Raw genomic sequence first — 144179 nt, 5'->3', positions numbered from 1 at the left:
AAAAAAAAAAAAAAAAAAAAAAAAAAAAAAAAAAAAAAAAAAAAAAAAAAAAAATTATAAGAACAAAACAAACACAATTTCGTGGATTATTATGCATGAAAGGAATAAACTTGGTTAGGTAAAAGAAGTTTAATTCCCAGATGGAAAAGCCACAACACAAATGAAGTAGGAGAACTAAACACACCACTAGTTCAGGCAAGGTTTGACAACAGCAATGATGGCACCGTGCAGCCACCAGACTTTGACATACACATATTTTTTGTTATCAATGATTATAAAAAGAAGAGTGTTGATCACTCTTCTCTTGCCCATGTGATGCCATCGCTACGCTCCTGGAAATGTCACATGCCACAAGTCAAGTCTCGCATACTCAGTGGAGTAATAAGGTGATGCAATAGTGCTCTCAGTCATTCTCTCTTAACTGCATTGTTTTCACCACCTCTTTTCATGCTTGGGTGATGTAATCACACAGGACTGGAGTGGAAATTTTTAGGGACTAATAATACCATTTATTGTGAAAGGATAGGTGGCAGCCTAACATCAAACTTTCTGTGCTAAGTGTAATAAGAGGTATACCAAGGAACATTTAGGATTTCAGGAGGAGTATGTGGGAGTTGATTTGAGTTAGGGCAAAGACAATATAATGAAATGATGGAGTTAGAGTGATCAAATTCTGATGGTGATCCTAGTCACAGAAATATGTGTGAAGAGATTGTTGTTATAATAAATAGTGAATATTTTGAGATTGTTGATAAAATAGATAGGGCACTGTAGAAGGAACACAATTCAAAAAGAAGTATAAATGTAGTATATAAAGATTTATGAATGAGAAGCTGGGCACACCGTCACATGTCAAGAAGTTGGGATGACACCATGAGCTATGAATAAATTTTGTAATGTATGTTGAAAGGGAATAGTAAATATATTAAAGATGAAAACAGTTCAACAGATAATTAATTGCAGGAACAGAAACTGTGATTGAAATAAGTTCTGTGACTCAGAAGTAGGAAGAGGGTAGCCATGTTGTTGTTGTTGTGGTCTTCAGTCCTAAGACTGGTTTGATGCAGCTCTCCATGCTACTCTATCCTGCGCAAGCTTCTTCATCTCCCAGTACCTACTGCAACCTACATCCTTCTGAATCTGCTTGGAGTATTCATCTCTTGGTCTCCCCCTATGATTTTTACCCTCCACGCTGCCCTCCAATAGTAAATTGGTGATCCCTTGATGCCTCAGAACATGTCCTACCAACCGGTCCCTTCTTCTTGTCAAGTTGTGCCACAAACTTCTCTTCTCCCCAATCCTATTCAACACCTCCTCATTAGTTATGTGATCTACCCTTCTAATCTTCAGGATTCTTCTGTAACACCACATTTCGAAAGCTTCTATTCTCTTCTTGTCTAAACTATTTATCGTCCATGTTTCGCTTCCATACATGGCTACACTCCATACAAATACTTTCAAAAACGACTTCCTGACACTTAAATCTATACTCGATGTTAACAAATTTCTCTTCTTCAGAAACGCTTTCCTTGCCATTGCCAGTCTACATTTTATATCCTCTCACTTCGACCATCATCAGTTATTTTGTACCCAAAATAGCAAAACTCCTTTACAACTTTAAGTGTCTCATTTCCTAATCTAGCCATATAGCACTCATTTGTGTGACTGCCCATTACAACAGTAGGTGTTCAAATTGTACATCAATGGACGGTTGTTATATACTGTATCTGGTAAACATGTATGGTGGAGAAAAGGAAAAAAATTGGAAGTAAGAATGAACAGAAAATAGACAGTAAGCCTAGACAACAGAAAATAACAATGTAGAAAACAAGTGCAGGAATCGAAAGAAGCAAAATTGGAAGAAATATTAAGAAAATGGAATTTTCAGAACAAAAACAATAAGCAGAAATGGAGGGAAAGGAAAACCATGTCCTGTTAATGATAAGGGATGAAGCAGAAACACACACACACACACACACACACACACACACACACACACGTGCGCGCGTGCGCATATATACAAATGCACACTGTCAGCACAACAATGACCATCTATGAGTGAATATATCTCCTAAAGTTTCTATAAGAAAATCATCAACAAGAAATTGCTCAAAGGTAAAGTAAGTGATGTACTTAAACTGATTGTGAATGGACTTGAAATAGTTGTCTGGACTCATATAGTGAATATAGTGCCACAAAACAAGCAGCTACAAAGCCTGCCACAAAACAAGCAGCTACAAAGCCAACAGAAGATCGATTCATCACCAACTGGTTGTTAACCATCAACTGTTGTGCATTGTGTGGTCAACTACCGGACATTGTTAATGTAAATCCAAAACAGCATTCGATTCAGCACAATCTCACAGGCAGTTATATGTTTACATATTCTGGACCTGAACAGTGTACGACTTGAAGTTGGGCACATGTTATCTACTATATATGATGTATGTGATCTATACAATTTATTTACTACCCCCTTATTTCTGCTGAATCAAGGTTATACAGAAGTATTTCATTATAAAATATGCAAACTGTTCTACTAAAGTCCAGGAAGATACCTTTTAGAAGTTCCCCTTTATCCAAAGCTTCAAACACTATTGTTATGAATTTTATTGGATTTAGCCTTGTGTTACTGATCTATTGTTTACAGGCAGTCCTTATTGTTTACCGTTTTGTGTTTTGAAGCATTTTGAAAATTTTACCAGCATGCATCATTACACCTTTTTGTATTTGAGATAAAATTGTATGAAGGCTGGGTCACTCCGTTTATCTTTCATAAAGCTGAGGTATTTGAGTTTTTCAGACAAATCTCTAACACCTTTTAGTCACCATTTTCTTTTCATTTGATATCCATTGGAATTTTATACTTTAGAAATTCTTCAAATTTTAATTTCAATAAAAATATAAAGCTCCTGAATTTATGTGTTTCTGAGTAATCTTCGTTCCATATCTGGTCAGATAACTGCATGGTAGACTTGTACCTTTTTTATGTTCTTTTAGTTTTATTAATGAATTTTCAGTTTTTAAAAATTCTGCGTGGGACAGTGGTAAACAAAGAAAGTTATAGCTGTGTAGCTTTATATTAGCTTTTCTACGTACTTCTACTTTAGTATGCTGAAAGGTCAGATATCCATCTCCTCCACTCTTTGTTTACACCTATACTCCTTAGTTTCCTTCACACATTTCTTCCAATAGAATCTTTCTCTCTTACTTTTATTCAGCTACTACATAGGGCAACAGTATCCCTGTAGATAACTAGGAAGAAATACTATTTTATAGTTGCTACAAAGATCTGGGATCAAATTTCTGCATACCAATGGGTAACATGCTTTTCAAGATTTTTTTATGCAATTTTCTCTTACTTTTGATTTACTGATTTCTATCTCAGAAGAAGATGTCTTACATGCATATACAAAGAAAAACATGAACATCACCTCTGCATCCTGCTAATAACTGCAAGAAAGTTAAAGCTGAGAGGGTTTCTATGGATGAATATCAAATGGGGGAAAATACACAGTATTTTGGTGGAGTTGGTTGGTTGATTTGGGGGAGGGGACCAAATAGCAAGGTCATCGGTCATTTTGGTAAATGGATTTTCATACAAATTTTGTTAGGACAGCTTGCCCATTTACAGTCATCTCAAAACTTAACCATGCCTTAGAAAGGAGATAAAGATTTGTTAGGACAATGGTATTTTGAGGATGAAATATGTTTCTCAAACAGCACTTTATGTTCTCATTTAACTCATTCAATTATCTGAAAAGTATATGTATTCAGTCATCGACATGTGCATAAACAAGGCTCCCCTCTCTCACTCTACCCAACATAACCGCATCCCATTTAGCATGTAGAACTGCTGTCGTGGCATTGTATATTCAGCTTGCACAATCTTTCTGTGACTGGTTTGATTTCTCGTTGGTCCTGTTAAATTACATCAGGAACCTTATATCTTTACTGAAATTAAAATTTGAGGAAGCATTTTCTAAAGTATAAAATTTTACTATAATGTAGGGCAATTCAATGAATACAGTATTACATGGGCAAAAAGAGAAGAAAAACAAACAATACTGTAAACAATATAAATGCGAGGTACACAATATTACATCCAAGGTTTCAAGAAAAATAACAATATTGCATACAACATAATCGCAAGATATATAGTATTACATACATTAGCATACAAATTACATCATTTACAACATAATACATATTTTACAATAGCTGAAACTCTACAAATTATTTTCAAATATATGCAGTGTGGTTTGTGAGGAATTGTTTTGGTTTACTCTTGAATGCATGAGAGTTGCCAATGTGCTTTTTTACATTCAGTGTGAGCATATTTTAAATTCTTATGCCAGCCTGGATAATTCCTTTTTGTGCTATATTGATAATTACTGAGACTTTGAAAAGCCTTTGCTTCTGCCTTGTGTCATGACTGTGAATATCACAGTTAATATGTAAATATTTTTTGTTGTTGTTTACAAATAATACCAATAAGTAGTTGTACATACTTGTGTCTGTCAATATCCCAAAGAGTTGCCTACAGGATGCCTGATCTGTAGCATCGCAGATCAAACTGACAGCTCATTTTTATATTTTTAAAAATGTTTCCACTTTTGCAGCATTTACCCAGATTATTATACCATACAAGATCAGAGAGTGTAAATATGACAACATTATTATTTCCCAGTCAATATATGGCAAAACAGTTCTTATTGAAAAGCATGCTGGGCTTAGTTTCTCGAGCAGATAATCAATATGGTCATTCCATCTTAATTTGTTATTCATCCATGTTCCTAGAAATCTTATACACTGATGGGAAAAAAATCACAACAACAAAAAATAATTGATGTAGAAAATGAAATTTTGGGAATACACTTGTCCAGGTAACATATTTAAGTGATTAACTTTGCGAGATTATAGGTTACAGTAGGCGTGAGGAAAGCCATTACAAATGTGAAAGGTTGATACATTAATGACCGTTGTAACCACCAGAATAGTGAATACAAGCATGCAAACATGCATATTTTGTGTCGTATAGGTGCCCGATGTCAGTTTTTGGGATGGAATTCCATGCCTGTTGCACATGGTCAGTCAATACAGCAATGGTTAATGCTGGTTATGGATGAAGCTAGAGTTGTCATCCAATGATGTCCCATATGTGCTCAATGGGAGACAGATCTGGTGATTGAGCAGGCCAAAGAAATGTGTCAACACTCTGTAGAGCATGGTGGGCTTTGACAGTGGTATGTGGAGTTAGAAAACACCACCTGGAATGCTGTACATCAGTAGAGCACAGTAGGTCATATCACCAGATAGATGTACAAATTTGCAGGGAGGGTGCATTGAATAAGCACGAGAGCACTCCTGTTGCTGTATGAAATCGCACCCCAGACTGTAATTTCAGATGTAGGTCCACAGTGTCTAGCATGCAGACAGGTTGGTTGCAAACCCTCAGCTGGATTCCTTCTAACCAATACATGGTCATCGTTGGCACTGAGGCAGAACCCGCTTTCATCAGAAAACAGAACAGAGCTCCACCCTGCCCTCCAATGAGTTCTTGCTTGACTACACTGAAGTTGGAAATGGCCATGGTTTAGGGTCAGTGGAATGCACACTACAGAGCATTTGGCTTGGAACTGTCCTTGAAGTAATGGACTTGTAACAATTTATTGTGTCACGGTGGTGCCAACTGCTGCTCGAAAGATACTTGTATCGTCAGCAAACATTACTATATTTACATTGTGAAAGCCAAACTGGAAGGTGTTAGGTGTTCATACAGCCTGTTGAATACTAGGCTCTCAAATATTTTTGAAAGAACTGGTAGCAGAGAGGTAGGATGATGGTTAGATATTACATGTCTCTCATGAACTTTGTGAACTGACATCACTGCAGCATGTTTTTACCTATAGAGAGATACCCCAGTTTTCATAGATTGCTTACATAAACAGTGTGGTATGTTGCTGATTAAGTCACCCTGTTGATATTCTACTACACCCAGAAAAGCTGGTGCTTTTTACGAATCTGATTATTTTTATAATTTAATTGGGCATTATGGGTTCAAAGTGCAGTGTTATTGCTGGTGTATGTTTGGGAAGAGTAAGTACATTGTTTTAAGGCTTCTGAGGGAGGCTGAATTTTCTGTGTTCCTATGTTTTCCATTACAGGGAGGAAAAATTTGTTCATGTCAGAGGCTGTCCTTTTCAGATTATTGAGGTTTGTCCCATTTTCTATGAACTGTGTTAGCCATGATATTCTGTTATTTTGTCCCTCTTTGTTTCAGAGTTTATGATTTTCATTGGAGTTTTCTTTTATTGTTTAATCTGTTAATTTACTGTGCACAATGCACGTTTTAGGCTGTCCTGATTACACAGTTTAAGATTTTATAGTATCTCTTATAGTGTATTTTCACTGCTTTTGTATGTACTGTTCCTCTTTCCTGGGTAAAATCCCCTTTTTCTGGAATGTGATGCCCTAATCCCAGATGTCATACAGTTCTATACAGTTCTTCTGCCTGCTTACATTTGATTTGTATTTGGGGCAAGGTGTGTGTGTGTGTGTGTGTGTGTGTGTGTGTGTGTGTGTGTGCCATCTTCATTTAATTCTTCTTATCAATAAAATCCTCATTGAGAATAATGTGTACTTCTATTGTTTTTTCCAGAAATCTACTGAAGTTCATCACTGATGCACCCCTTCTACAACATCTTATTATCATATCTTGGTCAGGACAGGCATATTTTCAGATTTTATCTTTGACAAGCAGTTATGGGATGGGATTTGTGAGATTCTTGTTACAAATTCCACGGAGTGATTTCTAGGATGCACTGCACAATTTTTTAACCACCAGCATTAAACTAACAAAATATCACTTTTAAACATATAAGCAGTCTTTTCTTCGGTGTTATCTGTGTACAGAACAAAAAAGTTATGGTGATTTGTACAGAGCAGATGCACATATAGTTGTTGATCAGATAAACCAAAGATCAGAACTGGGGCAGAATGCAGCAATCGAGATAGGACAACAATGGGTACCATATTAGAATACTAAGTTTGAGCATGGCATCAGAGAAAGCAAAATAAAGAATTGTAGTTTGGATGAAGATGGTTTTTGTTGTTTTGTGTGTTGCTGAAGAGCACTATAATTTACACTTTGATGTTCTGCACCACTCTTTCAAACTGGTACTGATAAAAAACTGGCATGTGAAGAATACTTTTTATTCATTTTATTCTTTGGTTTTTCGCCACTGACCATGTATTCAGAACTAAATTTGTACTTTGTATGTACACTTAACAAGCAATATAGATAACTGTTTTGTAGCTCATAATTAGTTACTAATTGCTACAAGTTGATTCTACATGTTTAAATTTTAGTATGGGCTTAAAGATTTGTTTTCTTTCCATTTCCCAATAAATGGACTTGCAATGCATGTTTGCCATATTCTTCAGTTTAAGTAGTGTCTTCTATTTTATTAATGCATCTAATGTCATGACTGTATTGCAGATATATTCTTAGGAGTTAATCACTTCTTGCACTGTTTTTCCTCAGTTGCTGAATGTCATTTTTAATACCATCGCAGTGACAATATCCACTATGTTAGGTGATGTTCAATGAACAAAAATATACAAGAGTTGGAACTTAAATAGTGGCAACAATTTATTCGCAACTGAAACAAAAGAGTTACATGTTTGCACCTGTTACTGTCCTTCAAAGTAGTCACCAGTGTTGTGTAGAATCTGTTGCCATCAATGTGGAAGGCATAGTATATCATTAGCAAGTCTGTTCAGTTGATGGTGCGAATGGAGAGCGGGCTACTGTACAATCTCTGGAATAGTTCTGAAGTGAATGCCACAAAGTGGCTCCTTCATCTTCAGAATCAAATCAAGGTCACAAGGACTTAAGTTGCATTACTGTTCATTTTTGGAGCATCACCTGCAACAAGCTTTGCGAATGAAGCGGAGACACTTTGTGTGAAACCCACCCACAATTTTGCACAACAACATGTGGGCACATACAGCACAAGCTGTGGCTGCTCTGTGTGGTCGATGGGACTGGGAAGTACTGTACCATCCACCACTTCGAGGCCTTGTGACTTTGGTTTGATTCCAAAGATGAAGGAACCACTTCATGGCATTCGCTTCAGAGCTGTTCTAGAGATTCAACAGGCAGCAGACCGCTCGATTGGCACCACCAACAGAACAGGCTCTGCGAATAGTATACTACGCCTTCCATATCACTGGCAACGGGTTCTACACAAAGCTTGCTATCAAACCTTGCAGATCCTCCTTACCACAGTGAAAACAACTTCAATCAGTTGAATATCTGATTATGAACTGGTCTGTAAATCATATTGGCTGAGACAATAATGGTATTTCTTTATAGTTTAGATGACTAACATAAAACTATTTATTTCTTAACAAAGTATGGATGAAACATGAAGTTCAAACCACACAAATGTTGTTTTTCTTTCATTGTTTATTGGAAGCACTTAAAAGTACATTTATTATGCCATAAAAATATTTTTTTTTAAACTGAAGCTAATAAACAGATCTAAATTAATAGACTATTTCATATAAACAAGATGGACACAAATCTTATGCATGCATATGCACTGCTGCCAATGTGTGGCATACTATCGTAAAATGTACTGTACTTTTATTCATCATGATGACAGATTAGTCCATTGAAATAATGGGAAGGCACTTTGTCAGCTTTTTGAATTGTTTTAACTTGAAGTTTTCTGTGATACGTTTGCTAAAGGGAATCTAAGCTGAAAAACTATATTTTTCTATCTGTCTACATCAGGTTGTGGAATTTGATAATTTCATACTTCGCTTGAGAACAACAGGTTTGAAAGTTTTTGGAGAATTCTTGGTAGATACTTTATTAGTTGCAAAGTGTCTGGAAACAAATGGTGCAGAAATGTTTACTTGTAGTGGGTTAACTTCCAACGGTAGCTGATTTTCAGAATTTGCTTGGGGATTTATGTTCTTGTTATCCGAAAAGGAATGAACTACAGACTTCTGTTTTGTAGGGTGCAAACGGTGATTCATTGTACCTTTCTTCTTCTCTTGCATTTCTCTCCTATTTAGCGATTCTGTATTGGACTTTTTTTGTTTATCAGCTTGAGTGTTTTGGAATTTTATTGCAATTTGTGAGTTGTACAGTGTTGCTGGGTGTGTCATTTTGAGCCCGCTAACGTTTCGATTTGTTTCTTGTATCTTTAATTTTGTACCGCTGTATGATAATCCTGGTGATCTCTTCGCTGAAGATCTTTGTAATACAGTTTGCATTTTTGGCGTACTGACTGAGGGAGTTGACTGGGGCATTGTTAATACTACACTCTGTTCACATGTTTCTGTCTCTATGTTTTCAAATTCTTCATTCATTTCATATACTGCGTCCTTGAAACGCTGCAGCTCGGTGAGCTCATACGTAATTTTATCCACTTCACAGAGCATTTGAGTGAAGTTACTGTAAAGAAGTTTATTGTCTATGCCTAAGATATCCATATTTTCCTCTTTTCTTACCTCGGAAATCACATTCATCATGTTGACTGCTTCCTTTGATGTATGGCTTACAGCCCCTTTGCATGCATCTGCAGCTGGTGCTATATTTGTTGGTATTTCAACAACCTTTTGCTGTAATTTTCCGTTGTCACCGAACTGTTTTACGTGGTGAGATGGAGGTATTTTGTGCCCCCTATTCGTTTCGGTCACCTCATTTTTGAACGAAGACTGCCGCTGTTGGAAAAGCTCCGTAGGCGTTAATGTTGTACTCTGCGTTCCAGCTATATTTTGACGGTACTTGGAAACACATAGCTCTATATTGGAGGGTATTTTCCTTGGAAGTTGTTCTGTTGTCATCGTACGCGTCGTCTTGTCAACATGCGCGATTTGATTGCGATTTCTGTTTTTGTCGTTAGATTTACGCATGTCAGTAAACCACTGACTATTGTATAGTGACCGAAGAGACTCTAGTTCACTGTTTATATCCTTCAGTGCCTCCGCAAATGCTTTTTCATCATATATATTCGATTGCCTCAGTTCTCCAGGTTCTTGTGAAAAAAATTCGTGGGCACTAAGAATGTTTGCTTTTGCTGCTTCCACATTTTCACATTCTACTACTGAACAGTTATTTTCTGATAGAGTTCGGTACAGTTGTAACTTTCTAGACGCAATCCTATCGTTGCTAGCGGCGGTGATCTTTGACCATGCTCTTGACCGCGGAGTTTGTAACGACATTGCGGTTTGAGGGCTCATTCGGGTAATTTCGTACATAAAAACGGCTCACACGCAACACACCACACACTTCTCATTGACTGTTACTGCATCTGACACCGAAGAAAAATCGAATGGTTTATCTGTAGACACAACTAAAAATTCGTAACATTCACAAAGTGGTACATTATCTCTCAGTAGTTGATTTTATGGTCTATTGTACATATTACCCATTCCGAGAACTCCACATCACCTGCTTCCAGAGAACATCTATCGTTGAGGCAGTGATATGTATACGGTATTACCCACAGAGCTAATGTAACTGCGATATGATTCGTCTGTGGAAAGTTTAGAATGTTATCAGCCGGCAGTATATTTTGAAACAATTGGCGTTGTCAGTAAGGAGCTGAATCAATCACAGAATTTGCAGTGAAAGTTTTACGATGCAGTTATGATCATGAATAATGAAACAGAATTCCAAATTCTATTAATACAGAACAAAACAAATATGGAAAGAATAATATGAATATTTAGTTTCAGTGAACCGGTGAAAAAAGAGAAATCTGAATTGGACTATTTACCGATTTCCGTGTTTCATATTTCTTTTCCAATAAAATGTTTTTGAGGAACTGTTTGTTTGCATTTGTTCACACTAAATGTTGCGTGACGGAAGTTGGGACAGATTCCCGTCGGGGCTTATTGCCCTTAACTGGTGACCAAATTTTCTCTCTAACAAATTAAATTTTTGAGTCGGTAAATAACAAAGTGTCACCTATTGGAATTTTCTGTGACTTTTCAAACGCCTTTGACCTTGTAGACCACAACACAGTCTTAGGGAAGGCTAGTTTTTACGGTGTGAATGGTAGCACTGGTAGATTCTAGCACTCCTCTACTCATTTTATCTAATGGTTTTTGTCTGTAATAACCATTCTCTCTTTACATCTAATAGTGCATGCCATGACCACAACACAAGGTTTAAAATGATTTACATAGGGATCTAAAACATCTAAGTCTTGCACAAAAAGGTTTCCACTGTTCTGCCATAAAAGTTTTCAGTTCTCTTTTGTCAGACATTAAAGCTCACATTAATGACCCACCTGGATTTAAATCTTAAGAAAATGTCTTATGAATAATTCATTTTACTCTGTTGATGAATATATGAAGATTAACCAGTGGTTAATTTTTGTAAACTAGTATTGTCATTTGTATTTACATGTTGAGACTTTGTTTCTGATTGCTGGCCATTATTTGTCTTCCGGGTATGTGACAGTCAGTGTGTATATATTTATTTCTGTACCTTAAGATGTTCTCAATAATGAACATTACTTTATTATGCACTGTTTATTGTATCTATATAATAACGTAAACTCCATTCCACATCCTTGTGATTCATGAATTAAAAATAAAAAATAAATAAAAGTTAATCCCCTGTGTGAAGTTGGTTCTGACTACGGGTTACAGGAGAATATCCCAACATATTCCCTGAACATTAGTTCTGGAAATGCCTTAAGTACATTTTCAGAGATTAGGTCAACACATCTTTCTTCGAGTGCGTGGCAATTTAATTTTTCAGAATTTCTGTATCCTCATGTTTGAGTCGCTTAAACCAAAGTGTTTTACTTATACATGCACTTTGTAAACTGTGAAATCTATCTCTGCAAATTGATAATCCCAGGTATTAGACAACATGACTCTCTACAATTGTGATTAACTATGATTCATCATATAAGCAAAGTTTAATTCTCTTTTTATGTTTCACAGAGTGTACACAAACAGCTATAGCTATAGGTGCAGGATGATTTAGAGGGATCGTCAGTATTTATCAGATCCTTTTGATTTATTACATACTTCAGGAGTAGGCCTACATCAGACATAAAACTTAGGGTGTCTGTGACGATCTAAAAATGAGATGTGAAATGTAGATAATTTGAGTTAAAATACATTAAAAAAGAAGAACATCATAAGGAATTGATTTTCCAAATAGGATGGAAATCTGTAGCTGTGATGTACATGTAAAGGCACATTTTCAGCCTAGAATCTCATTGACAGGAGTAGAATTGTCAAATTGTCTCTGGTGATAATTCCTGCTTACAATCAAGTCCTGGTTACAACCAAAAACGTTTCTGGAGACCCCCTGGGCAGTGGTGGGATATCAGCCTGACTGTCTCCCACCATATGGCCCTATAAGCAGGGTGATACTCTGGGATGCCATATCTTTCCATAGCATGACTCCTTTGGTTGTCATCCACAGGACCCTTACAACACAGTGGTGTGTTGATGATCCTCTGTGCCCCATTTTGTTACCATTAATGGCAAGACATCCAAGGCATACATTCAACAAGATAATACTCATACTCATATGGCGAGAGTTTCTAGTGGTTGTCTTCGTACTTGCAAAAACCTACCTTGGCCAGCAAGGTCGCTGGATCTCTCCCCAATTGAGAACCGAGGAGCAATTTTGGCAGGGACCTCCAACCTGCTCAGGATTTTGATGATCTAATGTGCCAGTTGGACGAATATAGTACGATGTGTCTCAAGAGGATATACAACAACTTTATCAACCAATGCCAAGCTGAACAACTGCTTCCATAATAGTCAGAGACGGACTAGTGAATTACTGACTTGCTCAGTTTGTGAACCTCTCTGTTTTGAATAAATCATCCAATTTTTCTGAAATCGTTATCATCTGTTTGTCTATATGTTTGCCTGTACATATATATATCACATCTACTAAATTACCCTCATCAGCCAGAACATTGTGACCCCTGACCTAGTATCAATATAAACCTGTCCAAGTGGTAGTAGCGGAGTGACTGCTAGTCGACACACATATGGTGCATGTAGTGTCAGAGTGCTTGCCGTTCATGTGTAGAATGGGGAAGGTGCGCGATCTATCTGAGTTTGTCCTGGGGCATACTGTGATGGCCCGGAAGCTTGCCTTGAGCATTTCAGAAACTGTACGACTTGTCAGGTGTTCAAGGAGTGCTATGGTGGGTGACTTCAACACATGGCAAAACTACGACCAGGCATGGGGTTGGGTGGTCACATCTCGTTACAAATGTCGGTCATTGTAGGCTAGGCAGACTGGTAAAACAGGTCAGGTGGCAGATGTGGTAGAACTAACATCAGACTTTAAGGCTGGGCAGAGTACAAGTGTGTCTGAAAAAACAGTGCACTGAGCAGCCCTAATGACATGCCTCTGCAGCTGACGACCATGCATGTGCCAACATTAAGACCATGACATTGGCAACTATGACTGAGATGGGTACATGACCATCAGTACTGGATGTTGGTACAGTGGCGAAGTGTTCCTTGGTCTCTGGATCCTGATACCTTCTCCATCATGCCAACAGGAGGACACGAATCTGTCATCCTCCAGGGGAACAGCTCCTTGACACCTATACTGCAGGACAGAGACAAGCTCCATTATGATCTGGGCAACATTCATGTGAGCATCCATGGGTCCAGTGGAGTGTGTGCAAGGCACCATGATGGCCAAGGAGTATCATACATTTGTTGTTGTAATACCACATTCACCCCTTCATGACGATCATGTTTGGTAGTGCACCATGTCACAAGGTCAGGAGGGTGATGGAGTGGTTTGAGGAACACAGTGGTGAGTTCCAATTGACGGCCCCTCTCCCCTCCCGCTAGCTCTCCAGATCTGAACCCAATCGAACACATCTGGGGTGTGACTGAATGTGGTATTGGAGCTCATTGCCCCCTTCCCTGGTATTTACGAGAATTAGGTGACTTGTGTGTGCAGATGTAGTGCTAACTTCCTTCAACGATCTACCAGGGCCTAATTGCTTCCATGCCACAATGTGTCTCTGCTGTTATCTGTGCCGAAGGTGGAAACAGTGGCTGTTAGTTAGGTGGTTATAATGTTCTGGCTGATCACTGTACGTCCCATCCAGATAATTCCTTTGAGGTGAGTCATTTTTTTGTCTTGGGTGTGTATTGAACAGACTGTAATGAAGTTATTACAGGTTATGATTATATTATAGTTTTATTTATTGAATAAAAAGAAGTTATTTAAAACACAAGAACACAGAACATTTGCAACTAACAGCAGTAACAAAATTGAAAAAGGGTATCATATGCAATGGAATAAAGGACTTAGTATTAGTCAGAAATGCCAAAGAGAAAAATGCGTCAAACACTTGGCAAAAGCACTACACCCATAGAATTTCTACTCTGACTAAAACTATAGAGATATTTGTACTTATATCTAGAACATACATTCATACAGTCTTGAAAGCAATGAAACTTTATGTCTATGTGTTTAGTCCTATTGTGGTGTTCACTGTTTTTCATTCCTAACTGCAATGCATTCAGGTTGTCCATAAAAAGTTGTCTTGGTAGCTACAGGTTTTGCCCACAAAATGTTGACTTGGTTACTTCATGTTGACACCAAGCTCCCATTAAGAACATGATTTCAGCAACTGTATTGGATGCTACAATGTGTCTGCTTCTGTTGTAAATGTGGTAATACATTTTTGCCAGGTCCACTGGGCAATACAGGGAGAGTTTAATTAAAGTTCCATTTTTAAAATGCTGTAAAAAAAGTGCTACCCAGAATGAGGACAAATTTAAACAGAATATTATCGAAAAGAGGTGAAATGTTATGGGAGAAAAAAAAAAGTAACAAAAATTTTCCCAATACATCAATACATGGCACTATAAGCTTCATAATGTAAATGGGTTCCGCTACAAATGGCAGATGAATTTCAATACAACGACTGTGGTGTGAGTTACACAGTAACCAACCATACTGTACAATGTGGGTGACCATATAAGCTCGGCAATCAGCAGTTGTTGCACTGTTTGTTAGGTAAACCAATCCACCACAGAAGGTCATACTACATCAAATGTGAAAAATCTGTTTTTAATTGTCCTGAGACCAAAGCTCACATAAAGAGAATGACGTCGGTTTTTAATTGTCCTGAGTCCAAAAACACTATAAAGCAAAATGAAATCAGTTTTTAACTGTCATGAGACTGGCGCAAGAAATGTTCCACACAATGTCCACCCTTCTCTGCAACAAACAGCATGTTCCACAAGACATCTAAGAGTTTTAGGTGTCATGTTCAGAATGTGTTGTGCAATACCTGCTTTTAATTTGGCTATGTTTGTAATTAGAGCATTGAACACAGCATATTCCAGATAACTCCAAAAACAGAATCCACATGAATTGAGATAAGATGATCTGGATGGCCAGGCTGTAGGGAAATGACGGCTGATGAATCTAGCATTTCGAAAGTGCCTCTGCAGCAGCTGCTTCACTGGCTGGTCAATGTGCAGAGGAGCACCAAAAGATGATCCTAGCAAAACATCCACACTGTTGAAGGGTTTGAATGACACTGGTGTGCAAAAGGCTCTCATAGCATTAACCAGCGACTGTACAGAAAAAAGGACTTGCTTTGAAAAAATATGGTCCTAGATAAATGATGCCGTCAGCCTGCAACGTGCAGCATTGCAGAATGAAGCATGACTGTTTTATGTATGAGCGGAGTTTCTGTTGCCTATATTCTTCAATTCTGTGTATTGACATGTACTTGGAGATGGAAATGGGCTTCATCTGATCACAAAATGTTCTATGGTCATTCATTGCCCACTTCCAAGCAAGCAAGAAATTCTAGAGCAAATGTTTGTCTTACTGGCAGGTCAGCATCAAGCAACATCTGAACTTGGGTAATTTCGTATGGATAGCAAAGCAGGATGTTCTGTAGAATTTATGCACTGTGCTCAGATGCATGTCAAAAGTTCAGGCAATTCCTTGTGCACTGCATGTTTGTACACCACTGCTCTATCCCTCTTGCAACGCTGTTGCCATGGATCAATTGTTTTCTTTCCTCTGCCACATTCCACTTCGAAAGAACTTGTCTTTTCAAATTTTGTAATCATTTTCCCTGGACCCTTGGCAGACATGGGACCAATGCCTTTTCTCATACTGTTGCGTATGAACTTCTGCAGAGCTGCTGGCGCACTGTCACCAGCAGCCCAGCAGATAGTCATGCCGAGCATCTCAGATGCAAACTGAGGAACATGCATGTAATCTGGGTCTTTTATTTTGTTTTTTATTTTATTTATTTATTTATTTATTTTGCATAATCTGCCATTTACAGTGCCATCTAGGGGTAAAATTTTCTTTAATTCTTTTTGATTTCTATAACATTTTCCCCTTCTTTGAAAATATTCCATTCAAATTTGATGTCATTTGTAACAGTGGCTCTATTTTTACAGTGTTTTGAAACTGGAACTATAATTATAATCACTGTGTATACTGTATGGCCCATTGTTGAATGACAAGTATCATTATCTTCAGCAAAATGAGCATCCTATGCTGCTTGAAGTTTATGATTACTACCACTGTACTTAATACTTGTGTTTCTTATACCTTGAAGATGTTTTAGTATGTGTTTAATAACTGTCTAGGGTTGGACTTACTTGACTAGCAGAAAACCATGTATGAAGTATTCCAACTGTGGCATCAAACATCAACCATCTACAGCTTCACATTTTCCATGGATTTCGTATCGTCATTAGCTGGGCACTGTCCCAAATGCAGTTTAAATTCCAATCAGCAGGTGTTACATAGGACTTACAGTTGTTCATGCTGAATTTGCGTAAGATATGTCATACAGCCCTCTTGGGTAATGAACTGTTCTTTACTTTTACAGTTTTTATTTGATTTCCAGTCATACAAAGTAACTGGGATCATCAATCACAATATCAATATTCCTCAAGTACTTTATTTATGTAGATTGATTCTTTCAAAGAAGAAAATAGCAACCAGCCGTTATTGATAATGCTATTTATTTATATATATCACACTGTAAATGATTTGTATTCAGATGTCTGTTCACAAGATGCAGATTTGTTCATGTGCATTTTGTAAACAGCCATCTGAAGATGAACCTATCAGTTCAAAACCAGTTACGATACTTTTACGTAAATAAATAGCATTATCAATAGTGGATGGTTGCCATCTTCTTCTCTGAAAGAATCAACCAACATTTTGTCACTTTTTGACAAACTAGTATTTTATTTATGAGGCACATTGTACTAAGTCTAGTTCAGAAGGAAGTAGAGTGGATACTACAACATGCACACAAATTATGGGTAATAATAAAAACTTAGACATGGTAAATACTCAATTTGGAAACAAATAGTGTTCACACAGATGACATGAAACTAATGTTATTCCTGACACTTATAACATTTAGCACTTCTAAGCTTTTCAGCTATCAATTAAAAAGTTGGCACTTCATTACAGAATGATAGATTCATTTCGGAATCTAATTGTCTTCAACATGACTTAGTGTAACTGTTTTAGTCACATGCAGATCTACTATGAAGATACTGTACTGTTGTCATAAGCAATGATGACAATTGATTGCTGGTTACATAGGAAAGAGCTGAGCAGCACTGTGCTTGGACATAAATAACTTCCTGGCTGTGGTGGTGTAAGGTGTGTGTCTATGCCTACATCTTCGATTTGTTGCTGCATTTGGCAGCAAGTGTCTTTACTTTTGGAGTCCATCTTGAGCTACCAACTTTTGCTTGGGACCTTGTTCTGGAGATAATAACACAATTTATATCTGCAGTTGACTTAGAATTAGGCCATCATCAAGAAAAATAGCTGAAAGCAGTTCTTAGCCAATCAACTTGAGCACGAAACACACAGTTATCTGAAGAAAGCTGTTTGAAATCAAAAGACTTAGTAAAGTGAACAAATTTTTGATTCCAACATTGTGGAGACTGCTTCAGCCCGTAAAGGCATTCTTTATTTTTCACACTAAATTTGCCTCGTCACTGGTGAAATTTTCAGGCTGCATCATGTAAGTATATTCTTGCCAGTCAACACTGAAAAAGACAGTTTTTATATCAAATTGCTTCACGTCCATATTACATACTCCAGCCAAATTCAAAAGAATACTAACTGATAAATCACCAACAGCAGGTGAAAAACTTTCACCATAACCAGATTTGAGTTTCTGGGAACATCCTTTTGCAGATAGTTTACATTTAATTTTGTAAATCCACTTACAGTTGAGGGGATCAGAAGCAAAAGGGTACAAGTCACTTTTCCACAAAAATGAGATAAGTGCAGCAAAAGCATGGTAAGGTATGTAAAATTGTTGTGGCAAAGCTATACAAGTGAAATCTCACTCTGTGCTGCTCCATTGAATATGAGAAGGAAATTAGATGTCAAGAAACACTTACATTCATGTAGGGTTATATTAATGTTTTGTGTTGTGTATTATCTGAATAATCTTTTTATGATATATGAGAAGAGGGAAGTGAATTAGGTGACACGAAATATTTTCAATAATGGGATAATACATTAAACAGTATCCTTCCTTATTTTGTTTCTCCATTTTTAACCACAATGTAACATTACAGAAATGTTTTGTTATATCTATAAACAGCAGTTTTATGATAAGTGAATTAATTATAGCCAATAATAAAGCATTACAAAAGAAAATAAAAGACATTCTTCCCAATTCGCCATATGCTGAAAGCAAAGGGATTCAAACTTTTACGAATTACGGTATAAAACTGATCATTTATTTTAACCTGTCATTCCAACATGCAAACAGAAAACTCTACAAAGTATCTTTATGTCTAATATATACACAAAAATTGGAAATTCCATTTTGATATTTCAGGAGGATTTTGGGACCTTATGAACCTTAACTCCAGTTTTCTCGAAACACTACGAAGTGTACTTATACCTCTTTGCTTCTGACCCCTTCAATTGACAGGTTGCCAAACTGGAGGTAATCCCAGATATTGTTTAGAGCCATTGAGGGCATTTCATCTTTTATTGCTTTGTACCACTACTCAGTGACTTGTAGACCTCATCACCTCTTTGAAGGGCAAAGTTCATCATACTTTCTAAAATTCATTCCTAGTTGAGCAACCTCCTCAGTAACAAAGGATCCTTGGTTCTTAGCTCCATTTTCAACAGGTTATTGAACTTCATGTCCTTCTGCATCTGCAGGAAAGCTGTATTCACATGAAGTGTTGTTGGTACTGATTTCTGTAGGATAATCTGCCGTATTTTCATTGAAGATCACTTAGTGTGAAACAGTTATTTTTTTGTTATAGGATCGTACATCCTATAGTTGTTGTGGTAACCACTGTGACCAACCATGACCATTTTCTTTGATTTCATTTGAAACCTGGATGGAAACTGTATGAGAGTATGCATGAAGCATCTGGCTCCAGCTCTGCTCATATGCTTCAGTGATTTTTCCTTCCCAAACCATTTCTCATAAGGCACCTTATTGCATTTACATTAAATGAATTCACAGTTGCGAATGAGGACAACCATCAGCTGTAGAATGGAATGACAACAATGAAAATTTGTGCCGGACTGTCACTCAAACCTGGATTTCCTGCTTATCGCTAGTGGTTGCTTTACCATTTGGCTATCCATGCACTACTCATGGCCAGACCCAAACTACCATATGTTGTCAACCATGTGTCTGTGGCCTGTACTCGTACATCCACTATGTATATTCCCGTACAGGTCAGATGTTGTACTTGAAAGTCACTTTCCCAGTTTTGGCAGATAAATACGATATTGCAATACCCATGTTATTGTGAATCGATGCAGGCACTGCAGCGACTACAGCTAGTATGTAATACATTAAATGAATTTGCAATTGCAAATGAGGACAACCATCAGCTGCCAATACTGGAGAAGCGACTTTTAAGTACAACATCTGACCTGTACGGGAATATATGTAATGGATGTATGAGTATGGGTTGCAGACGCATAGTTAACAACATATGGAAGTTTGGGTCTGGCTGGAGTCATGCATGGATAACCAAATGGTAAGGTGACCATTAGCAATAAGTGGGAAATCTGGGTTCGAGTCCTGGTCCAGTACAGATTTTAATTGTTGTCATTTCATTCTACAGCTGATGGTTGTCCTCATTCACAATTACAAATTCGTTTAATGTATTACATAATGGCTGTAGTCACCACGGTGCCTGCATCTATTCACAATAATGCAGGCACTGCAATATCATATTATTATATATACACTAAGATGGTATCTGTTCTTTCGGTCATGTCCGATGGAGAGAGCACCTGCCATGTAAGCAGGAGATCCCGGGTTCAAGTCCCGGTCAGGGCACACATTTTCATCTGTCCCCGTTGACATATGTCAACGCCTGTAAGCAGCGAAGGGTGTTCTTTAATTGTAATTTCATTGTATTATTACTTTTAGGCTTTCATGGACAGTGATATAATGTTTAGACTGCCATATTGACAGCTTCTGCTCAAAGTGTCTCTGGAAGGCAAGAATCAAAAAGCACTGTGCAGTCTGTTTCCAATATGGATCTGATTTCACATTCAGCTTTACCATTCTGCTCTGGCATATATGGTGAGCCGGTTTCATAAATGATACCAGTCTCCTTGAAATTATTGTGAAGTTGAGCATTAAGAAATTCTGTCCCATGGTCAGTACTAATGACTTTAAGCTTGTTTCATGAATGGTTTTCCATCAACTGTTGAAACTCTATTAACACAGAAGCAGCATTACTTTTATCCTCGAGAAAATGTACAAATCCTTGTAAAGTACAATTACCTCTATAAACACTGAAGTCCATCTAATGATGTGTGTGGCATCTTTTCACATACATCAGCATGAATAAATTCTCCTGGACCACAGGCAAGTCTGCAAATTCAATCTCACTGCCTTCTTGTTCTGTTTACCATACAAAAAGATTTACAAAAGAATTTGCTTAAGATTATTTTTAAATTTGGAATTTGATGTCTGCTGTTTTCAGTCTTATTGCAATATATGAGCCAATTGTTTCCATCATCATCATGATGAGGGACTGTCTGTTGTGAAACTGCAAAGGCACTCACTTTTGTTCCAGAGGACAGCATCTGTTTGGCAAGATTACGTCTTGGAGATGGTACATGCTGAGGTACAATTCTCTATGTACACTCCTGGAAATGGAAAAAAGAACACATTGACACCGGTGTGTCAGACCCACCATACTTGCTCCGGACACTGCGAGAGGGCTGTACAAGCAATGATCACACGCACGGCACAGCGGACACACCAGGAACCGCGGTGTTGGCCGTCGAATGGCGCTAGCTGCGCAGCATTTGTGCACCGCCGCCGTCAGTGTCAGCCAGTTTGCCGTGGCATACGGAGCTCCATCGCAGTCTTTAACACTGGTAGCATGCCGCGACAGCGTGGACGTGAACCGTATGTGCAGTTGACGGACTTTGAGCGAGGGCGTATAGTGGGCATGCGGGAGGCCGGGTGGACGTACCGCCGAATTGCTCAACACGTGGGGCGTGAGGTCTCCACAGTACATCGATGTTGTCGCCAGTGGTCGGCGGAAGGTGCACGTGCCCGTCGACCTGGGACCGGACCGCAGCGACGCACGGATGCACGCCAAGACCGTAGGATCCTACGCAGTGCCGTAGGGGACCGCACCACCACTTCCCAGCAAATTAGGGACACTGTTGCTCCTGGGGTATCGGCGAGGACCATTCGCAACCGTCTCCATGAAGCTGGGCTACGGTCCCGCACACCGTTAGGCCATCTTCCGCTCACGCCCCAACATCGTGCAGCCCGCCTCCAGTGGGGTCGCGACAGGCGTGAATGGAGGGACGAATGGAGACGTGTCGTCTTCAGTGATGAGAGTCGCTTCTGCCTTGGTGCCAATGATGGTCGTATGCGTGTTTGGCGCCATGCAGGTGAGCGCCACAATCAGGACTGCATACGACCGAGGCACACAGGGCCAACACCCGGCATCATGGTGTGGGGAGCGATCTCCTACACTGGCCGTACACCACTGGTGATCGTCGAGGGGACACTGAATAGTGCACGGTACATCCAAACCGTCATCGAACCCATCGTTCTACCATTCCTAGACCGGCAAGGGAACTTGCTGTTGCAACAGGACAATGCACGTCCGCATGTATCCCGTGCCACCCAACGTGCTCTAGAAGGTGTAAGTCAACTACCCTGGCCAGCAAGATCTCCGGATCTGTCCCCCATTGAGCATGTTTGGGACTGGATGAAGCGTCGTCTCATGCGGTCTGCACGTCCAGCACGAACGCTGGTCCAACTGAGGCGCCAGGTGGAAATGGCATGGCAAGCCGTTCCACAGGACTACATCTAGCATCTCTACGATCGTCTCCATGGGAGAATAGCAGCCTGCATTGCTGCGAAAGGTGGATATACACTGTACTAGTGCCGACATTGTGCATGCTCTGTTGCCTGTGTCTATGTGCCTGTGGTTCTGTCAGTGTGATCATGTGATGTATCTGACCCCAGGAATGTGTCAATAAAGTTTCCCCTTCCTGGGACAATGAATTCACGGTGTTCTTCTTTCAATTTCCAGGAGTGTACATAGATAACAATTGTGCTCACTGTCCTGCATTTGCTTGCAGCCAACTACACCACTCTTTCTTTATCAGCTGCATACATCCCTGCTTTCCTAAGTGTATCACTGATGTCTCTACTAGAGTTGTTATCACAAAGTCTAATTTCTGCTGCTTTCTGAAACACAGGGCCCCAATCAGTGCATGAATTCTGATGCTATAGAATGGAAGTGATTTCTCACTCCAAATGCCTTTTTTAAATCCAGGAAGAGCTCAGTCAACTGTTTCCATTTTTTCTTGTAATCAAGTGGATCTAAGTTATTGTCCAGAGAGACGCATGACAAATACTACAAACTTAGGCTTTTGAAAACCATGTTGAGCATTGGAAAAAAATATTAATCTTTCCAGAATTGAAATGGTTGGTGGAAAGGAGTGGTAACTGTAAATTTAAAAAGAATTAGTGTGAACTCATTACCTGTTGTGATTACAAATGCAGAATGTGATGGTAATAGATAACTCCATTTGCAGTGCTAGAAGGATCTGTCTGCTATATTTAATTTAATTGCAAAAAAGCTGTCACACTGGAAAGTGGAAAAATGGCATAATAAAACAAGAAATATGCAGAAAGGAAGCCCTCCTGAAAATGATTTGGAATAACACTAGTGCAGATCTGAAAATATCAGTTGACATTGATACACACGCATACTATGAATGTAACAACTCATAACTAGAGCAGTCAACAGACTTACAATCAAACTGAAAATGTGCCTTTTAATTGGACATGATCACATACAGCTGTCCACCCAAGTGTAAGACCACAGCCAAACTGTGGTCAAGAGCAAAGTTTGTCATCCACTGGTAGAACGTGCTGCTCAGTAAAACATGCTCAACTTCATTGGCTGCTTCATAACCCATGTCATTTGCATCCCCTTCCCCTCAATAACAACTTCTCCTAATTAGTTAGATAGGTTTTGTTCTTAGAACACATCCTTCAATCCTGGCATCAGTGTCTGCTAGCTCCTTTCCCTCATTTATCTCCAACCCTGTTCCCATGCTCCCTTTTTCACACTACTGCTCTACATTCACATTTTTCTCTCTGCCACCTTTCCCTGCCTCTGATATGTCTAGCCCATCATTACACCCCTTTCAACCCACTCATCACATTATTACATGCTGCATGCAGCTGCCTGTCTGTGCCAGGATGGGCCACATTCTTATCCCACATTCTTGTTGTCTTTCCGTCCACCTGTTGCATCACCTCCCTGTGTCCTGGATCCTCTCACTCACACTACGTGACACAGATGCATGCCAACACCAAGAAAATGTAGTTGACCTGGCAAATGTAACTGTGTATGTATGTGTTTTCTTTCTTCTTTTACTTAGCTTTGAAGAAAGCTGTTGTTCAAAATTTGGTTTAGGTGTCTGTCAATCATTTAACTGTATGTTCAGTGGTTAACTTTACATCTGCATCCACATCTGTATTCTGCAAATCACTGTGAGGTGCACTGTATGGAGCAAACAAAGAATGAGTCTTTAACTGCCTCCCTACATGCAGTAATTATTCTAGTGTTATCCTCACAATCCCTATGTGAGTGATACATAAGAGTTTTGGTATTTTCCTGGAGTCATCACTTAAAGCTGGTTCCTGCAATTTTGTTAACAGACTTTCTGGAGATAGTTTACATCTATCTTCAAGAGTCTTCCAGTTCAGTTCCTTCAGTATCTCTGTGACATTCTTCCAAGAGTCAAACAAACCTATGACTATTTGTGTTGCCCTTTCTGTATACATTCAATATCCCCCGATAGTCCTATTTGGTATGGGTCTCACACGCTTGAGCAGTACTCTAGGATGGGTCGCATGAGTGATTTGTAAGACTGATTGCTCTTCCCCAGTATTCTACCAATAAGCCAAAGTCTTCCACCTGCTTTATACACAACTGAGCCTAAGTGATCATTCCATTTCATACTCCTCTAAGTGTTGCACTGAGGTATTTGTAACAGTTGGCTGATTCCAACAGTGACTCACTGATATTATAGCCATAGGATACGATGCTTTTTTCATTTCTGAAGTGACAATTTTACATTTCTGAACATTTAAAACAAGTTTCTAATCTTTTATTCACTTTGAAATCTTACCAAGATCTTACTGAATATTAGTGCAGTTTCTTTCATATAATACGTCATTATAGGTAACTGCATCATCTTCACAAAGCCCGATGTTACTATTAATAATGTGTGCAAGGCTGAAGGATGGGTCCCAACACACTTCCCTGGAGCACATCTGATGTTATTTCTACACCTAACTCTCCATCCAAGATAACACAATGCGCATTCTCCCTACCAAAAAGTTCTCATTCCAGTTACAAATTTCACTTCACACCCCATATGACTGCACTTTTGACAATAAGCATAGGTGTGGTACTGAGTCAAATGCTTTTTGGAAATACTGCATCTATGTGACTGCCTTGATCCCATGCTGGTTGGCACTGAGGAGAGCATTCTGTTCAATGTACCTCATCATGTTTGAGCTGAGAATATGTTCTGCAAGAGGTGACTATTGGAAGGGCATCAGTAGAGTTGGTTCCGTGTCAGGAGACGTTCTCCCAGTTCACTCCATGCCAGTTTTCCTCTGAAGGATAGTAGTGACCTGTGGTCCTTGGTAGGCACAGTGAAAGAAGATTCAGAATTAGTTATTTATTTCCATAAAAAATAAGTGGCATATTGACTAATGATTAGCATCATCTGTCAATGCCTGCTCAGGAATCACATCATGTGGCATTCAGCCCGCTCAAGGCAGCTGACACCGGGGCTTCACTGCTTGCAGTGACCCCAGCACTGGCTGTACCATGACACCTTGGCAGTGAGTGATGGCATCATGCATATTGAACTTGGAGACGATGACTTGAGGAGAAGGTACTCTGTCCTCCCCTCCCCTCCTGTCCCCCCCTGCTCATCACTCTTCTTCGTCATCCGTCGTATCCCGATGATAGTTGCGTGTAGCCATGAAGTTCGACGATATTGGCCTGCCATCAAGGCAGGCTCTGTTCAGTCTGCCAGATTGTTAGGAATGCTTGTGTCCTGATCCTTGTGGGAACGGGAGACTTCCAGGTCCGCCCACCTGCGACAGAGGCAGACTGTGGTGTTGAACTCTGTGACTGTTGACTATGGCAAGGAAGCCGTCTCTCCCAGTGGCAGATGTTGTTGTCCATATCTTGCAGGAAATCTACAACAGACTTGTGCCAAATGGTACTTCACTGCAATTAGGTTGCAGCGAATAATGATATTATGGTGAAATAATAACATTTAACACCACTTTATCGTAATGACATGTCGACTAATCATAAAATCCGTGGTAAGTGCCACAACTGCTGTTTTGAGGAAATAGCAAAAAACTTCCAAAAAGCATTCCTTATTTTTTATAGCCTAAACAAGTGAAGACAGTTAATCTACAAACATTTTTACAGTTAAGTTACTGTAAAACATTTAACAACAACAAAAATTGTTGATGGAACAAAACAAGAACAGGGCTATGTGCCAACCTCTCTAACACAAAGCCTGGGCTAAGTCTACCACTTATATATGTAAATAAAGGGGTGTGTGAAGGATAATAATAATAATAATAATTTTACTATTATAAAAATCTGGTAACTACTGTTTACAGTTGTTCTGTGATAGCTATATTATTATGAAAAGTCAGTTAGGCCTACAGAAGTGCTGTGTTAGCAAACAAACTAGTTAAAGAACAAAGACAAAATCAGGCACATTACTGTGTTCTTAAAAGTTTTATTTCAAAATAAATGCCTTTTACAAAGTTTAAAAAGTTAAATTTTGTATTAATCTACCACTATTTTATATGCAAAATATTACAATGTTACAGTCCATAAACACTGCTGTGTTTACTCAGTCAGATATTGGTAAAACAGTTTTTTTTGTTTGTTTGAGATAAGGTATAATCTTTTTAAGTCCTTCTTCTCAGTTTTCAATCTGGCTGTTAGTTCAAGCTGGTTTCCATCTTCACACCTTTTTTGAATATATTTGTTTGCATCAATGTTTCAACTTCATTGAATGTTTTTTTGTTGTAAGCACTTTTCCTGGGTTGATTTTGGAAACTTTGAGCCAAACAGCCTTGGAAATTTCTAACTTTTTCGTGATGAGGTGTTCTTTGCTACTTTGGAGAAGTCATAAAAATCATCATTGTTTATCACAGTGGTTAGAAAAGGAGTTTTGCTATTGGCATTACACAAAACTCTCACAAGATCCAAAGGAACTTCAAATTTTTCTACTCTTTTTCTTTTTTCAATTAGAGCAAAGTCTCGATCACAGGGTAGGTATGAGTGTCCAGAGGTGACATACTTGTGGTGAACTTCATCAAAGAAATCATCACAGACCAAGTATACCCATAGGAACAATACCATTTGATTTTTGTTTTGGCTGCAGCTGTTGTCAGACCACACTACTAATGTTTTTTTTTTAAAAATGCCCCTTAACACACAGCTCGCTATTTCATTGCCTCCACTGCCACTCATGCCCTCGTGCCAAAGAAACTTAAAACCTTTATTAGTATCTGCCATATGCAATCCCAAATTGTAACAAGAAAGTTGATGTAAGTAATACATTTGGCAGTGTGATAATGTTGGCAAACAGAAAACCTGTTGTAAATCTATGGATACTGTGCATGTATCACTTAAGGGAGTGGTAGAATACAGGTGATCATGCTTCATCTCTGTTATAGCTTTTTAATCATGTCTGCCATGAAATTCTAGTGAAGTAGGATGTACGGCACTATTGGTTAACTCATTCAACATTTTACTTTTAAGCAGATCACACATGTTACAGGTATCTTTCCTTGGGTGGTGAAAAAAAGCTTCATACATTCTGCTGTAATTTAAATCTTGGCTTAAAAATAGCGTTTAGCCCTTGTGTAAGGGCTTTTGTCCTTGGGGAAACTTTTGATGTGTTCAACAATGCATTTTACGTCATCAGCTGTATATTTCCTTTGTTTTTATTTCTCCTACGTTCAACGTAGGTAACATCACCACTCTTTTTTTCTTTTATCAAGGTTTCCACTCTTCGCCTGGTAATTTTGTGTATTTCCAGAAAGGTTTTTTTTGCAAATTTGAAAATGTCCACCTTTATCATCAGGAACTGTATAAAAAAACCCTAGCCTGTCGGTGACTCTCCTCAGGTTCTTCGTAAGAACCATGGTGTCTTCTTCTAACATTACATACACTTATGTTTCCCATCAAATAAGAGTTTTGCTTAACATTATCACCTAGTTCATAGAACTGATTGAATATGTTTATTTTACATTGATAGCGCCACTGGCGTATAACCTACAGCAAACAAGCACGGAAATTAGAGGCATTAAATAATTTGTGACTGCCACAAATAACCTGTTTGTTTGTTACTCTGCACAGTTAGTAGGACTACTATAACCCAGAAGCAAAGTCAAACATGGCGGTCTGCATAATCTAAACACAGGTTAGCTTAAAATGTCACAGAAAAATCATAATCAAGCGAAGTTCTTCAAAACAGCCTTAGTTCTAAGGTGTTAAGTTACTATATACTTTTACCTCATCAGGTGGAGGTTGTTTTTGAGGTACAGTAACTTTTTTTATTGATCTTTATGGTTTTACCTCAGCTCTTAGCTTCTTATTTATTTGGGAAACACTACCTTCACCCCTTTTCTGACTTTTCTTGTTTCACCCATCGCATAAACCACAATAGTAAACACAAAAGACAGGACTAATCACTGCAACTGGAACACGATCGAACCTCAAACTAAAAACAACAGCATGGGCACATAGCCCAGATTTTGTTTCTGAACAGGTGGTACTTAGCACCTGGCACATTCTGGTGGCAATGTTTTACACCACTTCCACACTGATTAGTAGATAGCCTGGTTTTTACTGATGAAGGTTAGGCACGTAGCCCATATTTTGACAATGAACGTATTTTTTTATTTTATTTTTGGCATTTGGACTGGATTTTGTAATTAGTTGACATATACTTTATTCACTTCATGATCACAAAATGTAACAACACAGAACAAAACTAGACATCAAGTCAGTTCGAAGATCATCAATCATCATCAAGAGAGTTCACACAGACTGATGTATTGAACTGTCACAAGCCCCCCCCCCCCCCCCCTGGGAGTGTGGAGCATGGTGTAGGAACAAAAGGAGAAGGGAATTGTATTGGGGAGGTGATTAGGGAAGACACAACGTAATCTTTCGGCCACGTCAGTTAGCATAGGGGACGACTGGCATGGGAGAGCAGAATCTGAATAGGAGGGGAAGGGAGGGACTGTGGACAGTTGCATAGAATGACATTTCACAGTATCCCATCCTAGTCAATAAAAGCTCGATGAGAGCTGTTGACAAATCTTCGGGTAAGTGAATAGCTCGGACGAGTGTGAGGTTAAAATCCTTAGATTCAAATACATGAGAAGGCACACAAAAAACAAACAAATACACATTATGATGTTGCACTGAACTGAAAACTTGTGGTTTATAGTTGAATTTGACAAGGTTATTTGAATCTGCTAGCAATATGGCACCACAGCACGCAGAACTGACAGCGTCATTTGTAAGTTAGAATTAGAAAGTATAACAAATGGATTTTGTGACAAAGCAGCATTATCGCATGCACAGAAACCTGCCGATGGAGTGGTGTAATGAGAAAATTTTCCTACAAAATGCTCACAGGGTGTAAGAGAATGTGCAGCAATGTACATTATCTGTGCACTTTGTTGAGCCAGTTGTGATGATGCCAATGAAAATTGGCCACAGTTTTCTATTTTCACATGATTCAAAGAACAATGGTGGCAAATTGAAGCAGAAGACATATGTGTAGGTGTAGAACTGGTGGACAGAGTCAGTTGCTGCATGTGTCATTGTTATTGTTGGCTACATTATCCTTCGCTATTTTGATCACAGAAATTGTCCAAATTGCTGGATTCACAAGAAACGTGTAACACTGGGTGATCAGTGTGGCAACTAACGATATTATGGTGAAATAATAACATTTAACGCCACTTTATCATAGTGATATATTTTATCCACTTTGTGATCACGAAACATGACAACACAGAACAAAACTAGACATTAAGTCAGTTCAAAGATCACCATAACGAGAGAGCAGATGGACTGATGTATCAAACTACCACAAGGTAATTGAATGTGAACGTCATGAACGCCATTGATCCGTTTGACTGACTGCCTTACTAGCTAAACTGGTGGGGTACTTAAGGAGCAAAGTACTGGATAATGTTTACTTTATATAATTCACCATGACTGCATAGGGCTTGCTATTATGAAGGTATCTGCTGTGCTTGCTTAATGAGTGTTGTAGTATAGAACTGGTTCAAAAAGCTCTTGGTACTGTTTGTTGCATTCACCTTAGCCTTTCTTATGTCATATAATGAAGGTTTGGCTGCTCTGGCCCACTAAGTTTACTGAAGAATGCTGCCTGGCTCGCCAGAAACATCACTGTTGTGTTTTGCCCTGACCCAGTCTCGGTGGCAAAATGTTTTCATTGCAGCTGCCTTCTGTCAACACTGTCATACTGTAGTGAGATATCTTCATTCTGAGACTTTTGAAAAGTTACCCATTTTACTGTCCTATACAAGGATGGCATGCAAGAGTTCTTAGATCCTACAACAAATCAATGTCAAGGATATTGAGCGGTTGTTTTGTGGATCACTTCTACTATCCTTTTTGTAGACAGGTGTGACGTGTACTTTTTTCCAAGAACTGGGCTTGGTTTTTTGTTTGAGGAACCTATGATAGAGTTTATTTAGAAGAGGGCTAACTCAGCTGCAAATTAAATATAGACACTAGTAGGGGTTCCATCGGACCCTGGAATTTTCTTCACTTTTAACAATTTCAGCTGTTTCTCAACACCACTGACACTAGTACTTATTTCATTCATCTTTTCAGATACACGAGGAATAAAGTGGGGTAGTTCTCCTGTGTTTTCCACTGTAAAGGAAAATTTGAAAATGGAGTTAAGCATTCCAGCTTTTGCTTTGGTACCCTCAGTTTCAGATCCTGTCTTGTTCACTAGGGACTGGACCCTAACTTTGGTGATACTAACAGTCTTTACACATGACCAGAATTTCTTTGGTTTCTGTGAAAGGTCATTAGACAAAATTGTGCTACAGTAGTCATTGAGGCATCTCGCCTTGCTCTCTTAACAGCTAAATGCGTTTCCTTCACTATATCTCTATTTAATGCATTTCATTCAGCTTATCTCTATGTATAGCCCAACACTTTATTTTACACCTATTATGCATTAGTCTCTGTTTTCTTAAAAGTTTCTTTGCAATAACTGTATACCAAGGAGATTCCCTCTTGTTATGGACTGTTCTGCTGGGTACATACCTATCCAGTGTGTGATCGACTACCTTTTAAACTTGAGCCATAGTTCCTCTACATGCTTCTGCCCTGTGCTTAAAGTTTCAAGTCCCTCAGTGAGATACAGCACTACTGATTTTTTATCTAGTTTACTGAACATATATCTTTCTGCTTGTTTTCATTGTCCTTTGTACTTTGGTAATCATTGTTGCCACAACCTCATCATGGTCACTGATACCAGCTTCGATGTGGATGTCCTCAAAGAGGTCAGATCTATCTATTGCCATTAGATCCAATATATTTTTATCATGGGTGGGGTTTCCAACTATATTTTCTAGGTAGTTTTCAGAGACGGCCGTTAGTACTGTTTCACAAGATGTGTTGTCATGATCTCAATTAAGAACAGTAGTTTTTCCAATTAGTTGTTGGATGATTAAAGTCCTACAAACAATTATGGTATGATTGGGGAACTTACGTACAAGTGAACTGAGATTCTCTCTAAAGTTTTCTGTTACATCAGGAGATGAGTCTGGTGGGTGATAGGAGGATCCAATTATCATTTTATGCCTGTGCCTGGTACTGAGTCTTGCCAAAACAATCTAACGTGTCACTTCAGTTTCTATCCTGGTGGATTTGAGTTTCTTGTCTACTGTGAGAAATACACTATCTCCATTTCCCATTTGCCTATCCTTTCAATATACACTTAAATTTTCCCACAAAATCTCAATGTATCAATTTCAGGTTTCTTCCACTACATTATTAATTACTTTTTCTACCTAGAACTTTTCAAATTGCATATCAGCATGATGTGGATGAGTTAGACATGTTTTTAGATGCAGGAGCTACTGTATCTTCAACCACTGCATGGACTGAATAATGATGATACATGTAAGGTATAGATGCTGCTTGACTTCGTTTTAAGACTGTTTCAAAATAATGACTTTTAATTTGATAATTCCATTTTTTAAAAATTTCTAGACATGAGAAGAAGTGTTAAGGACAGTAAATAGTTTGCATAAATATTATCAATATAATGTCACTGACATTTCTGTGTCATTATCTCATTTCTTGTAGATCGCCTGCTATCATCCATGAGATGTTCAGATGAGTAGTAGTTTATCCATATTATATTTTGAGGAAGATAATTGTATTGCATGATTGCTGGAACTTTGTACCACTTTCACTATTTTTACCTGCTATCTATCAATTGCATTACTGATGTAGAATTTATGCCAATCACTTTAAAGAGAATTGGAGCTGTTATTTATTTGTGGATTTCATCATTTTGTTATTAAGGGGATTGACCTAATTCATGTACAGTTTATATTTATCCTCTTATTCTATTTTTTCCTTGGCTCTGAACAAGAATCATCTCATTTTTTTGATCTATGGAATGAAAACTGAATCTAATTTAATCTAATCTAACCAAATGCACTAAAGCATCTTGGCCATGGGATCAGCACTGTATATGTAATTTACAAAGTGCTGATTTAAAAAAAAGTTAAACAGAAGAAACAAATTTGGAACAAGATGCATCAATAAATTGCATAGTACGTCAAAGACTCTCTGCTGTTGTAAACTGTATGAATTTTCTGGCTTGCAGACAGGACTTCTTTGATTAACTTCAGGTGAATGTAGGATAATTTGATCTCTTGGGTTTTCTTGATGTGATCAATTGATGGTGTGCTTTCTGATGTTCCACTGAGTTGTTGTTTCCCTTTTATACACAATATGTTATGCACAATATGTTGAGTCTGACATCTTCTTAATGTGCCATGAGTTTTGCTGTTATGTGTGGGCCTATTCACTGTCTGGATTCCAACCAGTTGGACTCCAGGCAATGAGTACACATGACAGAAAGACTTGGAACACCTTAAGAAAACATTTGGCTTGGTCATCAAAATATTGTGCATGAAGTGGAAACAACAACTCATCACAACTCCTTGAAGCAAGTCACTAAGCAAGATGATTTTTCTAAATAATGTTGACATTACGTCTTTTTAGAATAAATTAATTGTATTCTGTGGATTATGTTGAAGTAGCCTAAGACAAAGATATACACTTTATTTTAGTGTAAAAGAATAATTGAAAAGTTATGAGTGTTCTTGAACTGCTATTATCAATTGTGACAAGTAACATTTGTTTTAAGAATTCCTACAAAGGTGCTCTTCAGTGGTATGGACAGAACAGGTTAACAAATCACTCTTGAACTCTGCTGTTACAACCATAAGATTAATATGCTTTGATCAGCTGATGAACACACACATTAGCTCTCGTACAAGTATTTGTCTCTCCCCTGCGCTCTTTGAGTCTTTGTATATGTTTCATCACCATAATATAGGTTTAATTGTGCATACTGGGAACATAATGAAATCACTACATTTTAGTAAGTCTAGGAAGTGGGTTTCCTAAATCGTATTGTGATCTATGAGGGTAATACATTTTTCAACATCTCAGAATGATGCCACATCCTCAGCTGTATGCTAGAAGACAAAGAATCATGCAACACAAAAAACATCTCATTTGCAATTACTGTTTCCCATTCGACAGCCAACACTTTGATTGGAGCTTGGCTGCAAGCACGTAAACATAGTGTGTACAGTCAGCTCACCTGTCAAGTGTGAGTCGTATAGTATTATTCAATTTTTGGAAACAGACAGATATAATGTGTCAGAATGACTGTCCATATACTTCAAATGTGTGTGAATTCCTAAGGGACCAAACTGCTGAGGTCATTGGTCCCTAGACTTACACCCTACTTGAACTAACTTATGCTAAGAACAACACACACACACCCATGCTCGAGGGAGAACTTGAACCTCCGGCGAGAGAGGCGTTATATATAGTCACAGCACCGTGAGTGAAGGTGCAGTGTGAGGAAATTTAGGGAAGGCTGAACAGATCAGATTAGCTAAGTTTGCCAGGGTTGGGTGACAGTGGCAAGTGAACGTCTCGGGCAGTGAATACAACAAGTTGTATGAGACAGTTGGAGGTTTACTATTTATGAAGTGACGAAGGACTTTCTGGAAGAATTCAGGTCAGCACTCTACAGCAATGTTACAGAAACTCTTGGATATTGTAAATTTAGTGTATGTTAGCAACTTAAAATGTTGTGTACCAAACATAAGACTCAGTTAATTGGATAAGCTTTAACATTCTGCTGTGTTGTGAAGGGGAGATCCAGAATATTTTGAATAAAATTATGAGAAGTGATGAAACATGGACTTCTATCAACAGCCAAAAAAAAAAAAAAAAAAAAAAAAAAAAAAAAAAAAAAAAAAAAAAAAAAAAAAAAAAACAGCAGCCACAACATTGGTTGCATGCCCACTTATGAAACAAGACCAGAAAATTCAGTGGAAAAGATTGGTGAAAATTATGACAGAGAGTGAAGTAGTATTTTGCTATTGAAAAACATTACAGTATCAGATTGTCCTCAGAAAATTAAATGACTATGTCCTTCTTATCCACTGCAAAATATTAATACGACAGTCATGTCTGTTTGTTACTCCAACCAGTATACAATAAATGGCGTTATTTAAATTATTTTTTGCCTGAAGTATATAGAAAGTCATTCCTAAATAAATGTGTTATATAACGTAAATCTACAATATAAAAAGATTTCTTGTGCTGATACGTGCCTGAAAGTATCCTGGCAGTATACCTCCATGTGAGATGGCATTTTGACATATTGCTACAGCCTTGAATATCCATTATTTGTGAGAATACATTATTCCTACTAGATTCAGAGAAAAAAATTAGTTTTTACTGCAAAATTTGTGGAAGCATAATATCTTTATTTAGAGCTGCTATACACTGAGAAAAATTTTTTTGTGCTTCTCTGCAACAATGGTGCACAGTGCAGGTAATTTATCACTTTGCTTGAGCACGTCTTCTTTGGAATTTACTTTGAGAAGTCGTGGAAAGTATATTCTTTCTTGCATAGTGTTTAGAAACAACTGGTGCAGAGGGACTTAAATGCAGCACACCAGTTTCTAGTGGTACAGGTTTCACAAATCCTGCTTGGAAATTTCCATTCTTGATATTTGGGATGGATATTAAAGACCTTGGTTTTGAGTATGGAAAACCATGATATATTGCTGCTTTTTGTTTGTCTTGCATTTCTCTCCTCACTAGAGGCTCAGCAGCTGCCGTTTTCTTTTTATCAGCATGGACATCAAACACTCTTCTTTCAACTTGAGGTTTGTTCATAGTAGATAGCGACTGTAGGCCTACTGTTTTTCCTGCAACACTTTGTCGGTTATATTTTTTCACATCTACTCTCGCAATGGTGGACGATGACCAGACAGGTGTTTTCTCTGTAGCTCCTGCAGATTTTCTGTGCTCTTTTGATGTGTGCGCCAGTCCACTTCTGCGAGCTGCCAACGATTTTGAACTCGTCTTTGCCGCCCTTTTCTCCTCCCTTTCAGTTTCTGCATTCATGGCATTAATTGCGTCTTTGAAAGTCTGGCGTTCAGCATCTGTAAGTGCATTTGCAGTGTCACATACTTCTGACTGTGCCTCCATGACTTCATTATGAAGGGATCTGTTGGCCTCTCCAGACGCTTGTGCCTGTGTGATGTTATGTGGCGTAGTTCCTACATTTTCTGTTTGCGTCGCTTGGGTGCTAATTACGCCGGTTGCCTTTTTAAAATCTTGGCGCTCATCGTCCATCACGGGTGCTAAACTCATGTTACTAGTCTTTTTCTGGACTTGTTTTTCGTTTGTGATATATTCTGTGCTTGAAGGAGAAGGAGGCATTGTCTTTTGGTTCAAATTTAACCTGGTTAGCTCATTTTCAAGATCTTTATCCTGTTCCCGGACCTTTACCTTTGAGCTCTGCGTGACCGCATCTCGCATTGACGACTTATTCAATACATTCTTCGTAAAATGTGTTTCCTTGCTGGAGCGAACTTTAAGTGGAAACTCATCCAATTCGATGGTATTTGCAAGTGCGTCTGGCTTTGTGCTATGCTGCATAGGATTCAGGACATCTGCGGTTTTACTTTTATTGCTAAACCACTGGTTGTTGTACAGCGCCTGAAAAGATTCTACTTCATTGCCTATATCCTTCATTATACCAGCAAGTGCCTCTTCCTCATTTATACTAGTCTGTTTTTTCCCAGTCTTCTGTGAGGTTTTCCCAAACTTCTGTGAAGAAAATTTCGGCTCCTTAACTGTTTCCTTGAACATTTGCTCTATTTGCAGGCTGAATTCCTTGTGAGGTTTCCCTGCGTCAGAGTGTTCACTTTCTCTGGACGGAATATCGTGTCTTGAAGGAGTTAGATACATGGACGGTATTGCTTTCCCAGGCCCATCGCCCCTAGCTGCGAAAATCTTTGGCCAGGTTCTTGACTGTGACGTTTGCACTGACATAGTGTGACGTCTGCTCAGAATTAATCTGGCGCCGTAATATATTATGTAATACGTTAGTAAACAATTTTAACAACTCACCAACTACTTTTCACCGCATGTCAATGCGCCCCTAGCTGTTTCACTATAGATGCTTGTACAAAGTCATAACAAAGGTAAAAATGTACACTGTAGTGCAGAAAACGTAGATACATCTGCTTTACGTATCGTTCAGTTCCTAGAACGTAGAAACTACTCTGGTTTCCAGAGAATATTTATTCATAATTCAGCGAAGAAGTTACGATCTGCACCCATGGAGATACAGAAACTTTCATAGCTGCACCAGAAAGATATGTAGCTGCTCTGTAAATGTTCAGGTGATGGATTACAAAGCAACTGTATTAACAACGTGTTCAGACAATAAAGAGACCACAGTCTTTGGACTGTGACGAGACTAAGAGGTGTACTATTTTCTGCTAGCTGTCAAATCTACAATCCTTTTTAAATTTATTTTCCTCCTTTGTTTTTGGTGCACATATTGCGTCATCAGCTGCTGTTTTCAGTAAAATAAATCTCTCATTTGAAACTAAAAGTATTCGCGTATCTCTCTCCTCGTCTGTTTAGAGAATATTTCTGAAAATTTGCGGAAGCGTCTGTGTATTCGGCGACAAATATCCTGTTTTTATCAAGGATGTTACTGATTTTATTGTTACTTAAGTTATTTATAGTTGTCTGCTGCCATACACACTTTTTAGCCATTACAATTTAAAAGCTTTATCAAAATAGAAAAGTAACATTTGACCATATTCAGACAAACATTTTACGCCGCGCGTTTTTAAGTTTGGCATTTAAAATATTGTAGAAATACAGTTATGCAACTAGACATAAATAGATAGCTAACCACTTGTTTGAATGAAAATATGGTCTGCCCTTTCATTACATTCAACGTCCATCTTTCCTTTCCGATTTTTCTGCTTTCATGTGCTACAAATCTGGCTATAGCGTCATTTACACACCTGTTTGTATTTACGATACAAGCACGGGGATAGCGCAAAGCGTCAGGCAGTGATTATTTCGTGAGTTCGTTTAAAAATTTCATTAACCATTCTCCAAGTGCTTGCGCTAAAATGGAATGTGATTTGTGTCACTAAGTGTTACGTCAACACATTGACAGTAGGGTGCATCCATTACACCGATTTTAAGCAAGTGACATTGGAACACCCATGATTGAGACACAGTTATTTTCCTTGTTTTTAGAGACTTTTCAAACAAAGGGTATCTTGATACGAAAGTCTGTAAACTTGAATAGCCCTCATCTCTTGCTTTTTGTCTTTCAGTCCATTCTTCCTGCCATTAGAGAATCGTTTGTTTGATTTTGAAGAGGAATTTTGTGTATGGAATTCTTCCGCTCCAAACTGCATATTTCTCTAGGTTACCTGCTGCTTGATTTTATTTAATTCGGTATGAGATTTAATCCAAACGATTTCTATAATCTGATCATACTTCTTTGCTTGATGATTGCCCTCTACTGATCTACTAGGTCCAGAATGTTTTAAATTCTTTTGTTCCAGTTTCTCTAACTGATTGATTTCAGAAAGTTTTGTGAGCCGGTGAATATTACCGCTTTGGAAATTCTGAGGGAAATCCTGTATTTTACTGCCTCTATAAGTGCGAATGTTTCAGCTAGAAATATGGAAGTATAACGGGATAGTTGAAACTTTTCTATGTTCCGCTTGTGGAGAGAAGGAAGCGCCTCTAGTGTGATTCTCCGTATCCAGTTTTGATCCGTGTATATATGTCTGAGTTGAACTTGCCCACTTACCTTTGGGGAACGAAGTAACAGGTTTTTACTCATTAGTGGATTAAAGCTGCAGTGAATAACCTCAAATTCGCAACAAGGTAAAACAGTATGCTTGCGCGTGACTTCAGCAACAGAGTCTGACGTGAGTAGCTATCACTCTAATCACTCGAAAGAAACCCCTCCTACTGTCTGAATTACAATTGTTGCAGTACTGAGGCAGTGTATTTTGTTATCACTATTTTCGCTCTTCCAGACTGAAACATTTTCTCACTTCGATGAAATAGCATAGTTTTTATTGTGTTACAAATAAGTAGAAAATCGACCAGAAAACGTAATAACTGTTTAATTATAAATCTAGCGATCTGTTTGTCTCAATGAAGCCAAACTGCCCAGCGAAGGGGTTTTGGACGTAGCATCGTGCGTCACGTTTAGCTCAAATTATCTTTTGTTAGAGAGTTCCGAAGGAGTTGCGCTTCGGTGCAGATGAAAATATGAAGTATGGCCCTGAGCACTATGGGACTTAACGTCTGAGGTCATTAGTCCCCTAGAACTTAGAACTACTTAAACCTAAGTAACCTAAGGACATCACACACATCCATGCCCGAGGCAGGATTCGAACATGCGATCGTAGCGCCTCGAACCGCTTAGCGAAAATATGAAGTATACTTAAGATTTGGTTCGCATAATGTGTCCGCCTAAACGCAAACAAAACAGACTTTCCCACATGTCAACATTTCAATACTGTCATTAGAATATGCAGTTTTGTTAACTTTCTGTATGCCGTCTTAAAAGTTTGCTACCGCAAATAAAACTAAAATGTAAACCCTTCCAGAACACAACGATGCCAGTTCCATCATTGTAAGATTACTCGTGTGTTTTGTGTAGGGCGTGACAACTGATCTCTACCCCACCATGTGTTCCTGCCGAAGTGCTAATTCTGAAGTAATTATGAGCGGACTGTAATACATTGCCTTTCGCGAGCAGTACGTTCCATTTGCACTGAATCAACACGCATAATGGACCGACTCACAGTTTTAGCACGTATCAATCCATGAGACTGCGCTTGAGCTGGTTCCCCCAACTACGAGTTCCTACAATACTTTCTAGATTTCTATTCACTGAAATCGCAACACCAGGTGGTGTAACAAATGATGAAATTTAATTTACTGAGGGTGTACAATATAGTAGGAAGAATACATTGTCACGTTGGTAGGTGATGCAATACTCAGTGCGCAGAGGTGCCACTTCTGGCAGCAATAGTTCTAACTCAGCTAGACATCGAGTCGAACTGAGCTTAGATGACAAACCAGGTATGGTAATCTATGCTGATTCAGCTGCAAGCCAGAGTTCATCAATCGTAGCGGCTGGAGTGTGGTGGCGGGCAAATCTCTCGGTAATCCACGACCACGTGTTGCCAACGTATGAGAGATGTGGCGAATGTGCTGGCCAGGGCAACAGCCAAACACCCTCTGAATCGAGGTAGGACACAATAGCAAGGGCAAAGTGGGTATTGGGTTCTTGTTGTTGTTGTTGTCCTTCTGAATCTGCTTAGTGTATTCATCTCTTGGTCTCCCTCTACGATTTTTACACCCCACGCTGCCCTCCAGTACTAAATTGGTGATCCCTTGATACCTCAGAACATGTCCTACCAACCGATCCCTTCTTCTAGTCAAGTTGTGCCACAAACTCCTCTTCTCCCCAATTCTATTCAATACCTCCTCATTAGTTATGTGATCTACCCATCTAATCTTCAGCATTCTTCTGTAGCACCACATTTCGAAAGCTTCTATTCTCTTCTTGTCCAAACTATTTATCGTCCATGTTTCACTTCCATACATGCCCACACTCCATACAAATACTTTCAGAAACGACTTCCTGACACTTAAATCTATACTCGATGTTAACAAATTTCTCTTCTTCAGAAACGCTTTCCTTGCCATTGCCAGTCTACATTTTATATCCTCTCTACTTCGACCATCATCGGTTATTTTGCTCCCCAAATAGCAAAACTCCTTTATTACTTGAAGTGTCTCATTTCCTAATCTAATTCCCGCAGCATCACCCAACTTAATTCGACTACATTCCATTATCCTCGTTTTGCTTTTGTTGATGTTCATCTTATACCCACCTTTCAAGACACTGTCCATTCCGTTCAACTGCTCTTCCAAGTCCTTGGCTGTCTCTGAGAGAATTACAATGTCATCGGCGAACCTCAAAGTTTTTATTTCTTCTCCATGGATTTTAATACCTACTCCGAACTTTTCTTTTGTTTCCTTTACTGCTTGCTCAATATACGGATTGAATAGCATCGGGGAGAGGCCACAACCCTATCTCACTCCCTTCCCAACCACTGCTTCCCTTTCGTGTCCCTCGACTCTTATAACTGCCATCTGGTTTCTGTACAAATTGTAAATAGCCTTTTGCTCCCTATATTTTACCCCAGCCACCTTCAGAATTTGAAAGAGAGTATTCCAGTCAACATTGTCAAAAGTTTTCTCTAAGTCTACAAATGCTAGAAACGTAGGTTTGCCTTTCCTTAATCTTTCGTCTAAGATGAGTCGTAGGGTCAGTATTGCCTCATGTGTTCCAACATTTCTACGGAATCCAAACTGATCTTCCCCGAGGCCGGCTCCTACCAGTTTTTCCATTCGTCTGTAAAGAATTCGCGTTAGTATTTTGCAGCTGTGACTTATTAAACTGATAGTTCGGTAATTTTCACATCTGTCAACACCTGCTTTCTTTGGGATTGGAATTATTATATTCTTGAAGTCTCTGGGAATTTCGCCTGTCTCATACATCTTGCTCACCAGATGGTAGAGTTTTGTCAGGACTGGCTCTCCCAAGGCTGTCAGTAATTCTAATGGAATGTTGTCTACTCCCGGGGCCTTGTTTCGACTTAGGTCTTTCAGTGCTCTGTCAAACTCTTCACCCAGTATCGTATCTCTCATTTCGTCTTCATCTACATCCTCTTCCATTTCCATAATATTGTCCCCAACAGCATCGCCCCTGTATAGAACCTCTATATACTCCTTCCACCTTTCTGCTTTCCCTTCTTTGGTTAGAACTGGGTTTCCCTCTGAGCCCTTGATATTCATGCAAGTGGCTCTCTTTTCTCCAAAGGTCTCTTTAATTTTCCTGTAGGCAGTATCAATCTTACCCCTCATGAGATAAGCCTCTATATCCTTACATTTGTCCTCCAGCCATCCCTGATTAGCCATTTTGCACTTTCTGTCGATCTCATTTTCGAGGCGTTTGTATTCCTTTTTGCGTGCTTCAGTTACTGCATTTTTATATTTCCTCCTTTCATCAATTAAATTCAATATTTCTTCTGTTACCCAAGGATTTCTACTAGCCCTCGTCTTTTTACCTACTTGATCCTCTGCTGCCTTCACTATTTCATTCCTCAAAGCTACCCATTCTTCTTCTACTGTATTTCTTTCTCCCATTCCTGTTAATTGTTCCCTTATGCTCTCCCTGAAACTATGTACAACATCTGGTTCTTTCAGTTTATCCAGATACCATCTCCTTAAATTCCCACCTTTTTGCAGTTTCTTCAGTTTTAGTCTACAGTTCATAACCAATAGATTGTGGTCAGAGTCCACATCTGCCCCTGGAAATGTCTTACAATTTAAAATCTGGTTCCTAAATCTCTGTCTTACTATTATATAATCTATCTGAAACCTTTTAGTATCTCCAGGGTTCTTCCATGTATACAACCTTCTTTCATGATTCTTGAACCAAGTGTTAGCTATGATTAAGTTATGCTATGTGCAAAATTCTACCAGGCGGCTTCCTCTTTCATTTCTTAGCCCCAATCCATATTCACCTACTATTTTTCCTTCTCTTCCTTTTCCTGCTCTCGAATTCCAGTCACCCATGACTATTGAATTTTTGTTTCCCTTCACTATCTGAATAATTTCTTTTATCTCATCATACATTTCATCAATTTCTTCGTCATCTGCAGAGCTAGTTGGCATATAAACTTGTACTACTGTAGTAGGCGTGGGCTTCGTGTCTGTCTTGGCCACAATAATGCGTTCACTATGCTGTTTGTAGTAGCTTACCCGTACTTGTATTTTTTTATTCATTATTAAACCTACTCCTGCATTACCCCTATTTGATTTTGTATTTGTAACCCTGTATTCACCTGACCAAAAGTCTTGTTCCTCCTGCCACCGAACTTCACTAATTCCCACTATACCTAACTTTAACCTATCCATTTCCCTTTTTTAATTTTTCTTATCTACCTGCCCGATTAAGGGATCTGACATCCACGCTCCGATCCGTAGAACGCCAGTTTTCTTTCTCCTGATAACGATGTCATCTTGAGTAGTCCCCACCCGGAGATACGAATGGGGGACTATTTTACTTCCGGAATATTTTATCCCAGAGGACGCCATCATCATTTAATCATACAGTAAAGCTGCATGCCCTCGGGAAAAATTACGGCTGTAGTTTCCCCGCCGGCCGCGGTGGTCTAGCGGTTCTAGGCGCTCAGTTCGGAACCGCGCGACTGCTACGGTCGCAGGTTCGAATCCTGCCTCGGGCATGGATGTGTGTGATGTCCTTAGGTTAGTTAGGTTTAAGTAGTTCTAAGTTCTAGGGGACTGTTGACCACAGATGTTAAGTCCCATAGTGCTCAGAGCCATTTTTTTTGTAGTTCCCCTTGCTTTCAGCCGTTCGCAGTACCAAAACAGCAAGACCGTTTTGGTTATTGTTACAGGGCCAGATCAGTCAATCATCCAGACTGTTGCCCCTGCAACTACTGAAAAGGCTGCTGCCCCTCTTCAGTTAAATTCTTGAAATATAGTGTGACATCTGCTTCCCAGGTAACCTATTATATGAGCCAAAGGGATCGTGTTGTGTACCCAGCAGCACCTCAAACTATCACTAATGTAACAACAGGTGCTGGTACCATATGACGATGACGAATACAAACTGGCAACATTCTTATTCCTCGGACCCTCCGCATGCGGATGGACACGTCCACCATGATCTCGTTTGTAGAACCGGGACTCGTCTGAAAAGAGAATGTGTCCAGTGTTGAAGGTGGCACCACGACTGTCAGTGTGCCATGTGTCGCCATGCTGACAGTCTATGCAGAACCAGACGTTGTCGCACTCAAGGTATTTAGAGAAAGGAGCCTCTGGCGAGTAAAAAACTCCCTTGTACACTTTAACGTTAATTTGAGGACTGTCGTGGCTGTGCGTTCAGCTTTACACGGAAATCATTGTGTACATCCAAAGATAACAACTCGTTTTGTATCAATCATGAGCAAGGGTCTTTGTAATTGCACCTTGGCACAATTCACTAATACTGCTCGAGAGATGACAAATATCATTTGTCGTAGTTTTCCCAAAAGAGATCACCTGCAACGTGTATGGATGGTTTGGTGCAAATGCGCTGTCGAAGCGAATGCGAAAACTGCACGTATGTGTTCAGTTCATTTCCAGACTGAAGATTATGAAGAAGATTTGAAAATGAACTTACAGGATTACCTTCGAGAAAGAAGCTACTAAGCACAACAATGTCAGGTGCAAACATTATAAACTGGCTTGGGGAAGACATTACAGAAAGCAGGGATGCAAGCAAAAAGTGTGTGAAGTCAAAATAATTATAACTCAAAAATTACCATAAAATAAATTCATTCATGTAAATATAATGCTTTTTTCGCGTGGTACTCGATTACACTACCACAGTGAACGATTCACTACGTTGTACAGGAAAGTAATAAATTATGTTGCTTAGGTTTATTAGCTTTTACTCCTCGTGGAAATAGCTCTTATTTTTTTTTTGTGTTCTTGAGATGTACCTGAGCTCTTATACCTGCACGTTTCGTATGGCGCTCTGTGGTTTCAATAATAATGGTGTTATAGTCCGCGTCATGTAGGAAGGCCGCCCTACTTTCAGCCGGTCTGCGCATCCCCCACCATTAACTGCTAGCAGGCAATAAGATTGTCTCTCTCCCAGCGGCTAGCCGCGACTTACGAACTGGACTGCGAGAATCTCTCTCCCGCGTGCTATGCTGTTGCCGTATTTCGCGACAATGCAGTTTCATTCACAGAGCGATCGAATTATTCATACAGATGTCGATGCTGCTTTCTTTTAGCAGTATAGCTGTGAATGTATATATGTAAACGTCTTAGTGTGATTTCCAAATGAATATGTCAGGTTGGATTCCGTAGAAATATTGGAACACGTGAGGCAATACTGACCCTACGACTTATCTTAGAAGCTAGATTAAGGAAAGGCAAACCTACGTTTATAGCATTTGTAGACTTAGAGAAAGCTTTTGACAATGTTGACTGGAATACTCTGTTTCAAACTCTGAAGGTGGCTGGGGTAAAATACAGGGAGCAAAAGGCTATTTACAATTTGTACAGAAACCAGGTGGCAGTTATAAGAGTCGAGGGACACGAAAGGGAAGCAGTGGTTGGGAAGGAAGTGAGACAGGGTTGTAGCCTCTCCACGATGTTATTCAATCTGTATATTGAGCAAGCAGTGAAGGAAACAAAAGAAAAGTTCGGAGTAGGTATTAAAATCCATGGAGAAGAAATAAAAACTTTGAGGTTCGCCGATGACATTGTAATTCTATCAGAGACAGCCAAGGACTTGGAAGAGTAGTTGAACGGAATGGATAGTGTCTTGAAAGGAGGATATAAGATGAACATCAACAAAAGCAAAACGAGGATAATGGAATGTAGTCTAATTAAGTTGGGTGATGCTGAGGGAATTAGATTAGGAAATGAGACACTTCAAGTAGTAAAGGAGTTTTGCTATTTGGGGAGCAAAATAACTGATGATGGTCGAAGTAGAGAGGATATAAAATGTAGACTGGCAATGGCAAGGAAGGCATTTCTGAAGAAGAGAAATTTGGTAACATCGAGTATAGATTTAAGTGTCAGGAAGTCGTTTCTGAAAGTATTTGTATGGAGTGTGGGCATGTATGGAAGTGAAACATGGACGATAAATAGTTTGGACAAGAAGAGAATAGAAGCTTTCGAAATGTGGTGCTACAGAAGAATGCTGAAGATTAGATGGGTAGATCACATAACTAATGAGGAGGTACTGAATAGAATTGGGGAGAAGAGAAGTTTGTGGCACAACTTGACTAGAAGAAGGGATCGGTTGGTAGGACATGTTGTGAGGCATCAAGGGATCACCAATTTAGTACTTGAGGGCAGCGTGGAGGGTAAAAATCGTAGAGGGAGACCAAGAGATGAATACACTAAGCAGATTCAGAAGGATGTAGGTTGCAGTAGTTACTTGGAGATGATGAACCTTGCACGGGATAGAGTGGCGTGGAGAGCTGCATCAAACCAGTCTCAGGACTGAAGACCACAACAACAACATGTCATGTGACGGCAATAAACGCGAAGTTCCTCAAAAGCAACCGTAATTAAATTGCGTGCCTATGGAGTGTCGTCTTAGTTGGGCGACTGGATTCGTGATTTCCTGTCGGAAAGGTCACACTATGTACTAATCCACGGAAAAACATCGAGTAAAACAGAAGTGCTATTTGGCATTTGCAAAGAAGTGTTGTAGGTCTTCTGCTATTACTGATTTACTAAACGATTTAGGAGGCAATCTCAGCAGCCCTCTTAGACTGTTTGCAGATGATGCTGTGATTTACCGCCTTATAATGTCATCAGATGATTAAAACAAATTGCAAAACTGTTTATATAAGAGACGTCTGTATGGTCAGAGAGGTGGCAACTGACACTAATTAATGAAAAATCTGAAGTCATCCATGTGAGTACTAAAAGGAATCCGCTAGATTTCGGTTTACAGGATAAAACGCACACATCTAAAGGCTGTAAATTCAACTTTATACTTAGGTATTACAATTACGAATAAGTTAAGTTGCAACGATCACATGGATAATGTTGTGTGGGGAGCAAACCAACGACTGTGATTTCCTGGCAGGGCACTTAGAAAATGCAACAGATCTAACAAAGAGACAACTTACACCACGCTTTTCCGCCCTCTCCTGGAATACTGCTGTCCAGTCTAGGATCCACAGCAGACAGGATTGATCGAAGAAGTTCAAAGATGGGCAGCTCGTTATCGCGAAATAGGGGAGAGGCTGCCACAGATACGATATGCGAATTGTGGTGGCAGTCATCAAAACAAAGGCGTTTTTTGTTGCTGCAAGACCTTCTCATGAAATATTAGTCGCCAGCTTTCTCCTCAGAGTATGAAAATACTTTGTTGGCGCCCACCAACATATCGAGGAATGATCATCACAATAAAATAAGAGAAATTAGAGCTCACACGGAAAGACTGAAGTATTCGTGTTTCCCGCGCACTGTTCGAGAGTGGATCCGTAGAGAAATAGCATGAAGGTGGTTCGATGAACCGTATGCCCGGCACTTAATTGTGAAGTGCAGAGTGATCTTGTAGATGCAGATGTAGATTACTCCAGACGCAGTCGAGGGGGTTTATGCCCCGCATTTATAACTTATTCAAATATGAATTTGAAAACGAGACTTTTGTTTCTGGCATTTTGAAGACTCAAGATCGAGCTGCAGAAGCACGTTTCCGCAAGAGAAGTGAACAGTGAATAGTAAACAAAGTGTTGGAGCTGTCGATACCTCAGGAAAACTTGTTTTCGAAACGCTTGGAAAGTACGGAAATCGCAAGAAACCTGTAAAACAAGTACGTGCTTTTGACAACGACATTATAAAGCGCTCCATGCTTGAAATGTATATAAGAAGCAAATCCCCGACGTCACAAAAACTTGTTACAATTATACGTGAGCAAATTAGCTTCAAAGGTAGTGCTTCGCCACTGCAAAGAATTTTAAAAGACATTGTTTTCAGAACCGTTAAGAAGTGAGTTTTTAAATGTAAGAAGTGACATAGAAGCAGCACGAACTGCGTACCTTATGAAGAAGCACGATACAAGAGGAGGAGATAGTTCTACAGTGTATTACCTTGATGAAACATTTGTGACTCAGAATCATTCCTTGAATACTTGCTGGAAAAATAAGTGATGGTACTGGCGGTTTTATAGTTCCCATAGGGAAAGGTTCTCAGATACTTATTCTGCATGCTGACTCTTCTTCTGGTTTGGTTCCTGAGAATAAACATGTATTTAGCTGTAAGAATGAAAATAGTGACTACCTTTCAAGAAGTGGTTCACTGCACAATTTTTGCCATACCTTGCTTCGAAGTCAGTCATGGTAATTACCATGCCAGTTATCATTCAGCTGTTGTAGAGAAAAGACCAACTATGCGCGCCAGGAAAGGGGATATTGCGCCCTGGCTGAAAAAGAAAAATATTCCGGACAATATAAGCCACACTCGTGCTGGAATCAGGCAACTCCTCAATTTATAAAAGTCACGCGACAGGATATAGAAGTTCGTCTTTCTTGTATGCGAATGGCGTCACAGTGTTTTGCTTTTACTCACACATCGGTGGCAGTATAACCCGACAGATTTAATTTGCGCACAGGTTACAAGCTATGCGAAGAGAAAAAAATTCAAGATAATAGACACTGATACGCTTGTGCATAAAGCAACAGACTGCATCACCGTTCAGCGGGGGCACAAGACTGACAGGGAGGTGAAGACGGATAAAAGCCTAGAACCCATCATCCTAAATTTACAGTCACATGGTTCGGACATGGACTCGGATAGCAGATGGTATTACGATGTAGGCTTTGAAACAAAATAAAGCTATAATCTTTCTTGGTTTTAGAGACTCGTGGTTTAAAAATGTTTGTGTCAACGTATCAGTTGTGTAGATAGTACATGAGAACTTCCTAGCTTTTACTGATTGCGAATATGTAGCCTATGAAGTATCAACACATTGCCCTAAGAGAAATTAAGCGTCTCCCAGCGTGTTGTATGCTCTAATTACTCGTGAGAATGCTGCCGGACAAATTCGTCAAAAACTCCAATATTTCGACAAAGTAAACCCCCGTCATTTTCAAGGCAGGAACTGGAAAATGCCTTAAAATGAAAGGGTGGGTTACTTGTCTAGATATTGATGGTCTTCGAGGTTGTCAGTCAGCATTCCGTCGGGTTCTTCACAGAAGATGGTTAATTGTTTGCTTGTTCAGTGGATCATAAATCCATTCTCCCACTGTAATGTCGAACGAATTAGCTTAAACTTATAATTCCTGTTGACACCGAAAAATGTGATAACATTCTGACAGTTTTTACGATAGTCTTTTGCACTAGTCTTTGGTACCAGTAATTCTTTTTTACACTGAGCTGCAGTGAAAGACGCCCACATAAGCGCATTACGCGTATTAAAAAGAAGTTATATCGAGTAGAAGCGGTTACCAAACAAATACAGGGTGTACATAAAGTCCAGGAACACTTTCAATTATTTATTGCACAAGAAATAAACATTGTACAGATGTCATACATATTGCATTTTGAAGAGCAACTCCGAAAGTTCTTTTTACAAACATTCGATATGCGAACCATGAGTGACCCGGCAGACATCAATACGGTAATCGAAGTATGGCATGGCATGGCATCGTCGACTGTGGCTGTCGCTTCCCGTATTTTCTCCCGGAGCTCTGCTACATCACGTGGTAGAGGCAGTACATACACCAGATCTTTAATGTGTTCCCACAGAAAGAAGTCACACGGAGTGATATCTGGTGATCGGGGAGGCCATTTCATGAACTCCAATACACAGAAAGCTCGCTCCGCACCTGAACACACCATGTTTGCTATTAGCGCTGACTATCGATAAATTACCAACCTACGCGGTGACAGTATACATGAAAAAAACTTTCAGGGTTTCTCTTCAAAATGACACATGTATGATATGTGTACAATGTTTGGTTCTTGTGCAATAAATAATTGAAAGTGTTCCCGGACTTTATGTACACCCTGTATAATGATTTCTGTTTGAGTTTGAAGTTTATTTTGTTGTGTATTATATTTTTTCCTTATAATACAGTCAAAATCGCAATAAATGGCAATTATTCCAAACATTTTCGATGATCTTTTCGCTAGGCAATCGTCATTTTGAGAAAAATTGTACTTGACGTCTTCACAAAGCTGCGTTAGATGTTCTCACCTTCCGACATCACACATACAATTGCTGTGCATCAGTGGACACAACCACAAGACGTGAAGTAAGGTTTCTCTTGTGTAGACAAGTAATCGAAATCGGTTTTAAAATGTATTATTCCCTAATAGATTGGAGCGTATAATACGATGTACTGAAGGCAAAAGATCCTGAATGTTGTCCGCAGTAACACAGTTCGGCAACACAGAGTTTGTTTATATATAACACCAAGTGGCTGTATAGCCTAGGCCGTAGTGGATACAATCCCTGCCTGACATGTCGAAGGTTATGAGATCGTATCCCGTTAACGGTATGAGCGTTTAAAAAAATTCTGTCGAAATAAGGTATTGTAACGATTTATGTGACTATTATTTTATCGCTTTTGCCTATTATTTATCTGATTAATAATGAGAAATTAAAGTGGTTGTATGGTGCTCGGTAAATAATTCCAGGAACAATGAAAACAGATTCATTCTTTAGAGATCTGGAGGTCTTGCACAACACTGCGAAGCAATAAGTATGCAATGACGAGCTTTGACGACTTTAAAACCTGCGAAAGAAAGAAAAAAAAATGTTGACCAGACCGAAGCTACAGATCCTGTTCATGGGCTCAGTGAAACAGTGAATAAGCATGTAAAAATTAAGGAACTAAGGGCTGAGATTGATGTTTTTTTTTTAAAAAAAAAACTTTGTGCAGAGAAAGAAGCAACACTAAAAATTGTGATGTAGCGTTACGAAGTAAAATAAATGCTTTTCGCTATGTTCTTTAGTTAAGGCAGGGCTCAGTGAAACAGTGAATAAGCATGTAAAAATTAAGGAACTAAGGGCTGAGATTGATGTTTTTTTTTTTAAAAAAAAACTTTGTGCAGAGAAAGAAGCAACACTAAAAATTGTGATGTAGCGTTACGAAGTAAAATAAATGCTTTTCGCTATGTTCTTTAGTTAAGGCAGGCAAGAAGGTCATCTGACATGAAAGAAAAGAAATATTACACAAAAGTGAATGCAATGCGTGTTTTACACCGGCGCAAATGCGATGTCTGTTGACTGAAAGGGCAAAGTGGAACTCGCAGTACGTTGCCCGTGCTTTGACTTAAAGAGCCCTGTAGCAAAATGCACACGCTTATTTGCGAAAGCAAAAAATACCTTTGGGGTGCAGGGCAACACTGCAGAAACGAACGAAGGAATTTAAATGGAGGCCGGGTATTCTCGAAGATATCCTGTGTTTAGCGAAAGCTAAGTCACACATTTTACTACCCAAGAGAGACCCGCAGTTTTGACATTTGACGCAATGAATATTAATGGTCGCATATGTTACGACTCGTCGGAGGATATAGTAGTCGATTCACATTCCAATGTTTAAGTCTGCATGATCCGTGGGTTGTGTAAACAGTGGAGGCAACCCGTTTAATTATGATTTAGACACAGTTACGACTAGTAGCTTGCTTCAGAGTATCATTACGGCAGTTGAGGGATGAGTATACGTATGTTGTAGCTGTGACGTGTGATGTGGATGGGAAAAAATATCAAAGTTTGGAAGGACTTCTGTCTTGATAGAGATGAAACATATTCCGTAAATATATGACGCAATAGGCCTACAACTTCTGACTGGACTGCTCTGCGTCCCTGTATGTCATCCCTGTATGTCACTACCAGTGAGCTCTGTCTAATGTTGTTTATGAATCGCCAGAGCGAGAAATCCCAGAAGATATGAACGTCTAACAAAATTTATTACCAAATTTGCAGATTAACAGATTTTGTGATGACTCTGTGTTCTCGGACGTTCTTCTAGATGGCGTGAAATACATTCCAGGCTATATTGCATGCAAGTTCAAAAACCCTGATAAAACATTAGGTTACCAGAAACAAAAGTGAAGACGAGAGCCTGACGTGGACGGGATATCATTATATCTCGTGGTGATCTTTATTCACCGATGCCAGCATGGACAAACAAAGTGTTACAGTGTAAGAATAATGTGTTGCTTTGCTCCGAAATGGAGTGTGCAAACATAAAAGTCTCATAAAATCTCTGTGCTATTTTTCGAAACAAAATTTTGCTTTTATGTAAGAAAAAGAAATTTTTAAGGATAAAATATCCGAATCAATAAGCAAAGTTGTAAACCATAAAGATATGTGATACAAGGAGGAAATAGTTACGGATTCCATCTTTACCTGGTAAATGGCAATAGAAATCTGGAACAGGCTATGTTAGCATCTGCTTCTTCATCAAACGAGTTCTTTTTTCAGCTTCATTATCATTTATTTAGTCCTGATGTGTAAGAAGATCTGGGTACGGTAACCGGGGAGCAGGAAACTTCTTCCACATCTGTAACGCTTCCAAGCAATAGTCAGGAGGTAGGCGTGTTTCGAGAATCGGCTGGCAATGCTTTTGGGTATATCTGACATGTCACTTGTCTTGATCTATCCAACTGTGTATCGAACCAAACCGAAAGTCAAATGAACGAGTAACAAGCCACAGCGTGTGTGGTGCGGCGCATTTGCCGTATAACCACATTGCTGCACTACGCTACACAGCCTCCATGACAGACTAAATTTCTAGTCTCCCGTGCCAGCCTCATTGTGACATCAACGGACTCTAGCCAATACCAAGCAGAATGCTCACCCTCCCTATGGGGGCTATAGCCCCCCCCCCTTCCCCCCAATGGAGCATCATATTACACTGGATAAAATGACTTTAGAAATCGGCGAATGTATTACTCCAACAGATTCAATCTTTTTTTAAATAATTATTTAGCAATATACGTTGCAATGTATTTCAAACACATTTTAACAAAAGAATAAGAGCGGCAAATAGCTTACTATCTAAACCAATAAATATCATTTAACTTAAAACGGGCGTCTTATTATTTATTAATGCTCATTTTTTACCCTGAACTCGAAAACAGTTACCAAAAACTACTTTAAGCAGCACCAAATTTTGCCAATTTGTCGGTGGAGGACCCCAACTCTCCTTTTGTTAAGCGGTATTCCACTCCCCCAAACCTCCCCCCTCCCCCCCCCCCCTCCACCTTGACCGACTTCTAGAATCGCCCCTGGCGACGTGGCATGTTACTGGACGTCCCCTGCAGAAATATTCAGCCATGCTGCGTCTACAGCCGTCAATAATTGCCGGTGCAGGACTTTGTGGACGAACTAAAAAAAAAATGGTTCAAATGGCTCTGAGCACTATGGAACTTAACATCTGAGGTCATCAGTCCACTAGAACTTAGAACTACTTAAACCTAACTAACCTAAGGACATCACAAACATCCATGCCCGAGGCAGGATTCGAACCTGCGACCGTAGCGGTCGCGCGGCTCCAGACTGTAGCGCCTAGAACCGCTCGGCCACTCCGGCCGGCCGTGGACGAATTGGCCTCTCGATTACGTCCCATAAATGTTCGGTGTGATCCATCTAAGGTGATCTGGTGGCCAAATCATTCGCTCGAACTCTCGAGAATGTTCTTCAAATCAATCGCGAAGAACTGTGGACCAATGACGTGGCGTATTGTCATGCATAAAAATTCCGTCGTCCATGAGTCCATGAGTAGCTGCATATGATCTCCTAGGTACCGAACATAATAATTTCCTGTCAACGATCGGTTTAGTTGGAACAGAGGGCCCAATCCATTCCATGTAGACGTAGCCCACACCGTTATGGAGCCACCACCAGTTTGTACATTGCTTTGTTAACATGGATCCACAGCCTCGTGGGCTCTGTGCCACACTCGAACCTACCATCAGCTCTTACCAACTGGAATCGGACTCATCTGGCAAGGCTACGGCTTTCCAGACGCCTAGGGTCCAACCGAAATGGTCACGAGCCCAAGAGAGGCGCTGCAGGCGACGTGCTGCTAATAAAAGCACTCGCATCGGTCGTCTGCTACCATAGTCCATTAGCCCTAGATTTCGCCGCACTGTCCTAACAGATACGTTCTTCGTATTTCCCACATTGATTTCAGCGGTTATGTCACGCAGTGTTGCTTGTTTGATAACACTGACAAATCTACGCGAACGTCGCTGCTATTGTTCGTTAATTTGAAAGGCGTCGGCCACTGCGTTGGTCACGGTGAGAGGTAATGCTTGAAATTTGGTATTCTCGGCACACTCTTGACACTACCGATACCAGAATATTGAATTCCTAACGTTTTCAGAAATGGAATGTCCCATGCGTGTAGCTCCAACCACTATTCTCCGTTCAAAGTCTGTTAATTTCCATCGCGCGGCCATAATCTCCTCCGGAAACCTTTTCATGGAATCACCTGAAAAAAATTGACATCTCCACTGATGCAGTGCCCTTTTATACCTTGTGTACGCGGTATATCAGCCCCGAATTTACGATATTTCCGAACAAGGGTAGAAACTTAATAATAGTGGCTCTCATTTCGCTCTGTGGAATTTAGACGTGCATATTTTGTAATGTAAGCCATCAAGCCTCTATTCAGGACAGTGGAAACTAAAATGTCCTGTGGTGCCTCTCCTACTACCAGTCGGACGGTTTGACATCATACCTCCCTTAAATGTACTCGGTGGGATTATTTATGACCGGAAGAATAAGAACTCTTTAGAAAATATGCACTCTTTATTGCCTATTAGCCAATAACTTTCTCTTTTGCGTGACATAAAATTAAACATAGGACATGTAAAAGCAGCAAATGCAGGAGACAAGTAAGGCAGTTCACATTTCTTCAGTCCTTAGGTCCCAGAATTTTTTTCTTTCTAATCTTGCTATAGGTTTTCACGGCATGCTGTCCTTTCTGCGAGAGACGTAATGTTCGTCAAATATTTTGCTACATGAAAAATCAAAATGTCGTTGTCTAATAACGAAAAAGCTGTTAATACGAATGATACACAAGAATGGTTTCGTTTCTCGGTTTGATTATGTCTATTTTGTAATTGTCTGCTAGATAAAATGAAATACGTCTTTCTAATATTGCAGCAACTATAACACTTGCCAAGCGAGTGAGACTATTTTGGGCACAAATGGTCATTTTTATCTACCTCCTTTACATAAATAACACTCCAGAATATAATTCACGAAGTTCTGATGAGATAAAAAAGCAGTACTAGTAGCCGAAATTTTTACATAAATTTCGAATCGTTATATTCTTCCATATAATTTGTGTGATATCCCCGTTTCTTCTCCTTCCTTGTTCTAACAAAAAATCTTATCGTCACTGGAATGAACATCTCATTCTGGAAACATCCCCCAGGCTGTGGCTAAGCCATGTCTCCGCAATATCCTTTCTTTCAGGAGTGCTAGTTCTGCAAGGTTCGCAGGAGAGCTTCTGTAAAGTTTGTAAGGTAGGAGACGAGGTACTGGCAGAAGTAAGGCTGTGAGTACCGGGCGTGAGTCGTGCTTCGGTAGCTCAGATGGTAGAGCACTTGCCCGCGAAAGGCAAAGGTCCGGAGTTCGAGTCTCGGTCGGGCACATAGTTTTAATCTGCCAGGAAGTTTCTTATCGTTACTAATTGTGTAACTGCCATTGCCAAAATTTATTCTCCGGTTAGCTTCACTAATCCTGCTAGAATCACCGGTTCAGTTATCCCGCGTTTATTCGCTGGTTAGGTGTTATTACGTGTTCGTACCATGCGTTCTCCGCGCTATTCCGAGGATAGAACTTAAAGGGCTGCTAATCGGGGACCGTACAACTGCCCCTCAGCAGTGTGACGATCTAGCAAAAATTTTCTGATAAAATTTCATTTTCTTGGGTACACCGAGAAGATAATATCTAATCTTTCTTACCTGTTATTTATTTCCACTCTAGTGGTCTGAATCCATGGATTTCGCTTATGATTATAATAACGCTCATTACTCGCACACTCACTCAACCACGTAAACAAACAGCTGTTGGCTTTCACCCTTTCGGGTTTATTCGTCTCAGCTCGTATAACCGCGTCCCCTTTTGTCTGTGGGTAAGTTTTTTGTTTCTAGATGCGACGGGGATTTCTCTGGCAGAGACATCATGTACACTATGCACGCATTCAGAAATCGACTTATGATTCGTTCAGAAATCAACTTAGAATGTATTCAAAAATGCTCAAATTCCAACACGGATGCGTTTCAAAGTAATATGAATAATCGATAGACCATCGTGCGTTGGATCAAAGGCGCTTTCTGTAAGAAGGTTTTTCCTTCAAGAATATAAATTTGGTACCCCCCTGACATTGCTGCCCGGGGCAGATACCCCGTTTGCTCCCCCCCCCCCCCTTTCCTCCTCCCCAGCCCTCGCTACCTCATGACTTGTTTCACCTCAGTGCATCTTCTAAATATTTAAACATTTTTACACCAAATTTTAATCACCAACAAAGTAGTTTCCATTGACCACAACGCAGTTCTTCAAATGATCCTTTCATTGTTCAGTACAGTTTTTTAATTCACTTATCGGGATGTTCTTTATGCCTTACAGCGATTTTTGTTTTACTTCCTCCACAGTGGCAAAACGCTTTCCTTTCAGTCCCAATTGAGCCTGGAGAACAAAAAGAAATCACAGGGGGCTAGATCCGGTGAGTAGAGGAGGGGGGGGGGGAGGGGGTGGACAATCGATGTCATGCCGTTTTTGGTCAAAAACTGCGCTATGAAGAGGGCGGTGTGGGGCGGTGCGTTGTCGTGATGGAAGAATCAATCGCCTGTCCACCAAAGATCTGCCCTATTCTTCGGGAAACTCTCTCTCAATCTTTTCAAAACCTCAAAGTAGAACTCCTTGTTGACAGTGTGATCCGGGGGAATGAAGTCCGTGTGCACAACACTTCTGTAATCGAAGAAACAAATGAGTATAGACTTGATGTTTGACTTCACTTGGTGAGCTTTTTTGGGAAGAGGAGAGCCACTTGTCTTCCACTGGCTTGATTGCTGCTTTGTTTTGGGGTCGTATCCATAGCACCACGATTCATCACCAGTAATCACCTTGGGGAAAAAAGTCAGGGTCCTCTTTGAGCTGATTTTGAAGCTGAAAACATGCCTGAAGTCGACGATCCCTTTGCTTGTCTGTGAGAAAGCGAGGGACAAATTTGGCTGCAACTTTTCTCATGTGCAGATCTTTGGATAAAATCCTCTGAATTGAATTTCATGATATTCCAGACATCTCACAGAGTTGATGAATGGTTCGGCGACGGTCTTCTCGAACATAGGCATTGATTTTGTCAACGTTTTCGTCACTTCGTGATGTTGAGGGTCGTCCTGAACGGTATTGGTCTTTAGTTGACATTTCTCCATTTTTAAAACATGAAAACGACTACTGGACTCTAGTTTTACTTAGGGCAGCATCCCCATTAGCAGTCATAATAAGCATTACAAAAGTTTCCGCGGTCGATTTCCCCAACGGGAAACAAAATTTGACAGCCGCGCTTTGCTCCCGACAATCTGCCATCACGTTTTCACCGAAATGGAAAAAGATCTCACGGGCGAACCGATGCACTCACAGTGACACAACTTCGCACGCTGAGTCAGGTGGCGTGACCATAACGGGTGCCTCCCCACTGCAGCCCAATTCCCGTTACTTTTGGGTCCCCCCTCATACATCATAAATTAATCTTGGACTTGTGGTGCGGTGTAAAGTATGATGAGCATGTACTGTGTACAATTTTTTTTTTACGGTTGGATGTTAAGTATGTTGCGAGGTGTACTGTGTACAATTTTTATTGTCATGTAACCAGAAAAGCAGAAGGGAAAAACAGAAAAGCGTTAATTTTCGAGAACATTTCTTTCTGGAGTGCAGTGGTTTATTTGTTATTGAAAATTGAATATGAACAGTGACAACCACAATAAAGTTCTTTTAATATCACCTTACTGATTTCAATCTGTCTTAGACCATCTTCAGACTCACACTGTGGTAGTAGTTGGTGGCTGTAAAGGAGCACACTGAGAGAGGTCGAGTTACTCTCACCTATTTTTCGCATATGGAAAATTATTAAAGATTTTGTTACAACCTGACACACCTTGTGCGAGACTTTAGAAAGTTAACGGCCTGAGCAGACGTTGATGGAGCCTGGTTGACCACTAAAAGCATGAAGTATTTTTATCGTACTTAGCTTGTAGAAACAGCATGTTGGGAGTTGAAGTCAATTTGCGGTGAGCCCATCCCTTAGACAGGCGCACAGCCATACAGGGCAGACTGGGCAGTCCCTCATCAAGACAGGTCTCCAGCAGAACAATGCCGTGATACCTGCCAAGGGCCGGCCGGAGTGGCTGAGTGGATCTAGGCGCTACAGTCTGTAACCGCGCGACCGCTAAAGTCACAGGTTCGAATCCTGCGTCGGGCATGGATGTGTGTGATGTCTTTAGGTTAGTTAGGTTTAAGTAGTTCTATGTTCTAGGGGACTGATGACCTCAGCAGTTAAGTCGCATAGTGCTCAGAGCCATTTTTTGAACCTGCCAAGGCGCCAGCAGAAGGCCTGGGCTGGGGCGACGGTCTGAAGGAACACGTCTACTCAGTGGAGCTGTAAACCGGGCATTGTGGGCAGAGCAACGCATAATAAAAATTCACAAGTTTTTGTGTTCGCTGAAAGTGCAAATAGGTCAGTGAACCACTTCCCTCAGCCGCCTTGGTTGTATAAGAAAAATCCGGCGTCTGAGAAACGTTTAGATATAGAATCTTTATTGTACCTCATAGCTGGGACTAACAAGCTCCAAGGCACAGGCAATTTAGATAAAGATCTTTAAGACTGTATCTGTTCGCTTGTTGCCATGGGAAGTGACATGACATCAGAGAAAATCGTCTCTTCCCCCTCTGCGAAAACTTAAAAAAGCCAGTAATTGGCGGTTTCCTTTTTTTTTCAGATACCCATGTTTCTTAACTCTTGCCCTGGTTCTAAATGAGTTTGTGCTGTCGTGTGGGAGGGGAGATTTAGCGCCTCTAGAGCCCTGTGATTGGCTCAAGACGGCGTGAAGGCAGTGTCATTTGTGCACTTTGTGGGAAAATGGATTTTTTTTTTAAGAGAGGGCAAGGCTCTCGGGTGCAGGACTTTGGGCTGGTAAGCAACTTCTGGTCGAAGCTCAGGCATGTGTGGTTGTGCTTGGGACCTGTCCTGGGACTGACTTCACTTGTGAGCAGTTTAGACTGGGGAGCCTGTGGTGAAGTCCTAACTGTACCGACAGTGTGTCTTCAAACGTCTCGGACTACTCGTTTACTGAGGGCATTCGTTTTTGGTTTACCGGTCTTGACGTTTGGTATCCTTGTGAGCTCTGTCGTATAAGTGAGCCAAATTGGTCCTTGGTACGACGAGCGAATGGGTGTGTCATACACTGAAGTGTACCGTGATTTCAGGGCTCTGGTAGAGAGTAAATTGCGATATGTCTGCCTGATCGCTAGACCGTGAGACGTTCGCATTTCTTTCGTGGCCGCGATCGATTCACAGGTGCCGCTTCCACATCTCACCTCCACTGCACACATCTCGCCAGCTGCAGGTTATATTACCACACGAAGCAAACAGGGTAATGTACTGCTGCTTTGGCATTGCCAGGGTGTACAGATCTCAATCGTCACTTGCTCTCACCTGTACCTATGTAGAGAAACTATAGTTGATTGGATCAGTCAAAGTCTGCTCAGCCTCAGATCAATTAAGATTGCATTATCCACATTTTTAGAGACAGAGTACTTGACTCACTCCAGTAGCTACACTGTCTCTGCCACCCAGGATCCTTGTCCAGTGTAGTCTTGAATCACCTGTTAGTTATTTGCGGTATTTAATCAATAACTTGAATGAGATTTTCACTCTGTAGCGGAGTGTGCGCTGATATGAAACTTCATGGCAAATTAGAACTGTGTGCCGGACCGAGACTCGAACTTAGGACCTGGAGATCGAGTCTCAGTCCGGCACACAGTTTTAATCTTCCAGGAAGTTTCAATCAATAACTTGTTTAGCATGCCTGTTTTAAAGAGAAAATAAATGTTAGGACACGAAAACTATGGCAACATTCCCAGTCAATTTATGCAGTCCAGTCACAATTTATATAGTACCACTAGGGCTACCTTTCAATACGCTACACCTCCACGAACGCTAATTGCTCCAGTTAGCGTCCGTGGAGGTATAGCACCTGCTCAGTTCACATCCACAATCTATCATCACCGTATGGGTCTGAGCCGCGCGAGTGGCCGCACGGTTTGAGGCGCCATTTCACGGACTGGGCGGCCACTCCCGCCGGAGGTTCGAGTCCTCCCTCGGGCATGGGCATGTGTGTGTGTGTGTGTGTGTGTGTTGTTCTTAGGATAAGTTAGTTTAAGTAGTGTGTAAGTCTAGGGACCTATGACCTCAGCAGTTTAGTCTCTTAGGAATTCACACATATTTGAACATTTTTTACAGGTCTGAAGATGGTCTAAAACAGACCGAAACCTGTAAAAAGGTTTATCGCTGTTGTGACTGTTTATATTAAATTTTAGAAAAGCGTTAAGTGTTCACCTTTGCCCCCACCTACTCTAATGTCTGCTAGAAGAAAACCAAGTTTTTAGAACGTGTGATGAACTGAGAAAGAGAAATGGAAGGGCGTGCAGTACGCAGCAGCTGACAGCGAGGCTGGACGGGCGGGCTGCGGCGACGCGCGCGCTGCGACGCCTGCGCAGGTCGCGCGGGCGGCGGCGGCCTGCGACGCAGCGGGAGGCGCCGAGTCGGTGGCCGCCGCGGCCGTCGGGCGGATGGAGGGCCAGCTGCCGGGAGAGGGGGCGGCGGAAGCGGCGGCGGCGGCGGCGGCGGCAGCGACCAGGCCCCGCGGCCGGCCGTCGCTCACGTCGCGCCGCTCGCAGCTGTCGCGCCGCAGCAGGAGCTCCGAGCAGGAGGCGCAGGCGGACGACACCCGGCCGTCGGCCACGTCTTCCTCCTCCGCTGCGGAGGACGCGCGGCTGCTGGCAGACCACCGCCGACAGCTGGAGGCGATCGCGGCCAAGCCGGCCTTCGCCGCCGCCTGCGCCACCGTCGAGCGCGTGCTGGCCAGCAACGTCTTCCGTGCCCAGCAGAAGATCTTCAAGGTACGCCCGGCTCTCATCAATAAACAGTACGAAGTCCTCCAGACGATCGCTAAAAAAAAAAAAAAAAAAAAAAATCGTTAAATTTCGGTTACACGATAAATATACACTGATGAGCCAAAACATGATGACCAACCACCTGCTTAATAGCCCTTTGTCCGTATTTGGAATGAAATACATCGCTGATTCTGCGTATCAGCTATTCGACAGTCCGTTGGTGTTGTGGTGGTATGTGGCATTAGATGTCTCCGCACAGGTCATGTAATTGTCGTAAATAACGGGCCACTGATTTGCGTGCCCTTTAGTGGCGTCCGATATCAACCCACATGGATTCCGTAGGATTTACATCAGGCGAATTCGCTGGTCGAGAAATCAACGTAAGTTCACTATAATGACGCCGGCCGAAGTGGCCGTGCGGTTAAAGGCGCTGCAGTCTGGAACCGCAAGACCGCTACGGTCGCAGGTTCGAATCCTGCCTCGGGCATGGATGTTTGTGATGTCCTTAGGTTAGTTAGGTTTAACTAGTTCTAAGTTCTAGGGGACTAATGACCTCAGCAGTTGAGTCCCATAGTGCTCAGAGCCATTTGAACCATTTTTTTTCACTATAATGCACCTGCAACCACCTTAACGCGGTTCTGGCTCCGAGACCAGACTATTATACTGCTGAAGGACGACATCGCCGTCGGAGAAACATCAACCATGAAGGGATGCAGATGGTTCACAGCTGTCTTCGATTACTACCACAGATCCCATCCATGCCAATGCAGGAGAATATCTCCCATAGCACAGTACTGCTCCCACCAGCATGCATCCGTCGCGCTGCCCGTTTCGAGCCGCAGTTCACTTCGAAGATGCCGTGGAGAAGACCGTCGACCTAGTGTGGCAAAAATATAATTCACCCGAAAAGCTGACATGTTTACGTTGACCGCTATGGTTCAAATGGCTCTGAACACTATGGGACTTAACATCTGAGCTCATCAGTCCCCTAGACTTACAACTACTTAAACCTAACTAACCTAAGGACATCACACACATCCATGGCCGAGGCAGGATTCGAACCTACGACCGGTAGCAGTCGTGTGGTTCCGGACTGAAGCGCCTAGAACCGCTCGGTCACCGCGGCCGGCTGACCGTTATGGTTCCGTACCCACTGCAATCGCAATTGACGGTGTCGTTGCGTCAACACTTAGGGTGGGTCTGCTGCGTAGCTCCACGTTCAACAGTGTTCGATGAACGGTGTGCTCCGAAACAATTTTGCAGAGATGCCACTGACCATCATCTATCCTACTTTATAGAGCAGACAAGCTTCCGAACTACACGTTCTGTGCAGAGTGGTGGACGTCCAAACATTTAGATCCTAGTGGTAGTTTCACTGTGCTACCTCTCTCCGTAGATGCTGACGACAGTAGCACGTGAACATTCGATGAGCTTCGCCGTTTTCGAGATACTCGTTCACAGACTGTACGTAATAACAATGCGACCTTTGTCAAAGTCGCTTATCTGAATGGATTTCTGCACTTGCAGCCCATATCTTCGCCAGAGTGATCCCCCGTTCGTGTTTGCTCCGCCTACATACTTTCGTTATCGCGTCACGTGCCCGCATGGCCACCAAGAGGCATCCACCGTCGTTGTGCGCAGTGGTCATAATGCTTATCAATGTGAAAATGTCGTGGTATTCCATCCAACTAAATACCTAGACAATACATGTGCAACCTCGTCGTCAACTAGTTTTCCGCTGTGCAGATTATTACCGATAAATGTTACTTGTGATATTCTTTATTGTATCTGACGTCGTACAAAGATAAAATTTAGGAGTGAGACTGAGGGAGTAGACCTAACGACGTACGTCTTTTATAACGTACTGTTTTACCTCCATATGATTGCGTATGTCCTTTTTGCTTTTGGAAAGTATTTTAGTTTCCACCAGCTACCAAAATAATTTTATAACTGTATATCCGTTATCACATTTTCATTAATACTGCATATTTATATTTGCAATTGACTATGAAATGAACACACAAGCACTCTCTCAGTTTCGTCGTCAAATAGTTGCCAGCCGCGCAGGCATATTGTTAAAAGTTACTGTCCTATTATTTTCCCTTATACGTGACGTTTTACAAACATAGGATTTTGTAATATGACTTACGTTGCAGTCCTAACAACATGTTGTCTATTTTAACCCACTGTTTTGTTTTACCTCCATACGATTACTACGTTCTTTCTGTTTTTTAGAAAATGTTTTTACTTCCTCCTGCAAAACACACACACATTATATATATATATATATATATATACACTCCTGGAAATTGAAATAAGAACACCGTGAATTCATTGTCCCAGGAAGGGGAAACTTTATTGACACATTCCTGGGGTCAGATACATCACATGATCACACTGACAGAACCACAGGCACAGAGACACAGGCAACAGAGCATGCACAATGTCGGCACTAGTACAGTGTATATCCACCTTTCGCAGCAATGCAGGCTGCTATTCTCCCATGGAGACGATCGTAGAGATGCTGGATGTAGTCCTGTGGAACGGCTTGCCATGCCATTTCCACCTGGCGCCTCAGTTGGACCAGCGTTCGTGCTGGACGTGCAGACCGCGTGAGACGACGCTTCATCCAGTCCCAAACATGCTCAATGGGGGACAGATCCGGAGATCTTGCTGGCCAGGGTAGTTGACTTACACCCTCTAGAGCACGTTGGGTGGCACGGGATACATGCGGACGTGCATTGTCCTGTTGGAACAGCAAGTTCCCTTGCCGGTCTAGGAATGGTAGAACGATGGGTTCGATGACGGTTTGGATGTACCGTGCACTATTCAGTGTCCCCTCCACGATCACCAGTGGTGTACGGCCAGTGTAGGAGATCGCTCCCCACACCATGATGCCGGGTGTTGGCCCTGTGTGCCTCGGTCGTATGCAGTCCTGATTGTGGCCCTCACCTGCACGGCGCCAAACGCGCATACGACCATCATTGGCACCAAGGCAGAAGCGACTCTCATCGCTGAAGACGACACGTCTCCATTCGTCCCTCCATTCACGCCTGTCGCGACACCACTGGAGGCGGGCTGCACGATGTTGGGGCGTGAGCGGAAGACGGCCTAACGGTGTGCGGGACCGTAGCCCAGCTTCATGGAGACGGTTGCGAATGGTCCTCGCCGATACCCCAGGAGCAACAGTGTCCCTAATTTGCTGGGAAGTGGCACTGCGTAGGATCCTACGGTCTTGGCGTGCATCCGTGCGTCGCTGCGGTCCGGTCCCAGGTCGACGGGCACGTGCACCTTCCGCCGACCACTGGCGACAACATCGATGTACTGTGGAGACCTCACGCCCCACGTGTTGAGCAATTCGGCGGTACGTCCACCCGGCCTCCCGCATGCCCACTATACGCCCTCGCTCAAAGTCCGTCAACTGCACATACGGTTCACGTCCACGCTGTCGCGGCATGCTACCAGTGTTAAAGACTGCGATGGAGCTCCGTATGCCACGGCAAACTGGCTGACAGTGACGGCGGCGGTGCACAAATGCTGCGCAGCTAGCGCCATTCGACGGCCAACACCGCGGTTCCTGGTGTGTCCGCTGTGCCGTGCGTGTGATCATTGCTTGTACAGCCCTCTCGCAGTGTCCGGAGCAAGTATGGTGGGTCTGACACACCGGTGTCAATGTGTTCTTTTTTCCATTTCCAGGAGTGTATATAGGGTGTTTCAAAAAGGTGTGGCAAAACTTTCAGGAAACATTCCTCACACACAAATAAAGAAAAGATGTTATGTGGACATGTGTCCGGAAACGCTTAATTTCCATGTTAGAGCTCATTTTAGTTTCGTCAGTATTTACTGTACTTCCTCGATTCACCGCCAGTTGGCCCAATTGAAGGAAGGTAATGTTGACTTCAGTGCTTGTGTTGACATGCGACTCATTGCTCTACAGTACTAGCATCAAGCACATCATTACGTAGCATCAACAGGTTAGTGTTCATCACGAATGTGGTTTTGCAGTCAGTGCAATGTTTACAAATGCGGAGTTGGCAGGTGCCCATTTGATGTATGGATTAGCACGGGACAATAGCCGTGGGGCGGTACGTTTGTATCGAGACAGATTTCCAGAACGAAGGTGTCCCGACAGGAAGACGTTCGAAGCAATTGATCGGCGTCTTAGGGAGCACGGAACATTCCAGCCTATGACTCGCGACTGGGGAAGACCTAGAACGACGCGGACACCTGCAATGGACGAGGCAATTCTTCGTGCAGTTGACGATAACCCTAATGTCAGCGTCAGAGAAGTTGCTGATGTACAAGGTAACGTTGACCACGTCACTGTATGGAGAGTGCTACGAGAGAACCAGTTGTTTCCGTACCATGTACAGCGTGTGCAGGCACTATCAGCAGCTGATTGGCCTCCACGGGTACACTTCTGCGAATGGTTCATCCAACAATGTGTCAATCCTCATTTCAGTGCAAATGTCCTCTTTACGGATGAGGCTCCATTCCAACGTGACCAAATTGTAAACTTTTCTCACTCAACATGTGTGGGCTGACGAGAATCCGCACGCAATTGTGCAATCACGTCATCAACACAGATTTTCTGTGAAAGTTTGGGCAGACATTGTTGGTGATGTCTTGATTGTGCCCCATGTTCTTCCACCTACGCTCAATGGAGCACGTTATCATGATTTCATACGGGATACTCTATCTGTGCTGCTAGAACATGTGCCTTTACATGTACGACACAACATGTGGTTCATGCATGATGGAGCTCCTGCACATTTCAGTCGAAGTGTTCGTACGCTTCTCAACAACAGATTCGGTGACCGATGGATTGGCAGAGGCGGACCAATTCCATGGCCTCCACGCTCTCCTGACCTCAACCCTCTTGACTTTCATTTATGGGGGCATTTGAAAGCTCTTGTCTACGCAACCCCTTTACCAAATGTAGAGACTCTTCGTGCTCGTATTGTAGGCGGCTGTGATACAATACGCCATTCTCCAGGGCTGCGCTGCATTACCGCATCAGGGATTCCATGCGACGGAGGGTGGATGCATGTATCCTCGCTAACGGAGGATTTCCTGTAACAAAGTGTTTGAAGTTACGCTGGTACGTTCTGTTGCTGTGTGTTTCCATTCCATGATTAATGTGATTTGAAGAGAAGTAATAAAATGAGCCCTAATATGGAAAGTAAGCGTTTCCGGACACATGTCTACATAACATATTTTCTTTCTTTGTGTGTGAGGAATGTTTCCTGAAAGTTTGGCCGTACCTTTTTGTAACACCCTGCATATATATATGTCCAGAAATCAAACATTCATGGGTGATGGAGAAAAATAAACGCATCAATTTGAGGCAACGGTCCCTGTACCGGAAACGAGTGAGTCGAAAGCTATAAGCGAAAACTGTTCTGAGATCTCTAAAATACGTGCCTGAGGATCTACGAGCACATGTTCATCTTCGCTACTGTGAAACAAATCTCTTTTACTGATTAAGTGCTCATAGCTCTTAAGGTTTGCATTTTAGAGCCCATGTTTACGAGACCTTTTTTCTTGTTTTGGTCCGTACTACCATCTCTGAAAGCAGCCTACTCTACAATCTTAGCGTCATCAGCACCAGTACAGTACTCCACTTTCAGAGATGTGAGAACGATTTTCGCTTATAACTTTCGATTCGCTCGTTTATGTATTATAATTATGACGTGTACGCTAGTTTTCATAAAGTAACATGGTTTACACTTCATAAGCACTATTCGCAGATCACGTGATGGCAACTCTGTTTACCGAAACCAGTCATCCTAAATAAAAGTTCTACAAACGCAATCTTAGCTGAGAAGTCTCTCTTCAAGCTGAAAACTTTCAGGCAGCCCCTTATCACTCGCCATTTAAACATCTAGCGATTACAATAACGAACAACTTAAACTGAAATCAATACACAAAAAATGTTGCGAATAAAGCGAGCCAAAGACCGCATTTTATTGGTAGAACACTTAGGAGACGCATCAAATCTGCTAAAGAGACTGCTTACACCACGCTTCTCCGCGAGGGATGAATTCCTTACCATATTGAATTCACGGAGGACACTGAAAAAAAATTCAAAGGAAGCCAACTCGTTTTGTATCGTCGGAAGTAGGGGAGAGAGTGGCACGGATATGATGCGCGAGTTGCGGTGGTAATCATTGAAACATAGGCGTTTTTAGTTTCAACGAGATCTTTCCACGTAATTTCAAATATTTTGTTGACTTCGATGTATGAAGAACAGTCAAATAAAAAGAACAGGTAGCAAAAGATAACTAAACTGTTCATTAATACATTTATTCCGCTGTGGGACAAGGCGATCAAAGCCCTCATGGAAAAATGTTTGCAGTTGCCAACAGAACCATAATTGTACTCAGGCCTGCACCTCTTCGTCCGAATAAGATTGACGCCACGAATGTCTTTCTACAAGTATCCAAAAATATGAGAATCTCATGTGGAGGGCCCCAAATGTTGCTACGCTGCAGAAACTTCTCGAAATTTGAATAGACGTCATTTTGCAGATGTAGAACCACGCCTACCAACTTTCGTTTAGGTTGCACAACTACTTCTTGGTGTTGCGACTTTTATTTCCGTCAGTGTAGTACACGGGGAAGGGATAGTTCAGTATCGTAACAGAGGTTTCCGTCACTATTGTGTCTCCCTTCTGTCCGCCTGAACGCAATGTTGCTGCGCCTAGGGTGACCAGACGCATTTGTTTAAAAAAAAGAGGACAAACAGCTTCAAAAAGGAGGACAAAGTAAGAAAAAAGAGGACACATCAAACGGGTCAACTGCAGATGAGGATACCACCCGTCAGCTTTGGACAAGTCACGTGACTGCCAGGAATTATCGGTAAAACTAGTAGTTAATTGTTACTGATGGCCAGGTGGTGGTTAACTAAGCAATACAAAAAAAAAATTAAAAACATTGATTGTGGTGACAGTATGGCGTCAATTGTTTTGTTATGACAACCACACGGAATTGTTTACAAAGCGAAAAACGTAAGACTAAATGCCCTCCATTCATTAGACGCACCGCTACCAACATGTACAATTCAAGCAGCAGCTGACGGCATGTGAACTGCACTTTAACCTTCCGAATACAAACAAATTGAATGACTATGAAACAATGAAATAAAACGATGACAGTTAATCTGTCGAGTTATTTCTTACCTTTATTGGCCACTGAGACGTACGTTCCAGTTCCACATATCTTACATTCCGCTTCAAATTCATTTCTCCCTTTCTTGAAAGCCGGCTATTTGCAGGAAAGGACATCAGAAAATGTACACTTTCGTTTAGGCATAGCCAAATACTTTACGTAGCTCACTCGGTTAAAAATTACGCTCACAAATGACACGCACGCTACAGGAAGCCAAGCCAATACAAAGCGAAGATAAGAAACGAAAATTTTAAATAATCGATATTTGCATTAGCTTACAGGTCGATCAACGATAACATCGACGATCCTGGTGCCACCTACTAACACTGCCTTCGTGCCAATAGTTAAGGTATGAAACTTCCTGGCAAATTAAAACTGTGTGCCGGACCGAGACTCGAACTCGGGATCTTTGCCTTTCGCGGGCAAGTGCTCTACCAGCTGAGCTACCCAAGCACGACTCACGCCCCGTCCCCACATCTTCACTTCTGCCAGCACCCCGTCTCCTACCTTCCAAACTTTACAGAAGCTCTCCTGCGAACCTTGCAGAACTAGCACTCCTGAAAGAAATGATATTGCGGAGACATGGCTTAGCCACAGCCTGGGGGATGTTTCTAGAATGAAATTTTCACTCTACAGCGGAGTGTGCGCTGATATGAAACTTCCTGGCAGATTAAAACTGTGTGCCGGACCGAGACTCGAATTCGGGACCTTTGCCTTTCGCGGGAAACTGCTCTACCGACTGAGCTACCAAGCACGACTCACGCCCCGTCCCCACAGCTTCACTTCTGCCAGTACCTCGTCTCCGTCTTTCTTTCAGGAGTGCTAGTTCTGCAAGGTTCGCAGGAGAGTTTCTGTAAAGTTTGGAAGGTAGGAGACGGGGTACTGGCAGAAGTGAAGGTGTGGGGACGGTGCGTGAGTCGTGCTTGGGTAGCTCAGTCGGTAGAGCACTTGCCCGCGAAAGGACAAAGGTCCCGAGTTCGAGTCTCGGTCCGGCACACAGTTTTAATCTACTAGGAAGTTTCATATCAGCGCACACTCCGCTGTAGAGTGAACATTTCATTCTGATAGTTAAAGTAGTTTAGAAAAGAGCAATAGAACGGGACGAATTGTAAATTTAACTGTATTACGCTCAACTTTGCGAAAAAGCCGGACACTGTAAAAATCCGGCCGGACCCCGGACAAAGAGCTGAAAAGGAGGTAATGTCCGGATTAATCCGGACGTGTGGTCACCCTAGCTGCGCTCGTGCAGGGCCTGACGGAGGCGGACGCAGAGGGCGGCGGCCCGCGCTTCCGCTACCACGTGCGGCCGCTGTGGGTGTTCGAGTGCGAGCGCGCGAGCGGGCGCAGCGTGTCGGCGCTGTGCTGGAGCGCGGCTTGCGGCGACCTGCTGGCCGCGGCCTACGGCAAGTTCCACTACGGCGGCGGCGGCGGCCGGGGGCGCGGCCGCGGCGCCGTCTGTGTGTGGTGCGTCAAGAACCCCGCCGAGCCGGAGCGCGCCTACGGCTTCGGCGCGGAGGTGTCGTCGCTGCGCTTCTGCCCGGCGGCGCCCAACCTGCTGGCCGTCGGCTTCTACGACGGCGCCGTCGCCCTGGTGGACGTGTCGGCCGGCGGCGTCGCCTGCAGGGTGGTGGCGCGCGGCGCGGCGCCGGTGAGGGCCCCCGTCTGGCACGTCGAGTGGCTGCCGCGCCCAGACGCCGAGGAGGGCGAGGATCTGCTCGCCGCCGACCAGGAGGGCCGCATCTCCAGGTTCGCTCTCGTACACCACTAGCATCTTCTGCTGGTATCCGAGTCCATTTCCAGCTAATTACCGAACTCGGTGACAGTTTTGTAGATCCCCAACACCAAAAGACGTAGAGCGTATCTTAACAATGGAAAATTGTACTGAAATGCACGAGGATCTGCAACGAATTTCACGCATGGTGCAGGGAATGACAATTGAATCTCAATGTAGACAAGTGTAATGTGCTGCGAATACATAGAAAGATAGATCCCTTATCATTTAGCTACAAAATAGCAGGTCAGCAACTGGAAGCAGTTAATTCCGTAAATTATCTGGGAGTACGCATTAGGAGTGATTTAAAATGGAATGATCATATAAAGTTGATCGTCGGTAAAGCAGATGCCAGACTGAGATTCATTGGAAGAATCCTAATGAAACGCAATTCGAAAACAAAGGAAGTAGGTTACAGTACACTTGTTTACCCACTGCTTGAATATTGTTCACCAGTGTGAGATCCGTACCAGATAGGGTTGATAGAAGAGATAGAGAAGATCCAACGGAGAGCAGCGCGCTTTGTTACAGGATCATTTAGCAATCGCGAAAGCGTTGCGGAGATGATAGATAAACTCCAGTGGAATACTCTGCAGGAGAGACGCTCAGTAGCTCGGTACGGGCTTTTGTTGAAGTTCCGAGAACATACATTCACCCAGGATTCTAGCAATATATTGCTCCCTCCTACAAATATCTCGCGAAGACACCATGAGGAGAAAATCAGAGAGATTAGAGCCCACACAGAGGCATACTGACGATCTTTCTTTCCACGAACTATACAATACTGGAATAGAAGGGAGAAGCGATAGAGTTACTGAAAGTACCCACCGCCACACACCGTCAGGTGGCTTGGGGAGTATGGATGTGGGTGTACATGTAGATATCTTCTTCATAATTTCATGTATTGAGCCAGTGTTTCCCAACTTTTATGAGACCATTACCCATGAGTGCAGCCCTCATCATTATCAACTTTAACGTGTAAGCAAACTTTAGAATGAAAAATAATTTTCTTTGTTGCTTTTAAAATGACTAACACTAAATGATACTTAGTTTTCGTAGGCGTCTTATTAAACCGCAAACTAATGAGTCAATGAGGCAACTGGTATTGCTTATTTCTAATAACCATTTTTATAGAACGATGAAGCAATTCTTAGAGCCTGGTGAATGCTACCTAAAGCCCCTTATCGTAAAACAAAGCCGATTATCCACAGTGAGAAAAGACACTTCTTAACCAACCATGCCTCCTCTACGGCTCTGCTCTCCCTAGCGCCACTTGCCTCACTCATACCCTGAACCCCATTTAAAATCAACCACATTAAAATGTGTGCGCTATACTTAGGTATACTGATTGTAAATTACTTGACTGCTGGGCTTCTTACTTCTAGCTTGGACTTCTTTACGGTGCGATTGCTTTGTGTTTGACAATTACCCCTAATAATAATAATAATAATAGTAATAATAATACCATGTAGGCGCTACAGCAGTGCGGTACCCATTGCATACATAGCTACTGTTGTGTTGTGCTGTCTGTTAGTTCGTTTACTGCTGCAAAGTGAGTATTGAAGCACTTTTCGGTCTATTGCAGCAACTGCTAAGCTTAGCCAGCCATTTACATGATATATTGAAGGATATGTCTACATCTACATCCACATGAGTACTCTGCAGTTCACACTTAAGTGACTGGCAGAGGGTTCACAGAAAGACTTTCACTTTCTTTCTGTACCGTTCCACTATCGAACAGCCTGCGGGAAAAACGAACACTTAAATCTTTATGTTCCACCTCTGATTTATCTTATTTTATTACAATGATCATTTCTTCCTATATAGGCGGTTGCCAACAAAATATTTTCGCGTTCGGAGTACAAAGTTGGAGATTGATATTTTGTGGCCGGCCACTGTGGCCGAGCGGTTCTAGGGGCTTCAGTCGGAACCGCTCTGCTGCTACGGTCGCAGGTTCGAATCCTGCCTCGGGCATGTATGTGTGTGATGTCCTTAGGTTAGTTAGGTTTAAGTAGTTCTAAGTCTAGGGGACTGATGACCTCAAATGTTAAGTCCCATAGTGCTTCGAGCCATTTTATTTAATTTTGATATTTCGTGAAAGGAACTTACCCGCAACGACCAACGCCTTTGAGAACGATGTCTTTGCCGATGGCACTGACATGTGAAACATTCTCGTTTTTCTTGCCGCGCCAATTCGGGATAAAATCTCGAGCTTTTTACGATAGCCTCCACCGTCATCGTCAGACTGACTTCACTGCAGCTGTGTTGGCCATATATAGTCCGTGGACGGCTTGTGATTAGTCGGCGATTACGTACTGCTGTCGCAGACGGTTTTAGTGTCTGTGCTGGTGGCGCCACCGCTTCCGTGGGAACGTAAACATTGCAAGGAATGTCGCTGCTGCTTCTCTGCATCGAGCGCTCGTTTCCACTCACCGCTCAGATAATATCCGCTATCGCGGTTTAAGTTTTCTCGCTCATTCTTATTGCAACAGCCTCCTTAATAACAGAATCCCAATATGTGGACGCATGGGACTAAATTTTTCTTTCTAAAGTCAGTATTTTATGTTTGTTAGTGAGCCTGTGCTCCGCACTTGCCGATTTATCTAGCTATTTTTAACGTGCCATTGGTGTTGTGAACAGTGGACCGATTTTTCGTCCTCCTAAGAAAATTGAGGAGATTATGCGCCCTGTTAAGGATGTCTCGACCTCAGTGTCCCTGCAATTTATGACATCCTCTGCGAGTATGGAAGCAGTTATATAGGTCAGACCATTCGTACCGTTTCCGACCGCTGTGCAGAACGCCAACGGAGTATGGTTCAAATGGCTCTGAGCACTATGGGACTTAACATCTTAGGTCATCAGTCCCCTAGAACTTAGAACTACTTAAACCTAACTAACCTAAGGATATCACACAACACCCAGCCATCACGAGGCAGAGAAAATCCCTGACCCCGCCGGGAATCGAACCCGGGAACCCGGGCGTGGGAAGCGAGAACGCTGCCGCACGACCACGAGATGCGGGCGCCAACGGAGTATGAAAAATAGAGAACTACAGAAATCGGCAATTGCGGAGCACAGATTGCCTGCATTATATTTTCTCATTCTTTATTTACATCGTCATTAGTGGATGTTTCGCTTGGGAGGTACTTTGTAATTTTATTTTCATGAAGAGTTCTTAAATATTCTTCTTGTAGAAGGTACGCCTTGTACACTTCCTCATTTTCTCATTTGTGGTTCGGGTATTTTTCCTTCGTTTTGGAATGACGAGGGTTGGAACTTACATAGTGGCAACTATTTAAAAAAAATGGTTCAAATGGCTCTGAACACTATGGGACTCAACTTCTCAGGTCACTAGTCCCCTAGAACTTAGAAATAATGAAACCTAACTAACCTAAGGACATCACAAACATCCATGCCCGAGGCAGGATTCGAACCTGCGACCGTAGCGGTCTCGCGGTTCCAGACTGCAGCGCCTAGAACCGCACGGCCACTTCGGCCGGCCTGCAACTATTTAGTCACAACCGATACAAAAGAGTTACATGTTTGCACCTGTTACTGGCCTTCAAAGTAGTCACCAGCGTTGTGTAGAACCCGTTGCCAGCGATGTGGAAGTCGTAGTATACCGTTAGCAGAGCCTGTTCTGTTGATGGTGCGAATGGAGCGGTCTACTGCCTGTCGAATCTCTGGAACAGTTCTGAAGCGAATGCCACGAAGTAGTTTCTTCATCTTCGGAATCAAATCAAAGTCACAAGGACTTAAGTCTGGGAAGTATGGTGGATGGTACAGTACTTCCCAGACCCATCGGCTGAACAGAACAGCCACAGCTTGCGCTGCATGCGTCCACGCATTGTCATGCACAATGATGGGTGGGTTGCGCAGAAAGTGTCGCCGCTTCTTTTGCACCTTCACAGTCGTACACGAGAATCACCACAACTTTCACAATACTGGGGCTCTGACACATTTTCGACTTTCGCGGCGACCCACAATGACACCATTCGTTGGATTGGCGTTTCAGTTTTAGCTCGTACCAATGCTGTGATACGTCGTAAGAAAGCCTCTCCTTCGCGTTCATAGCGCTCCAAGTGCGTCTGAGCAGCGTCGTAACGCATCCCATTCTGCATTTCCGTCAAGTCATGCGGAAGCCACCGTGATGCAATTTTTCGCATGCTCAGGCGTTGCTTCTGGATGCGAAGCACATTCGTATGCTCTAATCCAGTTTCGTGGGCGAGCTTACGAGTCGTATGGCGTCGATCACTGTCCATTAACGCGGCAACAGCATGCACTTCTTCTTCAGAGACGCTAGGACGACCTGCCCGATGCATGTCTCCCACAGTTTGCCGACCTTCGTTGAAGGCTTTTACGCAACGTGCCACTGTTCTGTACGGCAATGCCGATTCCCCACACGCCTCTAGAAGACCTTGATGATACTGTCGTGCTGTTACGAATGACCTCTGGCACATTCAGTCTTGATCCAACTCCGTTGTTCCTGTTTCGAAAACATAGTGACACCGTTACGTTAGACCGCTCGCTCACAAGTGACTGTTTATCCCTCGATTGTGCGCACGCCGGTGACGTGGGACGGGCGAGTCCATTTGCTTGGAGGTAAGGTAGGTATGTCAACAACATGTGCTATCAGTGACAATAGTAGATTCCATTGCATAGTGTCTCCACAGCAGTGTTGCCACTATTTAAGTTCCAACCTACGTATTGTTCTTGTTGTTGTGGTCTTCAGTCCTCAGACTGGTTAGCTGCAGCTCTCCATACTACTCTATCCTACGCAAGCTTCTTCATCTCCCAGTACCTACTGCAACCGACATCCTTATGAATCTGTTTAGTGTATTCATCTCTTGGTCTCCCTCTACGATTTTTACCCTCCACGCTGCCCTCCAATACTAAATTGGTGATCCCTTGATGCCTCAGAACATGTCCTACCAACCGATCCCTTCTTCTAGTCAAGTTGTGCCACAAACTTCTCTTCTCCCCAATCCTATTCAATACCTCCTCATTAGTTATATGATCTACCCATCTAATCTTCAGCATTCTTCTGTAGCACCACATTTCGAAAGCTTCTATTCTCTTCTTGTCCAAACTAGTTATCGTCCATGTTTCACTTCCATACATGGCTACGCTCCATACAAATACTTTCAGAAACGACTTACTGACACTTAAATCTATACTCGATGTTGACAAATTTCTCTTCTTCAGAAACGCTTTCCTTGCCATTGCCAATCTACATTTTATATCTTCTCTACTTCGACCATCATCAGTTATTTTGCTCCCCAAATAGTAAAACTCCTTTACTACTTTAAGTGTCAACCTACGTATTATAACCTTAAAAAAATTATGAAATAGTGATTCAAATATATATCACTGCCTCTGTGTTCTGTAACATCCTGCACCATAGGATTAACGTATTATCCACTATCAGATAATCGATTAATTATCTGTAGCCTCGACTACTCCATATAAACTTACGAATATTTTTCTTGAGGTAATAGGTTAATTTCAGCTGGTTGAAAGTTGCAAATTGCCAAAGTTCCTCTCCACTTTCATGTACTGTTACTTCTCTGAAACTTCGAACAACATTTGGAATAGGTATTTTGTGTACCCTAGCCTTTAAATGTACACATACGATAAGTTGGCCACTCTTAACACATTTATCTGTTACGGATGGTCGTGTTTTAAAAAAATTGATTTGTTTCCAATTTTTTTCGCTTTTCAGTAGTGTAACACGGCTATCATTATCATTTGTCGTCGTTCTATTTTAAATCATGCAGTTGCCATTCTTTCATTTATTATAGGAACATCTTAATAATTTCCTGTTACCCGCATAGATTACGGCGCGTGTTAGCAGGCCGCTTACGGGATTCCGGTATGATCGTATCCGCCCGGCGGATTAACGCCGTGGACCAGTGTACTGGCCCGGCCAGATGTGGCTTTAGGTGGTTTCCTACATCCCAGTAGGTGAATACCGGGCTGGTACCGACGTCCCGCATCAGTTACACGTTTATACATGCAGGTAGTTACGGTACCCAAATGCCTTTCATCATGCAATGGAGGAGGAGGGGGGGGGGGGGGGGGGGTAAAGGAGTGGTGATTGGAAAAGGAATTCGGCCACCCTCTAACACATAAAATGCCAAATCGAATAATAACCATGCCAATCGTGTCAAGATACAAGATAAAGGCAACAGAGAAAGGAGAAGAAATTACTTGATGATTAAAATTCTGCCGGGTGTAGTATCGCGTCATAGTATAAAATACCTACCGAAGTAAAAGAAATGAAGAGGGCATGGAAGAGAAAGTTCCGGTAGTACACTAACCATATGCAAGGGCGTCATTGAAAGACTAAGCAACGTCCTCCGCCGACGAAGTTTCAAACCGATTTTCTGCAGCAGCCACAGGATCCACAACATGATACGTTTCAGCAAGGAAGCAGTCAACAAACTAAATACTGCAGGAGTATATAAACCACATTGTGAGTGTGGAACTGCCTACATAGAGGATACAGGGAGACCAGTTAGCGCGCGGGTAGCAGATCATGAACGTTATGTGCCATTAGCACAGCATAATGAATCGGCGATAGCGGAACACCAGCGTAACAGTGGACAGCCTATCTTGTTCCAGGAAATCCCTGTGCTGGCGAAAGAGCCGTGGATGCGCAAACGAAAAATTCTACAGGTGATTAAAATTACTTAGCAGCCCTACAACATCAATAGAGGGGACGGCTGCAGCTATCCCAGACCAACAGGGCGCGAGCGGTCTCGTGGCAGAAGCTTCACTGGGTATGGACACGGTAGCCCGAACAAACAGCTAGTAGGGAACTGCTAGTGAATTTACGCGCACACCAGGAAGAGAACATGCACTCTGTCTTCAGGCCACAAGCGGCCCATCGGGACCATCCGACCGCCGTGTCATCCTCAGCTGAGGATGCGGATAGGAGGGGTGTGTGGTCAGCACAGTGCTCTCCTGGTCGTTATGATGGTTTTCTTTGTCCAGAGTTGTGATGGTTTTCTTTGTCCAGAGTCACTACTGTTCGGTCGAGTAGCTCCTCAATTGGCATCACGAGGCTGAGTGCACCCCGAAAATTGGCAACAGCGCATGGCGGCCCAGATGGTCACCCATCCAAATCCCATCCACGCTCAACAGCGCTTAACTTCGGTGATCTGATGGGAACAGCTGTATCCACTGTGGCAAAGCCGTTGGCAGGAAGAAAACATGCTCACCAGAAACTAAGGCCGATTAGCAGACTGTCGTCAATCACTTACAAGCTGGCTAGCCCACCAGTCACTTCTTTTGTACCCTCTCCCCTTCCGTCATGACTACCCCATTATATTCCAGGGCCAATAAAGTTTCAAAAATATGACATATTGACACCGATCGTCTAAAATAAGTAGAGCCACCTTTCCTCCACAACATCCCCTATGATGACCAACCCTGGTACACTGCCACACCTTCAGAAATACATCCCTCCGTCCCGATACCTACACACACTCTGTAACCTATCCCACGGCAACTTCAACCAACTCCCTCTCCTAGTCACTGAGATCCACCCTGCTATTTAACCCTCCTACTAACTGTAATGAGAAGTAGTAGACATGAGAACAGCGAGAAACTTAACATCAGGATTGATGGTCACGAAGTCAATGAAGTTCAGGAATTCTGCTACCTAGGCAGTAAAATAACCAATGACGGAGAGCAAGGAGGACATCAAAAGCAGACTCGCTATGGCAAAAAAGGCATTTCTGGCCAAGAGAAGTCTACTAATATCAAATACCGGCCTTTATTTGAGGAAGAAATTTCTGAGGATGTACGTCTGGAGTACAGCATTGTATGGTAGTGAAACATGGACTGTGGGAAAACCGGAACAGAAGAGAATCGAAGCATTTGAGATGTGGTGCTACAGACGAATGTTGAAAATTAGGTGGACTGATAAGGTAAGGAATGAGGAGGTTATACGCAGAATCGGAGAGGAAAGGAATATGTGGAAAACACTGATAAGGAGACGGGACAGGATGGTAGGACATCTGCTAAGACATGGGGGAATGACTTCCATGCTACTAGAGGGAGCGGTAGAGGGCAAAAACTGTTGTGGAAGACAGAGATTGGAATGCATCAAGCAAATAATTGAGGACGTAGGTTGCAAGTGCTACTCTGAGATGAAGAGGTTAGCACAGGAAAGGAATTCGTGGCGGGCCGCATCAAACCAGTCAGTAGACTGATGACCAAAAAAAAAAAAACTAAATGTAACTCTTCCCATCCTATCGCAATCCACACGAGGGCTCCTCTCTCCTCTCCCTCTCTATCCAGCCCCATCACTTTCCTCTTGCAACCCCACTGCCCTACCCATATGACACAGTACTCCTCAACCTCTGTCTTTCTCACCGACTGTATTTCCCACTATCCACCTCAGCTCCTGCCTCTCATTTCCATATTTTTTACTGTCTAACGGACACCTATCTTTCTACCCGCACTTTCCAACCCTAGAACACTTCTCTCTGTCAATATCTCTCGCCCTAGTGCAGGTTCTTCAGTTTTTATGAGAAAGTGCAGCGCTTCATTGTTTAATCAGAAGAATTTCACTTTCCTGAGATGTTTTTAAAATGAAACATATTTCCGTTTTTTTAACTTTCCTCTTTGATTTTTAATTTAAAACAAAACTCAACCCCAAATTTTGTTTATATTTCTCATTGTAAATTTTTTTTAATTCGCTTGGCTGAAAAGTGGAGAATTGTACTGCTGACAGACAACCCCCCACCCATACTGGGCGGGGTATGAGATTACAATAAAGAGAAAAAAACTCCACCAAAACCAGTCTTGTCCTGAGGTAGGCCGTTGTGATACGGTCGGAACGTTGGTTTATGTTTATAATCAAAGATTTTTATACTGTGAGGCAGTACTACACCGAGAAGACTTATGATCGTGACACCGGCCGCGGAAGCCTACGTATTTATGTCGAGGCCGTCTATCGGTAAACTGCTAGGAAGCTAGTGCGTTATGTGTTAACGCAGGCCGCTAGCGAGGCTCTGCTGTTCCAACAGCGCGGCGCCGTTGACAGGTACCGGCGCAACGGCGCGCGGCTGGAGCAGACGCAGGTGATGCGCGTGCCTTGGCCAGAGGGCGCCGTGGGCGGCGTCGCGCCTCCCCCAGGCGCGCGGGCGCCGCGACGCCCGGGCGGGGAACCCCCGCCGCCTGGGGAGCCGGTGTCGTGCTTCGCGGCGGCGCTGGTGCTGGCTCTGCGGCCGGACGGCGCGGGCGACTACCTGGTGGGCACCGACGCGGGCTGCGTGCACGTCTGCTCCACGCGCAGCCTGCACCGACACCTCGACCACTTCCGCGCGCACCGCGGGCCCGTCTACTCCCTGCAGTACTCGCCCTTCTGTCCGCAGGTGACTACTGGTCTCCTCTATCTCTCCTCCTCCTCCTCCTCCTCCTCCTCTTTTCCATTCTTCAGGAGCTTTCCGCTTTGGGAAATCTTACGTACCAAAATGAAAGAGGTCAGCACGCTTGACTATGGAACGATTTCAGTTCGGAGACTATGACGTACCAAATGGTTCAAATGGCTCTGAGCACTATGGGACTCAACTGCTGTGGTCATAAGTCCCCTAGAACTTAGAACTAATTAAACCTAACTAACCTAAGGACATCACACACATCCATGCCCGAGGCAGGATTCGAACCTGCGACCGTAGCAGCCCCGCGGTTCCGGACTGCCCGCCTAGATGACGTACCAGATGTCCAGAATTTTGGTTTTCTTAACTGAAAACACAACTAGTTCCGGGAAGACATGATCTCATTATCAAGTTCTATGAACAAGGAAAAGGCAGATCATTACTTTCACACACTAACATGCTTGTAGTGGAAATACAGAGATGGACAAAAATATGGAAGCACCAAAAACACAACACATTACCATCCCTTATGCAGTGTTGGAAACGTGCTGGCATTCAAAACAGCTTCCAGTCGTCTCAGAATGGGCAGATACAAGCCCTGCAGATTTTCAAGGGACTAGTGGCAAGTTCAGGTAACGATGCTGGAGGTGGATAGAGATCATGCACCCTTCTCTCTGAAGCTGATCACACAGGATCAATAACAATGGAAAATGGAAATGAGCGTTGGCGTCATTGGTTGGGAGGCTCCTTGCGGGGCAGGTTCGGCCGCCGTGATGCAGGTCTTATTACATTCGACGCCACATTGGGCGACCTGCGCGCCGGGTGGGGACGAAATGGTGATGAAGACAACACAACACCCAACCCCTGAGCGGAGAAAATTCCCCATCCTGCCGGGAATCGAACCCGGGCCCGTAGGACGGCAACCCGTCACGTTGACCCCCCTTTTTTTTTTGTAACATCATTTTTTTCGCTGTCGTTCATTGCATCCGTTCGGGGCGGACGTCGCAAGACACCCGTTTTAGTTCGTTGTTGATCCATTAACTCAGTTTTTGTATTAAAAAGGGCAGCTAACCCTCTGACCGAACACGCTAAGCTACCGTGCCGGCGCCACTCAGCTATCGGGGCGGACATAACAATGAGATCTGGTGATTGTGTTGGCCAGGGGAGATGCGACAATTCATCCTCGTCATGCAGTGTAGGCTTTCACGGCCGGTGTTGTCTTCAGTTGAAACTTCCGGGTTGAGAGGCCGTGGTCGATGTATAAAATTTCCACCTAACGTTTCGTCTCCGTCTGCGACAGACATCTTCTGAGGTCGTCCGGCTACTGCCACTGAGGATCCACGTACTCTCGCATTTATAGAGCGCATAGAAGGCACCACCATTCGTCACGTGATGCCGACGGTATGCCTATCTTTGGAAGGCGTCATCATTCTCGATTAAGAGTAATCGACTGTCGTTCTGCTGGCGCAACATCGACATCCATATTTTGTTCAACTTTAAAACTTCTTCTTTTCTTTTAAAATTATTGTGGTGTTTGTGAATCTCTATTGCTTCTCTATACATGCGCGCATGATAATGGGATGTTCGTTCTAGAACGCTTGTCTCATTAAATTTAATTTCGTGGTTCCCAGCTCGAAAAACATGCACAGCTACGGCCGATTTTTCGATGTGTCCTAAGAGACGGTTGCTTTTATCTTCGCTAAGCGGGTGTTTACACTTCTTTTCGTTGTTCCTATATATACTTGTCCACAGCTGCATGGAATTTTGTAGACCCCAAGTGTTGTTAGGGGGTGTCGGACGTCTTTTGCAGTTCTTAAATATTCCTTATCTTCTTGGTGGGTCTGAAGATTGTTTCGGTCCCATACCTGGCCAGAACTTTCCCGATACCGTCCGTGACTTTATTAATGAACGACAGGAAAACTCTTCCAGTAAGTGACCATTGTTGCTCTTGACTTCTGGCTTCTTTTCTTCTTTCATGGAGGGCTCGATCAGTTTCCTTGCTGGATATCCGTTTTTCATGAAGGCTGACCGTAACTGATTTAATTCATCTTGCAAGTAAGCAGGCTTGCAGATTTTGTTGGCTCTGTCCACCAAGGTTTCATGATACCTCTTTTTTGCCTAGGATGATGGTTTGATTCCTTGTGGAGGTATCGATCCGTGTGAGTGTTCTTTCTATATACTTTGTGGCCCAGCATCCCATCCACCCGTTTAATTACCGACACATCCAGGAAATTGAGTTCACCGTTGCTCTCTTTCTCCATCGTAAACTGTATCTTCGGGTTAATACTCTTCAGATGAACCAAGAAGACATCCAGCTCTTCTTCACCATGAGCCCACACAACAAATGTGTAATGAACATAGCGGTACCATTTAGCTGGCTTTTTACTCGCAGTCTGCAGCACTCGCTGTTCGAAGATCTCCATAAATAAATTGGTAACAGCTGGGCTGAGAGGGCATCCCATCGCCACCCCGTCGATCTGTTCGTAAAACTCGTTGTTGCACTGGAAATAAGTTGTCGTCAGGCAGTGTTTAAATAAAGCCACTATGTCAGTCAGTCTCCCGCAGACGGAGACGAAACGTTAGGTGGAAATTTTATGCATCGACCACTGCCTCTCAGCCCGGAAGTTTCAACTGAAGAATTCATCCTCGTGTTCGCAAAACAAGTCCTAGACGACGCGATCTGTTTGAATAGGTGCGCCGTCGTCTTGGAACACAATATCACCATTGGGGAATAAATATTGCACAATGGCATGGACCTGATCAGCCAGAATGGTCACATAATGCTTGGCTGTAATGGCACCTTGCAGAGTGACCATGAGACCCGTGGAATACCATGATACGGCTGCCCAAATCATAACCAAACACCCGCCATGTTTCACACTTGAGACGTGAACTCGCCAGAAGTGGCAAACATCGTGAAACAAGACTCATCCGACCGAATGACATTCTTCTATCGTTCTTTAGTCGAGGTTTTATGGCTTCACCACCATGGTTTCCTGTTACGAGCATTTGATTTTGGAATTCTACCTCGTCCAGCTCCCTTCGAGTTGTTTTGGTACTGAGTACGATATTCAGGTTTGCAGTGACTTTCGCAGCCATGGTGCTCTTCAATGGCCGTCCGCCACAATCACTCAACACAGACTTTAGTCTATGTTGTGACTTGTCAGACGAGGTTTTTCCGCTTTTCCTGTTTACAGTATAACTCCTCGATACGATGCCTCTTCAAATACGAAACACTTCGGCTGCCTTGGTTACGGAAGGACACACCATGCGAACATCAACAATGTACCCTAATTCCACTTCACTTAGCTCCGACATAATGCACTCACAACTACACAGAACTCTGGTCTGACAACGACTGACACTTGCAATTTTTTGATGACGTTGCGCAGATACCGTTCGTGGTCAGATTCAACAGTGAAACCTGCAGGATTGTGTAGCACCTGCATTTATGTTCAACTATGCATTTCTCCCTGTATTTCCATAATTTTTTACCAAATCCCTGCATGCCTACATTGTCCATGTGATATTATGGACGTTGAAAGTATTAAGCCATTAAGCACATTCAAAAATAGCCAGTCAGCAAACAGAGACAGTCAAAGATAAACTGATGTGAGAATCGTCGTGGGATAGCGATATGCACACATACAGATGGCGGTAGCATAGTGTACACAAGATATAAAAGGGCAGTGCACTGGCGGAACTGCCGTTTGTACTCAGGTGATTCATGTGAAAAGGTTTCCGACGGCATTATGGCCGATCGTTAGGAATTAACAGACTTTGAACGCGGAACGGTAGTTGGAGTTATACACATGAGAAATTCCATTTCGGAAATCTTTAGGGAATTCAATATTCCGAGATCCACAGTGTCAAGAGTGTGCCGAGAATACCACATTTCAGGCATTATCACTCACCACGACCAACGCAGTGGCCGACGGGCTTCACGTAACGACCGAGAGCAGCGGCTTTTGCGTAGAGTTGTCACTGCTAACAGATAAGCAACAATGCTTGAAATAACCGCAGAAATCAATGTGGGGCGTACGAAGAACGTATCGATTAGGAGAGTGCAGCGAAATTTGACGCTAATGGGTTATGGAAGCAGACGACTGACGCGAGTGCCTTTGCTAACCGCGCGCCATCGCCCGTAGCGCCTCTCTTGCGCTCGTGACCATATCGGTTTGACCCTAGATGACTATAAAATCGTGGCCTTGTTAGATGAGTACCGATTTCAGTTGATAAGACCCGATGGTAGGGATCGAGTGTGGTGCAGACACAACGAAACCTGGCACCCAAGCTGTCAACAAGTCACTGTGCCTAGGGGACTGATGACCACAGAAGTTAAGTCCCATAGTGCTCAGAGCCAGAGAGAGTCACTGTGCAAGCTGGTGGCGGTTCCATAATGGTGTGGGCTGTGTTCACATGTAATAGAATGCGTCTACTGGTCCAAACGAACCGATCATTGATTGGACATGGTTATGTTCGGCTACTTGGAGACCGCTTGAAGCCATTCGTGTATTTCATGTTCCCAAACAATAATTGACTGAATTTTTGTGGACGATGAAGCGAAGCGCCTTGTGACTTGGCTCCAGTTGTTGGCGACTGGTTTGAAGAATGTTGTTGTTGTTGTCTTCAGTCCTGAGACCGGTTTGATGCAGCTCTCCATGCTACTCTATCCTGTGCAAGCTTCTTCATCTCCCTGTACTTACCGCAACCTACATCCTTCTGAATCTGCTTAGTGTATTCATCTCTTGGTCTCCCACTACGATTTTTACCCTCCGCGCTGCCCTCCAATGCTAAATTTGTGATCCCTTGATGCCTCAGAACATGTCCTACCAACCGGTCCCTTCTTCTTGTCAAGTTGTGCCACAAACTCCTCTACTCCCCAATCCTATTCAATACCTCCTCATTAGTTACGTGATCTACCCATCTAATCTTCAGCATTCTTCTGTAGCACCACATTTCGAAAGCTTCTATTCTCTTCTTGTCCAAACTATTTATCGTCCATGTTTCTCTTCCATACATGGCTATACTCCATACAAATACTTTCAGAAACGACTTCCTCACACTTAAATCTATACCCGATGTTAACAAATTTCTCTTCTTCAGAAACACTTTCCTTGCCATTGCCAGTCTACATTTTATATCCTCTCTACTTCGACCATCGTCAGTTATTTTCCTCCCTAATTAGCAAAACTCCTTTACTACTTTAAGTGTCTCATTTCCTAATCTTATACCCTCAACATCACCCGACTTAATTCGACTACATTCCATTATCCTCGTTTTGCTTTTGTTGATGTTCATCTTATACCCACCTTTCAAGACACTGTCCATTCCGTTCAACAGCTCTTCCAAGTCCTTTGCTGTCTCTGACAGAATTACAATGTCATCGGGGAACCTCAAAGTTTTTATTTCTTCTCCATGGACTTTAATACCTACTCCGAATTTTTCTTTTGTTTCCTTTACTGCTTGCTCAATATACAGATTGAATAACATCGGGGACAGGCTACAACCCTGTCTCACTACCTTCCCAACCGCTGCTTCTCTTTAATGCCCCTCTACTCTTATAACTGCCATCTGCTTTCTGTACAAATTGTAAATAGCTTTTCGCTCCCTGTATTTTACCCCTGCCACCTTTAGAATTTGAAATAGAGTATTCCATTCAACATTGTCAAAAGTTTTCTCTAAGTCTACAAATGCCAGAAATGTAGGTTTGCCTTTCCTTAATCTACTTTCTAAGATAAGTCGTAGGGTCAGTATTGCCTCACGTGTTCCAACATTTCTGCGGAATCCAAACTGATCTTCGCCGAGGTCGGCTTGTACCAGTTTTTCCATTCGTCTGTAAAGAATTCGCGTTAGTATTTTGCAGCTGTGACTTATTAAACTGATAGTTCGGTAATTTTCACATCTGTCAACACCTGCTTTCTTTGGGATTGGAATTATTATATTCTTCTTGAAGTCTGAGGGTATTTCGCCTGTCTCATACATCTTGCTCACCAGATGGTAGAGTTTTGTCAGGACTGGCTCTCCCAAGGCCGTCAGTAGTTCTCAAGGAATGTTGTCTACTCCCGGGGCCTTGTTTCGACTCAGGTCTTTCAGTGCTCTGTCAAACTCTTCACGCAGTATCGTATCTCCCATTTCATCTTCATCTACATCCTCTTCCATTTCCATAATATTGTCCTCAAGTACGTCGCCCTTGTATTGACCCTCTATATACTCCTCCCACCTTTCTGCTTTCCCTTCTTTGCATAGAACTGGGTTTCCATCTGAGCTCTTGATATTCAGAAAAGTGGCTTTCTTTTCTCCAAAGGTCTCTTTAATTCTCCTGTAGGCAGTATCTATCTTACCCCTAGTGAGATAAGCCTCTACATCCTTACATTTGTCCTCTAGCCATCCCTACTTAGTCATTTTACACTTCCTGTCGATCTCATTTTTGAGACGTTTGTATTCCTTTTTGCCTGCTTCATTTACTGCATTTTTATATTTTCTCCTTTCATCAATTAAATTCAATATTTCTTCTTCTGTTACCCAAGGATTTCTACTAGCCCTTGTCTTTTTACCTACTTGATCCTCTGCTGCCTTCACTACTTCATCCCTCAGAGCTACCCATTCTTCTTCTATTGTATTTCTTTCCCCCATTCCCGTCAATCGTTCCGTAATGCTCTCTCTGAAACTCTGTACAACCTCTGGTTTAGTCAGTTTATCCAGGTCCCATCTCCTTAAATTCCCACGTTTTTGCAGTTTCTTCAGTTTTAATCTACAGTTCATAAACAATAGATTGTGGTCAGAGTCCACATCTGCCCCTGGAAATGTCTTACAATTTAAAACCTGGTTCCTAAATCTCTGCGCCGGCCGTGGTGGCCGAGCGGTTCCAGGCGCTGCAGTCCGCAACCGCGCGACTGCTACGGTCCCAGGTTCGAATCCTGCCTCGGGCATGGATGTGTGTGATGTCCTTAGGTTAGTTAGGTTTAAGTAGTTCTAAGTTCTAGGGGACTGATGACCTCTGATGTTAAGTCCCATAGTGCTCAGAGCCATTTGAACCTAAATCTCTGTCTTGCCATTATACAATCTATCTGATACCTTCTAGTATCTCCAGGATTCTTTCATGTATACAATCTGCTTTTATGATTCTTGAACCAAGTGTTAGCTATGATTAAGTTATGCTCTGTGCAAAATTCTACCAGACGGCTTCCTCTTTCATTTCTCTCCCCCAATCCATATTCACCCATTATGTTTCCTATTCTCCCTTTTCCTACTCTCGTTTTCCAATCACCCATGACTATTTGATTTTCGTCTCCCTTCACTACCTGAATAATTTCTTTTATCTCATCATACATTTCATCAATTTCATCTGCAGAGCTAGTTGGCATATAAACTTGTACTACTGTAGTAGGCGGGGGCTTCGTGTCTGTCTTGGCCACAATAATGCGTTCACTATGCTGTTGATAGTAGCTTACCCGCATTCCTATTTTTTATTCATTATTAAAGCAACTCCTGCATTACCCCTATTTGATTTGTATATATAACCCTGTATTCACCTGACCAAAAGTCTTGTTCCTCCTGCCACCGAACGTCACTAATTCCCACTATATCTAACTTTAACCTATCCATTTCCCTTTTTAAATTTTCTAACCTACCTGCCCGATTAATGGATCTGAAATTCCACGCTCCGATCTGTAGAACGCCAGTTTTCTTTCTCCTGATAACGATGTCCTCTTGGGTAGTCCCCGCCCGGAGATCCGAATGGGTTACTATTTTACTTCCGGAATATTTTACCCAAGAGGACGCCTTCATCATTTAACCATACAATAAGGCTGCATGCCCTCGGGAAAAATTACGGCTGTAGTTTCCCCTTGCTTTCAGCCGTTCGCAGTACCAGCACAGCAAGGCCGTTTTGGTTAGTGTTGCAAGGCCAGATCAGTCAAGCATCCAGACTGTTGCCCCTGCAACTACTGAAAAAGCTGCTGCCCCTCTTCAGGAACCACACGTTTGTCTGGCCTCTTAACAGATACCCCTCCGTTGTGGTTGCACCTACGGTACGGCCATTTGTATCGCTGAGGCACGCAAGCCTCCCCACCAACGGCAAGGTCCATGCTTCATGGGGGTAGGAAGAATATTCTGGACAATTCGAGCTAATGGTTTGGCCACCCAGATCGCCCGGCTTGAATACCATCGAAAATTTATGGGACGTTATTGAGAGATCAGTTCGTGCACAAAATCATGTCCTGGCAACACTTTCACAATAATGGACGGGTATAGAGGCAGCATGGCTCAATATTTCTCCAGGGGGCTTGCAACGAGTCGCTGAGTCCATGCCACGTTCATTTGCTGCACTTCGTCGGGCAATAGGAGGTCCGACGCCATTTTAGAAGGTACTCTGTGACTTTCGTAACGTCAGTGTATAAGATTCGCCAAATACACATATGATGGCAACTTTTTCTTCTTTTCGTCAGTGATTATCTCGTCTAGGACACACCCTGATCTACTCAAGTTTTCGCAGTTATGTGTTTATTTAACTGTGCGGCCTGATACCCTTCCTGTCACTTTAGCTGTCAGATACCTAGGAAGAGAAGTCATGTGCGCCACCAGTCTGCGATTGTGAAACTTTGGTGTGTGTGTGATCATATTTTAACTGTTGGAATTTCATAAAAAAAAACACATTGAGGCTAGCTGTTGTCGCAGTCACGGTCGTTAATTCGCAAAGTGTATTCGATCCTACTGCAGCTCAGCTTCTCGTCTAATGTTCGCGTCATGTAAGAAGGCCCAGTTTTCAGCCGTTCTGCGCATCCCTCTCCACTAGCCACTGGCGGCTAGTAATATTCATTCTCTTTCCGAGCGGCTAGCAGAGGGTTACAGCCAGAGAGCGAGAATCTCCCTCCAACATGCTGCACTGTTGCCGCACTTCGCGACAACCGAATTATTCATGCAAATATCAGTTTCTTTGTTTCCTTTTATTTCTTACAGCGGTATAGCTGTGAATGTGTATCTTGTAAATGTTTAAGTGCGATTAAAAAAAAGGTCAGGTGATGGCAACAAACGTGAAGTGCTTCGCAAGCAGGCGAGGCGGGTTATTTACCGCATTTATAACTTTTTCAAACGTGAGTTAAAAGCAGGTCTCCTACTGTTGACATTGGAAAATACAAGAGCGGACTCCAGAACCATGTAGTGTCAGCAAGAGAATTGTAAAGGATAGGGAGGTAGTGATGTTGGGCGGTGGTGTCTGCAGCGTAGTTGACGTTATAACTCGTCCCAAAGGTGTTCCACTGGGTTCGGGTTTGAACTGTGGGCAGGCCAGTCCATTTCAGGACTGCCTCATGACAGGGTGAAATATCATGATGATGCAGTCATTGTCTCCGAACTGTTATTCCACTGTTGGCAGTACTCGATGCTGTAAAATGTGTTCGTAGGCTTCCTTATTCAGCGTTTCTTGAGAGTAAAATGTGGACTAAACTCCAACCACAAAAGCACCCCCATATCGTAACACTACCTCCTCTGGACCTCGTTGTTGGCACTACACGTTATGGAAGGTAACGTTCCGCAGGTATTCGCCAAACTCAGGTTCTTCAACACTCGTTTCCAGTTATCCATTGTCCAGTGGTGTCGCTCTTTACTCTACCTCAAGTGTTGCATTGTAGTGACTACAGAAATGCGTGGCTCTGAAGAGCTGCTCGACCATTGGACTCCATTGTTATTAATTCCCTATCCACAGCCATTGTGCTAGCTGGACTGCCGATAGCACTTGGGAACTTACGAGTGATTCCTTTTGCTGATTCCATGCAACTTTTTGCAACCGCTCTCCGCTTTTCACGACGGTCCCCGGTATATGAGGTCTGCGTGGCCTTAGTTTAGCTGCGCCATTCCTTCGCTTTTCCGCTGTGACAAATACTTTTGAAACACATTATATTTATTGAAATTCCAACATCGAACAAACATTTCTATAAAAAGTAATACTAAAAACCCCATTAACACTTTCTTTATTACAAGACTTCGAATCACAAAAACATCCCCAGTAAATGCTACTTACAGATGGGCTCACACACAGTTATAATATAGCGATGCCAATGGATTCGGACACAATTACAATAAAACAAAATACAAAAGACATACCACACATTTGTAATAAAACACACTAATCTCTTAATTACAATTTAAAATCAGTTGTAATTTAGTGACTTAGTCATCAGGCTATAAGCAACATCACCAATCTTAGAGAAAACACCCCTTTCTACCACGAAATATTCTGACCGAACAGTATATTGCACTACAGTCAAACAACGAACAACGTGATCTAATGCATGTCCATCAACTAGTTCAAACAATGACCAAATTATATCTTGTCTATATAATGCAGTTCAGCACCATTCTATTGTTCAAAAGGGTCACTCCCGATAAATCTCAGCCAGCTACAACCCAGTTAATGTGGCTTACCGTATTTTACGGACCGTAAGAGCCACCTTAATTTTTGAGCAGTTTTTTTTTAAAAAAATAACATTTTATTATTAGATTCCAAAGCCAGACTAAAAAAATCTTAGTTTATAAAACCGAGCTGACCTTCACAATCCCTAAAAATCGTCATCTGAGCTTTCTTCGTCTTCTTCTTCCTCTTCATCGTTATCGTTGTCCTTTTATGTAGAAAATGGTCTTCACTGCCATCGAGAGCGTGACTTATGCCGCACTTCTCGAAAGATTTAACAATAATGTCTTCTCTCAATCTAGAGGAGAACTGCTTCATCCACTGACACACTTGATTGATTGTTGGTCGTTTTAAAGCTCCCTTCGGCGTGAATTCATGTTGGGTTTAATCCATCATCCATTTGTTCCATTCCTCTCTTATATACATTTTAAATAGTTTATTTATCGAGACATAAAGAGATTGGAATTGTGACGTAAACCCTCCTGGAATAACAGCAAGCTCTGTGTTTCCGCCGGCCGGAGTGGCCGAGCGGTTCTAGGCGCTACAGTCGCAGGTTCGAATCCTGCCTCGTGCATGGATGTGTGTGATGTCCTTAGGTTAGTTAGGTTTAAGTAGTTCTAAGTTCTAGGGGACTGATGACCTAAGAAGTTAAGTCCCATAGTGCTCAGAGCCATTTGAACCATTTTTGTATTTCCCTCTCTCAATTTCTCTTTCACAGAATTTTACAAATGATTACGAAACTGATCCGGCACAAGACGAGAACTCTTCAATAAAGCACTGTTCCTTCTCTCCCACACTGTTAACCATAATTTGATACCAGCCTGGTTCATCCAACACTTGTCGTGCACATGAGCAACAACACCTGATGGTATTTCAGAAGGCTTTGGCATTGTTTTGCGATTGAAAATTATCATTGGATTAGTATAGTACCGTCAGCACAACATGAAAGGACAGTAGCGCAGCGCATTTTTCCATGTCCACTTGTTTTTATAGTAACAGTTTTAGCACCTTTCATGGCAACAGTTCTCTTACTCGTCACATCTAATGTCAGCTAAGTTACGTCCAAATTCGCTATTTGGCTTAGTTCCACAATGGTTTTCTTTCAATGTTGAATAATAAGGCGATGGAAAGGTAATATTTTCTCTTCGCACTCTTGTGGCGTTTTCTGAGGCATTTTAGTTTTGGTTCGCTCTGTTAAGTTCCACTCTAGCGCTAGCTTTCGAGCGAGTATCTGAATCATTTTTATATTAATTGCCATGCCATTTTGACGGTGTCCTTGAATCTATTTCCATACATCATCTTCTAGTTTCGGCCATTTTGTATTCAGTCCTCTGGGCATTTATTCTTCCTCTTTTTCTTTCAGTTCTTCTTCACTAGCTCGCCAATTGCGAATGGTTTTTTTTTTCTGTTGGCGGAGGGCCGAAATGCCGCTCAGCAGCTCTGTTTCCCTGTTCTTCTGAAAAAAGAAAATAAAAAAATAAAAAAAATGGTTCAAATGGCTCTGAGCACTGTGGGACTTAACATCTGAGGTCATCAGTCCCCTAGACCTTAGAACTACTTAAACCTAACTAACCTGAGGACATCACACACATCCATGACTGAGGCAGGATTCGAACCTGCGACAGTAGCGTCGCACGGTTCCAGACTGAAGCGCCTAGAACCGCTCGGCCACAACGGCCGGCTGTTCTTCTGCATATGCTGTTACTTTCAAATTATAGCCCGATCACATGAATTCCTTTTATTTTTTTCAATTACGAAACTAACTACTAACAAAAATATTGTACTGTTACAGATAATACAAATCACTTTCAATTCAGCTGCACCGGCACCGTAGACTGCAATGAGACATCATAGGCTAGACCGTGTTTTGCATTTGTGATGGCGGGGCGGGAGGTAGACGGTGTCAGCAAGCGTGTTAATCCACGTAACTCATGTTCGTCGCATCGGTGCACTGCTGCTGTCAGTTGAATCCAAAGCTGCCAGATGGATGAAGATAGTAACTGTTCCTAAAGAACAGATACCAATGATGACCGTGCAGCTTCTCTAGAAAGAAATGATAATTAATCGAAACCCTCAGCTGCCAACAGGTGTTGCTGATATACCCCAATATGGACAGCTGAAAATGTGTACCCCGACCGGCACTCGAACCCGGGATCTCCTGCTCACATGGCAGACACTCTATCCATCTGAGCTACCGAGGGCACAGAGGATAGCGCGACTGCAGGGACTTACCCTTGCACGCTTCCCGTGAGGCCCACATTCCCAACAGTCCACAACCTACATTCGTAATGTTCCTAATAGATATTTGCCCATTCACTCATTACTCGCGCACACTAAGGTGACGATTCCCGTAAGAGTTTGGGCAACCTGTGCGCATTCGCACAGAAGAAGGTCAATGGCCGGGTAGCCTTTAACTATAGGAAGATAGTAACTGTTCCCAAAGAACAGAAACCAATCATGACCGTGCAGCTTCTCTAGAAAGAAATGATAATTAATCGAAACCCTCAGCTGCCAATAGTTGTTGTTGATACACCTCAATGGGGAACACTTGTATTGTGTATTCTATGTTAACCGGGGACCTAGAAACGACGGAAAGGCTCCGTCCCCGCCGCAACAGCAGTGGTCCACAACCCCACGACGACTACCGCAGTCCACTTCACCCCTCCGCCGCCCCACACCGAACCCAGGGTTATATGGGGAACACTTACTATCTTCATATAGTTAAAGGCAACTCGGTCATTGACCTTCTTCTGTGCGAATGCACTCACGTTGCCCGAACTCTTAGGGGAATCGTCACCTTGTTGACGCGAGTAATGAGTGAAAGGGCAAATATCTATTAGGAACATTATGAATGTAGGTTGTGGTCTGTTGGGAATGTGGGTGTCACGGGAAGCGTGCAAGGGATAAGTCCCTGCAGTCGCGCTATTCATCTGTGCCCTCGGTAGCTCAGATGGATAGAGCGTCTGCCATGTAAGCAGGAGATCGCGGGTTCGAGTGCCAGTCGGGGCACACATTTTCAGCTGTCCCCATTGAGGTATATCAACAACACCAGTTGGCAACTGAGGGTTTCGATTAATTATCATTTCTGCCAGACAGAGATAGGTTTCACTCGGCGTCGAATGTATGGTCATTTTTAACACTAGCGGGAATTTTAAATCAAACACTGGACTCTTTACATTAAATTCGAATATAAGACGCACCTAAATTTTGGAGACAATTTTCGAAGAAAATAGTGCGTCTTACAGCCCGTAAAATACGGTACACAAAGATACTATCGACCCCTATTCAGATGTAATAAACCGCCACAGCATCCGCACGAAAACATTAGTCAACCCATGCAGCGGCGCCCTACAATTTGGAAGTCTTGTATGCAAGCGTTCCCCAGTATTAGCCACAACCGGTATACGAAATAACATTAATGTCTGATGGTAACTGCCACTGTCATCGACACGGACCAAGTAACACCTCAGCATTGGTACGGTGAGCAGCGTCCTGCATGGGAAGCGAGTTGAGTTCTTGGTTGTTCCAAGCCGAAGGCTGGATGTAAGAGCTCCAGAAATGTAGCCGATAAGCCGCAGCTGCAACTAGGCGGCACCACAGTCGCGTCACTCACAGTGCCGCGCTGCAGCGAGAGGCACGCGCGGGAATTCAAACCATCGCAACTTGTGATGACTTGCGGGCCGCACAGAATCAGTTGTGAGTCGCACAATGAAGGCGCGTAGGGTGTTAGAAAGAATGAGGGACATAAGCGACACATTTGTGTAGTCAATGCTAAGCGACGTTTCCGGTGGTGGACTGTGGATCACTGGATACGAGCGATTTGGAGCAATGGCAATCCGATGGAGTGGTATGGGTTCGGGGAATGTCTGGAGAACTTTACCTCTGATCATGTGTAGTGGCAACAGTGAAGTACAGTACGGTATGAGGACGTATTTTGTTGCAGTGGTCTGGTCCCGTTATTGCGCTCAAAGAAACTCTAAATGTGGATGGATATGAGAAGATTTTACAGCATTGTGTGGTGCGTGCAGTAGAGGAAGGTTTCGGACAAATCACCCTGTTATAAAACAGCATGTTTGAGGCAACGATTGGTTGGTTGGTTTGTCGAATGGAAGCAAACACCGTGGTCATCGGCCCCATACGATTGAGGGAAGAATGAGGAAGGGAGGCGGCCGTGCCCTTTCAAAGGGACCATCCCGGCATTTGCCTGAAGTGATTTACGGAAATCACGTGAGGCAATGGTTTGTGGACAACATGCCTGAAAGGAATAATCTATCGAGAGTCCCGATCTGAAGGAATTGGATCATTTTTGGGGTGAGTCGACTTCGCTCGAGACTCCATCGTCCAACTTCGCTATAGTCTATACAAAATTACTTTAGGATTGATAGCTACGACGGAAGTAGTAGAGGGCGTATAGCACTAGCCTGCCGTGAAACAAGCTAATGTTACCCTCTGAGAGGATTTAGAAATTTTGACCGTGCGTGTGTCTAATGGATCAAGGTATCGGACTATAATTTTGAATATGGTGAAATTAACAGAAAAACTAAACAGACTTTAACCTTGGGGGTTAACGAAAATGGTAAAATTAATATGTAAATGAAAAAAATGAACAATTCCCAGCCAATTGGGCACATTAATTTGGAAATATATGTTTAAGAAAATTGAATTTGGTTATTGAAGTTACTTTCATTAATATTTCCCTTTGAAAAGCAGACAGGATTCAAACTGATGCAGGGCACTCTGAGCTGTGTGTAGCAGCCGTTACCAATAATGCACACACCACTCATCATAGAAAGCACATTTCCACCAACCTCATACTAATAGTAGCTACACTCAAGATCATTACTTAAACCAATACTGAAATATTACTGATGAAATGCAGAACTTAATTTGGACATGAGGGGCTTCTATCGTAACTGACATCTAAAAACACAAATAAAGGTAAATAAAATCATACTTACACTATTTACACTCCATACATACAGGATGTTACAAAAGGTACGGCCAAACTTTCAGGAAACATTCCTCACACACAAAGAAAGAAAATATGTTATGTGGGCTTGTGCCCGGAAACGCTTACTTTCCATGTTAGAGCTCATTTTATTACTTCTCTTCAAATCACATTAATCATGGAATGGAAACACACAGCAACAGAACGTACCAGCGTGACTTCAAACACTTTGTTACTGGAAATCCCCCGTTAGCGAGGATACATGCATCCACCCTCCGTCGCATGGAATCCCTGATGCGGTAATGCAGCGCAGCCCTGGAGAATGGTGTATTTTATCATAGCCGTCCACAATACGAGCACGAAGAGTCTCTACATTTGGTACCGGGGTTGCGTAGACAAGAGCTTTCAAATGCCCCCATAAATGAAAGTCAAGAGGGTTGAGGTCAGGAGAGCGCGGAGGCCATGGAATTGGTCCGCCTCTACCAATCCATCGGTCACCGAATCTGTTGTTGAGAAGCGTACGAACACTTTGACTGAAATGTGCAGGAGCTCCATCGTGCATGAACCACATGTTTTGTAGTACTTGTAAAGGCACATGTTCTAGCAGCACAGGTAGAGTATCCCGTATGAAACCATGACAACGTGCTCCATTGGGCGTAGGTGGAAGAACATGGGACCCAATCAAGACATCACCAACAGTGCCTGCCCAAACGTTCACAGAAAATCTGTGTTGATGAGGTGATTGCACAGTTGCGTACGGATTCTCGTCAGCCCACACATGTTGATTGTGAAAATTTACAATTTGATCACGTTGGAATGAAGCCTCATCCGTAAAGAGGACATTTGCACTTAATGAGGATTGACACATTGTTGGATGAACCATTCGCAGAAGTGTACCCGTGGAGGCCAATCAGCTGCTGATAGTGCCTGCACACGCTGTACATGGTACGGAAACAACTGGTTCTCCCGTAGCACTCTCCATACAGTGACGAGGTCAACGTTACCTTGTACAGCAGCAACTTCTCTGACGCTGACATTAGGGTTATCGTCAACTGCACGAAGAATTGCCTCGTCCATTGCAGGTTCCTATTCGCTCTAGGTCTTCCCCAGTAGCGAGTCATAGGCTGGAGTGTTCCGTGCTCCCTAAGACGCCGATCAATTGCTTCGAACGTCTTCCTGTCGGGACACCTTCGTTCTGGAAATCTGTCTCGATACAAACGTACCGCGCCACGGCTATTGCCCCGTGCTAATCCATACATCAAATGGGCGTCTGCCAACTCCGCATTTGTAAACATTGCACTGGATGCAAAACCACGTTCGTGATGAACACTAACCTGTTGATCTACGTACTGATGTGCTTAATGTAGTACTGTAGAGCAATGAGTCGCATGTCAACACAAGCACCGAAGTCGACATTACCTTCCTTCAATTGGGCTAACTGGCGGTGAATCGAGGAAGTACAGTAAATACTGACGAAACTAAAATGAGCTCTAACATGGAAATTAAGCGTTTCCGGACACATGTCTACATAACATATTTTCTTTATTTGTGTGTGAGGAATGTTTCCTGAAAGTTTGGCCGTACCTTTTTGTAACACCCTGTATATCAGATTTCCTTAGTAGCAATAATAGTCCAATTTTCTTTCTAATATTTGAAGAATATGATGGGGACCCATAAACTAGTATAGTGTCACTAGTCAAACTCTATGATTATTTCAGTAGAAAAGACTAATTCAAACAATTAAAAAAACGTAGTTCTTATTATAGGAAACAGCGATCTATAATTATTATAAATAAACGGGAAGCAGTCTTGATGGCATAAATTTTTTTTAATGTGGTGACCGGTTTCGATCTTATTATAAGATCATCTTCAGACCATAGGTGTCTGCCGGAGGCGGTGGCGCACGGCAACCCTCTTGCTGGTGGCTGGTGGTGTACTGCAACGTCTGGCAGACTGCTGTCCTGTGTGATCGTTGCAGTCTGTGATTTTATTTTGTTGTCGTTTTTGCTGTTGCAGGAGTTCTTATTTTGTTTGTTGTTGTTGTAACCTGTTGTGTGAAGCTGAAAAATATCGGAAAGAAGTTCGGGGAAAGTTATGAGTGGAAAAGACCTCGTCCTTGTCTTGGTCAGGGGATTGCCGTACGAGGTCAGTCGAGAAAAATGCTTTGCGCATTACGCGCCTACTTTGAGACTGAGAAACTTAATGGCTGCCTTCTACTCTCCGTTAACAATGTAATGGATAGAATGCGGCTCTGAACATAAACAAAAACGCTATTATGTGGATGGGCAAGGAAACGTTCGACAAATAAAAGGAAGCTGGAAAAATACCGAAGTTTGCAAGTCTTGGGGGGAAAACATTTTATCGGTAAGCGGATTACCAATGTAGGTTCACCTGCTGATGATGAGATTCGTCATTATGTTTGAAATTATTGTCACAGAGAGAAAAGTCCGACACTCAGCAAATATTGGTTCTTATTAAAGACTCGGATTTTTTTCAAGGTAGTCGCATACGGTTTATGTTATTAGATTTACAGCAGTTACAGTAAGAACGATACTTCAGGTATCTGTCATAGCGACGAAAGTGATGTCAGTGGACTTTTTCGATTTTCACTATAGAAATGAAGTAATGGCGGATTCAACTGCTTGTTTGAAGTGCGCAATTTGCAATGGTTAAATAGTTACATTTTAAAATAAAATTTTCGTAAGTTTCGACATTTTAATGAAAAGGGCTTCTCAGCAACAAACTCCAAATGAAGTTCATGTTAGAAATTCAGTCTATACGATACAAAATAAATATTACTGTTTACAATTTAATGGCTGCAATACCGAAGTAACGTTTTCTTGTATTGCTTTAGCTATGCCTCCAAATACTGGTTGGCCTAAGAAAGACACGTTTTCTCATTGCGATACACATGCATAAGTGTTATATTTTGTTATGTCGTAAATAAGTAGATGGATCAGAAAAATTCATGACAGGTTAATTATAAACGTAGCGATCCGCTTCTCGTAACAAAACCATACGGGTGAGGCTTAGTACTTGACGCGCTAGCAGACCATAGTGCGTCATATTTAACTGAAAGTATCTCGTATTAGAAAAGCCTGACAGAGTTTCGGTTTGGAGCAGATGAAAATTTGATGTCTTCTTAAGATTTCATTCGGTTAATGTGTTCACCTAAATTTAATAACGAAAAAGTTTCGCGTTCTTCGAAAATTTGATAACGTCGTCAGAAAATTCGTTGTCGTGAATTCCCCGTGAGTCGCCTTAATAATTTGTTGCCGCAAGAAAAAAACAAAAAAAAAAAAAAATTAAAGCGTGGTGCAGCTCTTGTGGAACACATTGATAGAAGTTCCATATTTCTAGTGAGCAGTTCGCGAATTTGAGCTGCGCCTCCGTGTGCTCCTGCGGGACCGTCAATACGGTCCGCGTGGGATACGGTGGCCGCTGTGCAGCGTCCCATTTTCGTTCGAATTGCTGAACATCCGTTGCCCGCTTTCGGACAGTTGTAGATGCGCAGTGATTACAGAAACGAGGCGGCCCCCCTGCAGTCTTTCTGAAATGATTTTACAGAAACTATTCGGTTAATAAATTCGTTTTTGCGTTCCTTATATCTTTACATGTCGTTTCATCATGATGTGCCCATCATTTTGCTACTGGTCACAAAGTAAGAATAGAAGAGTAGAGGAAGAATTCAGAGATGATGTTATTTCTGCCAGCGTGACAAAGTATCCTGTCATAAAATAGCATCTATGAGGCAACGGTTTGTGGAGAATAAAATTTCTGAAATGGACTGGCTTGTCGAGAGCACCGACGTGAAGCCACTCGAACACCTTTGGGATGAATTATGATGAACGGCTGCTCGAGGCAGGCACCGTACTACAGACACTGGTTAGTGGGGACAGTATTATGACGTGTGAGACATTCACCTGGGCTTCCTTGGGACCTGCGGCAGTAAAAGAAGTGCTTGATGTCTTTGCCAATGATGGTAGGGTCTTGCTCCACGGACACTATGACTCCTAATTGAAAATGTCCCTAGCACAGTTCAAGCAATCATGAAAGTGAAGAGTGGACACACCTCGTATTAATCTCCGCTGATAGATGTCCAGATGCTTTCGATCAGATAGTGTAGTTTCCATTGCATAATGCTGCAGTTGCGCCCTGGGTTTCGGTAACGGCTGGTTGCTGGCCGAGTGCTCATACTAATGTAGGATCCCCACGAAATACCACGGGCAGTAGTTGCACAGACGACAGGACACGCGTGGGGAGAGTGGTTGTGGTGCGGGCAGGCGCTGTAGGGGAAATGCCGAGCGCTGGGAGGGGAAGTGCTGTTCTCAACCGAAGCCTGTACTCATTTGCTTTGTAAATATTAAGTGGTGCCCCTAGAAGCCCACATTTGCATGGTTAGCATCCAAAAAGATTTGTCACCTCTGCTTCGGTTGATATCCAAAAAGAATTCCTCCGAAAATGCGGCGATTTATTTTCCCTTAGCGTGTTAACCATTTGTAACTTTCAGAAAAGTGTCACGAGAGGCTAATTTTGAGTAAAACCAACACATTCCTCTTCTCGCCATATTAAAATTTGCTTCTTTTGGGAAAACACAGCGGAGTTTACATAGTCTCACCTCAATAACATTTTGTGCAGACGCAGCTGCGAGAAGGTTCTGAAACAGTGGTTTATAAAGAGAAAAACTGAGGAAAAGTAAGGTCCGTGTCTTATGAAAAAGCTCATCCTCAGTGCAAAATAAACGTTTAATTTATTCAGTCGTATTGTTCCAAAACGCATAGCACTTCTCGTTTCACCAGCTACCGATGGCCAGTAACAATTACATTCTTTCATCGAAAAAGTGTGTAGTTAGTCGAATAGCACGGAAGATAACGATGTTTTGCATAACAACGATACAGCAAAATGCTCTCGTCTCTGTGTGCTATCATTTGCAGAAATGTCATTTCGACATCTCTAACTGTATGCGTATTTCGCTGATGACCGCGCAGTTGAGCGCCCGACAAACCAAACTTCTACCTATATGTGAAATATGAGGAATGTTACGGATGTTTCAATATGGTTTTATTGCTAGCGCGGTGCGATCGCAAATGAGTGTGCTGCATCAGATCAATTTTCTCGAGATTGGTGACAGATAGAGACTTCCACCCACGTCTAAAGAAACATTCAGTATGTTAGCCAAATTTCATACGCAGCAACTTATTGTATAATGTGCATTAAGCCCAAAATTTTTTCATTGAAATCATTTTCGATTTTCGCAAAGTGTCTTACTTCCACATAAATATTACAATAACTACGACCATTAACGAAGTGATGGGCACATCATCATGAAGCTGACATATAAAGCTACATGTGAAGGAAAAACGAAATGTATTTACCAAATAATTTCTGTAAAACTGTAGAACGCGCTCCTCGATTCTGTCATCGCCGACTTCCGCTTCCGAAAAAGCAAAAGAACTCGCCCCGCAGCTTGGCCGAAAACTGGTCACACCACGCCGGCCACCGTATCCTGCTCGATGCAGTGGCAGTTACACTGTCCTGGTTGGCCGGCCGTTGTGGCTGAGTGGTTCTAGACGCTTCAGTGTGGGACCACGCGACCGCTACGGTCGCAGGTTCGAATCCTGTCTCGGGCATGGACGTGTGTGATGTCCTTAGGTTAGTTAGGTTTAAGTACACTATTGCCCACTAAAATTGCCACACCACGAAGATGACGTGCTACAGACGCGAAATTTAACCGACAGGAAGAAGATGCTGTGGTATGCAAATGATTAGCTTTGCGAGGTGCCGGGGCTAGCAGTGTATTTAACACTAAATTCTTCTCGAATCTTCACATGGAAATGATGCTCTAAGCCTCCCCTTTTCTAACTCCTACTTTTGCTGTTGCACATGGATTAAGAAGAAACGCGAACTGACTGTAATCGACTCTGCAAGCGGAGTAGAAAAGAGTTTGGCACCTGCAATAATTTAATTTGATAGACATTAATTAAATAAAGGAAAGTTTCAGTAACATAGTGAGAAATGAAAGGGTTGCTCTACCGATTAGCAGAATAAAAGTTCTGTCCAAAATAACTATTTGATTTATTATGACTAAACTCAAAATCATAAACAAAACACATGAAACATTTACAATACATCAAATTGGATCAAATTGGATACTCAAATAAATGCTGTGAAGGTGAAGTTGTCCATAAACTAGATTGTGACATTTATGACGAAATGGTATGTGGAGCCAATTCCTTGCAACTCAAATCTTAAGAGAAACACCCAGCCAACTCAACATTAATTGCTGCTACGGTAGTGATAACTCAGACAATGAACACCCAAGACAGAACAAAGTTAGAAAAGACGAACAGGCGCGCTCTGCTGAGCTCTGATTATCACAGTGCAAATTCCCTAGTGTGCCGGTGCTGCGGACATACATTACCAAGCTGTCTTCTTAACTGCAAGGACACGATCTGGCGTACCGGAAGCGATGGCTGGTTGCTTCGACGTCCCGTCGTGGTGATGATAATGTCGCGAGTATAGCCCGAAACAAATCGTCCTGGTCTGGTTGTTCCAGACTAAAGACTTCTTATCAATACAAATGCGCCTCTGAGGGAGACGAAGAGGGCTCGCCACACAATCACTGATGGTACAGTGATTGATTTTAACAAACGAAGTCACACAGTAACTCCGATACAGTCAACTTTAGCCAAAACTGCCCAAGACAGACAACATAGGCCGCTTGTACGCAGAACGCTCAATTGCCAACTGTACTTGGAAAGTTACGTTGAAGTCGAAACTTCAGCAACTTCGTTAAACAGTTACAATCAAATAAAAGTATATTAGACAGCCAACGGAAGGCAGGCTGTCCAGAACAGCGAGAGCTCAGTCTTGTAACCTACTCTGACCGAAAGGCGAGAACCGACTACCACAAGAGCACCCGTACAAACCGAACACAGAACATTCCCGCCCCCACGACAGTGGCCGTGGTTAAACGTTCCAATCAGCAACTCGAAAACCGGCGGAAAATTCCACTCTATTGCCGAAGCACTACCATTCCACCATTGGAGATTCTTGGCGCCAATTTCTGCGCCGATGTTGCTACGTCACAGAGCTATGCCCTGAGCAAGCCAATCACAGTTACGATTTTACAGAAAACGCGGGAATTCGCCCGCCAAGACTGCCTGGGTACACAAGTCATTCCCACGCCTCGCTGGTAGCCAGCCAGAAAGTGTTTTCGCTAAGTTTCTGCGAAGTAACAGAACCTCTAGCCCAGCCGCTCCTTCAGGCCCCTGCGGGCGTGTCTTCGGCGCTATTATGACAATGTCGGCGTCTGGAAAGCATTCACTCGATTCCCTCACACACGTCGGCTTAACCCTTTCAAGATCAGCAGATTCAGCCTGTCACCGGACCACCCGGGTGACGAGAGACGCTGCGTGGGAAGTCCGTGTGTGAAGGAATAGCAACTTTTCACCGCATGCAATTAGAGAGGAAAATCGAATTACTCAGAGTAAGAAATATGAGAGGGGGCTTCTGCCACCTCTCAGCTTTTCAGAGGATTCACACAAGGTTGGCGGCGGTGGCGACACCTACAATGTGCGGACATGAGGAAAGTTTCCAACTGATTTCTCATACACAAACAGCAGTTGACCGACGTTGCCTGGTGAAACGTTGTTGTGATGCCTTGTGTAAGGAGGAGAAATGCGTACCATCACGTTTCCGACTTTGATAAAGGTTGGATTGTAGCCTATTGCGATTGCGGTTTATCGTATCGTGACATTGCTGCTCGCGTTGGTCGAGATCCAATGGCTGTAAGCAGAATATGGAATCGGTGGGTTCAGGAGGGTAATACGGAACGCCATGCTGGATCCCAATGGCGTTGTATCACTAGCAGTCGAGATGCGAGGCATGTTATCCGCACGGCTGTAACGGATCGTGCAGCCACGTCTCGATCCCCGAGTCAACAGATGGGGACGTTTGCAAGACAACAACCATCTGCATGAAGAGTTTGATGATGTTTGCAGCAGCATTGACTGTCAGCTAGGAGACCATGGCTGCGGTTACCCTTGATGCTGCATCACAGACAGGAGCGCCTGCGATGGTGTACTTAATGACGAACCTGGGTGCACGAATGGCAAAACGTCATTTTTTCGGATGAATCCAGGTTCTGTTTACAGCATCATGATGGTCGCATCTGTGTTTGGCGACATTGCGGTGAACGCACATTGGAAGCGTGTATTCGTCATCGCCATGCTGGCATATCACCCGGCGCGATGGTATGGGGTGCCATTGGTTACACGTGTCGGTCACCTCTTGTTCGAATTGACGGCACTTTGAACAGTGGACGTCACATTTAAGATGTGTTATGACCCGTGTCTCTACGCGTCATTCGATCCCTGCGAAACCCTACATTTCAGCAGGATAATGCACGACACCTTGTTGCAGGTCCTGTACGGGCGTTTCTGGATACAGAAAATGTTGGACTGCTGCCCTGGTCAGCACATTCTCCAGACCTCTCACCAATTGAAAACGTCTGGCGAATGGTGGCCGAGCAACTGGCTTGTCACAATATGGCAGTCACTACTCTTGATTAACTGTGGTATCGTGTTGAAGCTGCATGGGCAGCTGTACCTGTACACGCCATCCAAGCTCTGTTTGACTCAATGCCCAGGCGTATCAAGGCCGTTATTACGGTCAGAGGTGGTTGTTCTGGGTACTGATTTCTCAGGATTTACGCACCCAAATTGCGTGAAAATGTAGTCACATGTCAGTTCTAGTATAATATATCTGTCCAATAAATACCCGTTTATCATCTGCATTTCTTCTTGGTGTAGCAATTTTAATGGCGAGTAGTGTAGTTCTAAGTTCTAGGGGACTGATGACCTCAGATGGTAAATGCAATAGCGCTCAGAGCCATTTTTGTGCTGGTTGTGGCCGGTGTCAGGTGCTGCTGACGGCGGGCGGGGACGGGTGCGTGCGCGTGTGGCGGCAGGGCGCGTGGCAGGCGCTGGCCACGCTGCGGCACGGCGCGCCGCTGCAGGCGGCCTGCTGGTCTCCGTCGCACGCCACGCTGCTGGCCACCGCCGCCGCGCCCGCCCTCTTCCTGTGGGACCTGCGCCGCGCCGCGCCCAGCCCCGCCTCCGCCACGGCCGCCGGCCTCTGCACGCAGCTGCTCTTCACGCCGTCGGGCCGCGGGCTCGTCGCCGGCGACGCCGCGGGCCGCGTGCACGTGCTCGCCCTCGAGGACGCGCCCTTCCCGCCCTTCTTCCAGGCCGACGCCCTCGTGGACGCCCTGCGCGCCGCCGTCCTCACCAGGCCGCAGCTGGCGCGCCAACTGCGAGAACTCGGGCCCCCCTTCGGATGATCTCCGACCACTAGCATCGTGTCTATTGTGGCTGGAGTTTCTCGCTGACCTGTCACGACACCGCGATGCAGGGTACGGCAGCACAGGAAAAACCGCGCATCGTAGTCTGAACGCACGTTGGGAGATGTTTTGTGCCAGCATTGCGCTGTGTTGTCTTGCGAAGCACTGGCTGGTCTTATGAATCCTACCTTCCGAACGAGTCCTTCGATGTTCTTCATCCTTCTACGACTTGAAGCTCATCACCGGGCCATCACTTGCTTCAGGCTACGACATAATCCTCCAAAAACTCGAAAAGACCCCCTTTGAAGATCTGAATGTTCCCGAGCGCTGTTATGTACAAACCGTTCCAAGAATTTTACACAGACACCGGTAGCTAGATGTGTCCATCAATCATCAAGTAACAAAGTCTCAGTGTCGCTTCTCTCCAGCAGCAACTTTTTCGACTTTCATTTGCATTCTACATTTCTTATCAAATCAAAATGTTAAATAACAAACATTTGTAAGCTCCCACACCTAAGGCCGATCTTCCCTTCGTTCTACTCTCGCTGCCACAGTAGATAAACTCATTTAATTAACACATTCCGGGTTAGAAAGTAACCTTGTTCACATATGGGTTGCGGGACAGAGCAGATCAGGCTATAGTTGTGGAAAGGGGCCAAAATCAGTTACTGTCAGTTGCATAATACATAAAAACTTTATTTTCCTAAAACACTTAATCACACATGCCATTAAAAGCATTCAAAAACAATACAGCTGAAGGCCCGAGCACAAGTTATTAAAATTGCCTTAAGGAATACACACAGCTGAAGACCTTAGTTTCAAAATTTTACATATAAACTCGGCTGAAGGCCACACACTGGAGATAGAAGAACTGAGGGCTTAAGGCCTGGATAAGAGAATTTCAGATAGACAAGAAAATTTTAAAGGGTTTTAAACAAGTGACTTTTCAAATTTTACTTTAAGCCAGCTGAAGGCCTTATCTTAAAATATTTCATGTAAAGTTCAGCTGAAGGCCACATACTGAACGTAGAACAACTCAAGGCTTACGGCCTAGATAATAATAAGGATTTCCAATGGGCAAAATCCCCCTTTCTTTTAAAAAAAATTAGTTTAAGCAAGATCTTCAAAGTTTTAATTTCAGACAGCTGAAGGCCTTATCTTAACATTAAAACAAACTAAACTAATAGACGGCTGAAGGCTTCGCACAGTACTTCACACTAAAAGAAAATCACAATCTAAAACAACAGAACAGTGGTGCTCAGATGTGCTCTAAGGGTCGGCCTGAGAAGGTAACTCTAAAACAAGTTTAGGTGAGACAGGCAGCCAAGTGTAATACTAAATAATCGGATGGCAACCCGACCCAGTGATGGCTGGAGGACCGACCAACAACCTAATCAATTCCCTTCCGCCAGACCAACAGAACGGCAACGGAAAAATCAGAGAGGACGAAGATACCAGCAACACTACGTCTTGAAAATTGGCGTGTAAATACAGTCAAGACACAACAACCACCCAAAAATATGAACAACACCAAAGGCTGTCGAACTACACACCATGCCAGACAGCATCAACACAGTGAGGAAAAACAGACTGCCGAGAAACTACGCTAATAACCAAGGCAGGTAACTGGAACGTTAACGGCCACAAGGCAGAAGATACCGCTGCTGCACTTCACTAATAAGTATCTAGCAATTCAATAGTTAAACACCATACAGGAAGACAGCTGCAGAATTTCGCTGACTCCAACACATCATACGTTGCTGCTTGTGGGAACGGCCCAGAAAGCAACAACCGGCAATGAACGAAGACATGTCACAGCAGTGAGGTTTCGTAACAGGTTAAGTGATCACTCAACTTCAGTGTCCACGTTCGGTGGGCGACGAAATTTGTAGCTCTCGCAGCTAGCGCCTCACAAATCCAACCGCACATGCACGCCACCAGTGGCCCAGGCCTGAACTCGCGCCACAGAGACATCCTCGCTACTCTGTCCCAACTGACCGACACAATCCAGCATGCAGACAGCATTAAAATAACTGCTGAGTCAAAACCACACAAGCTACACACAGTTCCGCGAAACACTTCCACAAATAACTTGAACAATACGAAAACCAGTCACTGTAGAACAGCTAGGAGGAATCAAAAGTCGACACACAGGGAACCCGGAAGCAGTCGGCGACCAAATACACGTCGTCCAATGAAACGAACGACCAACCAAGGTCGCCCCCACTCAAGTCATATGTGTCGGCAACGGACGGGTGAGTCATGGCTGTGTGGACCTCACTGCTGCTCCGTCCCAACTCCCTTGATGTCCAACCATGCAGAGGGAACACTTGCCCATTGGCCAACCGACATCTCTGCACAAGGAAGGAACCGATCCACGTCCCACAAGATAACCAACTGAAGAGGTCCAGAAACGGTTGAGCGAGTACTGGCTGTCAGGACCTTACTGGAACTCCATCCCGACTGAACTCTCTGCACACCACGACCCGGAAATACTAGCGGTCGCGCCAAAGATAGTACGACAGTGCTCTTATTGATACCGCTGCTGCTGCCACTCACGAGCAGGCAGGCCAGCAACTTAGTGACGCCAGTAAATCGAATAAGAAACGGGACTGCGATACCGCAAAGACAAGATTTCAAGTAATAAACGGCACGAACACGAGTCGCGCATGGGCTCACATGTCGTCAGTTTATAGGATGGGTACTTGTCACAACTGTGCAGGGTTCGCACTGATAACGAATTGGGTGTGGTTCTCACTGATAACGATAAATCTGACGAGTCACAAATTTGCTGGACAATAACACACAGCACTCGATCACAAACTTTCAAATTCTAGTATTTGACAAAAATACACCATTAACAGTGTGACCTCTGCCATTCGATTTTTAATGTAACGCGCGCACAGGCCGGGCAACGGCCTTGCCGCAGTGGATACGCCGGTTCCCGTCAGATCACCGAAGTTAAGCGCTGTCGGGCGTGGCTGGCACTGGGATGGGTGACCATCCGGGCCGCCATGCACTGTTGCCATTTTTCTGGATGCACTCAGCCTCGTGATGCCAACTGAGGAGCTACTCGACCGAATAGTAGCGCTCCGGTCAAAGAAAACCATTATCACGACTGGGAGAGCGGTGTGCCGACCACATGCCCCTCCTATCCGCATCCTGAGCTGAGGATTACACGGCGGTCGGATGGTCCCGATGGGCCACTTGTGGCCTGAAGACGGAGTGCTTTGTGCACACAGGCGCACATACGCTTTACGCCGCAGCAAGCATACCAGCCACTACTTAGAGACGTTTAAACAATGCTACTTCCAGCGACTACCGTTATGCATATTGTTACATCAGACTGTACCAAGCCTTACCCATCGAAGCATTAGTTTTGGTAAGAATAACATATTTTTGTTTGTAATTGGTGATCACATGAATTTAAATTCAAATTTGATGCAGATATACGAACTGCCTTACTCTTAAGTGAACATTACAGTGTGTTAGTGACCTGCCCTGGCTGTCTACAGCTGGATGGCTAACCTGGCGTAGTGGAGATATTGATCATGAGGCACTGTGTAGAGTTATGATTATAATTCAGAGAGCCACATTAGCTATTGTTTTGTATTGAATCGGAGACCTAGAAAGGACGGAGAGGCTTCGTCCCGTCGTAGCCCTCAATGGTTCACAACCCGACAACAGACCACAGCATTCCAGCTACCCCACCGCTGCCCCACACCGATCCCAGGGTTATTGTGCGGTTCAGATCCCAATGGACACCCCCTCTCTCCCACCCGGGAACGTCTCATACGAGACGAGTGTGACCCCAAATGTTTGGTGGTAGAGTAATTACGGTGTACGCGTACGTGGAAACGGTGTTTGTGCAGCAATCGCCGACACAGTGTAGCTGAGGCGGAATAATGGGAACCAGCCCACATTCGCCGAGGCAAATGGAAACCCCCTTAAAAACCATACACAGGCTGGCCGGCACACCGGACCTCGACACTAATCCACAGGGCGGATTTGTGCCGGGGACCGGCACTCCTTCCCACTGGGAAAGCAGCGCCTTGGACCGTGTGGCTACCCGGGCGGGCTAAATTAGGTAACTCAGTATCAACATTTTTATATAACTCAAACGTTTTAAGCACCACATGCATAATAGGTTGTCAGAAGGTACAAATGTTATAAGTTCCATATTTAATTGGCGCTGGAGTAACAGATTGTGCCAATGATGGCAGCTGTGAGCTGCTGGCCACCGAGTGAGCTGTGGCCACTTGCCCGCATCCTAAATGCAGCGTCAGTCCATTGTAAGCTACATTTTCTGTTTGACCTTTTTATCACATTTCCCTTCACACCCATCAAACACTAACTCATACAAAAAAATCTATTACTGTCAGCCTAATGTCTGTGCCGCAGATCGATTAGGAAGTCAGCTGTAGTTTTTGCCGCCCTCCACGTAGTGGCAGCTTGGGCCAGCCCGTCAGTGATCGCTCACGCGGGCTTCCCAGTAGTGGTAGCTCACACCGTCCAGCCACTGCATTCGAGCAGCCTTGCGCAGCTCCAAGGAGTTCTGACATTCTGCTATTACAGCCCTTCTTCTTCTTTTTTCACTTCCACTTTTAGCAGGTGCTATTACTATATTACCAACAGACAGAAACCTAAACACATCATTCTGTGACCCTGCTGGATGCTAGATGGCAATGACATCGTTTTCACAGTGCCACGGGACTTTTTAATTCATCATATTTCAGCTAATTTGCACGAAACACATTGTTATTAGTTATATATATTGTAACATTCCTTGTGAATGAGTCTGTCTGTTGGTGAAAACCATATCACTATCCCTACTGTAGTACATGAGATTACAACAGACATACTGACAGAAAGTGCGTGGGTAACTGTCATTTATGTATGAACAGATAGAAGAAAAATAGAGGATAGAATATAGACATATACTAGTAGGTCAGAAATAGTCTAGAAAGCTTGTAAGGGTGTTTCAGCCTATGTTGTGCTGAGAAATAATCGTTATGGGCCGTATCCGAGTTAATTAGCACTGAATTTAGCAGTCAGGCCGTTGTACCCACTAATTAAGCGGCCCGCAGAGGCGGTGTCGCCAAACGTGTTCTTCGTTTGATTTCCTAAATCCAAACGAGAGAACGGTGCAAAAACTGGACATGGGACGGTGGAAAGGATCGAACGTGATCCAAAGGTTGAGCAGTCTCGTGGGCTGTCATCTACGCTATGAGAACAACTGACACTAATTGTGCCGGCCGTGGTGGCCGAGCGGTTCTAGGCGCTACAGTCTGGAACCGCGCGACCGCTACGGTCGCAGCTTCGATTCCTGCCTCAGGCATGGATGTGTGTGTTGTCCTTAGGTTAGTTAGGTTTAACTAGTTCTAAGTTCTAGGGGAACCATTTTTGACTCTAATTGTATCTGAAGGCCCACTTGAATGGTCGCGGGTGAGGGCTGGTTAGCTAACTTCAGTGCTAATTAACTCGGAAGCCAACTAACGAATTTTATAACTGCATTGAAGAGCCAAAACGTTATGACCACCACCCACTGCGACAACCAATAGCGCCTGGTGGCGTTGCGGGCATGTCATGCGGTAAGGGAAGTATGTAAGCGGAGCAGAGACGAATGGGAAATCATTCTAGCGATGATACGGGCTGCAAATTGGGAAACCCACTGACATAAACGACTTAGACAAAGACGAGATTTTATGGCTTGGTGCCTTAGAACGAACATCTCGGAAACGACGATGGTGGTCGGCTGTCCGTGTGCTACTGTCGCGAGCGTCTACGGAAAGCAGTTCAACTACAATGAAACCACGAGTAGGCGACAAGATGATGGGCGGCAACATTCATCGGAGGCGTGCCAACTCTCTAAACAGCACAGGCGGCGATCTGTCCTAGATTTGACACTGGAGGAGCAGGCACAGCTGTTTCAAAGCCAGTGTTCAGCAAACATCGTTGAACACTGGGCTCCACAGAAGACTGTCCCTACTTGTTCCCACGTTGGCCCAACGACAGCGTCAGTTACGATTGGTTGCAGCGGCCGCGTGATCACCGAGATCTGATCGTGGATCAGTGGAGTCATCTGGCTCGATGAATCACGTTTCTTGTTGCACCAGATCGATGGTGGTGAAGGGGTTGGTCGTCGTGCAGGTAAACGGCTGCTGGAAACAGGAGCCGCGCCACGAGACCTGTCAGTGGGGATAGCATTATACATTAAATTTTATATTTGATAGTAAATGCAGAATTCAGACAGACGTTTAAGAAAGTCTAGTGTTAGCGAGAGTCGAACCAGGGACTTCACGTTTACAAGACTAATACGCCAGGAAGCATGAGGCCTATGGAAATGTTGATATACTTTGGATGGTTTGTACTTAACAGCGCTCAGAAACACTGAAATCTTCAAAGGCAGTTTCTCTGAGGTGCAAGACGTATTACTACTGCTTAAGATACTTGATGTCCGAGCACTGAGCTTCAAATCCTACAATAATGAAAAAAATGGAACAGTGCCAGTTTGTCAGGCCTCCTCGTCGATATGTACTCTCATTCTGATGAGGAAATGGACGTAGTGATAGTATGGCATAGCACTTCAAAACGGAAAAACTCAGAGAGTAAAGGAGGATGGATATATGAATAGTACAGAAACTCTCCGCAAATTCTCTTTCACATTTGAGTTTTCTTATTAACGGTTCACCAACTACTTCCGATTAGACCAGGGTCAGTTCCAGAAGTTCCCGAAGTCGTGCGGAAATTTATTTTTTCTGAACTTTGTAGTACACAAATCTAACTGACAGAGAAGAAAAGTTGGTTGTTTTCTTGAGATAAGTTTTGTTCGATTTTTTCAAATAAATAACAAAGTTGTAAATTTAGCTGTTCTCACGCCTTGGCATAAAAAACCCACAAGAATTACGTAAGTGGCTTTGGAAAACTAAGGAAAATTGTTGACAATGTTTATGGGTTACACGTGAAGTGCAGCAGTTGAAATCGAAGGGGGCAGTTACGCTGATGTAGATGCTTCAGGTTGCGAAACAACTTCAAATATATTACTTCATGGGAAAAACTTATGTCTCGAACACTGAGTGGCGCAGATTCAGGGGATGGACAAAAATGTGGAAACACCAAGCACACAACCCGTTATCATGCCCAGTACGATACAGAAAACCCGCTGGCATTCAAAACAGCTTCCAGTCGTCTCGGAACGAATAAGTACAGTATAGTTTTCAAAGGACTCCTATACCATTCTTCTTGCAAAATATGGACAAGTTCAGTTAACGATATCGAGCGAGATGGCGCAGTGGTTAGCACACTGCACTCGCATTCGGGAGGACGACGGTTCAGTCCCGCGTCCCGCCATCTGATTTACGTTTTCTGTGATTTACCTAAAGCGCTCCAGGCAAATTCCGGGATGGTTCCTTTGAAAGGGCACGGCCGACTTCCTTCCCCGTCCTTTCCTAATCCGATGAGACTGATGACCTCGCTGTTTGGTCTCCTCCCCCACAACAACCCAACCCTACTAAACAGTTCAGTTAACGATGATGTAGGTGAATAGCGATCACGCACCGTCTTCTCCAACGTAGACCACAAAGGCTCAATAATATTTAGATCTTGGTCACTGTGATAGGTGAAACGCGTTAATTCACCATCGTGCTCTCAAAACCAGTCGCGGACGATGAGAGCTGTGTGGACGGGGGGCCCTGTCGTCTTGGAATACAGCATCACCAGTGGGAAATAGACATTCTACTATGGAATGAGCCTAATCAGCCAAAGACGCCACATAACCCACAAGACTTTCGACCTTGCACAGTACCCGACGGGCCCATGGAATACCACCATATGGCTGCCCTAATCTTCACCAAACCACCTCCATATTTCACTTTTGCGCTGTAAATTGACCAAGAAGTTGGAAACAGTGTGCAGTAAGACTCATTCGACCGAATGACTTTTTTCCACCGGTCGAAAGTCCATGTTTTATGGTTTCAGCACCACGTTTTCCTGTTACGGGCATTCGCAACACTTATGAGTGATTATGGAATTCCAGCTCGATGTACAGTTCAAGCTTACGGAGCTCCTTTCGTGCTGTGTTAGTGCTGACAGGGTTCGGGAGTGCGACATTCATCCCACAGGCTTTTTCTATAATCCTCTGTCACGTTCACTCACTTCCATCCGTTTTGTAATTTAGCGGATGAAGTTTTCCCGCCATCCCTGTATACAGAATAAATCTTCGATACGGTGCCTCTTAAGACACCAAACTTGGTTACAGAAGCATACAACATACGAGTACCAACTATTCGCCCATGTTCGAATTCACTTAGCTCCGACATAACGCACTCACAACTACAGAGAACACCATTTTGACTACAACTGACACTTGCAACGCATTGAGGACATTGCGAAGGTGCTGTCCGTGGTCAAATATAACAGTGAAACCAGTAGGCTTGGCTAGCACACATTTCTCGCGGTGTTCCGTATTTTTGTCAACCCCCCCTGGAAGTAGGCGCACTATTGTTGGTGTCTTACTTTCCACTCGCGCCGCCGTGCGGAACCCTGTGAATCACGGAACGTCTGCGCTCTACTATCCCACACTCCGTCGTCGCCTGCGTCCGTATGTGCGCCTGACCTTATGCGAGGGTTATCCAGAATTTAAGTTCCGATCGGTCGCGAAATGGAAACCACAATGGAAACCAGAAACGTTTTATTTGCAACAGTTAGGTACACCTTCCACCTACTTCTCTATATAGTCACCGCTCCAACTTAGAGTTTTGTCGTAGTGTTCTATCAACTTTCCAATATCCTCGTCATAGAAAGCAGCCGCCTGTGCTTTCGGCCAGTTATCTGCACTGGTCTGCAGCTCGTTGTCTGTGGAAAAAATTTGTCTTCATAGCCATCGGTTCTTGAGAGGAGAGATGAGAATCAGGGGGGGGGGGGGCAATTACGGACTGTATTGTGGGTGATCAAACACTTTTCATCAGAAACGCTGCAGGAGCGTCTTCATTGCCCCTGCAGTGTGCGGCCGAGAATTGGCACGAAGAAGGAACTGCTCGACAGTTGTGTTATGTGGGCTGCATGACACAGGCGAAATGTATAACCTGGCCCTCATTCTCGGCGAGAGGTGCTATTCCCTAAGCATCTTTACGTACTCACTGTTCACTCAAAACTGAAAAAAGCGACGCGACACGATCGCTGGACATATTAGAGACACTGCCCAACACATCTGTGCAAAGCTTTATTGGATTTTCCCAGTAGTTTCCATTTCGCGATCGATCGGAACTTACTTTCTGGACAAACCTCGTATTTCAGTTTCCTGCAGCAAATGTTCAAGATATTTATGGCTACAAATAAGTGAGTGTAAAGCACTCTGTTTTCGTCAGATTGTATCATCTTTATGGTAGGAAAAGCACAAAGAGAAAATTAGGGTATCCATTGTAACTGACCGTTACGGCGTGGCACCGACGGGGATAGGCTCTCCATTATGAACACGCACAGTTTTCAAAAATGATCAAAAATAACTCATTACTATTTAAGTACTGTTAAGGACGCAAGGTATCCGACTATATTCACGTCGGCACTCACTGATAAACAGGGAAGTCTTTCTCGCCCTTTCGTCTTATGCCACTTACACATGACGCCTTTTGCAGAAACATCACCTTCAGCATCTTTGCTTTATACCATATTTATACATGGAACATGAATGATCCATTTATTCAACGTTAAGAAACATGAAATCCTAGCGTTTATTAGGTCGTACGTGGTCCACTGTTTTTCATGAGCTCGAAAATTAATTTTATTTAACTTTTGTGACCGAATGCCGTTTCTACCGGCAAAATCGACAGTTAACCTAAACGAAGTAAGTCGTGAGGGACGTCTCTCCATGAATCGTGTAAATCTTTGCATAATGTATTTTCTAAGATGTAAATTGGTGACCAACCCACAATTCACTAAACAAGTGTCGAAAACTGCCTAAAACCAGACGCAGGCTGCCTGGTGTACCAAACCAGCGGTCGTCAGTCCGCTTCTCGGATCAGATCCGGGTGTGTCTTATGTCTGTGTCCGAGCGAGGTGGCATAGGGGTCAGCGCATTTGGCCTCGCATTCGACAGGACGACGGATCAAATACGCGTCCAGCGACCGTCGCTTAGGTTTTCCGTGATTTCCCTAAATCGCTCCAGGCAAATGACGGGGTGGCTCCGTTGAAACGGCACAGCCGGTTTCCTTCCCCATCCTTGAAACAATCCGAGCTTGTGCTCCGTCTCTAGTGACTTCCTTGTCGACGGGACGTTAAACCCTAATCTTCCTTCGTTTTGTTTCGCAGTCTAGAGCTCTGCTAGTTAAACTATACCACCAAGTCAATAGATGACAATCTACATTGGAAAAACTGCTGGCATTGGGCCCTCATGCACATTTCGTGTTAAACAACTTTGTGAAGTTAGTGTTTTAAGCCGTTCGTCTTTTTGTAATTTTTCATTTTTCATGATTGCGCTCAGTGTGTGCCATTTCCGTTAGGACTGCTTGTGGGAAATTCCACATTGCAATGCTATCTCGTGGCGAGTTGTGGGGTTACGATGCTTGACGTTTGAACAACAAATATATAGAATGTCAAACCGCTATCATCGCTGTAGCAGGCGTCCTTGCCGCGAACGTAACGGTACGTGTCTGACACTCATCGGAAAATGGCGCTGGAGCAGCGAGGCAACATCATGTTTTGTTTTAAGTTTTGTGTTTGTGGGCGAGAATTCCTCCAATTCGTCCAATTCGACCCGAATACCGAGAGACAGATTCCTGATCGCTCCTCCACGATAACACCACAGCCCACAAAGCGAAGATCATGCAGGAATTTTTGGCCAGCAAACAGATCACAATCCTTAATCACCCGCCATATTCGCCAGATTTGTCCCCAGCCGACTCCTGGTGTTTCCACTAATTGAATCAGGCAATGAAGGGACACCGTTCAGATGGAATGAAGGACATCCAAGAAAACTGTACTGCAGTACTAAATCCAATTCCAAAAAAGGACTGTTGTGACTATTTTAAAATATTTTTAAGACGATTTCAGGTGTGTGTTTATCCAGGGCAGACTATTTGGAACAAATACAGCGATTTTGTGAGCATAATCCATGACTTTTACTTTTCATAGCCACAGTCCTTACGTAACTGGTACACACCGTGTAATACTTTTCTCGTGCATGTATGCACCTATTGCCTCATTTCAACTTAACGCGAAATACATGTCTAATTTCTATCTTGTGTTTTTCCTTCCCCTCCCTATCCTGCTCTACAACTTTTCTCCTTCGCTCGTCTTCTTTCTCTACCCCTTTTTTCCCCTTCATTTTATGGTCTTACCTTCACATCCAACTGCTCCTCCGCTCCTGGGTCTCCATCATCCACTCCTTTTCCATCGATGCTACGCGTCAGCCCTCCATCCTTATGTCCACACCCTCCAGCCCTACTAAACACCTGACTTTTTCGCTTCGACAACAGACTATACTTTTCAGCGCACGTCTTTTAACTTTTAGCGACAGTGCGGTACTTCATTTTTAAGACCACTGTGTCATACATCGTGTTTTAAATGTATTCTTATTGTTTTAATGTTACGGTTCTGTGTTCATTTTTTTAATTAGAAACAAAAAAGTTTATTTTATATACACTCCTGGAAATTGAAATAAGAACACCGTGAATTCATTGTCCCAGGAAGGGGAAACTTTATGGACACATTCCTGGGGTCAGATACATCACATGATCACACTGACAGAACCACAGGCACATAGACACAGGCAACAGAGCATGCACAATGTCGGCACTAGTACAGTGTATATCCACCTTTCGCAGCAATGCAGGCTGCCATTCTCCCATGGAGACGATCGTAGAGATGCTGGATGTAGTCCTGTAGAACGGCTTGCCATGCCATTTCCACCTGGCGCCTCAGTTGGACCAGCGTTCGTGCTGGACGTGCAGACCGCGTGAGACGACGCTTCATCCAGTCCCAAACATGCTCAATGGGGGACAGATCCGGAGATCTTGCTGGCCAGGGTAGTTGACTTACACCTTCTAGAGTACGTTGGGTGGCACGGGATACATGCGGACGTGCATTGTCCTGTTGGAACAGCAAGTTCCCTTGCCGGTCTAGGAATGGTAGAACGATGGGTTCGATGACGGTTTGGATGTACCGTGCACTATTCAGTGTCCCCTCGACGATCACCAGTGGTGTACGGCCAGTGTAGGAGATCGCTCCCCACACCATGATGCCGGGTGTTGGCCCTGTGTGCCTCGGTCGTATGCAGTCCTGATTGTGGCGCTCACCTGCACGGCGCCAAACACGCATACGACCATCATTGGCACCAAGGCAGAAGCGACTCTCATCGCTGAAGACGACACGTCTCCATTCGTCCCTCCATTCACGCCTGTCGCGACAACACTGGAGGCGGGCTGCACGATGTTGGGGCGTGAGCGGAAGACGGCCTAACGGTGTGCGGGACCGTAGCCCAGCTTCATGGAGACAGTTGCGAATGGTCCTCACCGATACCCCAGGAGCAACAGTGTCCCTAATTTGCTGGGAAGTGGCGGTGCGGTCCCCTACGGCACTGCGTAGGATCCTACGGTCTTGGCGTGCATCCGTGCGTCGCTGCGGTCCGGTCCCAGGTCGACGGGCACGTGCACCTTCCGCCGACCACTGGCGACAACATCGATGTACTGTGGAGACCTCACGCCCCACGTGTTGAGCAATTCGGCGGTATGTCCACCCGGCCTCCCGCATGCCCACTATACGCCCTCGCTCAAAGTCCGTCAACTGCACATACGGTTCACGTCCACGCTGTGGCGGCATGCTACCAGTGTTAAAGACTGCGATGGAGCTCCGTATGCCACGGCAAACTGGCTGACACTGACGGCGGCGGTGCACAAATGCTGCGCAGCTAGCGCCATTCGACGGCCAACACCGCGGTTCCTGGTGTGTCCGCTGTGCCGTGCGTGTGATCATTGCTTGTACAGCCCTCTCGCAGTGTCCGGAGCAAGTATGGTGGGTCTGACACACCGGTGTCAATGTGTTCTTTTTTCCATTTCCAGGAGTGTAGAACCTTCCATAAATTCACCTCCACACATTTTAAAATCGCTGCCCTTTCAATTTCTTGTCTTTCGGCCTTGGGTCTTTACACGTCCCTTCGGTGAAGTGCGGGCTGATTGTCCCACTAGCAGCCTACAAGCCTCCTCCCCCCCCCCCCCCCCCCCCCCCCGCCGCCCCCTACAACCCACGCCCATGTGGGGCAAGAGTAATGAAATATAAAGAAAATACCCCAAGCTTATAATATAAATTCTGAAGATGATGGTTCCTGAAACGCTTCATGACTGCGGAACACAATACAAAGCTGCGATCTAGATCTTCACATTTACATGGAGAGCTAAGCTCAATAGTATCTCGGTCGTGTTTACACTTTCAATGCTAGTGGAGTGTTGACCCTTGGTGAAGTTTACGATGTACTTTCACAAATACGCCAATTCCACATTGTTTTTAGGAGTACATCTTGAACAAGGTCAGACAAAGAACTTTGAAGGTACCACAGAATGTTGCTGGAGACAGTTCGGCGACACAGTAAATATTATCATAAGGCGACGCAAGGTGTACCAACAGAGTCCTCAACAAAATCGATAATTGATCCCACTTGCACCACGGAAGAGAGTGGTTTGTAGCAGAGATTACATATGCCTCAGGATTTGTAATGTCTCGACAAACTGTATATCAGACTCAGATCAGCTGATACGTAAGCCATATATTCGGTAGACCCTGTTACGCTCAAGTTGGATCAGAGACGAGCACGTCGACTGAAGAGTCAGAAGTGGGGAAATTTTGTTATAAATGCAGAAACATGCTCTTTACAGATCGAACTCATTTCAGTCCGAGCCCGAGTCTAAGTTACATTGAAAGATAATAGTTTGGCTGTGATGTGTGGAAGCCACCGAATGCAATTACGAAATCTTTACTGAGGTGAATGTAGATTTTGAAGACTGATTTGTATCTGTAATTCTGATGATGTCACGGGACAAAGCAGATCAAGGGTATCGGCAGGTCCAGCACTTCCGGCATTATGTTGGTGGTCGGAGGAATTAGTTAACATCCTAGGCACAGAGATGACGTACTGAAGCTACATGTGCTACTTTTATGAGCTGCAAGTGATCTAGATTTCCTCTTCCTAAACGGAAATGTTCGTCCGCATCGAGTAGGTACGGTGGGTTACTTTTTTGCAGGTCAGAGCACCCTTAGTCCAGCGCTGTCTCCGGATCAGAACTGTTTACATCTCTGCGCAGCTCTTTTCAAACTTGAGAAGCCTTTTGAATGTTTCTCCCAAGTGTGTGTGGTGCCTAGAAATAAACATATCCATTACTTATTTTTTTAAATGTTTATATTCGATTTAAGAACTTTTCTAATGATATATTTCGTAGACTATTGTATGTCAAGTGTCTTGTGATCGGCTTTACGTCGATCTGTAAAATTATCATCTTGCTCAGTAAACGTGCTTTCATTCTTGTATTATGCGTAACTCTGAGGGTTTTCAGCGCTTAATACCTTCATACTGGTGGCTGTCGCCTTTGAAAGCTCGAAAGTTCCTGACAATTGAGCAGTTTCTATAATCAGACCATTCTTAAGATCGATGAATCTAAAGTGTACTTCCCAATTTTGTAAATCGGTAGTAGCTTTTATCACCGTTCGGTAGTCTGTACGACTGACCAGTTTGAATTCTCCACGCACATATGTATTAGAACTGTCTCCAGACACAATCCTGCATGTATCTGAAAAGGTAAAAATATGTACATAAAACATGTAACAACATTGGAAATAAAGATATATATTTTTGAAGTTAGTGTGGAATGTTTATTTTCTGTATTTTTTTTCGACCTCGGCAGATTGCCCCTCTACTTTTGCTCATTTATTTAATTTTTGTTCCGTTAGACATCGTGTAGTGTTAAAGTCTCATAGAATGTGTCGCATTTTACACAGAACATACTGAAAGAAACCAACACAACATGAAAAATCAAGGAATTGTAGAGTGCCAGCATGAAAATAACACTGACAACAATAATGATGGTAACAATGAGCGTGCAGTATAGGAATTTGCTTCAGTTTACAATTTTTAAGTACTGGGAAGGAAAGAGGAGGGCATTGATCATGGCTTACTCGATGAAACCATTCCACGACTGAACTGGGAAAACGACAGAAAACGGAAACTAGGACGGCAGGATGTGATAAAAAAGCCCATATTCTCTTTACACAAGCTTATTTCTACTTTCCAGGGCCTTTCAGTGAGTTTTATTGCAATAATACGATTGAGAAAGGCTAAAGTACCCATATGTGAACATTTTTTTTCTTTTTTCCCCTTCTATTCATATTCACATCGATGGATTACACACCCAAAAAACTATTAAGTGGGTTTACTACATTCTTGCTGGAAACAGAAGGAATTTGTCACAAGAAAAGATTCCAAATTGATTTTTAAAATCTGTTGTTTCTGTAGTGTGTTCTGTAGAACGGTGTCCACATTTTGGAACAGTAGTTAAGGATGTGTTCACAACAGGAATATCGTTTCTTCGTCTTGTGTTCGTTGAATTGATGTTGCCGTTCCTTTTAAGCAAGTTCATGTTGTCAGACATAAATCTCGTAAGCGAGCTTCATGAAATAGCGCTGTGCATCGTCCGGATAAGTCGCATTTTGGCCTAAAATATTCTTTCTGCTTGAATTGAGTTGCTCCCCAACACTGCTCCATGTATTATCACGGAAGCGCATGTGCCCACTGTGGACAGTATTTTAATTGTACAGACAACATTATTCAGCCACTGTAGAGGTGGTCGGGAAAATGCGCCTTTCACGAGGGTATGCCATCTATTCTCAACCCCAAAAAGACTTGACGACTTGTGCTTCTCTAATTGAACAAAAATAGCACGGAAGATGAACTTTAGCGTGAAGTGAATAGTGTGTAATAACTAGGATGCACTGTGCTTCATTTCAGTTAAGAGTCAGCCTATTTGCTATCGACGAAGAATTGCTTCTCTTCAGGAATCGTTAACTGTTCATCCAATTTCTGACCCATCTCTACAACAGTTATGAATGTATCAAATGGTTCAAAACAACTTTGTAATTATCTCTCTTGCAGTTAAAGGTAAGACATTAATGTATATAAAGAAAATAATTAGCCCTAGTATTCAAACTTACGGTAAAAATAACATTTTAGAATTCTAGTCGAATGCTAACTCATTGCCTTGTTCGTGGGGAGAGTGTGAAACATCCTTCTGCTACCTTTTGCTTGAATGAGAGTGAAACCAGTTGTGAACCTTACACTTAATTCTATATTTTGTAAAAATATATTTAGAAATGCTCTGTGGTCGCCCCAGTCAAAAGGCTTCACAAAGACTTTGATTACTATTGACCGAAAATTTTAGATACACGTTGCATGTCCAGAGAAAGGCACACCTTTAGCGGGCAACTCATCCAAACAAAACCTTTGCGCATTTATTGGAATTCCGATGAGAGTAAATAACGGCGACCTCCAGTTGCGCCGTGTATGTGAATTTCCGCAGCCTTCGCCTTTTTCGCCCGCAGGCGCTGTCGATACGCGGTACCACGCGCCGTCGCACGCCGCACCACGCCGCACCGAGCCGCGTCGTTAAGACTTTGCAAATTACTTCCGTGTCTGGCTCGGCGCCACTTAATCGATATTCGGTGGAAAAAGTTTCACGGTAGCCGCCTCCAGCTGAGCTGCCGTTGTCGGGGGCGACGCTACCTGCAAGGCAGCGTTCCCGCACACCCTTAACTCCCTGTCTTGCATTGCTTACTTACGACTCAACATTTTCCTTCATACGATGAGACCTCAGAAACTGTATTACACATTATTGTGGCAGAACAAGTAAGTTTTCCTGAATGCTGCACTACACTTCAAAGTGAGACAGGTACCTGACTCTATTTATCGACGTAATCAGCAAGTCACTGTAGACGACAACTGGAACATTATACCAATCATTGAGTCCCTCGATGAAAGAAATCCGCTCGTGGGTCAGGGAGAACCCTTGTAAACATTACCACCGGAAAATCTCTTCCCCCCACCCCCCGCCCATCCGATGATGATGATGATGACGATGATTAGTGTTTTAGGGCGCACAACAACAAGGGTATCAGCGCCCTCCACCCATCCGATGATCTTCCTTGATTGCTTCTGTGGTCGATGTTGATGGCCTTCTTTCCCGCCAACATCCACAACTTTGTGGCCTTGGTCGAATTTTAGTAATAATGTAGGACCGAAATTCTGATATAATTGATGTTGTTTTATTGCTGTAGATTACAGAATAGCAACAGGCCTATTTCAGCTCTATGGATATCATCAGGCTATCTGCAGGCACATACACTTTGCTAACAGTTGCAAAATTATAACTAATAACAATTTTATTTCACTGTGTGTTGGTACGTACATACATATTGCGTCGTGACGCTATCAGTGTCTTATAATCTTATTGCTGCATAATGAACTTTAATTGCAGCCTAATTTTATTTGCTAGTCATTTACTTTAATTACAACTGCTGTTTTTGGAGTGTCAGCTTAGGTCTTTTATCAATGGAATATGTTGTTGTTTCGACAGCTACGATTGATAGCAAGTCCGGCGATACGGTGTGGTTACAATTTATTTATTTGCCTATGTATCGTAATTATCTGTAGTGTGGTAGTATAATCTCTGTTATGTGTTCGTAGTGAGCATATGTTTATTTTTATTTTGCTTCGATTACATGGACTCGAGCTTATGATTTCAGTAAAGTTATATACGTAATTTTTGTGTTTCAGGTCAGTTTGTTCATTGTATGTTTCATCAGGGTCTGTCCGTGAGTATGTATAGATTTCGATTTCTTCCAAAACGTCCATTTTAAATCGCTTTGGCACCATTCCGATTCGGCTGGACGCATCATTGAATTTGATATATATATATATATATATATATATATATATATATATAATCACCAAATTCGACGATGAATCTGTGTGCAATTTAGACATTTTGTCCACAAGAATCGCACTGTCTCTCGTACTTCAACTCTGGAGTATGTTTCCAGTTAATGCACTATTTCACACCTACACTGTGATGTAGGTGTTATCCGTTTCGCAGAGCAACTGCAGGAAACTCTGAACATGTTCACTCTAGCGACACTGTGCCACTGATGTTGCGCAATGGTCTTACCGTGAAACAACGTGTGTAACTTACTTCCCGATGTTCCTACATACTTACACTAGCCGATAAAAAGTATCCGGATATTTCTGTGGAGAGTGTCCATTCTTCGCATGTATGACGCCTTGACCTCTGCTGGTGACTCTTTCTATTAGGTGTTTGAATGTCTCTGAAGGAATGGCAGCCCATTTTCCCTCAAGAGCCCAAACTAGAGAAGGCAGTGAAGTTTGACACTGGTGTATTGAGAGAAGCCAACGCTGTAACTTATCCCAAAGATGTTCCACTGGGTTCATGTTGGGACTCGGAGCAGGCCTAACGATTTCAGGAACGTTATTGTCCACACAGCATTACCTCGCAGATGCTGCTTTATGGCAGGGCACACTGTCATGCTGATACATTCATCGACTGCGATTTATTCCTCTACGGCATGTACTGTAAACACTGTAATATATCTTAATTAAATGTTTCCCTGAGACATTTAAGTCCCTTTTTGTTATCTACGACAATAATCGAAGCAGACGAAGTGAATTAAAATTTGTGCTGCTGCCGGGACTCGAACCCGGGTCTTCTTGCTTGCTAGGTGACCATCGTGCTGTGGTAGTGTAATGCTTAGCATTTCTGCGTAGCAAGCAAGAAGACCCGGGTTCGAGTCCCGGCCGCAGCACAAATTTTAATTCATCTCGTCTGCTTCCAATATTACTGTAATATGTGTTCATTTCCTTCCACATATAGTATTTCTTCAAGCGCTGTGTGGGATAGCATTGTAACCATAAAAAACATCCCCATATCGTAAGACCACCTCCTCGTTGCTTCACTGTCAGCACTACACAAGATGATCGGTAATGTTCTCCAGTCATTTACCAAACTGAGACCTATGGGACTGCCGCAGGGCGTAGAGTGATTCCACTTTCCAAGTCACTAGTTTCCAGTCATCCACTGTCCAGCAGCGTCGCTCTCTACATCACTTCAAGCGTCGCTTAGCATTGCCCATAGAAATTTGTGGCTCATGAAGAGCTGCTCGACCATTGTAGCCCATTCTCTTTAACTCCCTACGCACAGTCATTGTGCTAGATGGACTGCTGGTAGCACTTTGGAACTCAGAGTGATTCCTTCCGCTGATTTCATGCAACATTTTACAACCACCCTCCACAATATTGGATGGTCCCTGTCCTTCAGTACATGACGTCTGTCTGGTCTTGATTTAGCTGTGGCTGCTCTTTCTTGATTCCACTTCATAATCAGATCAACAACAGTCGAACTGAGCAGCTTTAGAAGAGTTCAAATGTCCATGATGGATTTGTTGTTCAGTTGACATCCAATGGGTACTCCACGGCAGGAAGTTAGCGTTTAACCCCATGGCGACTGCATGGTTATTAGAGACGGAGCACAAAATCCGATTACGTAAGGGCGAGGAAGGAATTCGGCAGTGAAAAATCATGGGAAACATAAATGTGGCTAGCCGGACGGGGACTAGAACCGTCGTCCTCCCAAATACGAGTCCACTGCGCCACCTCGCTCGGTTGATCAGACAGTTTAGTTGCTGGGAGCTGAGGGCATAGCGACAGTCTTCTAATGGCGAAAATCACTGATTCGTTCCACATTCCTGCAACTTATTTTTCAGCATCTAAACGTGTTATATATTTATTATCAAATGGATGTTAATTACTATACATCGAAACATAACTTCATGATAAATTAACATGGCCGGCCATAGTGGCCGAGCGGTTCTAGGCGCCTCAGTCTGGAACCGCGCGACCGCTACGGTCGCAGGTTCGAATCCTGCCTCGGGCATGGATGTGTGTGATGTCCTTAGGTTAGTTAGGTTTAAGTAGTTCTAAGTTCTAGGGGACTGATGACCTCAGATGTTAAGTGCCATAGTGCTCAGAGCCATTTGAACCATAAATTAACATGTTTCTATTTTCAACAATTAATCACACGGAAAGAACATAAAATTTGATACAGAAATGCGAAATATCATATTGTTGAATGTAAAAAAGTTTTATACGTTAACAATACTGTCCAATCTCTCCTAATAAAAATATATTTTATTTAATGTTTCGCGTTTTTGTAACGAAATTCAATTTTGCATTTTTATGCGACTAGTAATAAAAAATAATAACACTTGATTTTTAGTAAAACATTATTATTCAGTATTAATTGACTAACATTTTCAATTGTTAATAAATAATAAATTTAAATAAAAGTGTAAAACAGCAAAATCTGAACCAGAGACTTGCAGTTACTATACTTTTACACTAGTGTTTGAGCTAACAGAGGCTGTGGTAATAAACTGGATGTGTTTTATAGTTAACGGTGATCGGAAATCTTCTGATCTTCAGAGGCGATGTTTTCGAGATTGTTATGTTGTGAATTGCGAAATTAATGTCCGGACACTGAGCTTCAAATTCTGTAAGTATGTAGAAAACTGAATGAGGCCAGTCACTCGTGTTGGCAAGACAACTGTTTTTAGTCTTTTCACTGTATGCCCAAGAAAATAAAACAATAATTATAAAGTACGGACGTTGACTGAATTTTTAATACTTGACCTTCGACTACGTAATCTTATTTTGTGAAAAATCCTGACGTGACAGAACAAAATGAAAGTAATTTTCAGAATCAGCTTTATGAACTGGTTTTAGAACATCTGTTTCTAAGAAATGATGAGACAGAAGTTTTAAAAATGTAGGCATGTGTATAATTTAGTCAAAGTAATTTTTGTAATAAAAGCTAAAAAAATATGGACAATTGCCTATATGCCATGTCATCTTAAGTTTGCCCAAGCCTTTGTTCTTTAGTGCACACGAATCTTTTTCTAAGCACAATTGCAGTTTGTACTTTCCTCGTGTACTACTGGGACTCTCAGCTGTTTGAGCAACATCAACCTCTGCAGCTGAGAGTCTGCCCTCTCGTCACTTCAGGCTGCTACTCGCTGAGCCTCCTCGTTCTGTCACCGCTGCTGGCTCACTCGTGGATTCCCTCGGTGGTCGAACCTGACCGCACCTGACCTAGACACACTTTCGCACACCGTGGTTCAGCCTCATCAATACTAATTTCACAGCTCTTAAAAAATCACTTTTTGTATAGTTCTGTTCTGGTCATATGTACAAGTTACTAAAAAACTAAAATTCTTCATCCCATACTTCCTAGCTTGATACCACTGCCAGAGATTTTGTGCTTGCAACAGATTTGGGAGAGCATTCTCCCACTATTTCAGACTTCCTGGTTTTATCACCTGTGTCTTTGTCGTCTACTTTGTGCTTCAGCGTGCTTTTCATGTAGCTAATTTTTTTTAAAGCCGTTGTTTAGTGATAAATTATATTCGGTAAGCAGCGCTTATGTCATTTTAATCATAGCAACAGCCATATTTATTTCCGATTCCAGGCGTTGCGCCCGCATCTCGTGGTCGTGCGGTAGCGTTCTCGCTTCCCATGCCCGGGTTCCCGGGTTCGATTCCCGGCGGGGTCAGGGATTTTCTCTGCCTCGTGATGGCTGGGTGTTGTGTGCTGTCCTTAGGTGAGTTAGGTGTAAGTAGTTCTAAGTTCTAGGGGACTTATGACCACAGCAGTTGAGTCCCATAGTGCCCAGACCCATTTGAACCATTTTTTGAACCAGGCGTTGCATTTAGTTTAAAATGGGCCGTGTCATATAAAATCGGTTATTTCTTCCATTATTGCAGGGCATGAACCTGCAGCACATTTCAAATCCCTCCAGCAGTACGATGTTGGGCTGTTATTTCGCCGCCCGAACGGGCAGGTGAGAGTATTGGGCGGAACCTCTTCTCAGATTCTCGAACACACGCACGGTCATGAAGGAAAGCACGATATTGCGGTGTCTGTGTTGTTCACAATTACGATGCAATGTTCCTTCGGATATGCATGCAGTGAACAACACAGGCACCGCAACATCGTATTTATCCGCTGACACCGGGCAAGCGACTTTCAAGTAAAACGTCTCCCCTGTACGAGAATATACATAAAGAATATATGAGTGCGGGTTGTAGACACATAGTTTGAGCCTGGCCTTGAGTCGTGCTGGGATAGCTTAATGCTAAGGCGATGGCTCACGATAAATGGGAAATCCGAACCGGTACAAATTTTCATTTGCGTCATTCCATTATACAGCTGATGGTTGTCCATATTTGCAGATGCGAATAGATTTAATGTATGAAGGGAAGTTGTCACTCATCCCAAAGTGACAGGTTGCGGCTCACTAAACAGAGCGACTCAGTTTTTCCATGAGGCATGACCCATAAGACGCACCTCTGCTATACTAACACTATACAACGTATTCTGTTTATTGAACCATCCATTCTTTCAAGGGCTTGGTACAAATATAAAACTATATACGCAGAGAAATCATCATATACGTCGGGACTTCAGAAGATAAGTTATCCTATCCTATGCTAAAAACCATGAGCACAAGTGTGGCGCGTTATCAGAAGAGAGTTCATGTTCCTGGTTTAAAGCAGACGTGGTTCTACTGCAGTACTTATAGCAAGGGAATCACGACGCGCGACTGAAATGACGTGCCTGGTGGAAACGGACTCCAAAGACTACGTGGGAGCGTACGAGTATTCTGGGGAGAAAGACTAAATTGCACACAGATACAACACGAAATTCTGGCGTTATACGGACCAAATGCAATGTCGCGTCCAGCCGTAATGGCTGAAACGGTGTCAGCAATTTGACTAAGGCTGCACAGGCTTGGGTGATGGTGATCGAGTAGATCTTGCAAGATGCGATTTTTATCTTTTCGGCAGCCCGAAAGAACACCAAGGAGGATAGAGATTTTTACAACGATGAAGATGTTCACACAGTGGTTTTCGAATGGATTTATGACCAAAGAGCGGATTTGTATGATCGAAGAATTGAACGATCGGTAGAAAGTTCCGATCGTTATTTACGTTCTTGGTAATTATATGAGAAAGTAGTGTCATGTATCTGTGTGACTTTGACGTGTGACGCAGCATTCAATAAGAGTTTAAAAGTTTAGTGGCTCGCAGTAATAAAGCGTGCAATGTTAGTTGGCCCCCAGTTGCTCAAATCCTGGGGTAGGGCCCTCCCCTACAAACGGTGGCGGTAGTGGCTCTCTTGCGCACGGGACAGAGGGGGGGGGGAGGGGGGAGGGGAACTGTAGTTCTACAGCCGGAACCTTCATACGAAAGCATACTGTCGTGTCCTGAGAGGGAGTAAGAAGGTGCTGGTGTAAGCGCTACAGAAGGCCTTGCCTCGTGCGGTGGATTTCGCTGAGATTAACTGACTGTGGGTCGCCTGCTGATTTTCTGACCTCGCCTGAAAAGCTAGCAGGCCGTGGTGGCCGTGCGGTTCTAGCGCTGCAGTCCGGAACCGTGGGGCTGCTACGGTCGCAGGTTCGAATCCTGCCTCGGGCATGGATGTGTGTGATGTCCTTAGGTTAGTTAGCTTTAAGTAGTTCTAAGTTCTAGGGGACTTATGACCACAAATGTTAAGTCCCATAGTGCTCAGAGCCATTTGAACCATTTTTTTTTTTGTTTGAAAAGCTAGCTTTGAGTGATGCTGAGTACGGAATTCGGTAGGACTGCTCGGGAAGAAGGGGAGGAAGTGGCTAACTGTCGATGTTATTCCATTACGTGGAAGTACCCCAGGCACATTTCTGTATGTACTAGTCGCCATCTACGATTTCTATTATTATCTAAGTCCAAGATGCGTTCCACTTCAGGCGAGGCTAGCGAAATAGACGAAGTCCTAGTCAGACTGAAGAGCGCCGTGGAGACGGCGTCATGTGCTCGTAACTCGTCCCGCTCTCTCCAGTAGTACAGGAGGATCCTATTCATAAGGTCTCATTTGCACTCAGTATCACTAGTAGAAGGTTCGATGATTGTGCCCCGTGCCCTGTGCGTTAACGTCCTCGACATCTGGTACACTTGGAATTTTCCTGCCTTACATCTATGGACCCTGCAACACTGCCGCTGTTGGTCGTCCGAGGCTCGCACCTTCCAGAGTCTGCCTCTGGGTCAAGAATTACTTCTGAAACTGAATTAAAGGTTTGGTTGGAATATTTCTTACAGTCGCAACAATACTACGCGGGACTTGGAAACTACAGCTAGTGAGTTTGCGAATTATCGAATTAAAGGGTTTGCCCGTACAGCCAATAATTGCGCAAGTCAACCGTTTAACATTGAAAACACAATGGATACTGGACTACTCTGAAATCAGCGGGAGCGATTTATTTCGCCTGCCTTGTGCATCTTTTTTTTTTTACTTCTCTTGTTGCCATGTTGAAATTAGGTTCTTTCCCCAAAACATGGCAGAGTTTACACAGTTTCACTCCACTAACGTGCTAATGCAGCTGCAACAGTCTACTGCTGGAAAAGTCTACCACTACTTAAACACTTGAGGACAAGTAACATCGATAACTTATTAAATGCTCACGCTGAGTATAAAAATAAGGAAGGTACGATTCCTACACTTATGTTGTTACAAACCCACACTAATTTTCATTTCACCAGGTATCGATGGCTCTTAAAATAATTACATTATTGCACTGAAAAAAAATCTATGGTCACTCGTATATAGCAGTAGATAAGAAAGTTTCGTAGATTAGCTGTGTAGAAAAAATATTCTCTGCTTTGTATGCTATCATTTCCCAAAAATACATTTCTGTATCTCGAACCACTTGAGAGACATGAGAGGTGTTACGAATAGTTCACTTGCCCTCTATCGTTTGTGCACACGATCGGAAGTGAATGCACTAAATAGAGTCCGTTTTCTTGAAACTGGTGACATACATAGTTTCATCTCTAAGAAGAATTCAACATGGTAGCTCCATTTCATATGCAGCAATATGTGATGTAACATGCACCAAATAAAAGCTCATGGCGACATCTATTTTTCACTAAGAAAATATTCCATTTCGTGGAGCACTTTACTTGATACACAATCGCTATGACCGTTAAAGAAATGATAGGCAGTTCATCATGAACGTGACGAATGAGGCTATGACATATGTGAGAATCAATTTTTTTTTTTTTTACCGAACAGTTTCTTTAAAATCGTTTGAGAAAGTTTGCAGTGCAGCTGGCGTGCGTATGCCTCCGTCCCCGCGGTGTAGCCGAGGCGGGCAGAGAACCTTTCTATCACAACACACGAAGAACACGGCTCAGTAGGCGACAGACAACTGTGGCGGCCGCCCCTTTGGAACAGAGGGGTGAATTCACCCAGTGCTGAAAACGAGAATGCGTTTCTGCACTCGTGCCAAGTTATCTTATGTAACCACTGCCTTACTGTTCGAATCCCTTCGTAAATAGTCTGAACAAGACTTCAAATTATTTTCCAATGTCGCAGTGAATTCCAAGGTGAGGCAAGCCATGTACATTCAAAGCGAGTTGCTCAGAGCGTGAAATTTTTTTGTTAACAACGAAAGTTGTATGTTTTCAAATATCTCTGCACAAGTCTGTGAAACATCTAACGTCAAGTAGCTCCACAGTCCGTATATACCAAACGTGCAAGGATGCGTGGGTCCATCTGATATCGCTGACAGTAGACTTCCTCTACTGCAAACTTTTCGCTTTCCTACTTTTGGGAGCAGGTAGTACAGACCAAAACAAGAAAAAATGTCTAGCAAACGTGAGCCCTAAAGTGCTTACCTAAAGAACTATGAGCACTTGTTCAGTAGAAGATATGTATGTCACAGCAGCAAAGATGAACAAGTGGTCATAACTCTTGAGGTATGCACTGTAGAGCCCATGTTTACTGGACATTTTTGTTTTGTTTTTGTCGGCACTACTTTTTCGCAAAATATGAAAAGCAAACAGCTTGCAGCAGAAGATGTTCGCTATCAGAGGTATCAGAACGAGTTTTGCTAATGACTTTCGATTCGATCGTTTCCGGACCAGGGTCTCTTATCTCAAATTGATACATTAACCCATCTCCATTATCGCCGAAAGTTTGTAACATTGTCAAGGAATCAGACTGTATAGCAAATGTAAACATACACGTAAAATACTGTATATTTAACAAGTTGGTTTGCATGGCCAACCTCTGCAGCAAGCACAGAAATACTTATTTTGTAAATAAAGCGGCATTTTCTTGCTGAAACTTAATTTATTTTTCACAGGCGCGTTTCGCCTTTTCCTTACTCTAAGGCATCTTCAGTGGGATAAGAACGATACACTTTTGTTATTTTTAGATTGTCAAACAGTTCACGTCGAATTTATTTATATAAATAAGTAATTACTTACAGTTTTATGGCATCTGCGTTTCCTCTGTTTCGGAAATGAAGTGGTAGTGTGACCTCCAGACCGGATGGGAGGAAACGCAGATGCCAGCGAACTGTAAGTAATTACTTATTTACATAAATAAACGCCATGTGAACTGTTTGATAATGTAAAAATAACAAAACTACATCGTTCTAGATCCCACTGAAGATGCCTTAGAGTAAGAAAAAGGCGAAATGCGTCTGGGAAAAATAAATTAAGTTGCAGCAAGAAAAGGCGGTTTTATTTACAAATCACGTATTACTGTACATTTACTTTTTCTGTTACATACACCGTCCGTCCAGAAGGCTCAGAGACTGATTTTATTCCTGGCTTGTAAACAGCGTCAGCAACTGACTACGTTGGCAGCTTCACTAACAACTATAAACAACACATATGTATTCAACGAGTCATTTGAGAGCAGGCAGTGTGAAGTAGTGGACATGCTCCGGAGTGTGTCACCGTTGTTGTGTCACAAATCACACTCGAGCAACACCTCTAAATCAAGTATACAAGACATTCTCCATAACGTTTTGAAAAACAGATCAGCGTGTGCAAAATCGTCCCGCACACCTTGACTCCCGAACAAAACAATGATGCGTCGACGCCTGCTGCGACTTGACTGAAACTTAAAGTGCGGACAGATTTTTGGTCCGAAAACAAAAAGAATCATTACGCGTGACGAGACTTGGCGTTACCATTATGAACCTACCACAACACGACGAAGTGTAGACGATAGAACTGGCATTCAGACCAATGTTAGGCGCGAATTGAACAGCATCACAGAAAGAACTTTTCGGACAGTTTCACGTGTTGGTATGCCTTTAACTCAAGTGAAGGGAGACTATGTAGAATGCCTGAGACATTAGAAACATTTATTTGCTTTTTATTAATGCAGTCGCGAAAATTTTCGTCTGACGAGGTAAGTACTGTGCTCAGGGAAATTAAAATGAATGTAAAATCAGAGTAACAGGGAGACGGTTAAAGACAAGTAATGGCGTTTTGTTGGACTGGTTGGCAGGATTATGTGCGAGAAACACAAAAAGCTACATTAAGGGATGCAGAGAATTAACTATTTGAGTGTGAAGTGCTGTAAAGTGAGAGCAGGCGCTCGGAGGCCGAGTTGTAATGTTTAAAACTGACTAGCACAAAGTGTGGTTTATGGTGTGCTACATTAATCCGGAGAAAGAACGCTACGATCGGTCGTTTCCTCATAAACTGAATGTGCTATCTTACATGAGTGAAACTGGTGAAGGGTGAGCATTTAATCCCCATCCTGTTCAAATTTCCCACTGTAAACTGTTCTATGTATACTTGATATCCAGAAACTGACACATTACAGCAGTCCGTCAGTCACTAAGCTCCATCAATATTTTAACGATGAATTACTTAGGGGTCACCACACTGGATACAGCTTCCAGGTTGTGAACCGCGGCAGGTTCTACAGCAGGGCTTCACAACATACGTGCTCGCGGAGCAAGCTGTGAGCAGCAAGGCGCGAGCACGGAGCAGCGCGAGCACGCTACCCGCACTACCGGACCAGAGCGGAGAGTGGGGAGAGTCACGTGGGGCACACAACAGCTGCCGCCAGTCAATGTAAATCCGCGGCCACCTGCAGGGAAATCACTCACGAATTATTACTGCGACAAATGAAACAAATAAAGGAGAATGTACACATGCCACATAATTTTATTAGCTTAGTGTATGCCTCTACATTCGCATTAATTTGTGAACTGTTACACAATAAAAGGTGTCACTGAAGTGTGGGATTCTCGGTTATCTTGTACTTTTTGCCCTTTACAATTGCGTCTATGTTCGGAGTAATTGTTCTTGTGCATTTTAGGCGCAGTGTGCATTTTAAATTTCGATCAGACATGCGTTTCTCAGGCGCGTCTTGTTACATTTCAATTGCAGAGAACAGTTGTTCACAAACATACGTGGAACCGGACATTGATATTATTGTAGCCGCCAGTTTGTGCAAACGAGGAAATCTATCCTGAGGGAAGTATCTTTAGAATTCCAAAATGTTTTTCTTGTTCTGAAATTTGTCTCTGTATTCTCTGTCACACTGCAGGTCAATAATTTCTTGCTGCAGCTCAGGACGAATCTCTTAAATATTCGCTGAATATGGAGAGAACAGATCAAAATCACTGTCTAGTGCTGTCAGATCTTGAAAGCGCCGATCAACTAAACTATGTGAATAACGTTCACAGTCTTTGTGAACGTCTTGCATGGATGATAATTTAGGAAAATGAGCTAGGTTTCCTGTTTCCAGCTGACTCACCCAAAGTGTCAATTTCATTTTAAAAGCTCGTATTCGATCTATGAAATGAGTAATTAGCAGATCTTTACCTTGTAGTAAAATGTTCAAAGCATTCAGATGGCTAGTTACATCTGCTAAGAACGCGAGATCACGTTCAAACGTGCGCGCGTATTTCCCCTCCCTCCCCTCCCTCCCTACTCCGCGACCTTGCACCTGCTCGCGAGCACGTGCCTGAGCAGACGCGAGTACTCGCGCTCAAAACCGGCCAGTTGTTAAGCCCTGTTCTACAGGATCCGTCTTTCTCCCCTACTACTTACTCAGTCATAGCTAGATGCATGCAGTTACTTGGAGTGGAGGAGAAGAGAGCTTGGTTTGGTCAGTTAGGCATAGTTGCAGTAGTTGAGGCTTAATCGTACCGGTTCTGAGAAGACGGCAGGCTACAGGTATAGGGAAAGTAAAGGGCAGCCTGGTCGGCGCTTTTGCACGCTAGAAGCCGCGGCAGAGTACGCGCCAGGAGTCGTGGGGGATCACTGGCCACAGGAAGTGAAAGGCCAGCAGCAGGGGCCGCGGCATATTGTCCCTGTGGCCAGAAGGAGAAGCAGTACCTTCTGTTCCCGAGTTGCGTAGAAATATGAGAGCAGCAGGGGCCGTACTATTTCTTTCCGCTTCCTTTAATTTCGGTATCAGATTGAACGGTGAAAACGTTTCGCGTAAGCACTGGTAGTGGCTGGACACACTAGAATGTCGTAAAAGGCTATGGCTTTGTTCTTTTTTTCTTTTTAATGCACGTAAATGCACAGGACTGTTTAGTTTCCTGCACGTTGTTGATTGGACCGCAATCCGTGACGTCAGAAATCGTGGCAGCAGACGCCTGTCGATATGCTGAGATTGTAGGAACAGTTTTTCCCACATTAACTCCAGAGGCTGTATGGTACGCGAAGTGATGCGCGATTGATACAGGAGTGGTTTCTGAGTTTTCTAATCTCCAAATGTGTGCTGAGGTTATCGGTCCCTAGACTTACACACTACTTAAACTAACTTATACTAAGAACAACACACACACCCATGCCCGAGGGATGACTCGAACCTCCGGCGGAAAGGGCAGCGCAATCCGTGACGTGGCGCCTCTAAGCGCGCGGTTCTGAGTTTTCAGTTTGCGGTTTTATATTCGTTTGCGGAAACTCCATGCGGAGCTTTCCATTGCCTTGCACATAGTGTGAAAAGCAAGGGTTTCGGTGGCGAACCGCAGAGGAATGCCGACGAGGTTCGGTCTGGGCTTGAAGGTATACCCGAACAATAGGAGGTGACGCAGATCCACCATCCCGACACGATGCCGATGTGCACTGGGTACTGCATTTCGAGTTTTCTACATGTGTAGGGTGAGCATTTCGCAGCACTGGCACTACGAAACTTCAGAGTGAATTCTGTTACCTTACCGCGCGCCAGGACAGCAGATGTTGTGGTCCGGTTCAAGCACATTGTAGTAGTTGTTTTCCAGGTTCAGTTCTCAGTCACTGTTATATTAATCGCAGTTTTATCGATTTAACGTTACAATTGAAGTCGAGTCATCACCCTTGGTTTACCTTTGTCAACTGCCCGTCAGATCACTTTATTCTAAAATATCAGATAATCAGTGTGTTATGTTGACCCATATTCCATTTAACTCATGGTTTTATGAATAAATTTGACACGGTATTTAATTCTGTCCATCATTCAAGTTCACAATTTACTTATATGGTAGATATCATGAGAAGTTTTTCAGTGAGAAATACAGTATGTCACTTCCAATTTCTCTACACAGGGCCACATTTTATTGTTATTTGCATAGTAGTATCACTGAAGTGGTGGTTGTATGTCTTAAGAGTTATAGACAGACGGAGGTTTATTAGAGGTACCACAAACCTGCCCACGAGAGAGACATGTTGTAATTGCAGCACCACGTGAGCGATCAGAGAATGGGGACTATTATTATTTTGACCCAGTATCTCTTTCATATTCATTGAAACCAATCATTTTAGAAGAATTCTAGCAGGCTAAAATATTTGAACAGTTTTTGTATTTACGTAGTACTACTTTCATATCCACACTCTTCTCCTCTCCTCCCCTCATCTATACCTTCTGCTCTGCAAATCCGTCAATGGAATGAGTGAAACCAGATCACAATGAATTAATATAAGGGACAAAAGTTCTTCATGTATCTCCCTTTCCCCTTCCGTGGAGGGAATGAAATAAAAAGGTCACCTACAGAGACCCACTCGTAACACGCAGTATACGAGGAGGGCTCAACTTACTTGCACGCATCTTTAATCTAAAGGAATACACTTAAGACTGAACATTTACACATCTAGATAGAACAGTACCAATGTGCAGATAGTAGAAGTTCATTTTCAGTTCGGTAGCTGAACCTCTGCTTATAGCCCACCAGTCCACACAACGTTTTCTTTTCCTACGGCACTTAAATACAAAGGTACCTGTTGAGGTGCCTGCTTATAAACTGTAGACATAATTTGTAAAAAGACAAACACGGTATAAAATTTATTACTTCTATCAAAACAATCAAAGACATTATCAGCGATGATAGCAACCGGCTTGTCACCCATCTTCCTCTGTGTGAACGACGCGTCCCTCGCGGTCCTGTGGCTGCTGCAGATGGTCGGCTCCCCCAGAGCTCAGCCACTTGCAGGCATCTGCGGCAGCGAGACAAAACAACGTCAAAGATCAGAATGAAATTTTCTCTGCAGCGGAGTGTGCGCTGATTTGAAACTTCCTGGCAGATTAAAACTGTGTGCTGGAAAGAGACTCGAACTCGGTACCTGTGTCTTTCGCGGGCAAGTGCTCTACCAACTGAGCTACCCAAGCACGACTGACAACCTCTACTCACAATTTTACTTCCGCCAGTACTTCGTCTCCTACAAAGGCAAAGGTCCCAAGTTCGAGTCTCGGTACGGTACACTGTTTTAATCTGGCAGGAAGTTTCAACGCCATAGATGTCTTCCACACTAGTCAAGCTACTCTTGGCATCATTTACATACACAGGCTTTAAGTAAGCAGCTTAAGCTTTCGAATGAGGCACGTGCAATGATAATATTATGGTACAAAATGGTTGGAGCATTGCTTTTGGTCTTAAAGTGATTTGCATTTAATAGTTCAAGGAAAAGTTGTTGTTGTGGTGGTTATCACTTCAAAGACTATTTTGATACAGCACTCCACGCCGGCCTAATCTGTGCAAGCCTCTTCATCTCGCAAAATTCCTCTCGCTATTAAAGAGGGTGAGAAATGATGCTAGTTAATTATCTATCGAGATCTCTGCCCCATAGAACCACCCTAATTAAAATGTGCACAACGGAGTTAATGAACGCTAATTTTGGGTCCAGCAGTGGATCAATGGTTGGGGTAATCATATAGTTTTCTTAGCTATGCACAGGTATGACTGGCTATGAGATGAAATTCAAGGATACGATAAATTCCTAAGTTTATTAGCACAAGTTAATTTCGTTACAAGCATTGCCAGATAATTCAGTAAAAGTTACTTCAGAAACAAAAAAAATGATGACAATCACAAAGCAAGATAAAATTGAACTGACGTATGGTTGGCAAAGTTCAGGAAGGAAACAACGTGATGGTAAGTTCAGTTCCCTAACATATTAAATTTTAACTGGCAGAAATCTGCGACTCGACAACAGCAATTGCATTCGTACTTGGAATATAAGTGAAGTTGTGCAACTGTGCCAATTTCAGCGGCCTGGTAGAAACTAGCTTTGAAATTATTGTCAGTTATAAAATTCATCGTGACCTATACCATGCCGGCAAGGTAACTCAGCGTGTTCGGTCAGAGGGTTAGCTGCCCTCTGTACTAAAAAAAAACAACTGAGTTAATGGATCATCAACGAACTTAAACGGATGTCGTACGACGTCCGCCCCGAGCAGATGCAACGAACAAAAGCGAACAAAATAAGATTTGTAAGTAGGCTGTTTAGGTTTTTTTATGGTAACGCCACCTCTGTATGAAAATCACTGGCTGTGCTGTGTGCAGTCTGTGGCTGCTTTGCATTGTTGTAATACTCGCCATTGTAGTGTTAGGCAGCTGGCTGTGAACAGCGCGTAGCGTTGCGCAGTTGGAGGTGAGCCGCCAGCAGTGGTGGATGTGGGGAGAGAGATGGCGGAGATTTGTAATTTGTCATGAACTGCTATATTTATATATGATGATATCAAGGTAAATACATTGTTTGTTCTCTGATTTTGTTCCATTGTGTCTAACTGTTGCTGTGTTTGTCTCTGATGTTGTTCCATTGTGTCTAACTTTTCAAGCTTTTGTCCCATTTGTTGCATTAATTGTAATAACAATGCACTGGTGTCTGAAACATGTTCCTCAGTGCTTTTCGGCAGTGAAGTTGCACCGGCAACATTCACATTTTGACAAGTGGAAAATGTGTCTTGACTCATTTGAGAAAACGGTGGGAACCCAAAACCTGAGTCTGCTGTATTTGCAATATTGTGTTCTGTCATTCCCGATTCCTGAGGCGAGCTGTTGCCGACCAATCGATCGATAACGCTTCCCTGTTCACTACCTGTTTCACTGTCTACACCATTGTTTGCCACCCGCTCCATTTCCCTATGCGCAATTACCAAATTACTACTTTGAACATTAGTTAATTCATTACTCTGCGGCGCTAACACACTGCTTTCGTCTTCACTGTCATTTCTCAGTTTACTTTGGAGCCTAGTATTACGTTTTTCACACGCCATTATTGTCACAGTATTTCACACGATAACACAGAAAAGCGCAATTTGAAGAGCAAAATAAAATAACATAGCAATGGAAATAGTGTCTACTTAATTGCAAGCGCAGCTGCGAAATACTTGGTGCAAATCTACATGCATGCCACAACTGTTTTACTGTACAACAATGAAAAACTACAACTACAAAGGAAATTCTCTCTATAATTACGCGCTAGCAATAAACAATAGCTACACTAATTACACAAACTACAAGAAAAAAATCAGAAGATTCCAGTGAGGTATCCTAGGCTAAGGGTCGACATATGAAACGTCCCCTTTGAACAATTATACACGACTGTCCTTAAACTGATACACAATATTTTTTTTTTTTTTAGCGCAACGCAATCTGACTTTCAAAAATCCCTACAAAAGAATGGCCCTGACTAACATTAAACTATACCTTTCACAAATCACTTACCTCACAAAAATCTTCGCTGCTCAAGCTACTGCAATACAGGAGCGCCACTACTGCCAGCTAAATAAAAGATTCAAACTACTGAAAGCACTAACTACTGATAGGGATAGTTAGCAAATGAAAGATATTAGTAGAGAACAAACAATGTATTTACCTTGATATCATCATATATAAATATAGCAGTTCATGACAAATTACAAATCTCCGCCATCTCTCTCCCCACATCCACCACTGCTGGCGGCTCACCTCCAACTGCGCAACGCTACGCGCTGTTCACAGCCAGCTGCCTAACACTACAATGGCGAGTATTACAACAATGCAAAGCAGCCACAGACTGCACACAGCACAGCCAGTGATTTTCATACAGAGGTGGCGTTACCATAAAAAAACCTACTTCGATGGTGATTGTGCACCTGCACAGTCGCAACAGATCGCAACAGATGGCTGCTGGCCATCTCTACAAGGACTACAGTGGGTCTGCATCTTTGATGACCCACCATGCCATTATTTCTACAAGGACTGCAGTGGGTCTGCACCTTTGATGACCCACCAATACCGTAATCTCTACCAGGACTACAGTGGGTCTGCTCTGTGATGACCTACCCACCAATATTCTTCAAAACTTCGACTGACTCTGCTGTGGGTTTGCTCTGTTGTGGCGCATTACCTGTCTTCATGTCTAGAGTCAGCACTGTCTTTCCGTTGGAAGGACACCACTACTTCTTCAAGACTGCATGGAAATCCACTACTTCTGTGTGCATTTTCTTTTACTGCTCAGACTTTGAGAAAAACACTGCAATTTTACTGTGACGAATGATGAGGACTGTCTTTATGGACTGTGAGAAAATTTTAGCTTTTGACCAACATTGTATCAATAAGTGTGTGCATTTGATTTCTTTGTTATTGTAATTATGAAAATTTTTTTTCAAATCTGTATTGGCCACTGCCCAATACAATTTGTAAAATTTTTTTGTGGGGAGCATGGGGGCTATGTAAGTAGGCTGTTTAGGTTTTTTTATGGTAACGCCACCTCTGTATGAAAATCACTGGCTGTGCTGTGTGCAGTCTGTGGCTGCTTTGCATTGTTGTAATACTCGCCATTGTAGTGTTAGGCAGCTGGCTGTGAACAGCGCGTAGCGTTGCGCAGTTGGAGATGAGCCGCCAGCAGTGGTGGATGTGGGGAGAGAGATGGCGGAGATTTGTAATTTGTCATGAACTGCTATATTTATATATGATGATATCAAGGTAAATACATTGTTTGTTCTCTACTAATATCTTTCATTTGCTAACTATCCCTATCAGTAGTTAGTGCTTTCAGTAGTTTGAATCTTTTATTTAGCTGGCAGTAGTGGCGCTCCTGTATTGCAGTAGCTTGAGCAGCGAAGATTTTTGTGAGGTAAGTGATTTGTGAAAGGTATAGTTTAATGTTAGTCAGGGCCATTCTTTTGTAGGGATTTTTGAAAGTCAGATTGCGTTGCGCTAAAAAAAAAATATTGTGTATCAGTTTAAGGACAGTCGTGTATAATTGTTCAAAGGGGACGTTTCAGATTAAAAAAAAAAAATACCACCAGTGCTGTTCGTAACTGAGTGGTGCCGGCATGGTAACTGAGTTAATAGATCAACAACGAACTGAAACGGGTGTCTTGCGGCGTCCGCACCGAGCAGATGAAAGGAACGAAAAAGAACAAAATGAGATTTAAAAAAAAAAAAGAAAAAGAAAAAAGGTGGTCAGCGCGACAGGCTGTCAAGCCTAAGGATCCGGGTTCGATTCCCGGCTGGGTCGGAGATTTTCTGCCCTTAGGGACTGGGTGTTGTGTTGTCCTAATCATCATCATTTTCATCCCCATCGACGCCCAAGTCGCCGAAGTGGCGTCAAATCGAAACACTTGGACCAGGCGAGCGGTCTACCCGACGGGAGGCCCTCGTCACACGCCATTATTATAGTGTTGCTCGTAGATCACTCCGTCGTCGGAGTGCGCATGGACTGGCTGCGGAACCTGCCGATGGCATGCTAAGTGCGGCTGTGTGTGTGGCGTTTTTGTATACCGCCAAAAGATGGACCGACCCAGGCGTATACTGGCGAAGTCCCCGCATGCAGCCTCGTGACTACAAATGATACCAGCTGGACGCAGAGTGACTGCTGGAGACAGAGGCCGAAGTGTCCCCTCTGCAAGAAGAACTTGAAGTCACTCTACTCAGAGCAAAATCCGAAGTGAAGTTAAAAGCTGCGGACATTTCCCGAGTCTCAAGCATCAATTGTCAATCAGAAAGTACCAGTTTTGTTCCACCGATGAAAAAAATCAAGCAAATGCCACTGTACTCCGATCACCGTAGGAAAAATTCGGCTGTTCCAATCAAATGTACTGAAATCCCTCTTCCAGAAAGTCTAAAAATTTTACGTCACGAAACTCCAGCCAACCGAGCTGTCTTACATTTGGCGCCTTTTGCTTACTGGTTTATGGCGCGGGAACATAAAGAAAAGGGAAAAATGTTGGGTTATACGCCGAACGAGCGGCTGAAGCATTCCCAGGGGCTGCCCATATCTTTTAGAAAGCTTTCCAGAACACTATGTCCCCCAGAAAGTTTCGCCTTAACAATGACCAAAAAACTGGCTATGTTCTTTACCAAGTCGTTTTTCCACCAGGGAAACGTTTTGCAAATCTTATTAGCAGAAAAATGTTGCAGAGTGCCCCTGGCTGACAAAATCTCTCCTGGAAGCAGACAGAGCACAATCCGCAGCTATCCCTAGCATTCGTTCTCCCCCTTCCCTGAGTCCTGAACCGGAGGCTGGCACAAACCACTAGGGATTTGAATGATTCTTATGTACCTGCCCTTCCTGCTCTGCGGCTGGCACAGCACGCAGAAATCGATTTAGCCCATGCCCCGTACGTGTAATGAAATATCTAGAAGTGTCTAGATGAAAAAAAAGGAAGAAATCACCTACGGAGTCACTACTATTGTACAGTGGACACTCGATCATCCAGACCTCAGGTATACGGATTCTCGATTATCCGGATTGTCATCCGCGCTCAAACGGGTGTGTGCACGGACATGTACTGGCACTACCTAGCCGCGCCCCGTGCGACTTCTGCCCCCTGCGTTTCATTATTGTTTGAGTTAGACAGTTGCCAATCGCTGCGTCGTGTCGCGTCGCGTGTGTGCTTAGATAGGCGTAAGAGAGTGGTGTTATTGCTTAGAAATAAAATAAACATATTGTTTCATTAAAAAATGGAGAAACTGGTCGTAAGTCAGCTGAGAAGTGTTGTGTAGGTACTTTTTCGGTAAACGATATTAAGAATACTGATTCAGTTATCCGGATTTATGATTATCCAAAGGACTGACGACAACAGTTAGTCCGGTTAATCGAGGTTCCATTGTATTGCAATTGAAAATGAACGTGCATTTCCACAGTCTCCCTGATTCTGACTGGATTTAATTTGCAATGTAATTAGTTTGCTCATAAAACTGCCTGTAATTTGCATAGAAGAACGTGTTATTTTGTGTAGTAATGTATCGCCAGAATAAAAAGAGGCGAAGCATTCTGCCTTGACGCTTTGCAACCTCTGCATAAATACTGCAAGCTACATCCATTTAAACCGGCTTACTATGCTCAAGCTATGGTCTCCGTCTACAGTCCTCACCTCCACGCTCATACTTCCCTTAATTATACCAAACTGACGGTTCCTTGATGCTTAAAGATATATCCTATCAACCGATCTCTTCATTTACTCAAATTATGCCACAATTTTCTTTTTTCTTCAATTCAGTTCAGTATCTCTTGATTATAGCTATCCGATTGACCCACCTAATCTTCAACGGTCTGCTGCCGGGCTACATTTCACTTCTTGTCTGAAGTGTTCATTGTCTATATTTCACTTCCACACATGCCACACCAATACATTCAGAAAGGACTTCCTAGCACTTAATTTTATGTTTGATGCTAACGAAATTCTTTTCTTCAGAAACGCTTTTCTTGCCATTGGCAGAATGCATCTTAAATCCTCTCTATTTTTGCTACTCAAATAGAAAACTCATCTAACTTTTAGTGACTCATTTCCTAATCTAATTCCCTCATCATCCTTCACTTAATTCGACTACAATCCATTTCCCTTGTTTTACTTTTGTTGCTCTTCATCTTGCTACCTCATTTCAAGACACTATCCATTCCAGGTCGTTAACTGTCTCTGACATCGGCAAACCTAAAAGTTTTTCTTCTTCCTGAACTTTAATTCCCTTTTCCAAACTTCTTCTCGGTTTGCTTTATTGCTTTCTCAAAGTACAGACTGAATAACAGCGAGGATAGGCTGCAGCCCAGCCTCAGTTGTTTCGCAGCTACTGATTCTCCTTCATACCCTTGAAATCTTTTATAACTGCAGTCTGGTTTCCGTTCAAGTTGTAGATAATTTTTCGCTCCCTGTGTTTTATCCCTACTTCTTTCAAAATTTGAAAGTGTGTATTCTATTTAACATTTGTATGCAGAAATATGAAGACTGAGAAACTCAATTTCTGTCGTGAAATAAAAGTGAAGCTTTCACTGTATTGCAATGTCGTAAGAAAGTGAGCGACATACATGGTTTAAGAAATCGACTCACACAGGACTCTGTTTTGAGAAAATTATTCCTTAACGACATAGACCAACGTATATAATTCTATTATATGCCTACGACATGACTGTCAGCGGTAAAATAATTCCAGTGAAGAAATATGAAACTGATTCGAGAACTAAGTGACGGGAGCCCATTGGTCCAACTTTATTCGATTGGCAATCCCAATCGGTAACTACTTTTCACAATAGTAACATGCTCATCCCACATTTGCAGCATCAATGCACGATTTTTTGTTGGATGCCTTCGAATCAGATGCTTTTGAGGCTTCTCTCAGTCGTCTGGAAACAAGATGTTTGACCACAACTATCAAAGTACGAATATTTTGTTTTTTCGCCTCTTACAGAAAAATATCGGCAAAAATGAATAGATAGTTATTCATTGTTGGCAACAGCAAGCGACTACACATAAAAATGAACGTAAAATTTCAATACTTCTTTCCTATACCGTTTCACGTTTGCGTGATATTTGGGTACAAGACTGGAGTCAGTAACGTACAACACACTTGGAGGTACAGGATGGCACACGAAAAACCGACCCCGAGTACTAGACTGCTCATTTTCGCCCGCCTATTGTCATCTACTGTACCGTTTCGAAACTGTTGCGACTACGTTATATATTGTCAATATTTCATTATTATCAAACTGTAACATGTTTATCTATTTGTTGTCGCATGTGTTCGCGGCGGGCAACAATTCGCGTAATTGGCATGCAGTCGGGGCCTGTCTTCCGTGCCCGACCCTGTATAAGCATATCACGAGTGCTGCGTTGGAAAGGAAATACTGCTCGCACCTGCAGAGCGCTCTTGTTAGTGTGCATAAAAAATAACTTGGCCCATAACATTTAACGTGCAGACAGTGTGGTAGGAGAAGATACAATGGTATTGGTGGGGGTTCTGTTGTGAATGAGTGCTGTGCGGTAGGGGAGATGCAGTTCGATAGCTGAAGCTTATGCGCAAATGTACATCTCGAAAAGTTGTAAGCTGCAGCTTGCAGTCATATTAGCAGGTTACGTCAATATGACCAATGAATTAACAAATACGACAATACTTAGTCACTAGGTTACTGAAAAAAATATACATTATGTTATCGAAAGTACCAGGATACCTGTTAGTAGACATTAATAAGAGCTGTGTGTAACCTTTTCCGTTAACTTGAAATATGCTGAGGACACTTTTTAGTGAGGTATCTGAATATCGTCGAGGAATGGTTGCCCGTTTACCCTCAAGACACGAAACCAGAGAAGGTAGTGACGTTGGAAGCTGGGCTCTGGCGCGCAGTCAAGTCCCAGCTCATCCCAAAGGTATTCCATGTGTCGAGGTCGCTTCTCTGGGCAGATCAGCACAGTCAGAAACGTTATTATCCACAAACCATTACCTCACAATTGCTGCTTTATGACAGAGTGCACCATCACACTGATACACACCATCATCGTCTCCGATGTTGTTCCTCTTCTGTATGCAGCACACAATACCGTAAAATTGGTTCATATCCTTCCGCGTTTTGGGTTTTATTAAGCGTAATAAGGAGACCACGGGCTAACCATGAAAAACATCCCCATACCTTAACTCCACCTCCTCCGTACTTCACTGTTGTACACATGATGGCAGGTTACAGTCTCCAGACATTCGCCGAACCCAAACTCGTCCATCGAATTGCCGTAGGGTACAGCGTGATTCATTACTCCAAATTACTCATTTCGAGTTACCCAGTGCCCAGTGCCATCGCTCTTTACACCACCTCAGGTATTGTTTAGCACTGACTACTGAAATGGCGACCATTTTACACCGTTCCTCTTAACTCCCTACGCACAGTAGTCATTGCTCTAGCTGGAGTGATTCTTTCCACTGATTTAATGCGATTTTGCACGATCATCCTCCGCGACGTTCCAAAGTACCTGTCCGTCGGTGCATGAGGTCATCATGCTCTCTATTTAGCTGTGTACGCTCCTTCATGTTTTCATTTTGCAGCAACAGTCGACTTTGGCAGCTTTAGAAGTATCGAAATTTTCCTCGTGAATTTATTTTTCAGGTGACATCCAGTAACTATTCTACATTGGTAGTCTCTGACATCTGCTGACCGACTCATTCCGCTGTTCGTGCTTCTCTACTCACAATACAACATTCCCCACCTCTTTTGTGACATCTAGTGGTCAATTCCGCATTACACAGGGATGTTTGGGAATTTTATTCAGATAGTGTCGTTGCATAAAAAATGATCAAACAAAGTTGCCAGAAGGGTATTTCACGAAAAAGAGGTAACCGTGTAGCAGAATGGACAACATTGCTCACTGTAACACAGACAATGCAAAATAATTAAATGTGTCACGTGAAAATTGTCTGTCGTTCCCTGACGACCTGTTCGGCAATATTGCCCAAATTAAGCTTTTCTTATCCTTCTTGCATATCTTTCCGATTTAGTGAAGCCATAAGACGTACTTGTAGCTGTATTTTACCCCTCCTTTATTCTCCTTACTGAGCAACTGTACTAACTAGTGGTTTCTGCAACCTTCTGATGTACAGTTTTTAATGAGATTTCTGCTTCTTTGTTTGCCTTCTCTGACAAAAATTTTGTTGTACTGCATACAATCACAC

General features: G+C 42.9%; 1 protein-coding gene and 1 pseudogene across 1 annotated transcript; both read left to right on the top strand.

Moving 5' to 3' along the window:
- Window positions 1-36229: 36229 nt before the first annotated feature.
- On the top strand, window positions 36230-103107 carry LOC126411497 (dynein axonemal intermediate chain 4). Its single transcript, XM_050081371.1, has 5 exons — window positions 36230-36236; window positions 59814-60082; window positions 68495-69001; window positions 78025-78402; window positions 102688-103107. The coding sequence occupies exons 1-5, from the start codon at window positions 36230-36232 to the stop codon at window positions 103105-103107; spliced, it is 1581 nt and encodes a 526-aa protein (XP_049937328.1).
- Window positions 103108-106017: 2910 nt separating this feature from the next.
- Window positions 106018-106135, top strand: LOC126426670 (5S ribosomal RNA; annotated as a pseudogene).
- The last annotated feature ends 38044 nt before the right edge of the window (window positions 106136-144179 follow it).

Source organism: Schistocerca serialis, chromosome 1, assembly GCF_023864345.2.
Source record: "Schistocerca serialis cubense isolate TAMUIC-IGC-003099 chromosome 1, iqSchSeri2.2, whole genome shotgun sequence".
In the NCBI taxonomy this organism is placed as follows: Eukaryota; Metazoa; Arthropoda; class Insecta; order Orthoptera; family Acrididae; genus Schistocerca; species Schistocerca serialis.
The sequence above is the reverse complement of the archived record's forward strand: the minus strand, read 5'-3'. Positions and strand labels throughout refer to the sequence as shown.

What these genes read in the sequence shown, in the direction of transcription:
- LOC126411497 (XM_050081371.1), top strand. An exon ending in CCCAGCAGAAGATCTTCAAG is followed by an intron (nt 60,083 to 68,494) that starts GTACGCCCGGCT and finishes GCGCTCGTGCAG; the next exon opens with GGCCTGACGGAGGCGGACGC. An exon ending in GCATCTCCAGGTTCGCTCTC is followed by an intron (nt 69,002 to 78,024) that starts GTACACCACTAG and finishes GTGTTAACGCAG; the next exon opens with GCCGCTAGCGAGGCTCTGCT.